The sequence below is a fragment of the Rhamphochromis longiceps genome, linkage group LG12 (genome assembly GCF_057381845.1).
Source record: "Rhamphochromis longiceps isolate RC_006_pf linkage group LG12, R_longiceps_female_GT1.1, whole genome shotgun sequence".
Taxonomy (NCBI): domain Eukaryota; kingdom Metazoa; phylum Chordata; class Actinopteri; order Cichliformes; family Cichlidae; genus Rhamphochromis; species Rhamphochromis longiceps.
In genome coordinates this window covers 1,946,174-2,090,352 of record NC_140568.1, presented here as the reverse complement: position 1 = coordinate 2,090,352, position 144,179 = coordinate 1,946,174, and the positions used below count along the sequence as shown (strand labels likewise).

Genomic DNA, 144,179 nt, shown 5'->3' with positions numbered 1-144,179 from the left:
GTTTACAGCTATAAATAGCTAACGTCTCCTGTCACCACACAGCCTGAGGGATGCCTTTCCTTGTTTTGCAGTCTCACTGGAGTCTTTATTTGCAATGAAAGCTAACTGTGGAGTTTTAGTGTTGGACGTTTTTCACAGCGTCACAGAAGTCACTATATTTAGTTACATAAAGACGAGCAAACAGTGTTAGTGTTGCTTCTTTAATATACAAATGATTCAACTGGAAGTTATTTATATTAGTTATAGTTGTACTTGTGTGACTTCAAATCAGTTTGTCAGCAGCTAGCTTGCAGAGCAGGTTTAGCACTCTTAAATTTATGTTTGTGTTTTCAGCTACATATTTTTATCCAGTAACATTTTACTCTTTAGACACAAATTAATGCAGTAGCAGACTGAGCCCTGACCAGTTTGGACATGCGGAGAGAATCTCCTGTGGTGTCTGGCACTGGGATATTAGCAGCAAAATATTTTGGTTCTGTGGGTTGAAGGGTGGATCGGGCTTGAACCAGAACAAGTCTGGAAACAAGCCTCGTTCCAACTGTGATCACAGGAGTGTACAGATTTAGATCCGGACACTTTTGCCTCATATTCATGTTCAGTCTACTGCTGGTTGCAGCGTGAGGGGAACACCACGTTCACTCAGAGTTAAATGCAATAATAAAATTAATCCAATAACTTCAACTACTTAAATGTTGTATTAATACAAAGTAAATTACTCAGTATGTAATCTATAGAAGTTTATAAAGGAATGTTTCTGTTCGATCGTGTCACTTCGTGTGCTTCTGCCCTCCATTTCAGACCATTCTGCCAAAACATACACAGTCCATCACGTCACAGAAAACCAGTCTGAGGACAGAGAAGCTGAGCTAGTCCTTGAAACTGTCGAGTCCACTGTGGCTGAACCCACTGAAACCACAGCAGCTCCAACCACTACAACCACCACCACTACCACCAGCGGCACACCTTCCACCACCTCGGTACCCACTACCGTGTCCACTCAGAGTGCACCAGCATCTGAAAGACCAGCTCCGACTATCATGCTAATGCTCGACAACTCCAATAACAACAGCCGACCCAGTCTCCACAGAGCAGGTGAGTCATGAATCCTCACTGAGCTCAGCATGCTCTGGGTTTCAGGCTTTTGACTCCAGTAACACAGACGATTATAGCAGCAGAAAATTGGGTCATTCTCTCTGCCAACACATGTCTGTGCGTGAAATTGATTTAAGCCCATGGTAATGCAAGTCACTCTCTGCCAGGCGTACACGGTGAATGTTCTGCTTATGTTACTTTCAGGAAAGATCCTCAACTGTGAGGGGACTTTAGCATCGATTGAACTGCCAGAGAAGCAGCACAGTTATGGGCGCAATGAGGGTGCCTGGATGAAGGATCCCCTGGCCAAGGATTCCAAGATCTACGTCACTAACTATTACTATGGCAACAACCTCGTGGAGTTCCGGAACCTGGACAACTTCAAACAAGGTGACAGTACTCTGTACAACACCGCCATCACTTCTATTATGCCTCTGCATCCTCAGCCCATGACTAAGCTAATAACATTTATTGTCCTGCACCTATCCGAGACCCAAAGCCTGGATAAAAAAACAGACAAATAAATTATTACTTTAATCGTGTTCTCACCTTTATGTATGCCTTAATGAGCTTGAGCAGCCACTACAATCAGGGTGAAAATAATTCTTTAGAAATGTAAAGTTAGCCATGTCTTAGTCTGTGCTGCAGTGTTCACGAACAGATACTTTTACTGCGTCTTTTAAATGATGTGATCCCAACAGGTGATCGTGGCTCAACAGTTGGGTGTTCTTGTAATCGGAAGGTTGCCGGTTCGAGCCCCGGCTTGGACAGTCTCGGTAATTGTGTCCTTGGGCAAGACACTTCACCTACCGCCTACTGGTGTTGGCCAGAGGGGCCGATGGCGCGATATGGCAGCCTCACTTCTGTCAGTCTGCCCCAGGGCAGCTGTGCCTCCACCAGTGTATGAATGTGAGAGTGAATGAATAGTGGTGTTGTAAAGCGCTTTGAGGGCCCCGAAAAGCGCTATATAAATGCAATCCATTATTAACATACTTGTGTAACTGCTTTAACTAATAGCTGTTTTTTGTTCTAACATTTGTGACACTGATTCATGCTGATAATCCAATGAGCTCTGTGAGATTGATGAGATCTGTGGAATGTAGGCTGCTTGGTTGCTTCATGGCTCCAGTGGGTGGGAAAATCCACTCCTTTTACATCCAAATCAACAGAGGAATTGGATTACACTCTCTAAGAGAGTTAAGATGATCTCCCCTTTTAGGATTTGACTTGTTGATCTAGATGTGGTTGGACAATGGGCTTTCTAAACGCACTTACATGTCAGGCGTCCTGCAGCGTGGTGAGCTCAGAGCTGTGTGCGGATGACTAGGTATCTTGGTGAGTGGCGGTGATGCCTGCTGTTCCTTGACATGTGCTCTGGCCTTTCCTTTGAACTGGGCACAGCAAAGGAGGATTACGTGTATGGCCTCAGGGATGGGCCTAGTGTGTGTGCACATGTGTATGAAGGGGAACGGGGTGGGGGACGCACTGTTTTTGTCCTTCACTGGCCCTCAGTTATCATCATTATCAAAATTAGACATGTGGTTGAAAGGTTAGGATAGCAGTTGGGGAAATTATATATACAGCAGAGGATGTGAAAGCTAATTAGTCACTCCATTGCAACATGAAGATGTATCAGTCGGTTACATCTCTATTTTCTATACATTGTAACATATTTAATGTGTCTTCCAAAATCTCCTGTCCTGGACAATTAAAATGATAATAAAGCATACTATTGTATCTATTAAGTTCATAAATACAGAATCAAAGCTGAATTGGTAAAAAAAGGAATTTGGAATTTATATACTGAGCAACAAAAACTCTTAAAATCATGAAATTAGATGTACTCGTTGTTACTTTAAATATAGACATGACATATGCTAATGCAGCCGAGCTCCAGTGTTAAGTACAACCTCAGGCGCCGGTTTAGCTCAGTGCGTTGAGCGGACGACTACACGCCATGTAGCTGTGAGCAGCCGGCCCGGGTTTGGGTCCGGCCCTTTGCTGCATGTCTGCCCCTGCTCTCCTGTCTTTTCTTCACTGAGTCTATCAAAGCTGAAAAAGGCCAAAAAAAGTACAACTTCTCACCACCAGTGCATCGAGGGTTAGGGTTGAAAAAACCCACCCAATGAAGTCGCTTACTTTCAATATTTCATTGTAGCTTTGGTTAAAAAGTTTTCTATTTGGATGTTCTGTGGAAAAGTCGCATAAAAAGGGCTGGACAGTAACTTAATCCAGACCCTGTGTCTGTCTGGTGAGTTACTAGCAATCTAGTAGATTTTGAGAGGTTGACTAGAAGTAAACATAATCTGTTCTTTATATATATGCAGTGCAGCAGTCTTGAGTTTTTGGACTCGATGCAGGAAAAAGTGCTGCTCATTGGCAAAGGAGACTTAGGACTATGGTTACCTGCTAAATAAGCAAAAGCTAACGTTTGAATCTTCCCGTTTACCTCAGGGCGCTGGAGCAACCTGTTCAAACTGCCTTACAACTGGATAGGCACAGGTCACGTGGTTTACAACGGAGCTTTCTACTATAACCGGGCCTTCACCAAGAACATCATCAAGTACGACCTGAGGATGCGCTACGTGGCAGCGTGGACACAGCTGCACGATGTCGTCTATGAGGACACCACCCCCTGGAAGTGGAGGGGCCACTCCGACATTGATTTTGCAGTGGATGAAAGTGGACTGTGGGTAATCTATCCTTCTGTTGACTATGACTACAATGACCAAGAGGTGATCGTCATCAGTAAACTCGATCCAGGAGACCTGTCCTTAAAAAAGGAGACCACCTACACAACGGGCCTCAAGAGGAACTCTTATGGAAACTGCTTCATCATCTGTGGCGTTTTGTATGCTGTCAATGTGTACAACCAGAAAGAAGGTGAAGTGAGCTATGCTTATGACACCCACACCAACACTGAAGCCATCCCACGTCTGCCCTTTACCAACGAGTACTCCTTCACCACCCAGATTGACTACAACCCAAAGGAAAAGCTTTTGTACGCCTGGGACAATGGCCACCAGGTCACATATCGGGTGAACTTTGTTGACGAGTGAGTGTAGTTAGTTTGCGCTACAGATTTGCTAACAGTAGACTCACCTGCGTGCCACCTAAATGGAAAGAAGATTCTTAGTATTCGACAACCTAGAAGCAGCCATATTGGACTCAACGGGACAAAGGACGAACTTACACCAGCCTTCCAGTACGATGCACGCTATTCAAACAGCAGACCTCAAAGTGTACCAAGAAGCACATCTGCCTCCAACATGTATTGGGATATGACTGTACAATATGTTAATAGCAAGGACAGGGAACAGTGGAAATAATCTCACTAGTTCAGTTAAAGTTGACAAGAAGCTCAGAGATGTTCACTTATCAAATGTCAGCAGGCTGGCAGGCTTTACTCCAGAGAAAGTTTCAAATAGACAGCTTTGTTTGTTTCTTCATCACACAGACACTCAAAATGAGTACATTTTGAAGCAGTGTGCATGTGCTGTGCAAGTCATTCCTCCAGTTTATTGACCGAATTCTCCACTCCTAACTCGATTACACTGTCAAAGGTGGAAGAACATTCCTCTTGTTTTGCATGACTCATATTAACTTTGGCTAAACTTTTGTAAGGCAGTGCCAACCTATTAACCGGTGCTTTTCAACAGTTCAGAATGATAGATCATAATAGATTAGCTTAGCTTTAGTCATAAATGTTTCTTTATAAATCTTAGTATAACTTGCTCTTAAAAGCAGGCGTAGTATTTATGGTGTTATATACTCAGTTACATAAGTCCATTGCGTCTCTTAGAAAACTCCAAGTAATGTCCTGATATTATTCCGGAGATCATTTTGGCATGTTTTAGAAGCAGGATAGGAACCTGTGGCGGGACATCACAGAGAGGAGGGCCCAGTAACACTTGTAACATAAAGAATAAAATAGTTTGGCCTTCATCGGTGCCACAAGTCCAACCTGGTTAGGTATTAACTTGCTATCTATGGTAATTCACCAGTTAGCCAACAACAGATGTGCTGATGAACTTTACAATGAAAGATCGGCTTCTGCCACCAACATCTCAGCAAGTGTTTGCTATCCAAGATTCCACCACCTGTATGAAAGGGTTGTCAGGCTCCCCCCTTTAGCATTTAACTCAACCAATGAGATTATTTCTGTCTCTACAGTTCTGCTTTTGTGAAATACTTTCTCTTCACTTTGCCATCTTATCCATCCCGAGACCGAGCGCTTTGATCGTGACTCCACTTTGATTGTCGGTCCGACTTCACGGTGCTTCCTGTCTCTTTGATGTTGTTTTGAGGGATGTGTCAAATATGAAAGATAAAACAAATAATGTACACAAAGTTTTTTGTATATATTTTCAGGAGTGTGTTTGACAATAGCATACCGCTTTCTCTTTCCATGGATCTGGTTACATTTCTGTATAAAAGAAATATGAAGCTTTACTCACTTTAATGACAACTCTATGACCACTATTGAGTATTTTTTTATAACAGCGGAAAGGAATAAGTGTGATCAGTCACCATTAGCTGTGCCGTCTTCATTAAAACATGAATGTTTTGTCTTTTGTTTGTTTTGACAACATATACTGAGGATTATAAGCTTTAAAGCCCATGAGGTAACTCTTTATAGAAGATTGTGTTCGTGTTTGCTTCATCTCGGAGCTCTGCAAGTTCAGTCATAACCGTAATGCCATTTGCAGTGATTAGTTCAAGTCTTTATACAGATATGTTATGCAACATGAACATAGCACTTACAACCTGCTGTGTGTGTCTTTGCCATGAAATAAAATTTCCATTATAACCGTTTGTTGTAAACCTCGTAAATCCCTCCACAGCGACCAGTTAAACCCCACGGCAGGACTCGCCCCTCCCTCTGCACCTCCTCTTGAAGGCTGATGACCACCAGTGACTCAGATCTTCTGATTTCTGGAGAACATCGCTCTCATGAGCTGTGTTTAGTTCTTGGGTAAAGTTCACCATGCTGCACTTGATCTGAAGTCCCAAAATACAGCATAAGGAGCCTCAGGTCATGGTAATAAGGGCCTGCTGTCTGCATCTTGGCTGCAGATTTAAACATTTCCAATTCGAGCTCCACGTCATGCAATTCTAGAGGGAGACACAGAAATAAACTGAGCTGAATGATGGGTGTGGTACTTTCATGCATGTGGTCCTCATTTTGTTGGTGAACTCAGATGTTCATTTTTACGCCCGTATAGCGAGGTTCATTAACGGGTGTAAGAAAAGCCTGTAGCTTTGATGAGTACGGCACTAATAGTGTGTCCAGTCCTGAACTCTGTCACAAATCTGAACATGTTGTGATGGAATAATGATGTCCACACATGCTGTAGTGATGAATGCTGACAATTTGAAATCAGGATAAATCTTGACTTGCTCCTGCTCATGTCAGCCTCCCGATTATTAGCATCATGTAGCATCGTGGCGTCACGGTACCTCTACTAGAAAACCTTTGGTCTCCTATGTTGCACTGTGGAGCCAGAAATTATACTATTGAGCAATAACATTAATGTGGATGGGTGGAATTGATTTCATTTAAGGTGGCACTCCCCCTTACAGGCCTCCACTGTACCGCGGCCTTTCTTCACTAAGAGGAACTTCCTTTGCGTGATTCAAGCACATTTAAAGATACACACCCAGCCCTGCAACAATTTATCTGGACCTCTGTGTAAACATAAAGGCATACACATCCATGCATAACTCAGCTGAACACGCCCGAGAGTGTAGAAGACAAACATATGAACTCTGGCGTTAATCTTTAGTCCTAGAATAACACCATACCCTAAGCACGCCCCTCAAATTCAAAGGTATAAAGCAAAACTCTTCGTGATGACAGACTGAATCAGTCCAAATGCTTTAGCAGCAGGGATGTGTTTGATAATGTAGTCCAACCCAAGCAGACGAATCTTCACCCTGTGCATTCAACAAACATGTTTTATTTTTTTGAATTTTCATGTTTGGGACACAAAAAGCTTTTACCGAAATAAAAACTGTCCAACTCCGGCTTTGTTCTGCTGATGATTAGAAGACGAGAGAATAAACGACGGGATGGTTGGCGAGCTGTGGATTTGTGATTTGCACACAATAGTATGGCTGCGTCTTCTTCCAAAAAGAAATGTAGATCCCTGCCATGTGACAGATCTTTCAAGTTAAGCTTTAAGTTATTAGCAGAAGACAGAAAAGTTAAAGTATGCAACATATTGCAAACACATTCGTGCTCAAAATAAAGTGTAAACGGAAATAGGACTCACGACTGCTCAAGTGTAAAGAACGGCAATGTGTCTTCAATTTGGGTTATTTCCTGTTGCAGAAAGAAAAGGTCAGCGGAACAGGATGTAAGAGCAGAGAGGGGACAGTGAGTATGTGGCACCAGCCTTTCTAGAGATGCACTGAAATGTGTAATGAATCAGTCCTCTTTCTATCCCCCAAGCTTCATGAAATCCTCTTTAATACTGAGTAACCATCCAATTATGAAGCACTTCTCTGAGCTCGTCTAAGAGAACTGGCACACACTCAATAATGCCCCATGTTCTCTGCAAAGGGGGGCTTCCCTGAGGTTTAGGCAGTGAGAAGCACACCAAAGAAGGCCATTGTGTTACACACAATGAAGGCCTTTGGAAACTATGGAGGAGGAGAGGTTGTGTCAGGATCTCGCATCAACATTTTGTAGGCGAAACACAGACAAAGATGTTCTGAAACACCCACTGATTTTGGCATGTGAGGACGATGACTAGATAACAGGTAGTCTGGCACACGCAGAGATAAATAAAAGAAACAAACGGAGCTGTCGAGTCCCTTTCCAAATCTATCAAACGTCTCTGGCAAGGAAAGAAGCCCAATCTGTTGGTTGTGTGAGGGGAGTATGCATCTGTCAGTAATCAGGAACAACAGAGCTGTGCAGCATCCGGACTTTAATAAATCACTGAAGTAATATTACATAAATAAGAAGATAAAGTGAACATTTAGCAATGTCTTGCTTCATATTCATTATTGTGCATTAAAGCAAGCTGTACAGTCAGCATGTTGCCAAAGCCTCTTGGAGATCAGGGCATGTGTGTGCCAGATCTTTCTAGTCCGACTGCGTACATTTACATTCTTGGTTTCTAGAATTTGTTTTCTTTGTATCTGTTCAATGAGCTCAAGCTCGAGTTTAATCTCTTAACACCCAAGATACATTTTAATACCCGCCTAGACTTAGGGTAGGATTTTACCAATGACGAGAACGTGGACCCAAAGAGGCAGAACGAGACACGGACAGGCTGACACGCCAAACACAGAAACTATTTAGAAAAAGTCTCACAGGGAAATGTTTGTGTGGGACAGAACTATAGAGCTGAAACTATTCACGGGAGGGAGGAAACATGTAACACAGGCGTAGGGCTTCTGGAATGGAACGAGAGAACGATTAGCTGAGAAGGGGAAACCGGGGTGAGGATGAACTAAATAACCTAACACCAAGTGACTTATTTTAAAAGTAGGTGGAGAGCGTCCCGGGAGTGGAACGGCTGCAGGTGGCTGGGTGAGCATCCTTGACGACTGTGCAGGAATTGAGAGATGGACCTGGGAATGTCCAACAGCCCAAGACGAGGGAGGCGGGAGGGCAGGCAGGTGAGCAGAGTGAAGCTGAGCATGTGTCCAGGATCCAAATATCCAGAGAGACCACTGTTCAGACCGGAAATGTTTCCGTAGCAACACTAGAGGCACAGGCAGAAACAAGACGAGACATAAAAAACAAAGAATGCAAGAACCAGAGTGAGCTAACTGGTACTAACTGGTCAGCAGACAAACTGTTGGAAGGCAGATAAGCTGCTGGCCTTCAACACTGGCTGGTGATGGCTGGACTGCTGTTAGGTGAGCCCACCAGGTGTGTTGATGAGAGCCCAAAGGCGGGGCTGCGAGTGAAAACAAGGAAAAAACACAGCCACTCACCCAGCCTGACACCTTCCAGCCTTTTTCATCGGGGTGGAGACAAAACGTCTGTGAACTCATATGAAGTGTCACTTGTTTATCAATTCCTAAAACAAACTGACTAAAGAGCCCACGGTAACAGAGTCTGAGCCCGTCACGGTCAGTCGCACTTACTGTTTATATCAGAGTTTATTAGTTCACTGTGCTTCTCCCTGTTTTCCTTTTGTAGCCACATTTCCCTGTTTGTTTATCGTTCTGTAACTTCTGTTGTCCTTTGCCAGTTAGTTTTCTTCCCTCGTGTCTTTCCTTCAGACTTGGTCCGAGCGTCTCTCAGCCTCCCTGCCAGTGATGAATGGCAGGCTTTGTGAAAAACTGAAACATCGGAATCAACTGTGCAGAATTGCATCAAGGATTCAAAGCAATCTCACACCCAGCTCCACTTGTTGGAAACTGATGCTGTCATCACATTTCAATAACGCTACTTTGTGTAATAATAACAAAGACAAATGTTGCACAATTCTAAACAAAGCAATATTTATACCTGACTAAAGATAAGAAGAAATGAGAAAAACAGCTATGAACAAGGTAATAAAAAGGGAAAATGAACAATGTGCTTTTGTAGATGAGGCTCAGAAAAACTATTCATAAAACAAGTTGAACAAAAGCTGCCGTAGTTCTTAAATTAGGCTGAACCGGCTTCATTTCTGTTAATTATTGTCCCAGCCTTGAAAAACAACCCTCAAAGATTTGCAGCATTGCAGAAATCTGAAAGTGACTATTGTTGTGCTCCTGGAGTTATATTTATATTTACCAACAGTCAGTAAACCAATCACTTATACACAAAACATTTCAGCCACACTACTTAAAACAGTTAGTTTTACATTGTTTTAGTTTGTTGATTATGTAGATGTTTCATTTAGGAGAACAAAAGTCCCTAAAATTACTCTGGTTTACAGAAACCACAGAATTACTGTAGTGTGCTTATAAGCCGATAGATTTAATGGAATACAATGGTACAGATATTTACTGTAGAAATAGAATGGTTGAGCTATGAATTGTGTGGTAACATACAATTAGAGGGTGTACTTATCTCTATTGGATTAATCAGCTACAGCAGCTGTTTATGGGAAATTTTGACCAGCCTTAGAGAAGCGTATTCGTGAGACGCTGCTGCTCGATGAGGAGCCCCGGCTCACAGTCTCCTCTCTAAATGAAGTCAGGACTCTGTGCAGGGCAGTCAAGCTCATCCACACCAAACTTGCTTAACTATGTCTTTGTGCACTGTTGCACAGTCATGCTGGACCAGGAAGTAGCCATCCCCAAACTGTTCACTCAAATTGAAATGTGACAAATGTCTTTGTATGCTGAAGCATTAAGAATTCCTTGCACTGGAACTAAGGAGCCAAGCCCAACTTTGGAAAAACAACCATAATCCACCAAACCTTACACTTGGCACAGTGCAGCCAGACAAGTACCTGTCTCCACTGCTCCAGAGTCCAGTGACAGTGTGCTTTACACCACTGCATCCGACACTTTGCATTACGCTTGGTGATGTACGGCTTGGATGCAGCTGCTCGGCCATGGGAACCGATTGCATGAAGCTCTCTACTCACATGAAGCTCGGAGGTCTGCAGCAACTGACTCTGCAGAAAGTTGCTCTGTGCACTATGCACCTGCTGACCCTGCTCTTTGGTTTTATGTGGCCTACCACATTGTGGCTGAGTTGCTGTCATTCCCTGTAATATAACTATTATATAACCACATGTTTATTTGGCTTAAATGTTACTGAGATTAAAAATGATATTTCTGAGACTAGAAGAAGGCAGCAGACATTTACATTTTAGATCCACACCAGAAAACTCCTGATTATGTTAATCTGACCAAGAATCTAAATCAATCAAAGTACTGGGGGTAAAAATGTTTCGATATTTTAGCAGGACAGCTGATCATTCACCTTCCAGTTGTCTCAGCCTATGTGGTGTTGTTTGTCATGTTACTCCTGCACATCTCCCCACTCATTCTTATGAATCTTACTCAGTTGCAATAAAATTATTCTCAAATAGAGAGTACAAACAAACCAATTAATGCCCTTTTTCCAGTGTTTGGACAACGATTATCTGATGTGATTTCAGTCCTTGTGCATAACTTTTATATGAAGCTAAAGTGCAAACCACAAACCATCTACTGCTGCTTATATACAACCCCTGTTAAGACAACATGCTAGCATAAAGCTACCAGGAAAAAAGCCTGGAGCTGAATTTATGTTGATCCAAACAGCCGAAGCTGTCCAGCAGGTAACAGACGCAGTGATGAGCTGCAGGCTTGTAGCACTGTAGCCCCCATTTCTACAGATGAATCCCTGTAGGCACTGTGACGTCTTCAGCCTTGCTGTTGGGTTTGTGTTTATATTTCTACACTCAAACAATGATCTTGTGTATGACTGTGTGCCTCAGAGCACCATGTTGTACAGTAATGCAGTGCATTTTTTTAAGTAACAGGTGATGTGTAATACATTCCTTTTCTGTCATGGCTACAGATTTAATGCACCCAGAAAGCACGCCATCACAAGGAACCTCACAGTAAAGGTTTATTTACACATTCATTCATTAAGGTGAACAGAGACTTGGAAGAAGGACTCACAATAAACGACTGGCACTCAGAGTCTATAAAGAGGAACGGGGAGAGTTAGCACGGGCTGCAGGTGTCACAGAGACTGGAGGGAACCAGTTTGAACTGGGAGACGTAGAAATCAGGGTGAAATAGATGCCAGATGGATTCATCACGTTGCCAACAACAAAAGGACCAAGATATCTGGTTTTGAGTTTACGGTCATGGCTTTAGAAGATAAAAATACTTTCTGACCTGAATGATGTCGTGAGTCTGTGGCTCTCCTATTGGTTAACGCATTGGTTCCAATCAGCAGTCGTGTGTAGGGCCTCCTGGTGCTGGTGGACCTAAACTGATGACACAGTGATCTGAGCAACAGGCTTGGATCAGACAGGCTTCAAAGGGAGATGGATGCAAGTGTGTTATAAAGTGTGATTAGTGCCGGTGATGCAACGATTCCTGTTTTTTTCCCAGTCCATGGTCAGACCTCCCGTACGTTTCAGCTGTCAGATTTCTTCAGTTCTGCACTGATAAGGAGACGACTTGGCACAGAAGGAAATATCAACCTGGACAGTCAAGTTCATCAGCTTCTCCAAATTCTCAAACTCCCGTCTCGTAGCCAACTCAAACTTTAACTATTCACTCCAAGCATATAAAATCGATAGCAAGTACTCACCAGAAAATTCTGCCACTGGCCTATTTTACTTTATGAGTCTGGTTATATTCAGACCAGAAATCACCAGCAGAGCACAAACAAGACACCAGCTCAGTGGGGTTGGAGACTAAATGTACCCAGGCCGCAGTCATAGAGTCTCCTAACACACTGTAACAAGGCAGCCTTTTGTGGCTGGATTTACAGTGAGGACGACGCCTGAGACACAGTATGGTGGAAGCCAGAGGTGTCCACATATATCCAAAGCCGTGACATTCAGTGGCAGTCCAAGTCTTCTAACAACAGCATCCACTCCCTTGTCTAATGACAAATGGCAGCCTTAAATACTCTGAGCTGTTAAGGACAAAATGATTGTTTACTCGGTGACTTTACCAAATTCTAACTTTTCACCAACATTCTGTGAATATATACACACATTTTATCATTCTCTGATAATTAAATCTTTTATACTTTAACCTTTAAGCCTGTTATGAAAACACCAGAACCCCACGTACAGAGATTGCCCACACTCCCTTCCCTCCTGGAAGTTTAAATGGTGTCCGGACCCCCGAGGAAACATTTGTCCGAACACCCTGGAGAGGACATAGAGAGCACAGGTGAGTAACCACATCTCACAGCAGCTTCTCTGCACCACCACTCTGACCTCTAGACTTTGCACACACATGTGCCCATGTTTTCCCTAACAGTAGACCTTATTTGTTCCCAGTAGCAATTCTCTCCTCCTCACAGACAACCACCACAATCAGTGAGGAGCAGCTGAGCAGGACCTGGAACAACAGGCTACCTGATAATTGATAAAATACTCAATAAATATTCAATAAATAATTAAACCTATTGTGTCCAAATGGTTACTGATGTGCCAATCTATGCTTAAAGTGCAGTGATAAAGCAAGTGCTAGTTAAAGTGCTTTTAATAAGGTGAGAAAGTGCTCCTGAAGTGCTGTACGAGTTACTTTGTAGGTAGAGTCAGTCTGGGAGAGAACCACAGTCCTCGTATAAGCAGCTCCACCCAAGTCTGCCCACTAATCGACCTGAATGAGGAGAAAACACCCAGCCAGGCTCCACTCAGACATCTTTTGATTAATAATGTGATAAATGTGATACAACATCTTCAAATTGTAACAATGAATGAGAACTACTCTTTCTGTGATGCCCAAGCTTTTAAAGAATTTCTCATGTTTTACAACTTTAGTTATCTGAGAGTTGAGCCAAGGACACAGGCTGCTCAACACCCCCCACCAGTTGCTCTATTATTGTTTTGTTTTTGTTCCAGCGATGACCCATCCTGCCCAGGGCAAGCATTCAAGTTTCGTCACACACATTCCCTGTTCTGCCCCAGAAACACTGCAAGTCTAAATGTTGTGCAGTTACAGTTACAGACCTTATGCACATCCACCCACATTGTGCTCTGAGTGAATAAATCGATATACGTTAGTGAAAACATGCCATGTAATTCTTCCATAAGAAGTGGAACAGCAGTGATGACTCTTTTACTAGCCTGTCAGAGAGAAAGCCCCTTGGAAAAGAGCTGACAAATTACTTCCAGACCAGTTATACTGGAAACACTTTTTACTTTTGTTTTTGAGAAGCACACACATATATATCTTCAGATGGTAACGAAGAGAGGGAAGCTTGTCCGAACTCAGGGGATCACAGTACCAAAAGGCAACATTCCAGACAGTGCCTGGGAATCCCACCGGCAACTGGGAACCACGCTAGAAAAGCTGCAACCACCAAGTACCTGCAGAGGGTCAGGCAAGTCCCGAAGAGTCAGCTGAACAGTAAGAACAAGATCCGGGCCATCAACACCGTGATCAGGTGCCCTGCTGGGGTAATAAGCTGGCAAAGGTGGAGATAGAAGCCACTGACATCAAGACAAAGAAGCTCCTGACCATGCATGGAGGGTTTCACCCTGAGGCTGAACACTAAGTGGAAGGAAGGAGGTCAGGGACTAGTGAGTGTCAGTACTACAGTCCAGGATGAGAAAACAAACATCCAAGAATACATTGGGAAGATGGCCCCAACTGACCGCGTGCTCAGTGAATACCTCAGGCAGCAGAAAGCCAAGAAAGAGGAGGGAGACGAGGAACCATCATGGAAGGACAGGCCCCTGCACGGTATGTACCACCGGCAGATAGAGGGGGTGGCTGATATCCAGAAATCCTACCAGTGGCTGGACAAAGCTGGACTGAAAGACAGCACAGAGGCACTAATCATGGCAGCACAAGAACAAGCTCTGAGTACAAGATCCATAGAGGCTGGGGTCTATCACACCAGGCAAGACCCCAGGTGCAGGCTGTGTAAAGATGCCCCAGAGACAATCCAGCACATAACAGCAGGGTGCAAGATGCTAGCAGGCAAGGCATACATGGAACGCCACAACCATCAGTGGGACCTGGATTTTGTGTACGTCCAACAGTAATGATTGCAATAAATTTGTTTAGTTTTTGTTTTTAACTTTCAGTTAACAGAGCGAATGCTGCAAACTACACTGGTGATAAGTACATCCTAACAGCTGCTCTTGGCTGGCATTTATGAAAGCCCACAAAAGAGTTCAGCTTCAGTCTTCAGGCAGCTCCACCGTCACACCCAGCAACAGATGCCAGCTCTAAAGCCAAACATTAACAGTGTGTTAAATTGTTGCCTCGTCACATACAAGATTTATTTGTTGGATTTATTCACGGTACACCTAATACACGCCTGTTGTCCCATTTCAAAAAATATTGTGATACTGTGGAGGGAGCCAGTAAAAACAGAACACCATGATTTCCAGATCATTTAAAGCCCATGTTTAACTGAAGCCAGTATACAGTTGATTTATCAAATGCTGACACTGAAAAGCTCTGTCTTTACAGTCATGGGTACTTCACCTGAGATTTGGATCAGTTTAAAAATGATGTTCATTTCTGGCATCTGCAATTTTACCCGAGACTTTCAACTTGTGCAGAAGGGACGGTGCAAGTTTTCAAACTAGAGGTCCCAACAAAGTCTCTATACCACAAGGTACCAACGCAGGAGAAAGACAGGCTGAATGTGTTTATGAGTGAAATGCAAACAACTTTTGAATTGTGTCAGAATGATCTCTGTCCTGATTACTACGACTTGGAAGAACAATAAAAAGAACCTCCATGAATTTCATATTCCGATGGCATAAGGTGAGAGCTGGGCTGACACGGATAATGACTTTGACATCAGCGGTACGCGGCTAAAACAAAACCCAACTTTCTCTAATCTAAACAAACCTGATCATGTAGATGCAAAAGCCCAGAATCATAATGAAGTAAAAGTAGAAGTCTGGTCTGTACTACAGCAGTGCTGATATTCAGTACATCTGCACTCGTGCAAGAGTGGTATTGCTAATGTTCATGTAATGGTTTCGGTGCATGCCATCGCCTTGTTTTATTCTCAAGCATTCACGTCTCTTGGCTCTTTGTTTACTCTCCAGTTGTAAGATTTTAGGGTGTCTCCAAGGTTTTCTTTAGGAATTCGAATGAGGCCCGAGTATTCAGCACCACTTAAGTGTAACTAAATGTCAGTTGCAAAGAGACATTATGGGTGGGCTTTGATCAAAGTGTATTCTGATGGTTCCATGCAATCCCACACATACGTGCAGCTCAGCACAGAGCGAGCCTCCCCCCATATCCCTCATCAGCCGTGCTGAATTCTGGCAGAGTGTCAGAAGCTGGAATCTGGGCTAATAAAGAATAAGACCATTGTAGTGATGGTCAGCTCTGCTGTTTCTGTCCACTATTCCTTGCACCACAGACAGCTGTTGTCTAGAGGCTGACAGCTATGACACATATTTCTCTTGCGTGCACACAATCACACAGGCTTCATTCACTGGACAATAGTGCAGGGAACGTCTGGAAGTGATCTGGGGCATTTCTGAATTATTAATAGACATAATGAAAAATCTTGGAAGGTTTAAGTGTTCTGCGTGAAAGCATTTTTAGGGTGAGAAAATGGAGCCTGATATCATGTCTGCCATCAGGGAGGAACCAACATGATGGGGCGTCTGTGTCTCACCCAGAGGAAGCAAAGATGCTGTAAGTGAACTGTGGAAATATTGTTAGTGCACTGTATTATATTCAAACCCCACCAGTCTCCTTCCTTTTGTCCTTGAGAAGTTTGAGTCTGTTGCACGAGTTGATAGCTGTTCTCATTGCTTTTGTGTTGAAGACTTTTTACACGAGTAAAGATGAATATATTTTCATTATAAGGGCTCAAACAGCTACATTTTCTTAATTTATCAAATCAGGGTCAAGGGGATCTGAAACCTATCCAAATTGTCATGAATGATAAAAAGGCTTTCATCAGGGTAAACAAGCTATACATGCATGAGAATCTCATTTATTAATATGGTTACTTTAAGTGCACATGAGTGTGTATGCATTATGACCCCAGAGATTCACAAAAGAGTTTCAAGTTTAAAAAACAGATGTGTGCATGAGTTCACCTCCTGATAATGACGTTTAGATCATCGACCCTCTCAGATTTCACGTTTTCAGAATGTAGAACATAACGCTGTAGGACACACGGGGATTTCACAGTGGGTGACAGGAAGTATGTGCAAACAGGATGATACTACAATTCTTCTCCACGACATGGTTGCCCAAGGTGCTTAGTACGAGATGACTTGTCTGTTAAGATGAGAAATTACAGAGGGCTTGTTTGCCTCCTAATACTAGCTCCATAAATGAACCCATAGCTCTCCCTTTGTTGTATTTTTAAACCTGCATGGCTTTAATTTTCTAGTTAACCCTTAGATTTCCTGGACGTGATATTGCCCTTGGGCTCATCGTCACAACCTCATTAGGAACCATAACTATTCATTTTCAGTGACTGCACTTCTACACATGCAATACACAGATCATAACTGATCTCAAAGCAGTGACAGCAGAGCCGGTTATCTTTGTGTTGGTGAAGCTCGTGTGTCTCAGTCTCAATGTTAGTTTTCTGTTTTATTTTGATAGTCTCCTGACCTCTTTTGCTTCCTTCTTGCTCGTTAACTCACTCTGTTCACCTGTGCCTTACTTTCCCTAGCTGTGTCTCTTTCCCTGATTATCTTGTGTGTGTTTAAGACCTCAGTTTATTTTCTCTTCTTCATGTTTGGCTCCAAGTCTGCATGCTTGGGTCTGTTTCCTGCCTCACCAGGACAAGGAGACAGGCTTGTCCCTGGTTTGCATCTGCAGAGAGAGGCGTCATGTGATGTACTGCATCTGTTTAACTGAAGTGCACCCAAAAGCTTAAAAGAAATGCTTGAATTAAAGAACACAGAAGTGTTGTTATCTTTTCTCATCACCTGACCTCAACCCCATTGAACATTTAATTAAGATAAGCAGACTGGTGGGCAACCCCAAGTTCCTTAATTATCCAGATTGTTTAGGAAAGACAGAAAACCTCGAGTTGTTCCCAACAGCAGCTGTGAGAAACATGCTTGGCTGCTCAGCTGCTACAGGTGTGTGTGTGTGTGTGTGTGTGTGTGTGTGTGTGTGTGTGTGTGTGTGTGTGTGTGTGTGTGTGTGTGTGTGTGTGTGTGAGAGATGGTTACCCAGTTTAACTGGACTAATCCATGCCGATTTAGTGGGCTTCCACTTTTGGACCACACCATGTAACTGGGCTTTTATTACATTTTTCATGGGAGGGAACCTGCCAACACTTCTAGTTTAGGAGCATTATTATTGTGACTGTTTCAGGGTTTCATGTCAGCTAAACATGCTTTACACATACAATGCAGAGAAACAAGGCGATATAGTAGATTTAAAAAATGGAAAAACCAGTCCTCAAAACTCTGAACAAAGAGAAGGAACAAGCAGGCAGACTGTCAGATCAGCATAAACAAAGAAATTCAGTGGACTGAAGAGTCTCTGCTTTTAATTGCATGTGGAATGCATCACTGACAGACTGAAGTGTTAGATTTATATTTGCAGGCTAACAAAAACAGCGAAGCACATTTACAGCAAGCTTTCAGTTTTCTTAACATTCAGGAGCTTTCTGCTGTGTTTGGTACCAACTGTGCAAAACAGGCTGCAGTCTTTATTTCATATACTCTGAGCCAGGACTATATTCAGTATTTGTTCTTCTTAAATCAATAGAGAGGTGAAGCCTAAAAAGTTTCTCGTATGACTGATGGCGGGTCATATGATTGTTGGGTTTTTCTCTGTATCTATGAAGCGCCTTGAGGCGACTTTTGTTGTGATTTGGCGCTATAGAAATAAAATTGAATTGAATTGAATCTTGCAAACAGCCGTAAATGGTAGAAAACAGAAAAAGACACATTTCCAGTCAGTTAGCACAAATCACCAAGTCCAGTAGTTCCCAAATGACACGTGTTGTGAAGCAAGTCGATGGGTGCTGTTGGATTTTACCAACTGCACCAAAAGTTCTGCATGATTAGTAAAATTCACCCTGAGTTTATGTGCAAACTCATTTCTCCTAAAAAGAGGAATGAAGGGAGCTCAAAGCAAGTGTCTATATATACACATTACACATACATACACAAAGCTGTGTAAACCAACTATAAATAACGAATCTAAACTTATATACATAAAATACAGAAATGAATGAGGTGGAATGAATCAGCTATAGAATTCAAAGTACTGTTTTCATTTATTATCATATGTGCTCAAGATGTGGTGAATCCAGTTAATTTGGAATGTAACTGACACCCTGCAAATGTAGATGGAGCTAGGAAAAACAAAAGTGAGTCATCCCTGCCCTTTTACATGTGGTCTCCTGCACTGATCTAAGAGAACAGAGCGAAAGAAAGCAGCTCGTGGTCATCTTCCTTAAGCCTTACTCCCTCAGCTCACATGCAAAATCCCAGCTTTATGGATAAAAGTGAGCTGTAATTTTTTTCTCTGGAGACAGGGGACAGGAACGGAGATGGCCTGAATTCCGGCGTAGCTGTGATTTCACCCACTAAGGTGGCCTTGCCAAGCATATCAGTGAGAGGAATCCAGTTTCTGCATCCTGCCGTTCTCAAATACAGGAATCATGTGGTGGATCACAGCATGCTGAATCATAAACAGTCAAATATGAAAGTAGATTTACTGCCAGATGTTGGCAGAGCACACTTCATTTCACTTGTAAAACAGTGAGGAAAGCAGGGTGTGCACAAAAGGTTGAATAATTCCAGGACATTCTTTCTGAGGAATTGTCTGCTAAGGAAACTGCAAAGGCTGGATTCCTGAAAACGTAAAAATACTGCTTGTGGAGTTCAGATATCAAACAAATAATCTGTGACTTTATATGGTTTTATATCACCTGATAAATGCCTCTGTCAGTGCGCCCCAGGGTGGCTGTGGCTACAATGTAGCTGCCATCACCAGTGTGTGACTGTGTGGATGACTGAATGCAGTGTAAAGTGCTTTGGCGTCCATAGGGACGAGGAAAGCTCTATACAAATACAGACCATTTACCATTTTATTTACAATAAATAATACAGGACACAGTTCGTTAGCCTGTAGTCAGCTTACTGTGTCTGGTATTTCCTCAACAGGAAGGAAAGTTCACAGGAAGTGATGTGTTTCTGTTGCCTGTGTGTGACCAAGTTTTCCTTCTCACAAAACCATGCTGGAAGTAACTGAAGTGCAGTGGTGCAACTCTGAAGCCTTGTACCCATCTCATGGTTTGTCTCAAACTGGATCCACTTGAGACGGAAACAGTTTAGAGGAAGCATCGGTCATTAGATACAAGCTTGTTGCATTGAACATTCCTTGAGTGCTGACTGTATCACTGTCTTCTTTTGCATAGTTATACTATCTGCTGCGGTTAATAATAAGTAACATTTTTTTATACCACACCTTTAACAGGCAAGGTCACAAAGTGCCACACACCACAAAAAACACTACTACACAGCACAAAGACCTGCGTGTGCTCTGCAGACTGAAGGGAACAGTTAGAGTAGGTCAGTGAAAGCTCTGCTTTACAATTCAAAACTTTAAGGCAACACAAGAATTTTAAAATTGACTCTGACTGTCAAAAGATTTTAAAATGAATCGAGATGTGCTATCTCTTCCTAAAATTAGTTAAGACATACAGCTCCACTTTGGAACGCTTTAACAAGTTGCACCAATTCCTCATTAAAAATGGCACAAACGTGGCAATGATTCTTATATGAGGACTGAGTCAGCTTCCTGACACGAGTGTCTAAAGACAGCAGGCTGATAACTACAGCTAGAGCTGGGCTTTGCACAAGAACTTGGAGAACAAAGGCATTGTTTGATACTTTGGTGTCATTACCTGGAGCAGTGATAAGAGGCTCTGTTAGAGTTTAAGATCAAATTAAATTCAAATTGGCATTTAAAAATATTTGACTGCAGTCAAACAGGTAAGTAAGTTGCAAAGAAAAGGACAACTGACAGGGTCCTGACAGGGACTAGAAAGAGAGAGCAGATTTCTCCTGTTTTGGCTTCCTGTTAAATCCAGAATTCAAAATCCTGCTCCTCACATACAAGGTCTTAAATAATCAGGCCCCATCTTATCTTAATGACCTTGTAGTACCATATCACCCTATTAGAGCACTTCGCTCTCGCTCTGCAGGCCTACTTGTTGTTCCTAGAGTATTTAAAAGTAGAATGGGAGGCAGAGCCTTCAGTTTTCAGGCCCCTCTTCTGTGGAACCAGCTTCCAGTTTGGATTCAGGAGACAGACACTATCTCTACTTTCAAGATTAGGCTTCAAACTTTCCTTTTTGCTAAAGCATATAGTTAGGGCTGGACCAGGTGACCCTGAATCCTCCCTTAGTTATGCTGCAATAGATGCACTGGGTGTTTCTTCTTCAGTCACTGTGTGTTAATAGACCTCTCTGCACCGAATCATACTTGTTATTAATCTTTGGCTCTCTTCCACAGCATGTCTTTTGTCTTGTTTCCTTGTCTCACCCCAGCCGGTCGCAGCAGAGAAAGGGAGCAAAAACAAAACTAAAAAGCAAATGAAAACGAGCAACAACAGCGAATAAGAAGGAAAGTGGTCGTTGTCCAGGATCTGCAGTGCTGAACTGGTAACCAGGTGAGTCATTTCCTGTGGGGTGTTTTCCAGAAGCTGACCATTCAGGTGGCCAGTGGAGACTTGTGGAAGCTTAGTTGAATCTTTAAAGACATTGGCAACTTCTTTAACAGCTCATGAGTTAATGATCTTTTCAAAAACAAGCCAACAAACCTTGGGGAGAGTTTCTTTGAATCAGTCTTTAAAGGAATGTGTCTTAATACCCCTTTAATCCAAACATAGAACAATTCCACCAGAGCTTATTCTTACATTTTTTCCTTTGTTATCTCAAAGGTATAACAGGTTTAAAATCCTGCTCTAGCCCACGGTGGGCTGCAGTGACAAGCCTGCAGGCTCTGCTGGCAGCCAGAGCAGACTGAGGGCAATTTTTCTCGAAATGTCAAACACGGTTTGCAACCCCGTCACCCTGTGGCTGTATTATTGTACGGTTTTTACTTTACAGGGAACTTGAGGTGACTGTTATTGGGATTTTAGGATTATATAAATAAAACACAAAAAAATTAAAAGGAGATCGCAACAAATAGCCGAAAGTATTCACCAGCAAAACAGTCCAGAATGAAATTCTATCATCTTTGGCTGAAATGGTTGCTGAGGAGATAAAGCAAGTTGTTAGAGAGTGTGCAGTTTTAGTCATTATACATGGATGTCAGTAAATTGGACCAAATTTCTTTCATACTTAATGATGCTGCACATTAGAGTTTCCTGGGGTTTCAAGAGGCACACAGACTGGATGCTGCTGGGTTTACATGCAAGATTATTGGTTGTTTAGAGGAACATGGGGTGGACTACAGACCTTGTTGGCCAAGGGTATGATGGGGCATCTGTAAGTGGGTCACATTCGGGTGTGCCATAAGCAAGCATACAGGAGGTGTCCAAGTATGCTTTCTGTGTTTGCTGTAGTGCCCTGTGCTTAATCCTTACCATAGCAACTACTATAATAGTTATACACATTCAGACATGTCTATTAGAAATGGCAGCAGCAAATGTTTCATGTGGACCCAAGAGAAGTGCAGCACCTTGGTGATAATCGTTGCAACATCATCAATAGTTTGTCTGTTATTTTAATATGTGCTCCAAGATCTCTCATCAGGGAACAATTGCTCTCTTTCAGAAAAGTGTTGGATGACTCTAATATGTTTATAAATGCTTTAGTTGACTTGTCCAATCCAATCTAGTTGAATTACTCAAGAAACAATGTTACATTATCATACTGAAGCCTTTTTTGATTAGCTGTGGACCGACATTGTGCAGATCGGTGAAATGCCTAAATAAATAAATAAATATAATAAATATAATAAAATGAATACCTAAACTTGTGATTAGGTGAGTCTTAAAAAGAAATGCAAAGCGTTTGGATGAGATTATCAGGCTGTTTGCTTCCCAACATGGAAATGTGTGCGTTCAGTAATGCAGACAGAATATTCTTCAGCTCTGGCCTATAATGAAGGTAATTACATTTAAGGTAATGTGCTTGATTATTTACATCAACTGATAAAAAATAAAATAATTTTGTTGATGATTGTGTAAATTTCAGCAACTGTTACAGATGTTGAATAAACTGCAGGTGTTTTTAATCGAGCCGCCTCGTGTTGTGTGTTTGGACTTTGCTCTTATTGGGTTGTACAGTACATGAAATCAAAATGCATATTTTTATTTTTTTGCAACTAATATGTTTACATGAGCTAATAGCAATAGTAAATTTATAAACTATGTTTGTAAATATATATGTTTACATATTAGTGAAAGTCACACCTGCAGATGAAGCTTTGAATGTGCCAGCCGAGGAGAATTTCTCTAGATCCACTCCTGACTATGATGCTCCTAGTTCATTAAATTCAGTTTTATTCATATATTGTATATTTTAAGATCCTACAATAGTACAAAAGAAACAGAAAACCCAGTGGGAAGGAAAAGCTCTTTCAACGGGAAGAAACCTCCAGCAGAAGCAGGCTCGGTGAGGGGCGGGGCCATCTGCAACGACTGGTTGGGAGTGAGCGGATAAAGACAGGACAGAGACATGCTGCTGAAGAGAGCCAGAGGTTAATAATAACTAATAATTAAATGCAGGCAGGTGTAAACGCATAATGAGTGAAAAGGTGACTGAAGAAGAAACACTCAATGCATCATGGTGACTAGGGTGGATTCAGGGTCACCTGATCCAGCCCTAACTCTCTCTTTCTAGTCCCTGTCAGGACTCTTGCTGCAGCATTTTGGATCAGCTGAAGGCTTTTCAGGGAGTTTTTAGGACTTCCTGATAAGAATGAATTACAGTCGTCCAGCCTGGAAGTAATAAATGCAGGAACTAGTTTTTCAGCGTCACTCTGAGACAGGATATTTCTAATTTTGCTGATATTCCAAAACTCCAAAGTTTCTCACAGTATTAATGTGTGAGAATGTTATTTGTATTGATCGCTGCACTGAGGTCTAGCAGAACGGTTTTACAGGTATTACAAGGGAGGAAAGAGTTTTTTCCATGGTCGTGGAACGGTTCTCCTGGAGGTCTCTTCTTGTTAAAAGGGAATTTTCCCTCCACACTATTGCTATTCATAGGATATTTTTCTATTGTTTGTGTATTCTCTCTAAATATTGTAGGGTCTTTATCTTTCAATATAAAGTGCCTTAAGGCAACTGCTATGGGGAATTGGAGCTATATAAATAAAAGTGAAATGAATCCAATTAAAAACAGTGTTGAGCCCCAGAGTCTACTGCAGAGAGGGAGAGGGAGCGTCTCCTGGATCAGAAACAGTGTGAGTGGGTCAGCTGGGGATGAGTTTGAATGAGTTCTTGCCCACGCTTTCTCTCCATTTTCACTTGCTGTTGGGGGGGAACAGACACCAAAACTCCGGCACAGGAAAAGATGATAACTTAGGGGGAAATACACCAAATTACACTATAAAATATGAGACACAACTGGAGTTTTACTTGATCAAATGATGAGAGTACCACTGTAAATGTTACATGCACTCACAATGCCAATGGAGTTTGCCTAACTTTAAATCATAACTATAGGCTATAATTTAAAGTTAACAGCTTGCACAAAACAACAAAACATTGGTGTCATTATAGACATTTGGAACGTGTTACGATGTTTTTAAGTGGACTGTTACTCCAGTATTTCCTGTCTCCTCTTCTGTGGATTGGTATACACCAAGTTATAATTATGACTGGGAAATTATTTCTAACATCTCACAGCAGCAGGATTTTCTGCTGGCGCTTTTAGGTTGTTCCTCTCTGTAGAAACAGTGAAGTAACATTTAAGCCCATATTTCTTTATAATGTTCTGAGGAATCTTTGTTTCCCCGTGGTGTTAAAATCCATGTTTGATTGTTTTACCTGTAAGAATCACAACACATCTGTACAATATGCTTTTTCCTGGAAATCTTTAGACTGGTTCAGATTGAAAATGAGTGAGTAAAGACATGCTAGGATAGTGTGTTTGGTATTTTGGATAAGAAAAGGTGAAAAGCCCCTGAATAGTGTGTTAATATCCCAGCACACAACATAACAGTAACACAGGAACAGCTAAGAGGCAGTTTCACTAAAAATGAGCTCAAATCTGATCAAAGTTATTTGACTTCCAAATGTGTTAAATGGAAGTCAGGAGGTCACCACGCGGCCTTGTTACTGCTCATGTGACACATTAAAAAGTCAATTTCAGGTGTAACCAATTCATCCATGTTTAGCTGGTCCTGTAACTATGTTGGCTGTAAATACTGTTTCCAGCTGCTGTAAAGTTGTTCACATTCAGAGTGAGCTAAGGTTAGGCTTTGTGAATAAATACAGCAGACCTAAAATCTGTTGGTGTCATCATGCCCTAGGAGTTTGTGCAACCGGTGTATTAGATATATTCAATATGAGTCCGTTTTGAAATGTTTGCTTAATGCCTTTACCGTCTGAAGATGCCACAAAGCATTTCAAAAACATTGCAACAGACAAATAGGCCCTCCTGACCTCCTGCACATAGCAAAAAGGGGGTTGATATTAACTCTATGCTATAGCCAGGAAACAAGTTAGGTTGGCCAGCTTGCTAGTTAGGCAGTGGCCTACAGTAATGCAGCCAGAGACAACCAGAAACAGCTGCCTGCCTCTCAGCTCAACAAGCTCCAGCCATTGTTATAGTGTACAGCAGTGGTGTTCTCAACTCCACCGCTATGGGTATGCATCTGGCATTAAGCTAAAGATGAAAGTGGCCGATTTAGTCAGTTCGCTAAGAAAATGTTAGCTTCAAATAGTTAACAGAAGACAGCCTGGGGCCAGTTTAGATTCATGAATCAAATCACGAAGTGTACATAACAGATGTAACCATAGTGTCTCTCAGTGGTTTGTTCATCCAATTTTTGGTTTGATGTTAGTGTTTTGGCCATTTTAGCTGTTTGAAGCGAGACATACAGACCATGGACTGGATCTCACAATGAAGCCCAGAAGCACTGCACTTTCATATGGTAGTGACATTTTTTACAGCATGCCTCATTCACCCAGTCACACAACCATTTTTCCTGTGTGCGTTCTAATATTCAGACACGTTCACATTCCAGTGAACACAACTGCGGGTTCAGTATCTTAGTCAAGGACACTTGGGCAGTGGAATGGAGAAGCCAGGGATCAAACTGCCAACCTTCTGATTGGTAGATGACCTGATCCACCCTCTGAGCTACAGCCATGTTTTACCACAGACTTCTACGTAGCTGCTTCAGACGTCTTTCTCCAACTACAGGAACCACCCTCTGGTTCACTTTTCATGTTCGCCTTCTGTGTAGTCTAAAGTCTACTAATCAAAATGCTCTGCTAAGTCAACCGTAGTTTACTCCCAAAGTTCAGCCATGTTGCTGTTTGGCTAGTAGATTAGCTTGTAGTTTGTATCTGCCTTGTAAGAGCTTCTACTGCTCCAGTTTACCAGCTAAAAACTCCTTTTGTGTCTGAGTTGGTTGCACACAGTGGATTCATGGTTTATGGTTAAAAACAGCTGCCTGCTGTTGCAAACTAGGCTTATGCGTGTGATCACACTGAGCCAAAAGCTGAAGGCTGTGAATCCAAAGCAATGAGCTGAACGATGCTGTCTAGAGCTGGATGATCATTTTCTTTCATTAAGTCTGAACTTCTGATTATCTCATTTAATCCATATAAAAATATAGATTATAGTATGTAAAATATGTGATAGTGTAAATGTGCATTTTCATAATATAAACATTACCTGTTTACTTTGGACTCTTGAATAGTTTCAGACATGCAAACACACATTCCTTTGCTGTGGCATCGCTAGAGCTCACTTGGCTTATTATCAGAAAACATAAATCTGACTGTCCCTGCAGAATTGACCTCACAATGGGAAATAAATCAAGATTGTTGTCTTTGGATCGTGTGAAGGGTTATTTTGTTACTTCTTCTTTTAAAAGCATAACAAAGGATAGCATTTTTTTTAAATCCATCTCTGCAGTCAGAGCACTTTAGGCATTTTGTAACACTCATGATATATGGTTCACACTGGCAAGCACGTGTGGAAATCCTTGCCTGCTACACTCCACCCATTAGTAATGTCTTTCTCTACAGATGAAAACTTTAGTCTGTCCTCGGTGAGTGCAAGATTTGCTGCACTAAAAATTGTTTAGCAACATATCCATAATATAACAGAGACATAATGTCAACAACATATACAAAACGTAGATATAGTGTTACTGTTTGGTTTGAGATCAGCTACTACACAAAATAAATAATATCTTTAATTTAAGTGTTATAATAATAAAATAACTGTATAAAGATTGGTAATCCTGGTTCCTCAGGGAGTTCATATAGCAAATTTCATCCAGATCGATTAACATCTCGGGGAGGCTTTAAGGAACAGACACCCACACATACACTTTCATCATTCTAGTAAGATGTGTAATATACAGGCTCAGGCTACATCTGAGAAAAGCCATGATGTTCCTCCAGTATGCAGGATCATCACTGCGCATACATACATCTCTCTGTGTTGAACATGTTGGACTTTATGAGCACATTCTGGGCAAAATTTGAACTTTTATACAGAACATGTTAAACTTGAGCATTGGACCAAAATGTAGTGAACGTCTTCATGCTCAAACAGTAATTAGTACTTTAAAAATACCACAACCTGGGGTTTCCCAGGAGAACACTGAACTGTAACAAGATGAATAACGTTAATGCTTCAGTCTCAGACTGAAGAAGTCACTTGAATGAATGAGGAAACGTTTCTCCCACTGAAAACGCTGCATCCCGATGAACAGAATCAACCTTTGGAGATTTACTTACCTGGATGATTTAGCATGCATCAAGACGTACCTTACTGATGTTTATAGACTGAGCGGCCTCCTGCCTTACCTCTCTGTTTTAATAAGCATTATTAACACTACAGTTTGGTTCAGAACTTGTTGTACAAGTAGAAACACTTTGGACAACAAAGCACCAGAAGAAAGACCTTAAACAATATTAATATTTAATGAATATTAAATTGACTATTACTTACATAGTGCTTTTCTTTTCTAGCTGAGTACTTAAGGCATTTTTTCCATAGCCTCAATTCATTCACAGGGCACTTTATTTTATGCCTTAAGCATTATGTTTTTTTTAATTTCATGGACAGATTCACTTGATTTCATCCACTTCAGACTGGGTAAGATACTGAGATTCAATATCTTACCCAAGAATACTTCTGCACGTGGAATGGAGGAACATCACTGAGTGCTCCAATTACCACTAGGACCACTGTTAGCTTCAGCCTCCACATCTTCTCCAGCTCTTCTCTGAGCCCTTGGTACATCTCCAGCTTCCCATGTTTCTTCGTGCTGATGTTGCTGTTATTCAGAATCACTACGGCCGTCTTCTTCTGCTTGTCTACCACCACTATGTCCGGTTGGTTAGCCACCACCATTTTGTCCGTCTGTATCCGAAAATCCCACAGGATCTTAGCTCGGTCATGCTCCACCACCCTTGGGGGCATCTCCCATTTTGACCTCGGGACTTCCAGGTTATACTCGGCACAGATGTTCCTGTACACTATGCCGGCCACTTGGTTATGGCGTTCCATGTATGCCTTGCCTGCTAGCATCTTGCACCCTGCTGTTATGTGCTGGATTGTCTCTGGGGCATCTTTACACAGCCTGCACCTGGGGTCTTGCCTGGTGTGATAGACCCCAGCCTCTATGGATCTTGTACTCAGAGCTTGTTCTTGTGCTGCCATGATTAGTGCCTCTGTGCTGTCTTTCAGTCCAGCTTTGTCCAGCCACTGGTAGGATTTCTGGATATCAGCCACCTCCTCTATCTGCCGGTGGTACATACCGTGCAGGGGCCTGTCCTTCCATGATGGTTCCTCGTCTCCCTCCTCTTTCTTGGGTTTCTGCTGCCTGAGGTATTCACTGAGCACGCGGGCGGTCATGTGGATATTCGTTGTCTGGACCGTGATGCTGACACTCACCAGTCCCTGGCCTCCTTCCTTCCACTTAGCGTACAGCTTCAGGGTGCTGGACTTGGGTTGAAACCCTCCATCAGTGGTCAGGAGCTTCCTGGTCTTGATGTCAGTGGCTTCCATCTCCTCCTTTGGCCAGTTTATTATCCCAGCAGGGTACCTGATCATGGGCAGACTGTAAGTGTTGATAGCCCAGCTCTTGTTCTTACCTCAGCTGAATGGTGAGAACTGTACCTCTGTAGTTGGTTGGTGGTTGCAGCTTTCCTCGCAGCCTCTTCGTGGTTTCCATTTGCCTGTGGGATTCCCAGATGCTTGTGGATTCAGGCCTATGCAGAACAGCAGTGGGGAAAGAGCATGTCCTTGGTATATCCCGCCCTTGGCCATGACTTGTGCTATTGGCTTGTGGTTGGCCTCTAGTGTTGTATGCCACATCCCAACTAAGTTCCAGATGAAGGCTCTTAGGGTCCTGGAGATCTTGTACAGTTCTAGGCATTCCAGGATCCAGGGGCATCGAGTCATAGGCCGTCTTGTAATCAATCCAGGTAGTGCACAGGTTGGTCAGCCTAGTCTTGCAGTCTCAGGCGACTGGTTTGTCTACCAGTAGCTGGTGTATATGTCTGTTCATATTCATCCATTTGCTATGATGCCTGACAGGAGTTTACATGTGGTACTAAGGCAGGTTATTGGTCAGGTAGTTGGATGGGATTGGTCTCTTCTGGGGATCCTTTGGATCAGGACTGTCTGCCCTTCGGTTAGCCATTCTTGTCAATTAGCAGCTGGTTCATTTGTGCTGTCAGACGCTCATGGAGTGCAGTCAGCTTCTTCAGCCGGTAGGCGTGAACCACGTGGGGCCCTGGTACTGTCCAACTCTTCATACTGGAGACCCTTTCATGGATATCTGCCACTGTGATGGTTACTGGACCCTGTTCAGGGAGGTCGCTGTGGTCTATCTTGGATGTCTTGGATGTAGACATCCAGTATTGCTCAGTCTCCAGCCTCGGTGGTGCTGTTCTCATATTGTTCCCCTGCCACTGAGAGTACACCTTGGCTGGTTCTGTGGAGACTCTGCTTGGTAGTTTCCAAAGCCTCAGGTATGGACAGCTTCCTGTACTCCTTAGGCACCTCCTTCATTGCACTTTTCTGCAGCTCCGATAGTTGGCTAACCTCCGTCCATGCTAACTTGATCTTGGCCTCTAGTTTTCTTCTCCATGTTGTTCCTGCTCCTTCTGGCTCCTTGTAGCTTTTCAACTGATTTCTTCTGCTGTAGTGTAGATCAGCTGGTTAGTCTCTGTATTGGTCACGGTAGGTATCTGCTTTTCATACAGTCGGCCCCCTGAACTCTTTCTTCCTGGACTCCTGTGCTGTCAACCTCCGGGTTGGTCCCCTGAGCCACTCTGTTATAGACTGTTGTGCCGTCAGCTTGCAGTCCTGCCCCATGAACTGTTTGTAAACTGTTTCCTGAGCTCCAGTGTTTTTTGTGAATATTCTGTTTTGGGCTATTTCATGAGCTCCAATGCTCCTTGTGGATTTTTTTTTTTTTTAATTTTAGACTCCAATAATTGTTTAAGTGTCGTTTTTTTCCTCTGAGTTACTGATTTGACTGAAACACCAACCTTCCAGCCATTGCTATAAGCTTACGTTTGGACTCTTCAGTTATTAAATCCTCACTTTTGTTTCACCCTTGGTGTCTTACGTTTGCACCTACACACTCAGTCCTGACACTACATATGAACGTTTGGTGCCTAACTGTGGAATTCTGAGATATGCATGCATTATTGAAATTGTACTTGTTTTTTCTTAAGACATTCCGGGATGCTCACTTGTTTGGAATATGTGTGATTCATTGAATGTAAACCTTTTCAGAATGCACTTGTACTTCTTTACACCTAAAGACATACGAATTATGTTGTTTTTCATTTAGATTGCTAAGTATTTCACTTGTTAAGTTTGACATTATTGGCCAATTCTGTGTCCAAACACTCCTATGGTTCCCAAAATAAAACAATGAGGCACCAATGAGAGTAAAAAAACAGTCCAGATTCTTGAAGTTCCAATAAAAACCCGTATGGACGCTCTTCCAGGTGTTCCAATAAATGTTAACAACCAATATCCATGAAAAAGAGGATTTATATGGTTTTAGAAGTAGCAGGATTTTAGCTAGCTAGTTTCTGCCTAAAGTCTTTCTAATAAACTAAAATGCACAGCTCTGTACTTTGGACGTAAACAGAAGTGGAAAACTAAATAACAGCAATGTTTTGAGAGTTAGTGAAGTTAGTCTACCATATGATCTGCAACCTGGTTGGTAGTTATAGAGCTTTGTTTAGGTTAATATTGTCATGATCCAGTGTTTTTATCCAGTGGTTTGGGTTTTCATTTCTGTTATTCAGTGTTTTGTTTGATGCTTAGTTTGTAACAGTGTGGATTATTTGACTCTGTTTTCATCTGCCTTACGTATTTGCTGCTTCTAAATGAAGGTCAGTTTTCAGTCTGCTTAATCTGAGTCTGCATCTTTTTATGAAAATTAGCACAGAGAAGATGGCAGATGAGGGTGTAAATGTTCAATAAAAAGTCCTCATCATTCTAGGGCAGAAATAATATAACAAAAATGAACCAACCTTCAGCCAGCACATAGTATGAGATAAGCCCATTCAGAACACAAGGCCATTGACATGTTGCTGCATGGTTTGGATTGCTTGCTGTGACAAAGCCTTAATGTCCAAACCAACATCTTAGTTGGCCCAGGAGTGAATGTTCCCTGAAGTGTGCCCAACAGCTATAGTTAAACCACGACACTTTAAAACTGATTTTATTCATGTTGCACATCAATAGTGAAAAAGCTCAGGAGGATGTTTTATTATTATTAAGTAAAACAAGATAGTGTGCAGGCAAACATAGTGTTTGCTTCTGAAACACATTTTCTAGTGTGCCAAAATGAAAAGGCCTCTATGCCTACAGCAGATCATGCGTCTTTCATCTGCCTTTCATGCCTTTGAGTTTGTACCATGTTTAAACACTTTGATCACAGCTTCAGGCTAACAGCAGATTTCATGGTGATTCTTTTGCTTCATTACACTTACCTGCTTTAGCAGCTGTGAGCATGTAACAATGTAGCGTTTCTCCCAGCTGAAGACAAGCTCACAGGAGGTGTAGTGAAGCACCTCCTCGGTGTTGTGGGGATCCAAGATGAATGGGAGGTTTGACCCAGTGAAGCTTCATTGACCCCCCACCCACGAAGAACAATGCAATCAATATGCTGAGTCTGAGAAAATGCACAATGACATCATGTTTTGACCAGGAAACCCCCACCCCCCCAATCCCCCACCCCGGAATTATGACAAGAAGTAAGTGGCATAATGATTCTTTAGACAAGGCCAGCAGTGTTGTGAAATATTTCCACATTTGCACTCATCAGTTCCCGCTGGAATCCTTTCAGAGGGGGGATTCCTCAGGCAGAGGGGGAGAAAATGTCACACAGGCCCATATCAAACAGTAAGCAATTGTGGACTCTCTTAGCTTTTCCAGATCTAATCTGTTCCAGTTATGCAACAAATGCAGACGTTTTGCGGAACCACAGACCATACAAAGTGAATCAAAAGCAAAATGGTTTCAGAAACATTCGTCTAATTTAAATATTTGAAACAGCTGAGAGGAAAAGGTTCCTGGAAACGTCTCCTGTATTACAGCTGCATAGGCCCAGAGTTGCATCACGGACCTGGAATTTTGGTGTCAAAACTTTTTGTGGGAGTGCGTGTTTGGTGACAAGTCTAGACGAGCCCTCGGGGTGTGTGATTGACCAAACAGTGTCTGTGACGGCATTTAAGTGCCAAAAACAGGGGCAGCATAAACCATGTGTGCGTTTTGGCGCCTTTTAGACGATTTTATTGACGTAAATGACAGATCATATGACCCCGTGTGTGCTTACAGCAACATGTACTCACTGCCAACTTTTACTCCACTGTAGAACTGGAAGCGTAGAAGCCTGATGGCTGTGGACAGACGTGCTTCTTTGGTATTAACAACCAGGGTGTAAACACACATTGTTTTGGACATCAGAGAGTGTTGCCAGAGTTAACATGTGGATTAAATCTCAATAGCATCATGTGTCAGTGCATTTACTGTAGATTTATCTGCAGTTCTGACATGCTCAAAGCAGCCCTACAGTATTAGCACTGTGGTCAAGATGCCTCCATTTCTTTCCCACCGCAGGAGACAGCCATTCACACGTCCGCATCCTTACATCTACAGTCAGTTTAGATTTATTCATTAACCTGACAAGCATGTTGGACTGTAAGAGGAAACCCACACACAGGGAAGAACGTGTGCACAGAACGGTTTGATGGTCGGGGTTTTCTCTGGGTTATACTTTTAGGTCACAGTATCAAGCACCTTGTTGCTGTGAATTGACTTGATATAAATTAAACAGAATTTGGTCTTCTCTTAGGTTTGCGTTTGGGCATACAAAGCACCTAACTGTAACCCAATTTGAAATCAAAGTGCCACAGAACCGGGTAGATGTGAAGAAGTTAATAACATTTGTAGGCAACTATTAGAAGGATGCTCATGCTTCCTTTAGGATGAATCATAGTAACTTTGTGTCACGGTGCTGGGTCGTTGGCCCAGCGTTTTGTGTTTTATGATTATGTCCCTCTGTTCTAGTTATTCTGTGTCCTCCCCCCTTGTGTCCGGTTCGGGTTCTAGATTTCCTGTTTTGTTCTGAAGGTCTGTGTCTGTTGTCATTGTGTTCAGCTTGTCTCCTCCGGTCCTCATGTGTATTGGGTTCAGCTGTTCTTCCCTCCTGTGTGTGATTACCCGATTACCTCGTGTGTGTATATTTAGTGGGTGTCGGTCTGTGTTCATCTGTGTATCTCTGCGTTTTTGGTATCCTCCGTCAGTATGCGTCTCTCTGCCTTTCACCCCGTGTCCTGAGGATTTCTAGTTGCTCTTTAGTTTTCCCAGTTTAGGTTTCCGTTAGTATGTCTCATGAGTCGTTGTCTGTTCCTGCCACTGTCACCTGTAAATAAACTCTCACTCATATCATCAGTCGGCTGCCTGCATTTTGGGTCCTCCTTTCATTCCACAACACGACTGCTGCCCCAGCCGTGACACTTTGGGAGCTAAACCTATGGTTAACTTTGGTTTACAACTAAATGCATGAATGTCATGTCAGGTCCCATTTATCTGCATAGCACTATTCAGATCAAGGTGCTTTACAATGTGCTGGAAAGAGACAGTTAACACATTTAAAATATATACATATATACATATATTCATACATACAAATATACAAACAAGGCTAGAGTTATTTAATGTGGTCACAGATACATTTTTATATCTGCTGTTCTAATGTCTACTGATAATGCAATCAGCTGTACTTTGTATTCAAATGTAAAAGTACCCAAATATTAGCAGCAGTCAGGTAATAGCACCGCTGTGCTAGTACACCTTTATACAGTCTATGTTCTCAGTTTGTCACATGCTGGCGTGTTGGCAGCTTCCCTTGTATATTTTGTATAAATGACTTGGAGTACTGTTTACTACCCCGTGATAAAACCCGCATTCATTTTATTGGATATTCCAGTTATGAAGTATATTCTAGTCTTTCTGTGTGACTGCTCTTTTGTGACTCTAAATTGGTGTTGGATGTTTAAATGAACATGTGTCTTCATGTGTTAGACCAAGTGACCAAAAGGGTGCATAAGAAGAAATCACAGTTAAGAATATAATGCACTGTGGTTGTAGCGGTGACATTTGAGTAAGGCGATAGCTTGAGGAGGCAGGACTTCCAAAGGACGGGTCAATTTAATTGCTTCAATGGGGAAACTGATAAAGTGGATAAAGATGTGAAGCATTTAATGAGTTATGGAAACTGAAGGGGCGAGCTGGAAGGAGGGAGACGAAAGAAGGAAAACTATTTCATACAGTTTATTGTTGCTGCAACCCAATTTCCCCACAGGGATCGTTTGTTTCCTCTTGCAGCAACAGATTAAACTGTGGTCCCAGAAAGCAGCAGATGATTGATGTCCTTTCATTGCTCAGTGTTCTTGAGCTGTCTTTACCGCAGATCAGTAGAGCTGCTCAACATCCAACTGCCTTAAATAGCTAAAGGCAGGTGAAAAACACTGCAGCGCCTTTTTCCTGTGGTGGTGAGAGGTCATGTGAAACACTGTCCCCAGGACCTGTGGGAAGCACTCACATGTTTTCTAATATAATCTTGTAGATGAGGCGGATCTTCCAATGTGCTAAACATAAACATCCTCGTTGAATGGATTCCAACACACTCGGTTTTTTGAAGTCTGATGACATATTCAAGGCCATGAAATTACATTGTTTACTATACTGTGTAATAAGTTCTGTGTATGGACAACGTTTTTTGGACAAAGACAAGTGAAAACTTACAAAAACCAAGCCAGACAGTGTGTTTCAATTCAGTTGTATTCATGTAGCACCAACTCACTACAGTTGTCTCAAGGTGCTTTATATTGTATTTATACAGTAATGTAAAGACCTTACACGTATTGCAGTCACGGCTCTGTGTGTCATGTTACTGGGTTTGTAGTTCTTGTTACGTTTCGGTTTTGTACCTGCTTTTATTTCATTATTTTAGCTTCACAAGGTGTTATTGATTTGTATTTTCCTCCTTAAAATCTCTTATCTTATGAGCAGCTGTGTCCCACTGCCTCTGTATCATGTTTAGTATGAATCTTTTCTGATAGCTGGTTTTCCCTCCTGTCTTGTTTTTCACCCCCAAAAGTCTTCCATGTAAAAACATGTTGTCCCTTTGTTGCTGTCAGAGGTTGTGTTCTTGTTTCCTGGTTATTCTCACAGCTAAGGCTCGTTCTTGATTTACAGGTTTGATTTTCCTTGTGAGCTTTATTTATTTATTTATTATTTAATTTAAGAAAATATCTAGGATGTATGAAACAATCTGAGTTCACAGGGCAGAGATACTATTTACAATTGGATTAGATTTGTGTTCATTTATGCTTTATATAATGTAAACAAGTTACCAAGATGGCGCCGGTGTGCATGACTGGCCGTCTTCGACTCTGCTTTCGACCCCTCCTTTTTGATCTCTGTTTAATTTTCCTTATCCTCCTGATCTGCTCTCCAAGTGGCAATGTACTAATTACCTACGATCGGCAAACGCTTTTGAATCTTCGATCTTTTCACCACTATGGACCGGATCCATGTTGGAATATAGGAGATGCCACTTCGCCCCGGATGGATTTTTCCACCAGCACACACGTCTTGCCTCTACCCTTCCCGTACAAGAAACGCTTCAGGAAGTGGGGTAAACAGAGTGGTATTCGTGTACGTTTTAAGGCTTACCTTAAAGCATGGGCCGTGGCTAATCTACATGCTACCATGGAAATCCTGCAACATCCTCCCACTTCCCGGGGCCGATTCTTTGTTAGATTGGTCACCCATCGATGGATCCGCCCCGTCGGACAACAGGTTAACTCTGCCTTCCCTGTGGCCTGTCTGCCTATCCGGACCTGGATAAGGACTTTTCGGGGTGGCGTACACTGCAGCAACCTAAGCTGATTGAGCCGTGCTCCAAGTAAAAACACGGCGCCCTTGATCTGGATGGCCAACTAAACATGAGGTCGCTGGTGAATAAGACTTTTGTTCTGAATGATTTTTTCCTCACCTCTGGGCTGGACACATTGTTTCTGACGGACACCTGGATGCGCCCTCTCCTTCTCTGAGCTACTCCCTCCTGACTGTCTTTTTTTAGTTCACCCAGACCCACTGGTAAAGGTGGAGGTCTAGCCTCGGTTATTAAACATAAACTTAAAGTTTATGTTCTCTGTGAACAATTTTTAAATTACTTCACAGATAAAATTTGATAAAACCTTAGGATGCCCATCGACTTTTCATCAGTTTGAGCTGGTGTCACTTCCCACACTTAAGCGTATAATCGATCAACTGAGAAATACTAACTCTGTCCATGATATCCTCCCATCTCGCTTTGTCAAGGAATGAATTTATCACTGTCCTCCGGCTGCGTCCCGACAGTCTTTAAACATGCGGTAATACAGCCTGTTCTAAAAAAAGTAATCTTGATCATAACGACCTTCCAAATTACAGGCCGATTTCCAAACTTCCATTCTTGTCTAAAGCATTGGAGAAAATAGTCCTCTCACAGATGCAGGCCTACTTGGATCCAAATAATATCAGCAACAAATTCCAGTCTGGCTTTAAACCGCGCCATAGCACTGAAACTGTGCTGCTGACAGTCCTAAATGACCTTCTCTTATTTGCTGACTCAGGGTGGTCTACAGTCTTAGTTTTACTGGACTTGACTTCTGCGTTTGATATGGTGGACCATAATATCCTCCTATCGAGGCTTGGACGTACAGTAGGCATAAGGGGTAGTGCCCTTAACTGGTTTAGATCGTATCTATTGGATAGGTCTTACCCCGTCACCATCGGTGGCTGCTCTTCCTCTGTTGCTCCCCTCTGGTGTGGTGTCCCCCAGGGATCTGTGTTGGGCCCTATGTTGTTTTCATTGTGTATGCTGCCCTTAGGCTCTATCTTTGAGAAGTGTAATATCTCTTATCACTTTTATGCTGATGATATTCAGATTTACTTTCGGATGACTAATGGCATTTCGTCGTCATTACACTGTCTATTAGAGTGCTTGAGAGAGGTCAAAGATTGGCTCTCCGATAACTCTCTTATATTGAACGAGTAGAAATTGTGATGTTCGACAACCATGCTTCACGGGGCCAATTTGCTGACACTCTTGGACCCCTTGCCGCCTTTCTTTCTGGCACTTAGGTGTTCTCTTTGACAGCTCCTTTAAGTTTGACAAGCAAGTATCCTCTGTAGTTAAATCTAGTTTCTACCAACTGCGTTAAATCTCCAAGGCCAAGCACTACATACCACACAAGGACCTTGAGAAACGTATCCATGCTTTTGTGACCTCTAGATTAGACTACTGTAATTCCCTTTACTTTGGTCTCCACTCCGCCCTTCTTATAGATCGCAGCTTGTCCACAACACTGTGGCACACTGTCTGACTGGAACCACAAGGTTTGCCTCTATCAGCCCAGTCCTTGCTGACCTGCACTGCCTCCCTGTCAAATACCGAATTGAGTTTAAATTTTGTTGCTTACCTTTAAAATCATAAACAATACTGCGCCGTGCTACCTCACTGAACTCCTTAGTCCATATACCCCTGGGAGAGCCCTAAGATCATCAGGACAATTACTGTTAGTGCAGCCTGGATCCCGGTAAAGACCAGAGGTGACCGTGCTTTTGCCCCGGCAGCCTCGAGACTCTGGAACAATCTTCCTGCTGCTATTCGCGCCTCTGATTCTGAAAAGTAACATGCGCTCCTGAGGGCCACAAACTCTCCTCTGCTCTATCAGGTCCCAAGCGAAGGTGAAAGTGAAGACAGATGCAGTGCAGACTTTATGAATTCCTTCTCCACCTGCACTCTGTTCAGGTTAAATCAGTATGATGTGGTGATAAAAGCACCTTAAATCCACTGAGTAATGTCGAGCTGACTTCTTACGCATGACTTTAGTTTTAGTAACTTACCTTTTGAATCATTATCTTAGCTGATAACAGCTAGGGGTATACTGCCTCATGCTGCTGCCTGCAGGACATCTCTGATTGCACCATTATAAAATAAAAAAATAAAAATGAAATCCTGCTTGAAATCCTGTCAATGAGGCATTTTAAAGCATGTGCCACCTTACCATAACACAGCTCACTACCCAGCCAGGCATCTTTGCATGCACTTCCTCTTGTCTCTGCAGTGCTCACATAAAAGGGTGCTCTAGATAAAGTCTCTGAATCTTTGGTATAATCTTGTGTAGGTCCACCTCATGCTATCAAAAGAACTGTGAGTCACTACAGGATTAACACAAGACCTCTGCATGCATTTGGATGCCATAGTCTCTTTTGTACAAGCCAACTCTGAGTAGGTTTTGTGGTGCATTATCCTGCAGGGGGGGATTTCAGGGAGTGCTGTTTCCATAGAGGAAGGCTTGTTTGTTCTTTCTAGGTGTGTGATATGTGTCCACATGATTGCTAGGAAACAATGTTTCCAAGCAGAGCATTTCAACAAGTTGATCTGTATCATTCGCTCTCAGTGGTTTTAATATTGTGTCTGAGTGCTTCACTCATATTAGAGTAAAAGGAAGCAACCGCTTGGTGACTAGCAAAACATGTGCTAGTCTCTCAGACAGATTAGCAAAATTTCTCAAATAATGGCTCAAATGCTCAGCAGCTGCTCACATTTTGGTGATGTTTTGCACATAAATCACTATCTTGCAGAGAAAGTACGTCACTATTTGTGGAGGATTTCTGAATTTCAAATCTATGAGGGTCTTGCTGGATGCTTAATGTAAATAGTTACTGTGGATTTCTGTGTATGTGACAGTGGCACATTTGAGGTTTTTGCCAGTTTATCAAAGTTAATTGCTGTATTACTGTAACTGTCAGCTCAGTCCCATGCTAATATGAGTGATAGCCAACCGTCATTTTATTGCCATCTTGATTGACCAAAGTTGCTCTGAAGATGTTACCTGCCTGTGAGTAGCTGCCCACCTGGTCCTCTCCCCATCTTCCAGCAACCAAAGGCAATAAGATTTCATCTTTATTTCGCATGATCACAGTAATTTTGGTCGTCCATTAATCTCCAACTGCTGTTTTACCTTTTTGCTGCAGTAAAAACAGCTCACAGACAAAAAAAATACTTCAAGTAAAACTAAAATATAAGTTCTAAACTACAGAGAAAAGTAGACACTCCCAAAACAACCATAACCACATACTGGAGGATATATGTGTCTCTCTGCCTACGTTTACTTTACAGGGAGTGCAGAATTATTAGGCAAATGAGTATTTTGTCCACATCATCCTCTTCATGCATGTTGTCTTACTCCAAGCTGTATAGGCTCGAAAGCCTACTACCAATTAAGCATATTAGGTGATGTGCATCTCTGTAATGAGAAGGGGTGTGGTCTAATGACATCAACACCCTATATCAGGTGTGCATAATTATTAGGCAACGTCCTTTCCTTTGGCAAAATGGGTCAAAAGAAGGACTTGACAGGCTCAGAAAAGTCAAAAATAGTGAGATATCTTGCAGAGGGATGCAGCAGTCTCAAAATTGCAAAGCTTCTGAAGCGTGATCATCGAACAATCAAGCGTTTCATTCAAAATAGTCAACAGGGTCGCAAGAAGCGTGTGGAAAAACCAAGGCGCAAAATAACTGCCCATGAACTGAGAAAAGTCAAGCGTCCAGCTGCCAAGATGCCACTTGCCACCAGTTTGGCCATATTTCAGAGCTGCAACATCACTGGAGTGCCCAAAAGCACAAGGTGTGCAATACTCAGAGACATGGCCAAGGTAAGAAAGGCTGAAAGACGACCACCACTGAACAAGACACACAAGCTGAAACGTCAAGACTGGGCCAAGAAATATCTCAAGACTGATTTTTCTAAGGTTTTATGGACTGATGAAATGAGAGTGAGTCTTGATGGGCCAGATGGATGGGCCCGTGGCTGGATTGGTAAAGGGCAGAGAGCTCCAGTCCCACTCAGACGCCAGCAAGGTGGAGGTGGAGTACTGGTTTGGGCTGGTATCATCAAAGATGAGCTTGTGGGGCCTTTTCGGGTTGAGGATGGAGTCAAGCTCAACTCCCAGTCCTACTGCCAGTTTCTGGAAGACACCTTCTTCAAGCAGTGGTACAGGAAGAAGTCTGCATCCTTCAAGAAAAACATGATTTTCATGCAGGACAATGCTCCATCACACGCATCCAAGTACTCCACAGCGTGGCTGCAAGAAAGGGTATAAAAGAAGAAAAACTAATGACATGGCCTCCTTGTTCACCTGATCTGAACCCCATTGAGAACCTGTGGTCCATCATCAAATGTGAGATTTACAAGGAGGGAAAACAGTACACCTCTCTGAACAGTGTCTGGGAGGCTGTGGTTGCTGCTGCACGCAATGTTGATGGTGAACAGATCAAAACACTGACAGAATCCATGGATGGCAGGCTTTTGAGTGTCCTTGCAAAGAAAGGTGGCTATATTGGTCGCTGATTTGTTTTTGTTTTGTTTTTGAATGTCAGAAATGTATATTTGTGAATGTGGAGATGTTATATTGGTGTCACTGGTAAAAATAAATCATTGAAATGGGTATATATTTGTTTTTTGTTAAGTTGCCTAATAATTATGCACAGTAATAGTTAATAATTAAAAATAATTAAAAGTAACGTAATCATAAACAATAAACCAAGAACATCTAAACAGCAGCACGTGTCCCAAGGCATGATGGGAGAGAGCTAGCTGCTCCCCCAACACGCCACAATATGAATATTCACAACAGTATGTATGTAAGAGTTTACTCCAGAAAATAAGGAGAAGCACAAAAGGTTCATTTAATTTGTAAATGTGTCGTTACAAGCTCTAACGTGGAATAATGTTGGTATCCTGCAGCGATTTCAGACAGTCCTGATTCAAGGTGTTCACATCAGATAATAATGAGCATCATTTCAGATTTTTGTTATGTCTATGTTACCCATAAACCCTTGTACTTTGGGATAGTTTACAACACTTGGTTTGGATTTTATTTTCACGCTTTAACAGCTTGAGCCACAGCTCTGTTGGCGCAGGACGAACAGGCCTCTCAATGTTCCAGCAGCACTGTTCCCACCAATTAACCCAGTGGAAAGGAGGAAAAACACCACAGGGTCAAATCATGAACATGCTGCGCGTGATCATATAAACTCCATCAGCTGTTTTCAGCCCATTGTTCAGCTTAAGACCTTCAACATGGTAACCAGAAAGCAGTCATATCGACTATAATGCCATTGTAACATACAAACCAAGGCTTGTAACTATGACAGAAGAAAAACACGTCACCCCACCTCTCCAGCACCCCTACCAACCACAAACAGACCCAGAGAGCAGCGCTCGGCTCCTTAGCAACAGTGGAGTAGGACTACAGTAACACGCCTGCTCCTAAAATCAGCGTTTGGGTGTGGATCCATACTCAGAGGAACATTACAAAATGGGATTTCATTCAACACTGCACTATGTGGTTCCTCAGGGAGACGTGCTGAAAGACTTGAACTAGAGCAGGTAAGAGCAGAACTTTTATCATAGTTAGAAAGTTGCTGAAAGACAGTCTAATGAACTGTAACTCTAACCACACACACATGCTTCTTGTTAAAACGCTGTAGATAACCCCGCAAGTCCAAGTGACTGAAACCAAAGGGCCAAATCCGTTCCAGAGGTGCATGCTGTCTGTTTTATTTTAAAATCCATGAGGCTGTTGAAGCAGGCTTGTAAAACCTGCGTGAACAGCTGGCCACAAAACGCAGCGTTATCTAGATAGTGTCAGTTCACAGCAGCAGTCTTTTCAAGATTCTTTATTTTGCGAGATAAAGACCCCACATTATTAAAGAGATCATCTGCTATTAGCAAGCACCTGGGAAAAGTGGGGAGGGAGAACAGGAAGAGGCCGTCTGCATGACCTAGGGTGAGGGAGGGGCACCCAACTGTTACATGTGGTTGTGATTAGTAATATTTTATTTCTCTTAGGACCATACTGAGTTAGATACAGGAACAGAAGGGTTACACACTGAACAACATGACAAAGAGGACAGAAAGTACTGAAGGTTTATGTCTTCGTCTCGGCTTCTTCCATCTAAGCCTGGCATCCTCCTCTGTCACACCAACTCTCTGAATGTCCTCCTTCATTTATGAACCTTTGCTGAGGTCTTCCTCTTTTCCTCCTGCCTAGCTGCTCCATATTCAACATGTATATGGAGTATTGTCTACTTTATCCTCCATCCCTCTTCTGCACATGTCCAAACCATCTCAACCTTACCTCTCTAACTTGACCTTGACATCTTTAAATCTGCAGCCTCCAGCTCTCTCCTGTCACTGCAGCCTTGTAAAGCTTACTTTCATTCCTTTTTCTTTCACTTCTGCTGCTTTTGCTGCCACAAATCATCCCTAACGCTTGTTTTCACCCACTCCACCATCCCTGCACGGTCTTTCACTTGTCTTGTCCATTGCTTTGACATCAGGCATTAAGTGTGGCAAGCTGATCTGAAACAAACAAACATGCACAAAATGAACTAAAGAGCACATTGGATTTTAAATTACAAGAACAGTCCAAATGTGATTTAAAGACTCAGTTTAATTCAGTTCAATTCATTGTGATTTATGCAGTGCCAAATCACAACTGTTGCCTAAAGGTGGTTTATATTGGAAGGTAAAGACCGTGCAATAACACAGAGAACCACAATGGCCAGAGCCAGTAGCTGTTTCTGATATGGGCGACATGGGCAGTTGCCCAGGGCGGCATCGTGGTGGAGGCGGCATCCAACAAACAGCCAAACAAAGACAGATACATCCATCCAGCCCTCCCTGTTTAGAATTATTTTTATCCCAGAGGTTGTGGGTTGACCCTGAGGTGATGCACACTCCTGAGTGTATTTTTGTTTTCGCTCCTCTCAGTCAGGAGGTTTGAATGGATGTAGGTTGACTCTAGGAGAACAGACCTCTGATTAACTACCACGCTAGCTAAAGGTTTTAATTTTAATTCTTTCTTCAGTCTAAGAAAACATACCAGGCGCATATATCCATATGCAAGCAAATGGATATCATGACAAAAAGCAACACTGTGAATTAGTGAAGGAGTAAAAGGCTTTGCATTCTTTAAAAGAAGCATAAGAGTAACTAAACTGATAATCAGCCATTAGAAAATAAATCAGTATCTATTCGTATTTTCCATTTAGATCCTTTAGTGAGCATAAAAACTGCTGAATTTGCTGTTGTGTTGTCAGTCATGTGTTATAATACATTTCATATTTTGGTTCACAGACTGTTGAATTTCATATATCAACATGTCATCTTGGCTGATTTTGGAAATTTGTACAGTTTTGTGGGAATTTTACACAAATGCTTTGTTACCAAAAGATTAAGTTTATTTGAAAATAATGTGCAGATGCAGCAGTAATGTTGCAGTCTCGATTTTATACTAGTACTCACCACCAAATGAAGAAGCAAACACAAAAACGAGTTGTTTAGCGTGCACAGGAAACCAAAATAAAATGGGGGTTTTTATTATTTATGACTTTTTGCATCGCTGAGACTTTAGATGAATAATTAAAAAAATGTAATTAATGTGGTACAGATGTCCCAGGCCCTGTGCACAGCCTACAGACTTCCTGTATGCAGAGTAAGAAATATTCAGGCCATGTGGTTGACACATTATGTTGTAACATGTAAACCATGGTTTTACTCTGAGAATGCAGATTTTTTATATATATATATCTATATATTATATAGATATATATACATATGTTTCAGCTCCTACTAAGTTCAGATTCTTAGAAGTATTTTTTTCATGTAACTCCTTAATTTCATGAGAATTGCAAGGCCCATAAAAGTGCTTAGTGTAATAGCGTTCAAAAACAAACCTAGTGAAAGTACATTTGATGCTCACTGCCTGTGTCCTGTCTGTCTTTGCATGTTTGCTGACAGATGAATGACAGCAGCACTGTGATAGAGGTGAAAGCATGAATGACCACAGTGAGCAAAGAAGGAACGTTCAGTCCAAATCCTTTCAAGCGGGTACAGGACTCCACCTCCTTCCACCAAGACTGAGGACGTCTACTGGCACGTGGCTTTCGTCCAGAGACTCTGAGCGTTTGGGCCTCCAAGGTGTGTAGTATCAGTTTTAAAATATTGTGAGTGCTCACATGGCCTCACTCCCTGGTATCTAGCAGTTCTGCGTCCCATGCTGCTAACTTTATTTCTCAGTACCTTCCAGTAATTATAAATTCCTGCTTGGCTTGTACATTCTCAGTCACAGCCCCAAAACTCTGGAAGCTTCTCCCTCTTCAGATTAGCTCCTCTACCTCACTATCAGTCTTCAGTTCCCAACTGAAAACATACTTCTTTTCATGAGGTTGTTCAGCTTCAGACTAGCTTTAACGTAACGTGTCGTTTTCTGCAGTGCTTATCTTTCACTTCTATTATTTTGTTATTATTGACTATCATTTATATATTATATTAGTTACTATATTTTTACTCAATTTTTATTTTTATTCCCTTTTCTTTGTAAATTATTTATATTGTTTTTTTGTTTTTATTTTATTTTACTCATGGTGCAGGACCTTGGTCCAGTCTTGACAACATGCTGTGATTGCAGTCAGTGTTTCACAGACCAGTTCCAGTGGAAAGATAAATATTCCTGTGAAATGGTTTTCCATACGTCACATGTTGTAATGTTTTATCACAGTGTTTTATTTGACTTCAAGGAACAAATGTGATCCACGACAGTTCCACCTGTTACAAGACTGAACTGGCAACATTGTTGCTGCCTGATACCACAGCACACCTTCAGTTGTGATTAACAGTAAAGTTTTCTTTCTTTTCACGTTAGTTTACTTTATAAAAGTTTGAGCTTCCACTTAAGAAGGCACTCACAAGATATTTATCTCAATGTGGAATATGCTGCCGCCATCTCCAGGGTCTCCCTTTTCCTTAACATACCTATAAAGGTTCTTTGGCAGTGGCACATTGATAACTAACCATAACCCAAAGGAAAAGACAAGTGTAAATGTCAGGAGAATAAAACCTGTCTTGTTTTGTGATGTATGGAGTTATTCCCATTTGTTTTGCTAAATATTGTATATAATATGATGAAGATTAATTTTCCAATTTTCTGTGACAGTGCAGGGGTACTGCTGCCCCCTCCTGCAGAGGCCCAGCAGTGGAAGGGTGATCCCACAGAGCAGAGGGGGAGGAGATGAGAAACTGCTCAGCAGCATCAGGCTGAGGCTGGAAAGCAGAGCAAAACCAGCATCAAGGTCCAAAACTGGGAGCAGACCTGAGACGACCTCACAAAGTGGAGCTCCCACTGTGGGCCAAAGCAAAGATCCAGTCGATGAAAGAACAGGTGAGTGAATCCAAAAGCACGTCCAGTGCTAATGACGTTCACAATGTGTTTTCAGTTTTCACTCCACAGCAGGCACACAGCCTTCATTACATGTTACATTTGTTTAATTCTAGTGATTACTCTACACTAGATCCACAAATATGTTTGTTTAACAGGCCGAAACGATGAAAAATGCTCCACACAACTCTATTTATTCTCACTTACACTTTGGTTTGAATATAAATATTTTTGAAAAGTTATTATTTCTTTCATTTTGCCTTGGCTCCATCATTATAAGATAACATGGGCCTATGTCCTGCAGTATTTGCTGCTGTTTATTTATTTTTCTAATATGAAAAGTGGAATCAGTTCTTATGTTTTTAGTACAAAAGGACAACTGACTAATTAAACATCTGTGATGCAAACCAATACAATGCATAATCCAAATAGAGAAAGCCAAGGTTAAGCCACATGTACAACATAGTCATTGGCACTAAAAGCACAGTGAATATAAAGATGGGAAAATGTTGTTTTTCCACTGAATTGCTTGGAAGTTACACACTGCTTGAAATGACTTGCAGTCTTATTTGTGTGTACTTTCCTTTTAAATGCAGACATGCATGCACAGCTTAACATCACACTATTTAAAATGACTTATATTACAGTTATTTCTTCTTTCTATGATTTCACTGTTGTTTCAAACAAAACACATTAAAATCCCATTAAGTTCTAGGGGAGTTTGTATCATTTGGTCATGTGACATATTACAAAGCGCAGTCCTATAGTTCAGTCACACTAAAGTACAAATAGGATTGCAACCAGGAAAAATGTGTGATACATTCAAGTGTTCATATTCAGTATTTCAGTGCAGTGACCACCACAGTCAGAAGGCGATCGCTGTCCTGCATCAACTGCCTCGCTATTGATGCTAAAAAGTTCTGTTTCAACTTATGCTGAACTGAATTTAAGTAGTTCTGTGTTTGCAGAAATAAAAATAAGATATGTTTACAGATTTTTTCCATATCATTAAAAACATTATTAGAAACATCTCATTCACAGCTTGAGCCCATTCAGTCCCACATTAACAGCAGACTGATTCTGTCTTATTGATACCAATCAAGACAGAATCACAGCCTCTTCAAATTCATCCATCCCACAGGCTTAGGCTTCAGTTAACGTCCCTCTGTTCATAACAATGTTACCATTTGGATCAATCAATTATAAAAGTTCTTAAACGAAAATGTCAAAATGAATCCTTTGAAATGTAACCTCATGGTTTTAAAACTATGATTTTTAAGCAAACTCAACCCTGACCCCAGTAAATGCTCTTTGAAGTAAGACGTAGATGTCATTCAGATTCATGTATAGGTATTTAAGAAACGTCTTTGATGTTCAGCTTTGAGAAATTCTACAGTTTGATTGATGAAAATAAACCAGATGTGATTTGGGGATTTGATCAAACAAACACAATATCGTCTTTATTATTGAGAACTATCTGGTGGTATTCATGTGTACGTTTAGCAATGATGGCTAAAGCTGCTGTTTTTTCACACTGCTAACCACTTAAAAGAGCTTTTGATCAACACACATGCACACAAACACAACAGCTTCCATCTGCCTGTAAATCTCTATAATCATATCCAGACAACATGCGTATATGAATTCTTCCTCTGGCTTTGGAGAGAAACAGATGTTTGTGGTGACTTTAGCAAATAATCTCATTTCATTGTCAACTGACATGAAAGTCTCTGTTTTGCATTCTTTCTCTATTTTTCTATTGGCTTTGCTGTATTTGGATTAATGGATGTTTTTGCTGCAGTTTGGGTAATTGCCTTTTGGATATCCTCTAGTGATAAGCAGACACAGTTGTTCAGATGTAGTCATGCCCAATCTATCACCCAGATCAAGCGGTAAATGACATCTGCAGTGTAGATGTGTCTAAGTTCAAAGCTGCGTGTCTTAGAGTGATAAACTCTTTGAAACACATACTCTGCACAGAGACCTCGAGAACCCCCTGCGACAGCGAGAGGCCGGCTCGACACACACATCCTGCTTCCACAAAGGTTTCAGAGCTCCATCTATATCTGCCGTCATCACTGTGTGAAGATGAGAAGCAGGACACAGACGGACGGGAGATGAGGTATGAGCACAGAGGCTGTTCTAAGTCATAGGAAACGATGAATCTGCATCACTTTCAGCTTTGTTTGGGATAAACATTTGTAGTTTTCACCCTCCTTTCCCAAACAGGTCTCAGAAGTGATGTCAGCACGAGGGTGGGGAGACAAAAACTATTTTCCCAAGCAATTAGAGCAACTGCAGTGCATGGAAAGTCATGTCCGCTGGGCCTAAATGGGATTTGTTATATCCATGGCATTATTCCATGCAACAAAGAAGGAAAAAGGATAAAGTTACAGGATGTTTTATAAAAAGAAACTCTGTAAAATACCAGTGCAGTGACAGGGGGAGACCCTGGGATTCACTGGAACTGGGTGTTCATCAAGCATGTACAACATTGTCTTGTTTCTCAGAGCCAAGAGCAGTAATCCCACACAGCCGGGTGTAAGCAGAATGACTGCATATTATTCCCATCAGTGTGTTCAGGAGATAGGAGCTGATATTGGACCACGACAGAGCTGTGCTTATATAACATGAAACTGTATCACAAGAGGGTGTACGCAGAATTTAACCATTAAGAACATCTTCTTATTTATTTCAGTTTCTTCTTATTTATATTCTTGTTCTTGAGGACAGAATATCTCAACCCAGTCGCTGGTAACATGCTGCCCCCTGCTGCTGTGAGTGTTTTTATTACATTTCTCAAAGGATCATCAGTAAAAAACAAAAACTTCTGAAAGGAACGATGGAATTATTGTACCATTACATCCTAGCTAGAGACGTTTTATTCCCGATGTGGTGAAGATCAGTGACAAACTAGAAAACAAAACATTAGTTAGCTTTTAAAAATAGTCGAAAACATCTCGTAGGAACAGCTAAGGTACTCCTGCATACGCACAAAAACATATACTATACACTATGTACCACGCACACTTATCATACTGGTTCAAACTGGGACATATTCATTGTGTTTCCTTGCAGGAATTTATCAGAGGAGACCAGCGGTGAAGAACGTGAGGTCAAACTAACCATCTCACACGTGTCACACACCAGTGAAGACGAGCCTAATCCAGGACTCAGCAGTCCACAGCACATCACCAGCTGATCACAACCTTCTGAGTCAGTTTAACCCCAAAAGAATCACCACATGACCAGCGCACACAAACACACCTAATGAGGTGGTGTAGTTTCTCCTCAGATATATATCAACGCTCTGCTCAGAGAGCTGGGTGACCTCTGAGGGACGACGGTGTTTATGCACTGCAGGGACACCTGAGAAAATGTCAAACTAATGAGATCTCTGTGGACAACTGACATGCCAACATATACTGTTAGTGGAGCAGGAGTGTTGTTTCAAAATAAAACCTGGACAAATGACAGCTGTAGCGACAAACTAGAAAAACGTAGAATGTGGAAAACGGAGAGCGTGAGGATGAAGAGAACAGGACACGGCTAACAAACAACCAAAGAGTTTATTAGAGCGATAGAAACCACAGAGTTCACTGAAGTCCTGTGACGAGCTGATCAAGCACTTCCAGACTGCAAACAGTCCGTTTGAAGGCCGTGTTACTCAGGTGTGTTCACCTGTAACTACAGCTACATAGGTTTGTCAATGACTTTGTACATTTTATTTTGTTATGCTCCACATTCAGCTTTTCTTCCATCCACACGGATGTTGGACTGATTTAGGATTCATGATTATTCAGTTTACCTGATTATGTGTTTTGTGTTGTAATAACTGAGAAGCCATCAATGAATAGAAAGAAGAATTTGTGTATTATTTTGTCTCGTTAAAGACGTTTGTTTCTTAGTATATAAAACAAATAACTCATTTGTTTTACTTGTATTTATAATAACTATGTGTGATTTTTCTGCGTCAGCGGTCCTTCTGGAAACAAATGATCCAAAGTACACAGTCCATGGTTGTCTGCTGACAGGCAGTCCGCTATCAGCTACAGCTGCTGCTGTTGGTGCACCTGGTGGTTATTGTAGTCACTGTTCTAACTTTAAGGCTTTATAAACCCAAGTGGCCAAGTTACAGGTTATTGCTGTACTTTAGTCTTTTAACATGAGAGTCAATAGGGACTCAGTGATGTGTCAGAAAACAATGAAAAAGCCTGTTTTTCAGTCACTCTCCTCTCTAAAGCAGCAGCCTTCTGTCAGGACAAGCAGGATGAGCAGTGTTCGATCATTCATTACTCACGTACCATCAGTCCTTTCTTTCATTACAGCTAAAACAGCGTCTGCCAAGTTTCTCTCATGACTGTTTGCATCCATCCTGTAAATTACTGCCATCTCGTGGCTCAATAAAAAAGGCAACCCAAACATGCATTTTCACATCAAAGCTCTTGATTGACTGAATATTCTCAGTTTAAAGTCCCAATTATTCCAGCAGCAGTGGAAAATGAATGAGCTGGAGTTACATTTCTTTTTCCTTTGATTTGTTAATTGTACAAAGAAAAACTTCTTGGCTCAAGTTAAAGTTCTCCTTTTAAGGTGACAGTATGTTATTGCTATCGTCACTGCTGGTTGTTAGTGTTAAAGTGTCTTTTATTAAGCATTCAACAAATCAGCTGTAGGGTCTGACTTGTTCTGTAAGAGGTGTGTGATTCTTCTCATTGTGCTTTAAGCACACTGTAGAATAGAGCCAGGCCGAGGCGAGCTGCAGTGTTCGGCGTCCTGCGTGCAATCTGTCGCATCTGTGTCGCGTCTTCTTGCTGGCCTCCTGTCGGCAAACAGGTAGCAGATCATGCACCACACGGGTCTCAGTGCACAGGAGCCTGTCAGCAGGAAGAAGAACAGCTGGGAGCGACGCTCACTGACACACAAGCAGAAACAAGGATTTAGAGCAGACGAGAGCCTGAGCTTTGGGCTCACAGGGATTACTTCTACATCAACTGATGCCATTACTGGAAACTTGTTTATATGAGCATCTACGTTCCCCTCTCGCCGACAGAAGATGGGAAGAAACTATAAACTTTTTTTAAACAAAACTTTGCACATTAAATGAAAATTAAATGAGCACGACCTGATGTTTGGACTCTGTTACTTGTATACAGTCTCACTATTTGCTTTGTATCACTTTCATCTTGAACAGTCGTGGACTTTGTGACATCTGATCTACAATAAACATCATCACTAAATGATGTTGTTTGGAATCCAAGCAACACTTTCATGCTCCTGCTGAGGAGTGAACATGATGATAAAATGGAACAACATTTTATAAGTTGTTAGGTTTGGATTACTTATTGGACTCAAACCATTACCAAGGAGGAAGTATGCAGCTGCACTGAAGGAGAGGATGATGAGGAAGATGGTGCCTACACCCAGGTCTCCCACGGCACAGGACAAGCACAGAGGCTCTCCACCCAGATCTGCAGGGGCTCCCTGCTGCTCAGGCTCTGCTCTTGGTTGACAGACGTGGACTGATTTGGATTACAGTGGTAATGCACGACTGTCATTGGGAGCTTGTTGTGAGTTGAGACAGGAGAAGAAGACGAACAGCAGAGGGATTGAGCCAACTGCCACATTTGTAAAGCAGAAAAACTTCTTTTCTTCTAGTGATAAAATAATCTCAAATTCTCTGTTTTAAAAGCATATTTAATAAAATACAAAATAAACCCTGTAGCGGTGAATGTTTTCAGGATCACAGTTTCAAATTCTAAGCATCCTCACACCTCTTTGCTGGTGTTTTTTTTTAAGTACGAATTCAGTTGGAGGAGTTTAAACGTGTCGTGTATGAATTATGATTTTAAAACTTCATTTTTTTAAACATGTACTTTTCAAAGAGTTTACTACATGTCCACTCAGTTGAACAACTGATGTGTATGGAGTGACACATCAGTGTCCAATGTAGTGGTAGCGCTGCAGAGATGATATTTCTCGACTGGCCGGGAACGCCGTGGTGTTCCCCGACAAGCCGGAGGAGGTGTGTGGGGAGAGGGAGGGAGGTCTGGGCTTCTCTGCGACCCTGCTCTGCATAGGAGGAAGAAGATGGATGGAGATTTCACAGTGGCTTTCATTCTTTATTAGTGTTTGCAAAGATCTGACCAGTTTTAGGTACTAACTTTAACTGCTTGTCATATCACATGTTAGTGAGTAAGGTAAAGAACTACTTTCACCTCTCATTGTTAGTACTTTGAACTACTGCACTTCACAACTTTTCAGTTTACCTGTACTGAAATAATGCTACAGTGTCGATACACACACACACACACACACACACACACACACACACACACACACACACACACACACACACACACAGCAATCGACTGAAAGACTTCAAGTCTAACCTGACAACATTTATGGGGAAAAACCCACTGACCTTCATCACAAATGACCAAACATCACTTTAAGAGGATTTAGAGGAAACAGGTTGTTTAAATTATCAGATGGAGACTTTTGTGAATTCAGTAAAAAAAGAAAATGACCAAAGAACGCCTGACACATCAAACCCAAAGAGGCAACAATTAGTCTACAACTGCATATTTTCAATGGCAAGAAAAACACATCCCATTAAAGGGGGTAAAATATAAAGAAACGAGGGGTGGGTTGAGAATTTTGCACAATATTGTACATTCATCCCCGAGTAAGACTGAAGGAAAGAGATGACTTCTATAAGACTATAACGTCTCTCAGTAAATTCCTTTAACTGGGCTGGTTCTTCAGCCACGGGCCTTTTTTACTCCCAAACACCAAGAACACACACAGCGCTGTGATCTCAGTCAGCAGCTGCACAGCCTCTTGAGTCACGACATGGTGTAGATTTCAGGCGGGAGCGCTGGGGACACACTCCCCCAATATTTAGAACACATACATTTACAACAGATGAACTACGACAACAGTCCTCAGTGAGGAACAGGAGAGTGTGATGAGCAGCGTTTGGAGAGTTTTTCAAGGTTCTTTCAGCTATTAAAACACATTTACTATAGCTGAACATGCACATTCATGAAGACACGAGACAAGCCTGATGTTAGACCAGTCAGCTCAATGCGTAACCATCTCTGGAAGGATGAAAACACAACACAGCACAACAGAGTCAAACATGTTTACAAAATAGGACAATCAGGATAAAATTACCTGAGAAACCTGCAGAGAATTTTTAAAGCAATCCAGAACAGAAACCTCACAGCAGTTTTTTCCAGTTTATGTCAGCCAGTGCTAATTTTGTTTGAGCATGCGTTCCTTTAAAGACATCGATACTGATGTTGGAAAAGGTCAAGTGGTGCATTAACAACTAGAATGTGGGAAACTTGCTGTCTTACAGTTAAAATATCCCGTGCGAGACGTGTAAGGCATCCGTGAGTGCTCCAGAGAAAACCTATGCTCACATTCACAAAGCAGGTCTACAACTACGGAAGAAAGATGTTTAACGTTTAATGTTTTCTGAAAACTCAATAAGCTGTGAGCCACGGCCTTGTGTTTGTGTTTCCTTTACATAAATCAAGACGTTTCCTTCAAAAATGACTGCAGGGTGAAGGAAACAAAGTGTCTACAGTTCAACATTTCCTGGGATTGGATGCCAACACAGAGTACAAAGGAAGCCTTAATCAGTGGTGGAAACCACTGGAGTTTATCGAAATGTTTACCAGAGGTTAAAACAGTCAGGTGGGAACTGTTCACAGCTCAAATTCACAGAGAGAGACGTGCTGAGGCGAATAGTCTCTACAGTTGGTGTGACATAAATCTACATGCTCGTTAGAGTAATGCGTCTGTTCTACCTGACAATGAGGCATGCTGCGACATCGGTGCAGTCACTTCCTGTGAAGTCATCCGGCAGGGAGAAATGCTGGCAGGGGCTGAAGGACAGGAGGACCTCTGTGTCCACCGGGACCACACTGCCTGCTGCCACGGGCTTCAAACGACCCAGGAAGCCGTCTGCATCTTCCATAGCCTTCAGGTTTATAACTCCGCTGCCATTCTCCATGATGCATTTGCAGCTGTTGACTCTGAAGCAGCCTGCCTTCTTAGCAGATCTCCCATGAGAGGAGGCAGTCGGGCAAAACAGGCCCAAACAAACAGATAGTGTGAGGAAGACAGCGTTAGGGATCATACTGGCGGTGTGAGCCGCAGCAATGGACAGGGGCGAGTTATGTGCTGTGAGGTACCTCAAGTGTAGCTGACAGTATGGTGAGGGTAGAAAAGTAATTAGAGTAAAGGTGATTACCATTCCTCACATTCCTAAGACTCTCTAAGCTCAGATTAATGCCCCTGCATACACAGAAATACACACAGACAAGCCCGGCGTCCTCATGGAAGAACTCCATCATCACACATTAAAACCATTTTCCTAACTTGATGTACACAGTAGACCAGCACTGATACAGCGCATACTTTACAGGACCTGTGAAGGTGCTCTGGCTTCAGGAGATTAGCACCAATTAGTACTATTACAGGTGCTAATTATTAATATTGTAGGCTCTTTACAGTATGAAACGCCTTGAGGCAACTGTGGCTGTGATTTGGTTCTATATACATAAGATTTAACTGAGCCTGTGAACAAGGTAGAGCTTCTATAGAGTTTGGATCTGTCAATCAAACACATCCAACAGATGCTGAGATCGATGGAATCTAGATAATATGGAGAGCTCGTCTTCATGTTCCTCAAACCCTTCCCGAATAATGTTTTCAGTACAGCAGGGTGTGTTATCCTCCTGAAAGAGGCTGCTTGCAACAGGGAACATCACTGCCATCAAGGGTTAGATAGTTGTTTAGATAAGCTGTACGTGTAAAGTCGCATCAGCATGAAAGACAGAACCCAAAGTACATGAAGCAGGCGGTGCAGGAGCTGCATGTCATCAATTTTTGCCTTTTGTATTAATTCTAAACCACTTCAGTCTGATATGAATTGATTGTCTTTTCAGATCTATTTAAATGTGCGTGTTTGTTTGTGGCAGAAATCATCATGTTGCCCTAAAAAACACAAAGTTAAATGGTTGTATAACTTTAAATAGTTTAAGTTCATATATCGTGAGGCACTGTTTGTTGACTAATGGTATAAATGTATGTCCCCAAACACCGTGTACCAGCTCCTGTTGTGAAAAACATGTTATTGGCTGCAGTGAGACTTCCAGCGTTGTGCCAGTTAACCCAGCACCATCACTGAGCTGCTGTTGGTAGACATGACAGATCTGATATTAAGCAGATGCTACGACTAAGTTGTTCGTAGTTGCCACAGTGCCTTTGAAATAGACTTCACAAATTCACAGCACGAGTCATTCAGTATTTGGGATGTTACTGCCCTGACTGTGCTGCCCTCTAGTGGTGTTTTTGGCTATACACAGGTCATTAGATTGATAAACACAGAATGTCCCTTTGAATTGCTGCTGAAATTAACTTCAGGCATCTCCTTTTTGAAGGCCCCCACCCAAAAAAACCCCATTGGGTTCAAAAGTGAGATTTTTCCCCCATTTAAACAAGCCCACGATGCAAGTCCTTAGAAATCCTGTATAGTTAGGATAGATCAGAAAAAAGTGATTATAGCTCCACAGCAGAGACTGTGTTCAAATGAGGAGCAGAGCCTACTTTTATTTTTTTTAAGAGGCTCCAGACAAAATACGATCCCTCTGACTGTAACAGAGACACTAAAGAGCAACGTTACTATGACATAGAAACATGGTCTGGTTCATGTATGTATTTAAGTGTTTATGGAGAAACAACACAAACAGTACGTTCCAAAGATTTTATTTTGTTACTAGAAAATGCCTCTAAGCTTTGACGGCATATTTGCGGACCGAGTAGAGGAGGTCTTTCTTCTGCTGTTTCTTGGTGCGCAGGCTCTCTTCGTGCTTGTTGAGCCGGCGGCGCAGAGCTCTGGTCTTCTTGGGTCTCAGATCCAGGGGCTTGTACTTCTTGCCCTGCAAAAACGGTTATGTTTCAGTCAAGCTAAAAAGCATAAATCACAATCAAAAATCCATCTGCAAGCACAGATGTGTCATGTTTTAGAGAGCAAAATGTTTTGCGTGAGGGTTCACTGCAAACACAAGAACTCAGCATGGCTGCGTCCGGATGCATTAATGCATCAGAGCATCACACTGTGATTACACTGACTAAAACCTTACAACATGTAACTGAACAAAGAGTGACACAGGAGAAGTTTCTAAATGTTATTCTGGCTCATGTCAAAGCATCACAGCTTTTATACCCTGTGCTTATGTAATCTTGGTAATCTTGTTGTTAATAACAGTGATTACTTGTTTTAGTCAAACAACCGATTGGCTGTTATGAATTTAATTGATGTTGGTGGAAACAAACTTTATTTTATCAAATTGAAGTAACAAAAACATTTAATTAACTTGTAATTCTTACTGGTACGAAGAGCAGGCTAATCACAGCCGTGCCTTATTTAGAATTCTTACTTCTTAATATCAAATACAGTCACAAGTAATTTTGGTAATCAGCTGCGATGCATCAGCAAGAACCGAAGGAGTTTGAAGCAGGCAGATGTGTGTGTTTTAACATGGGAACAGCTGGAGGGGCTCACCTTATAGAACTTCCTCAGATTCTCCTTCTGTGTCTGGTTGATTACAGTCAGGACTCTGGCGATGGACTTTCGAACAACACGGCTGTGAAGAATAAACAGCAAAGTCAGCCGTGCAACCACTTAGGAAAGTGTCCAAGACAAGAGCACATTAGCTGTTTTAATGTACTTAAAAACACTGCAATGATTCTAACAAATGCCTTGTTGTGTATGTATTTCAGGTCAGGCAACAAAAACAGAGTGAACCACACATCAATATACAAACACGCTTTTAAAATACTGGACCAAAGTCAATGTTAAGGCAAAAATGAAGACTTTAAAGACCCACGGATTTGTCTTTAAACAATCATTTTTGGTTATATTGTTTCTTCATTTGCTCTTCTTAGCTTTTAAGTCATTGTTCATATTCGCTCTCAGGTATTTCAATTACACATTTTAATAGAATATTGCTTCCTAAACACATTAAAAGGGACACGGCCAACAAATCAGCCAGAGCTAGAAGTCTGAGCAGTCACATGTTACTCAAATGACTCAACATCCATGTAAACTTCTGTTAAACTACATGCAAGTTTCTCTTTAGATGGGGTTACCTATAACAAAGAAATGTATCCCCAGGACAACTCTTTCATAGTGTGCCAACTCTGAACTTGCTGACTTTATGGTCAATACTTATTCTGTACTTCTTCAAGTGACAGCAGTGAGCCATGGAATCCAAACCTATTAGCTAGATTAACCCAGCGAAACAACAGCAAAACTAAACATTTCTCATTGCAACTGTGGTTGGGAAAGTATTTACTCAAGTGCTATCAGATGCTAAGTGAATGACATCCCATGCATCCCTGACTACAAGTATCTATCTGACCGGTTAAGGATCATCTGGGTTGGTTTGGTTCAGTAGGATTTATGTTCAGTACTCACATCTTGGAGAGTTTGGAAGCAGCTCCACCAGTAACCTTGGCCACTCGCAGCTGGGACAACTCATTTTTTAGGTCGTCGAGCTGCTTCAGCAGCTCCTCCTTCTTCTTGCCCCGCAGATCTCTTGCCTTGATTTTGGCCTGAATGACAGAAAACAAGCAAACACGTTGTAAGGAGAGCATGGGCATTAACACGCCATCGGTTCGGCTAACACGCACAACGCAACACTATCTAACATTATCATCCGTACGTTACACATTCGCATTACTTAGGGGAAATATTCAAGCTACTTGCTACCAGTATTAACAAGGACACGTTATTTGTACCAAATGCTTCGGTTCAACTACCCAGCAGCAGTAGATACTTGTCGCTATTTTTTCCACTAGCTTCAGGTTAGCAACTCAGCTGAGCGGCGCTGGTCGGTACGAGCGCTCCGTAATAAATCATTTTTATTCTATTCTGGTAGCAGCCTGCCTGTCAACATACGCACTAACAAGTACCCAAGAAGTTTATGAACGCATATAGCACGAAACAGACGGGTTTCTGCGGCTCTTAAAGACCAAAAATTGGCAGTTAGTCGAAGAGTGAGAGTCCCCCACCATGTTCCTTTTCGCTGCTCCGTCGGAAAGGCCGGACGCACCGCGTGCTCACAAAAAGCAGTTTCCGGAGATTTTTTTCTTCGTCATTTCAGTTTCTCACCGTGCAAACAGCGCCACCGTGGCGCGGAGGACTGAACAACACACCCACCCACGCAGTACGATCGCTTCCAGTGGAACACCCCCCGGAAGAAAAACGGGTACAAACAAATGAAAAGAGACACTTTTATATAACTTTGATATAATCACAGACCAAATGAAGCCGCTAAACAAAAAAAGTACAACTGTATTATTGTCATTTCCTGATCTCAGGACATGGGACGTGTGCAAAATCTTTGCATATCAGAGTTATATTGCCACAGTAGTGTCAGAAGTGTGGGGAAAAATCAGGTAACGTTGATTTTCTAACCAAATGTGCAGAATTTGAAACAAATGTAGGCAGGTGCTGTTTTTCAAACCCAACTAAACAGCCAAACTACTTCACACAGACGGCTCTAGACTACGTGATCCTGTAATTTACCTTTACGTTTATCTTTCTTGTTTACTGCTAGGAAAAAAACCCTGACACATCGACCAAAACATATCAGCCTTCCCCGTTATAACTCCAAAACCATTACCTGCATGGTCATCAGGGGCACCTCCAGACCTTTTTCATAAGGCTGGCCATATGGGGGCCACTAAAATAGTGGTGTGTCACGCCAAAAACAGAATTTCCAGTTTTATTACACTGTAGTCAAATATAGGTTATTTGAAAAATACGGCAAAAAAGGGAGAAAGATTGACAAGACTGGGGGGGGTGTCAATCTGAATGGGGTCTGAATAATTTTAGATGACCAAAACTAGGCACTGTGAATCCACCTTAGTTTATAAATTGTGGACACACACTTCTAATCTGTGTGGGTTTGCATTTTTCTTTTCCAATTTCCATTTTCTTTAAAGGGGTAACAAACAAGCAGAAAAAACACTGAAGCTTTATAAGTTCAAACCATCACTGCAGTTCCTCTAGGGTCCACTTCTGCTGCCGCTAAAAGGAAGTCAGACCATGAAGTGTCCCATTTTAAAATGCCAGTTTTACAGCACTGGAAAGCCTTTGGATTAACACCCCCATAACACATAGTTTTCGTTTTCTGGTTATTGGAATACAGATATAACAGTTAGCAGCATGCTAACAACTGTAGCTGGTGGCACTCTACCAACTGAACTACAAGGATCACAGAACTGGAGATATTTTAATGGATTATCTGTTGGATTTTATCTGGTCTGGTACAGATCAGCTTTTTCTTCAGTTTTGGTAAGGAAAGTTTTTGTATTTCATTATCGTTTTACTTGTTTAGTGTTCATGTGTCTATAAAAAAAATGGTGAGGCCTCATAATAATAATAATAAACCAATGGGTGATATCTTGGTGGCCACAGTTTGCAACACATAATTAAGAGTGTTTTATGATCTAAATAAAGTGGACATTCACAGCTGTTGAAAAGCCGATGTGAATAACCAGACCAACGCACAACAAACACGTCTTTCTGAATGACTTTGAGCTACTCTGTACCAGTGGTGCCTCCCAGAGTCACAGAATAAAACAGTCATAGAAACATCACTGAGTCATTAAAAACAAAAGGCAGAAAAGCTCTTTGAGTGTTTAACACAGCAGAATCAACCAGGTTCAAAAGTGCATTCGTCATTTCTTTGATTCTCAGAGTATAAAAGCTGACGGAGTGTCCATAACCACGTCAGTCTGCTACCTGTAATAATAAACATGATGGCAAATCTGCAGTCAAAGATGTGCTCTTGCTTTCTCTATATACAAACAGATAAAACTTCAAATCACATGACTGACACTCAGGACAAGACACCGTTATGGACAGTGTGACGAGCTGGGGCAGAAACATGTGTGGGCTCAGGTCTATGATAACGATAAATATTATAAACGGATCACTGTTGACATTCACTGATTTATAAAGTTTTCAATGCATACAGTATGTACAGATTTCTCTTTATAAACAGCCAAGTGGAATGTACTTTGATTTACATCAGCAAAGGCAGGTGAAGGCAGAGCCTTTCCTTCATCATTTACAGAGCATTCACCTTTTTTATCATATACAGCTGTGGTCAGTTTACAAACTCGCATTTTGGACTTCAGTGATTTCTTTCAGCCGTTCTTTTTCCAGGGTGGACTGGTTATACAGTATGTGTCTTTAACAACTTAAAAAAAGAAAGAAGAACTGGGTATTATTTTTTATTTTGAATTGTCTCCAAAGGGCAGTTGGCTTCATGTCAAGTTTGCAGACGTCTATTTCGGAGCGGGGCCTTGTTTCTCGGTCAGCACTCTCTCAGTCCATGTTGATGTAAAACTCACTTCATTGTGGATGCTGTTAGTAGCAGCTGTTAGCAGTTCATAGCAGACCTGACCCTTGGTGGTTTCTGGGTTGCTCCTGAACATCCTAACCAGTGTCTCATTTCAGAATGACAGCTCGACTCTTCTTCCAGACACTGGTGAGGTGGTGAGACACTGGAATAACTTGTACTTATGTACAATAGTTGAACTGATGATCTTGAAAAGTGTAGTTGTTTAGGAATGGGTCCAATGGACATTCACAACTTGTGTAAATTCACAGTTCTCCTTCTGCGACCTTCACTGAGGTCCTTGGACTTCCCACTGTTCTTAGTAATGGATGATGCAGTGAGTGCTGTCAAACAAAAACTTTATGCTGACAGAGAGAAACTAACAATTTTAGTCAATAACAATCACCAAGAGGGAGGGAGGGTGTGTGTGTGTGTGTGTGTGTGTGTGAGCCTGACTGTATCCTTGTCAACATGTACGATGTTTCAATGTTTACAATGATTCAACCCTGGGAAAAAAACTAGTTCAAAGAAATACAAACCATAAATTACTTCACATTCATGTACACGATGAATGTATGAAAACTTTGACCACAGTTGTATTATTTCAGTTGAATTTATATACAGCCTATATTTTTCACACTGGTGTTAAAGGAGAGAGAAAAAGAAAAACAGCGCGTGGAGATCAGACTCAGAGTATCAAACAGCTTTCACATCAGTCTTCTTTCCCGGGCTGCCTCTGCGAATCAGAATGTGACTGCACCACACTGTGGCACATATTGGTATTACACGGGTGATCTTACATCTTTAATCCACCACAGTACAGAGAGCAACTACAGTTCAACATGCATGGAAGCTGGAGCAAGGTCAGCATTGCCATCTATTAGGAAAATGTTGGATTATGATGATCATATTGGACATTAATCACAGCCTTGATTTCTTTGATTGTTGCGTCCCAGAGTGTGGTTAGTTGCAGCCTAGACAGCAAAGCAGGTACTGCAGGTGGACCACAGGTCATTTAATTCACCTTTAAAGTTTGTCATTAAAATGTACAACAAATTATTAAAATCAAATTAAAAATAAATAAAATAAAAGTATTGATTAATTAGAGAGATTTCTATATTGACCAATTTTTGAACTGGTTGTGTTTTATTCCTCTCGGTCTCTGGGTGACTCAGTTGACCGAAAACCTCATCAGTGGCAGAGAAATGGAAGAAAAACTATTAATGGAGGATCAACAGCAGGAGAAGCAAAATGAATCCATTGAACCCAAACACCTGGTCCCAGGTTTGCTCTGCTCGGGGGCGAAAGACACTGTGTTGATTAAAGATGTAATCAAAGGTTTGTGTGACCCACAGAAGACTTTCAGTTTCCAATGCAGCATTCTTCAATGTGAGAACAGCTGGTCCTCTGACACCAGTGTGAACCATTTATATACCATTAAATAGACTCATTGATACTAAAGCCAACTGTACGGGTCAGTAAAGTGACCCGTTTTCATTAAATAAGCCCTCTGATTTAAAATGAAGTGATAAACAACAAGTTAACCCCAAAAACAACAGAGCGTTACTCCTGTGTGATGTCTCACATAGTAACTCACTTTTTGCTGACAAAAAACCATCAGATTAGTGTCATATGATTGAAGAAAAATCAAAAACGTCATTTTAAAAATCACCACTGATTATGAGTAAGCCTTCGTCCCTAAATGATGATGCGCAGCCCCTCCTCTGTCCTCACATCAGTACCTCCCACAGAGCCAGGGAAAAACTGGGAGGCTGGAGTCCTGCTCAGTGATGGGAGCTAGACAGGAAGGAGGTGCTCTGTCTTTTTCTCAGTCTCTCCATCACTTCAGCTCTTTCTGCTGTAAAATCAGCTCCAATGAGCTGATCCTGAGATAGAAGGGCGGACGATTCCCTTTGGAGAAGGCTTCGATCCAAACCAGGACATCTACAACACAAACGGGACAGTAATCATTAGCACAGACCGAGTATAAGGCAGCAAAGGTGAAGACATGATAATACACGTGATGACATTTGGCTGTGTCGGGAGGTTGGTCTGCTCTATAAAGGCAAAGCACAGTGACTACCACAGACTGTATAGAGGACATGGAGGTAGCTGCCATGTCTCCAGTCCCTCAGTCCAGTGACTGAGTCCGGAAAGGTTTTCCCACAGAGATTTGTACAGATGTCTTTTTGCAAAGAATCCGCCCACCTTGTACTCCAGAGTTTGCTTCAGCATGTCCTCTTCTTCTCGAGTGAAGTTTAGCAGCACAGATACAGCTCTTATCAGCTGGTATGCCTGTCAGAGCAAAACAAGCAGCGCACCTTCAGTCTGAGTGTGGAGCACAGCTGGGCTCTGACATGCAGTCAACACAAACCAGACTCTTGCAGAGTCACACGTTACCTCTGCCTCTCTGGATGACATGAACTTGAGGACGACATGCTTGAGATACTCAAAATTAATTTCTCTTGAGTCATTGAGGTCCGAGGTGTTGGTCACTGTGGTGTTGGAGGTCGGGGGACTCGGGGTGGATGCAGGTGCAGGGTCAGGACAAACCCTCTCCGGTTTTTCTGCTCTGCTTTCAGGTAGCTTCTCCCTCCCTTCAGCTTCTGACTCAGGTTTTAATTTCTACAGAGCACGAAGAGAGAAAAGCACTCAAAGAATCAAATCATTCTGCATTTACACCCGATAAGCAGGCAGAATCCAATCAATAACAAATCTGACGATTAAGAAAGAACTTGATTGTTTTAGGTTACAGCAACAGTACAGGTTTGTGTTTCTTTGGAACCTGAGGCCTGTATGACACAGGATTCTGGCTTATCCAAGCACCTTCAGGGTTCACGCCTTTCTAATTTGCCGTAATAACTTGTTCTGTGAAGCTAACGCGCTCTGGAGAAGTCATTCTTTACTCTGAAACCTAAAACAGGCTGGAGCAGGTTATGTTCAGAGTTCTGTATTAAAAATCATCTGGACGTCGTTTGTTTACAGAATGTTTCACGATCCTCTGCTGGGCTACGACCTGTGTGCACAGCCTGTGTGCTCTATCTGAATGAAGCAATGCCACATGACCGTACGTGTTTTACTCCAGTGATTTGGAAAATGTATAAAATGTTATAATTCATTCTGATCTGCTGCTGTGGGACAGTAAGCTTTAATGCCACACTTCACTTCAGAATCAGAATCAGAATCAGAAAGGGTTTTATTGCCAAATGTTGAGCAGGTTTACAACATTAGGAAATTGCTGCGGTGCTTCAGTGCAAACATACTGTTATAAATACTGTTATAAATTAAGCTTAAATAGACATGAAAATAAAAATGAGAATAAGAATTAAAAGTGCTAAGTAGATAGATATATACATGATATATATATGAGTGCAGGTGGTGATCAGTGCCAAACATGGAATGATGCAGTGAACACAGCGTAGGGTCATGTGTTAGTGGCGGGTACAGTCATATGGTTATTGTTCATGTGTCCAACAGCAGAGGGGAAGAAACTGTTCTTATGGCGAGAGGTTCTGGTGCGAATGGACCGGAGCCTCCTGCCTGAGGGGAGCAGGTCAAACAGACTGTGTCCAGGGTGAGAAGGGTCAGCTGTGATCCGAGCTGCACGCCCCAGTGTCCTGGAGGTGTACAGGTCCTGCAGAGATGGGAGTCTGCAGCCAATCACCTTCTCAGCAGAGCGCACAACACGCTGCAGTCTCTGTTTGTCCCTGATAGTGGCTCCAGCGTACCACACGGTGATGGAGGAGGTGAGGATGGACTCGATGATTGCAGTGTAGAACTGCATCATCGTCCGTGTTGGCAGGTTGAATTTCTTCAGCTGCCTCAGGAAGTACATCCTCTGCTGGGCTTTCTTAATGACGGAGGTGATGGTGGGCTCCCACTTCAGGTCCTGGGTGATGGTGGTACCCAGGAAGCGGAATGAGTCCACAGAGGTGATGGGGGTGTCAGTCAGGATGATGGGGGGGAATGGGGCTGTGTGCTTCCTGAAGTCCACAATAATCTCCACTGTCTTCTGGGCATTCAGCACCAGACATATTTCATACTTTTTATGGCTACAACTGACTTTACATTAATGGCAATCTTATGACAATAGGAAAGATCAGCACTGAACATTCATTGTCTTACCAGTTCTTTCTGCAAAGTCCTCTTCAGTTCTGCCAGTCTCTGCTGCAGCTGCTTTATGGTCTGCAAACATCATCAGAGAGTTTTATGTGTGGGGTGAGTTTACCTGCCTTCATGCATGTAGTTTTTTTCATTCATAGCTAGAGGACCAAATGTGAATTGCCAAAAAGCCTCTGACCCTGTTCTTGTCGCTGAGCTCTTGCTCCAGCTCTCTGTTGACTTTCTGGATGTGATCCAGGTCATCCACGGTCACGCTGCCGTTCTGATCCTCCTCACAGACTACACTATGGCTGTGGAGCTGCTCGGTCAGGGTTTCCACCTCCACTTCCAGGTAGGAGATCTAGACAGTTCACACCAAGCATGCACTGTTAATTCAGTCTGATTAAAGTACTCAGTCCGTCTCAGTTTAACAAGAAACCCCATCAAGATAAAATAGTTCATGAGTGTGAATGCCTGGAAGTCACCTGCACACCGATCACATTATAAAATACAGCACAAGTATGTTCAAAGATGTCTGAGCGTGTGCAGGTGCTGACCCGAGCCTGGCAGCTGTCCAGCTGCTGAGTCTGTGTGAGCAGCTCCTCCTTCAGGCTGGTGACCTGGGAGTCTTTGTCCAGCTCCACCTGCTCCAGCTGGGCTCTCAGCCGCTCAGCCTCCTCCTGCACCTCCACCAGGGATGCCTGTCGCCCCTGCACCTCTGCAACGCAAACACAATATTTTGGAGACATAAAGAGCTTTAAACTCTTATTGTTCTAAAGCTCTTTATTAAGCGCCATCTCTTTAAAGATCTTTAGTGCACACGCGTGTACCATTCTGCAGGGATCTGATGTCCTCCTCTCTGAGTGCTAGCTTCTCAGTGACAGCGGTCACTTCCTGCTGTGAGCTCTGTAGAGCCGCACTCAGCTCTGCAACCTGACATCAAGCACAACACGCACACAAACAGTGAGGTGATGTGCACACAGAGTTACTACATTATTTCAGCAGAGGTTTGTGTTTGAGTTTATCCACTGACCTGTGTTTGCAGGCCCTCCTTCTGTCGTCTGGTTTCTTCCAGAGCTTTGGCGATTTCTGTGCTCAGCGTCTGTCGGCTGTTTAGCTCCACCTGGGAAACACAGACAGACCAAAAATGTGGGCTACAAATAACCTCTGCTCACTTCAAAAATCATTCAATAAAATAAACTTTAAAGTTGTATTTTTCGTCTGACGGAGTGAAAAACCTGCGCCATTAAACAAATGATTACAACTTATGACTCAAGACGCACTAACGAGGCAAATGTGCCGAAGAATGTGAACACTGGTAATATTAGTGAGTAATACACGGAGTAACAGCGACAACAGCAACAGGGTGAGCAGATGAACATTCAGACTAGGCTCAGAGTTTTGGTAGATCGACAGGCTCAGGTGTCCAAACCAGCCAGCAGCCTGTGAGCCTGCACGGCGGCCTCTTACTGCTGAGGGGTAAAAAAACCCTCACATTTATTCAGCGGAGATGACAAATAATGTGAACGGCTCCATCATGAAGAATGTGGAGGTTTCGAACCAACAGAAATAAGCTGTTTGTTGTAAAACAACTTTTTACTGTGTTGGAATTTTCTGATTGTTTCTCTTGTGCTCCATTTTCTGGACTGGACCGTTTCTGTGGTTGTTCAGCTTCTCTTTGTCCCAGTAGTTTTCATTTCCCCCACCACCCCAATTATCCCTGTTTAAATCAAATACATGTTCATATTCTTGAATAAAACAACCCAGCAGTGTGTTGTGGTTCTTACCCTGCACTGCTCCAGTTCTTCTGTCCGCTGCTTCAGAACAGAGTCCACCTCATTCATCTGCTTGTCCAGATCAGCCTGCCACATGTGCACATCAGAACAAGCACTGATTAAGGTTGGCGGTTGGACGAATATATCGTTTTTACGAGAGTGATTTATTTATTTGCCCATGAATAAGTTTGCTAATAATGTTGGTTGAATCTAAGAGAGGCAGTCAACAGAAAAACAGCTGTTTCAACTGCACCCTCCTCAGAGTGCGCCCAAACGCAGCGATGCATTTCAAAATGTCACACAATGGTGGGAAGGGAAACAAAGAGAAACGGGCTTCTTTTCTCCACTCTAAAAACGTCAAAAAGTAAGTTCAAAATCAAGTCTTTCATCTCAATAAATGATTCATCCAGAAAGTAGCTATAGCAACACTAAAACAAAGAATAAAATAAAATATTCCCTCCAGACAAAACGTATAAATTCTAAACGCTCAAATCAAATGATTATCGTTGCTCCGCCCATCCAAAGTCTGCGCCTGAGTGAGTATATCCCACGTCGTCAGTTATTGGACTGCCGGCTGGAAACCTCATTACAGATTAATCCCTCTTTTGGAAATTCCATATGAAAAACATCATGTTCAGTCTGGGGTCTGCAGGTACAGATCAGACACTGGTTCATCAAACAGAATAAAAACAAATGCCAGGAGGAAACATACCAGCCGGGTCTGTAGTGTCTGTTTGTCCTTCTGTAAAGAGGCGACACAGTCCTCCAGTCGGCTCATCTTCTCCCGACTCTGCTGCTCTAACAAAGACAGCTGCTGGTCCAGAAAGGCCTTCTCTGCACTCCGCTCTCCCTCCTGAGCACACGGACAAAAGTATGTTTGGACATGCACTCTTTACCTTCACTGCAATCATGCTGAAAGTCCATGTTTTCCCTCCAAGAAACAAAAAACTGAGCACAAACATGATCAGACTTTGAAAGAGCACTCTGTAGCCTTCAGTAAATAATATCAGGCTCCTTTCTAAAGGCTCAAACTGTGCTTGGAGTGGCACTCACCAGTTTCTCCACGTTCTGCTGCTTCTCTGCGATCTGCTGCTGTGCACTGCTCAGCCTCTCACTGCTCTCTACAACCTGCTGCTCCAGCTGAGCAATCTGAAAACCACAATTCAATCAATATGATATGAATGAATACTCATCGAGGCTTCAGCATACCAAATGTCACCATGTAAAGTCTTTTCGATTTCACTTTGCAATCTCAGGTTAGAATCCTTTTATCACGTATTATTCCTCGGAGCCGGGTGTTTGTTGTCTCATCGCTTACTTGTGTGTCTGTCCTCTCTCTGTAGGCCCTGGACGAGTCGTCTTTGTGTCGCAGAAGAGTCTGCAGCTCAGTAATGGTGACACTCATCCTCGACACCTAAGGCCACAAGAAACACAACGCTTAAGTTTTTTTTTTTATATCTTCTTTTGTTCAAAGTAACGCGAGGAATGAAAACCAGAAAACAGGAGTAAATAAACATGCAGCTGTTTTAAAAAGAGGAAAATGCCACAGAAAGCAACAGAAATGAAAACAACAACTTCATAACTAAAGTAAGAAGTTGAACATTTTAAAAAACACAGCTTACACTGTTAGGCCCACTTCGATCTTATGTCCCCTCTAAAGTGACACACTGCTGACTACATCAGACTATTACATTACATTGATTTACACAGGGTATGTGTATTTGGCCCCATACAATGTTCTCCATCGCGTATGAATGTGCTGTTTTACCTGAGCCTCCAGAGAGCTGACGGCATCAGCGTGGTCTGTTCGGACAGCCAGCAGCTCTGCTCTCGTCCCGTCCAGACTTTGCTCCAGACTAGACTTCTGGAAAGACAACAAAAAAATGAATAAACTTATATTTGTGCTTCTAATTTCTTTTTCTCATTAGGAAGCCTGACTATAAAGACATCTGTGGGCCCATGAAACACAACAACACCTCAGTGAGCATGTCAACTGCCAGCCATGCGCTACTGTCATAAAGTAGACCCAAGACTTGTTCTTAACCTCCTGCAGCAGCTCCTGTAGGTGCTCATCCTGGCTCAGGTTCCCCTGCAGTCGTCTCTCCAACGATGTTACCTTCTTCTGAAGCTCCACCAACAAGCGCTCCTTGTCCTCCACCGTCACAGCCGCCTGATGATGGAGCAACAAGCCAATGACAGGTAAAGAACATTTGGTTTAAAAGACTGAAACAAGTGGAACAAACTAATGTGACCCATTATAAAAGAAGATTCAATTTGTTTACACGTCAACAACAACGTAAACGTGGAACAATAACAGGTTTTTGGGTGTTTTGTGAATTTAGTTCAAAATAAAAAAAGTTTGTCGAAGCATTTTTTGCAGGAACGAATAGCCTGAAGTCTTCTTGGACTCCAACTGAGCCGCTCCAGAATTTTCCCTGAGTCACGCAGTTGATTGTGCTTCAGGTCATTGCCTTAAACACTGAGCAGAGCTTTTCCTGCAGGATGTTGTTGCATCCATGTTTCCCTCCGCTCCAACTGGTGTCCCAGTTTGTGTCACATGTACACAACCCCGCAGCATCATGTTGCCACTACTAGGTTGTGCTGAGCGTTTACTTTATGCCACACATACTGGTTGAAACTCTTTCATCGCACCAGAAGACTGTGCATCTCATAGATACTACAGAAGCTTCTCAGACGAGCGGTGAAACGTCTTCAGGGAACTTGAAGAAGTCCGGTCGCTCTCATAGATGGACGTTGGCACCTTTTGACAAACTGTGCTGAAACTCTTAGTGAAGAAAAGGTTTTTCTGGTTTCTTCACTGTAAATGTCCGATTGGCGGAGTGACGCACTAACAGCTGTGCTGCTGTTTATTTAGATGGATAGTCCAGGTTTATATTATTTTTAGCAAATAAAAACTAGTCCTGTTTTTGCTTTTCCACTGTAAAATGATGACGTAAAAAACGAGTATGAGCTATGAGCCAAAATGCAGAGGGTTCGAAAAATGATAACACATTATTTAAGCCCAGTTAGACACAGACTGTCGATGTTTAGCTGCAGGGCGTTACAGCTTTACTGCCCTCACGTTCTGACCTTTTGCTGCTGCAGCTTCAGAGCATCATGTTCTGTCTGTAATTCATGGAGGGACTTCTCCAACGTGGAAACCATACTCTGTGACTGAAAAACAAAGGCAACCAACAACAAGTGAATAAGCAGTTTTGGAGAGGATGGTAGTGGTAGTGTGCTCAGTGCTGACCTTCTGGAAGTCTTCAGAGACCTGCTGGATGACTGACTGCAGCTCCTGGCATCGTCCCTCTAGCTCGCCGACCTTCTTGTCAGCCTCCTCTCTGAGCAGCAGCAGCTCTTCTCTACATGGAGCCAATAAATGCTCTTTGAATTACAGCGTCATGTCACAAAATAAATCACAGTCCCACAACAAATCCAAGCTCACTTCTAGAACAAGCAACTAAATGTTGAAAATGCTGACTCCCTCCACAAAAACCGAATGTTGCATTTTCCATACCGCTCTATCTCCAGCTCAGAGTTGAGTCTGCAGCTCTCCTCGTGCTGCCGTTCCAGAGTCTGGAGCTTCCCCCGAGCCTCGGCCAGCCCTCGCTTTGCCGACTGAATATCAGCCTCCTTATGCTGAAGTTCCCGCTCTTGCTGGCTCAGCAGTTCTTCCTTCCTCAGCAACTGATAAACAGAATCCAACCATCATACCACATCGTAAAGTGTTTTCAAACCAATGTACAGACTCGCCAGTCCTGCACTAAGGTACAATCAGTGTACGACTACATAACTGACTGCCATTTTTCCTTAATCGCAAAATGTCAGGAAGAAGCTGGCACACCACATGTACGCACCATGTGTTTAACTTTAGCGAGCTCCTGCTGCTGAAAGCCCTCCAGTTCATCCAGGTCGTCCCTTTTTTGAAAGAGTGCTAAGCTTTGTTCCATCATCTCCTCTAGCCGAGCTGACAGGGCAGCCTTCTCCTAAACAAACACACCTTTGAGGTAAACATCGTTTCTCACATGCACCATTTATTGGATTCATGCAGGTGTACAGAATCTTAAGATTATGGATATGACCCCGGTTCACTGATGGCCTCACCAAGAGCTCAAATACCAATACACTACCGCCCCCCCTGGCTGGCTACACTCCTGTCAGGACAGGGCCCACCTCGATAACTGGCAGACAGAGTCACAACAAGCTCCTGCAGGAAGCCTGCACTGCGTAGTAACCTTCCAAGCCATCCAGTCGTGGTTTCATTTCTTAGGTTACATGTGAGGATATGGTGTAGGGTTACGAGTGACTTCTGGTTACATCATAAGTCACAATGCAGATTTCCTGCTGCAGTAATTCAAACATTAGAGGGACTTTCACCTGCTCTGTAGATGCTGTAGACACACCCAACTGGTAAAACCTAGCAAATGTGTGGGGTAAGACAGTTATGCAGAAACCTCTCAGAAACTCCCTTTAAGAGAAACCATGAGGCTGCCAGACACCTGCTAGTAAAAGCAGCTGCTCCTGCTATCCAAGGGAAAGACGATGTTTAGACACAGGCCTCGTGTGGTTTAGTCCAGGACACAGGTAACTGGTCCTCGTCTAAAACCCCGAGTCCTGTCCAGGTAAACCTACAATGCATGGACTGGACACAAGGTATGCAACATAAAACCAACATGGCAGGCTGTAATAGTGGCCGAATACACCTGGAAGGTGTAGAATGCCTTACTCTCTTCTACCTGAAGAAATGATGGGATCACGGCCATGAAGCACTGAAATGGGATGGCCTATGATTCAAATACGTTATGCTCATACAGAGTCCTGTAAGACCACGCTCTAGCACACAGAAGCTATAGCCATGATTAGCGTTTAGGCTGAGTGTTACAAACAGTTAAACCACCAGGTTAAAGCACTGAGAAGAATATTAGTGTTTTTCAGTTAACTTGGAGTAAAAAGTAATTGTACTTTTTTTTTTAAAGATGTATTTCTTCCTGATAGAAATGCCAGTGGCACCTTAGCATCAGCTACAGGACAGCACTGCTACCTCTGGTGAGCCAATTTACAACTGAAATACTGGGAACAAAGAAGCAGTGGCAGAGTCTTTAGCCCAATAGTATACTAGTCACCAAGAGGTGTTTGAATAACATCTGAGGCTATGACACTATTATATAACACTGCTCTGGCCACTCCTGACACGAGTGTCACTGAGCAAGTGTAAAGGAGCCGGTATGACGGTATTTGAGATTTTGTTGAGGTCACGCAGCCGGCGTCCCCCACAGTGAAACACAAGACAAATACCATGAAAGAACCAGTTGTAAGAGTCTCTAGTATTACTATGCAGCTTCTTTTCCCCCCACAAGGAAAATTTCTCCTTTATCTTCTTTGTGATGGGATATACACCAAACGCTGCACATTGTTAGCAATAACTCAGCATATTACAAAGTAATGGTATTCTAGTAGGAATGTAATGACTGAAACTGAGTGTTAAAGAATGATAATTTGCCCAACTGCTGGTGTAATGTATTTTTCACTCTTCTTATTTTGTGACCAGTTTAACGTTCATTCCAATCAGTGAACAGCACAGAAATATCAGCTCCTCCCCCCCAAACAAACTGCTGGGCTTTATCATTCTTGACCTGAAACAACTGCTCCCATAAACCCACCAGAGAAGTGTTTACTGAGGTCAAACGGACAAGAAGCCAAGGTCCAGTTTGCCATAGATCTTTACAACTGGACTTTTTCCCTCTACTAGAGCGAAGACGTTACCGCCGTCAAGCCACGAGAAAGAATGCAGGCTAAGGTAATCCTGCACTGGGTCCAACCTTTAAACCTACAGACCACGTCCATCTTTTATATTTTTGTGGGGTGATTTTGCAATCTTCAAATTAAAGAATTATATTTGTTCTACATGTTTTAAAAGAAATGTAACTTACTTTGTCTGAATTGGCCATTTTCTCCATCCACTCCTGCAGGAGGAGGATAGAAAGTGTTCAGAACAAATCAGACCTCTATAATAAGTGAGACAGAACGCATCTTTACCTGATCTTTTTTCTCCAGCGCTAAAGCCATCCCCTCTGCCATTTTGGCTCTGCTGACCTGATGAGAGTCATTCTGTTCCTGAAGTTTCTTTATGGATGCTGAGCAGTGAGAGAGGGAGAAAGAGACAGACAGGACACAGAAAGGTTTGTATGTACCAAGCAGAACAGAAATGTTAAACAGCACAGAGAGCGGCGCCGTTAGTAGCTGTGAAAAGTTGGAGTCAGTTTAACAAGTGTTTTCATCCCAGAAGCAAAAACAGGCAGAGACGAGCAACGTGCGACACGTGGAAGAAACAGAAAGGTAGTAAAGATCCTAACACAACAAAGCCACCCTGAAGAAATGACGTCGTCTAGACTAAAAGCTTAGAACCCCCAGAAACTGCAGAGTTCAACTCACATTACTACAACACAAGACAAATAATCTTAGAGCAGCAAGTCCATCTTACTATGAAGGAAAACTATGCAGCAAGCAAGGAGGGACGGCAGAGAGGCCGCAGTGGGGCTTTAAATCGAGAGGTTTCAGGGAGAACTTTGAGAGAATAGCTGATAGTTTCAGTGCTAAAGATGAAATGTTTAACTCTTCCAAGATTCACTCATTAAGGATGTTGTTGACTAGATGTTCCAATAAGCTCTCATCTAACCAGTTCCTCATTTGCCACACGACCCCTGGTGCTACTGTCAGAAGGTTTACATCACTTATCTCCCTGAACTAGTCCATTATTTTTGTGAGGGACAGATATCCTTGTTTTCAAAAAAGATGTTTACCTAACGTTTAGGCAAATTAGTCAATATTATAGTAGTATATATTAAATGTATTTTATTTTATCCATTCACTTTGCTTTTAATTTGAATGGTTAGTTGCTGCAAGCCAGCTCCATTGCTTTGCATCTCGTGTTTTCCTACCAACTGGTTGGTGGCCATGTTGCTGTTGTGGTTGTCCTCAATATCATGTCAGAGGATTCTCCAACTCTACCACCCTTGATAGCAGCTGGGGTCAGTGGATTCTGTTCTAGTCTTGAGCTCTGCTGTGAGCACGAGGGTCGCTTTACCTGAATCTGCACGACCCTCATGAAGGCTGCAGAGCAGAACAAGGAATAAAATCAGCAGCTGCAATCCAAGATGCTGAGGTTGGAGTGTATTCAAAGGTAGAGACGGGACAAACTGAAGTGTTTCAGATTAACTGAGTCAGTTTGCTAAAACAGATGGCCAAAAAGTCAAGTTTAACATTTAAAGATTTTGCAAATCACCTGTTACTAAACTTAAAAAAGGAGGTTCAGCCAGTGTGTTTAATGCTCGAGGCTTTTAGTGTGAACATATAACATTTGCATACTCCAATATATTTAGCTTTGCTTGTATTACAGCAGGTATAAAAACTTTGTTTGCATCAGCATCTGCCACACGCAGCAGCTACACACAGACCAGGTTCCCAAATCTTCCTCTCTAAACAAAGTGGAAAAATTCTATTGCTACACTTAATGAGTCACAAGCAAGTTGGTCTTGTTGTTCAAACCGTGCATTGTGGTAGGGTTTTGATATTTAGTTCATCACAGCAAATACAGTAACTTAAAACAATGTGAGAGACACAGCCCAACAAATGAGTATATAAATATATAGGTGGCTGTACCAGGTTTAATAGACCAGAATGAGAATGGTTTGAGAAACCACTTAGCAAAAGCGAACAAACTGAGAGCAAAGTGACAGACAAAGCATGGCTCTGGAATCAGTGCTCTGAACACTGCATACCAGTGGTTTGAAAAAAAGCCCAATCCTACTTTGGATTAAAAGAAAAGAAAAAGCACTTCCACAGCAACCCTCTGAAGATATTAGCATCTGGAACCCTGAACCATCTCTGTGAGCGATAATGTGTCAGGTAATGTTTAGTACAGCTGACAGACAGGAAACAGAAAGGAAGCTAATTGGGAGGAGAGTAGAGGTACGTACAATCCTGATGCCTTTCTAATGCAATTTCAAGCTTCTCCTTGGTCTTCTGCATAATTCGCAGCTGCTCAGCGTAGTCTAGTGTTGGGAAGTAGGGTGATGGGGTGGGGTACCAACAATACACACACAAACAAGGAGAAAGAGACAGATGACAGTTAAGAGAGAAGCAGGAGAGAAGGTGAACAGAAGGAGTGGGGGAAAACAAAAGGGAGAACATGGTTGAGAAATAATGGAAGGTAAAAATACTGATGATTTGCTTATCTGAGAAAACCATAATGGTTTAAAGGCTGCGTGAGAATCTGCCACCTTTAACCTTTTTCTAGGGATTGAAAGTCATTAAAGCTACTAAAGGAAAAATGTGCCATTATTCTGAGAAGAAAAAAAGAAGTAGTCAAAGGAGCTTGCAAAGAAAAGCGTCTGGACTTCTTTAGGTTGCTTGAAGACGTTTCACCTCTCATCCGAGAAGCTTCTTCAGTTCTAAGGTCAAATGGTGGAGAGTCCCAGATATAAACCTAGTGGGAGTTTCCCCCCACAGAGGGACAAAGGGACCCCCTGATGATCCTCTAATCACATGAGCCAAGGTGTGAAACTGGGTGTGGGTCCCAATCAGCCAGAGCTTCAGGTGAGCTCATTGTGAAACCTGGCCCCACCTTATCATGCGATTTCCTGAGGTCAGATGGCCCAGGATGTGAGTGGGCGTTAAGGCCGTACATTTTGGGAGGGACACCCTTCAACTGGTGCGGGAGTATGAAAGGGAATCAAGGAAACTAGCGGATTATAGGAACCATCTCCGTTTCAACCTAAGATGCAGACAAAGCAGAGTTGTTCCTAAGAGCCTGCGCCTTGGATCCACTGTCAGGGGATACAGAGCAGACTTGATTCTACACAGAGCACAAAATCAGCTTCTAAGTGAAAGGATAAGACAGGTCCATTTCACTATAGATGCCCTCCAGAGCAAGAACAGCCAGACCCTGCAGGAACTGGAAACCCTTCTACCCTCTCCAATCTTAGAAGAGGTTTACAAGTTTGTGGACAAGGCTCAGCGGGCCCAACACTCTAAAGGAAAAGAAAGACAACGCAGGAAATTCCACACCTTGCTTTCAAAAACACACACTCCTCATCCTGAACCTACACAACTCAGAGAAGAAAACACACCTGAAGACAGTCAGGAGAAATGGGTTAAGAACTTTTCAGACAGGATTCTCACTGAACCTGAAAAGAGAGTATTAGCCAAAGGACTCAATTTTGCCATTTCTCCACAACAGTTGCCCATAGTGGACCTCATCACAGCCACAGAAACCGCCATACGGATTAATAAATTATCACAGAAGCAGAGCAAATCATGATGCCACCCTCTCCAGTGCCAAAGTCCCTCCGTCCAACCTCACAATACAAGAAGGCCGTCGCTTCCCTGAGCAAAGACCACAACATCACTGTTTTACCAGCTGATAAGGGAGGATGCACCGTGGTCCTAAACACTACAGATTACCACACAAAGATCACTACTCTCCTCAGTGATAACAATACCTACGAAGATTTGAAGCGAAACCCCACAAGCAGCTACAAAAAGAAAGTTATAGCTTGCCTTCAAGACTTTGAAAAGGACAAAATCATTGACCGCCTTACATATCACCGCCTTTACCCAGGGGATGCCATACCCTGCATCTATGGACTTCCTAAGATCCACAAGGAAGCTGTCCCACTCAGACCCATAGTCAGTAGCATAAACTCAGCCACTTATAACATTGCTAAACACCTTGCTACCATCCTTGCTCCTCTCGTGGGGAACACCCCACACCACATCAAGAACTCCACCGACAAGGTCCAGAAACTTCCCCTGGATCCAGATGAAACCATGGTGTCCTTTGATGTAGTCTCTCTCTTCACCTGCATACCCACCACGGAGGCCGTGGAGACTGTCAGAAAATGACTACAAGAAGACAGCTCCTTGGAGGACAGGACCAACTTCACACCCAATCAGACCTGCACACTGTTAGACCTCTGCCTCACCACTACATACTTCAAATACAACGAAGGCTTTTACAGACAAAAACATGGCTGTGCCATGGGCTCCCCCGTGTCAACTATTGTAGCCAACCTTTACATGGAGGAAGTGGAAAGGAAGGCTATTGGCTCTTTCAAAGGAAGAGTACCCAGCCACTGGTACAGATACAGTGGGGCAAAAAAGTATTTAGTCAGCCACCAATTGTGCAAGTTCCCCCACCTAAAATGATGACAGAGGTCAGTAATTTGCACCAGAGGTACACTTCAACTGTGAGAGACAGAATGTGAAAAAAAAATCCATGAATTCACATGGTAGGATTTGTAAAGAATTTATTCGTAAATCAGGGTGGAAAATAAGTATTTGGTCACCTCAAACAAGGAAAATCTCTGGCTCTCACAGACCTGTAACGTCTTCTGTAAGAAGCTTTTCTGTCCCCCACTCGTTACCTGTATGAATGGCACCTGTTTGAACTCATCATCTGTATAAAAGACACCTGTCCACAGCCTCAAACAGTCAGACTCCAAACTCCGCCATGGCCAAGACCAAAGAGCTTTCGAAGGACACCAGGAAAAGTATTGTAGACCTGCATCAGACTGGGAAGAGTGAATATACAATAGGCAAGCAGCTTGGTGTGAAAAAACCAACTGTGGGAGCAATCATCAGAAAATGGAAGACATACAAGACCACTGATGATCTCCCTCGATCTGGGGCTCCACGCAAGATCTCATCCCGTGGGGTCAAAATGATCATGAGAACGGTGAGCAAAGATCCCAGAACCACACGGGGGGACCTGGTGAATGACCTGCAGAGAGCTGGGACCAAAGTAACAAAGGTCACCATCAGTAACACACTACAACGGCAGGGAATCAAATCCCGCAGTGCCAGACGTGTTCCGCTGCTGAAGCCAGTGCATGTCCAGGCCCGTCTGAAGTTTGCCAGAGAGCACATGGATGATACAGCAGAGGATTGGGAGAATGTCATGTGGTCAGATGAAACCAAAGTAGAACTTTTTGGTATAAACTCAACTCGTCGTGTTTGGAGGAAGAAGAATACTGAGTTGCATCCCAAGAACACCATACCTACTGTGAAGCATGGGGGTGGAAACATCATGCTATGGGGCTGTTTTTCTGCCAAGGGGACAGGACGACTGATCCGTGTTAAGGACAGAATGAATGGGGCCATGTATCGTGAGATTTTGAGCCAAAACCTCCTTCCATCAGTGAGAACTTTGAAGATGAAACGAGGCTGGGTCTTCCAACATGACAATGATCCAAAACACACCGCCCGGGCAACAAAGGAGTGGCTCCGTAAGAAGCATTTGAAAGTCCTGGAGTGGCCTAGCCAGTCTCCAGACCTCAACCCCATAGAAAATCTGTGGCGGGAGTTGAAAGTCCGTGTTGCTCGGCGACAGCCCCAAAACATCACTGCTCTCGAGAAGATCTGCATGGAGGAATGGGCCAAAATACCAGCTACTGTGTGTGCAAACCTGGTAAAGACCTATAGTAAACGTTTGACCTCTGTTATTGCCAACAAAGGTTATGTTACAAAGTATTGAGTTGTATTTTTGTTATTGACCAAATACTTATTTTCCACCCTGATTTACCAATAAATTCTTTACAAATCCTACCATGTGGATTCATGGATTTTTTTTTTCCACATTCTGTCTCTCACAGTTGAAGTGTACCTCTGGTGCAAATTACTGACCTCTGTCATCATTTTAGGTGGGGGAACTTGCACAATCGGTGGCTGACTAAATACTTTTTTGCCCCACTGTATGTAGATGACATCTGGGTCAAAATCAAGACACAAGAAGTGGAATCCTTCACTGCGCACATTAACGCTGGGGATAAAAACATCAAGTTCACCAGGGAAGACACAAAGGACAACTGTTTGCCTTTCCTGGACTGCGCTGTGCACATTGAAGAGAACGGCAACCTCAACATCGAAGTTTACCGGAAGCCCACACACACGGACCAGTACCTCCTCTTTGACTCCCATCACCCTCTGGAACACAAACTTGGAGTAATCAGGACCCTACACCACCGGGCAGAACATGTTCCCTCTAAGCCTGAAGGAAAAAAGAAGGAACACACACATGTAAAGGAAGCACTCAAAACCTGCGGCTATCCTAAATGGGCGTTCATAAAGTCAGCAAAGAGGCACAGAAAAGAAGACCAGACACCAGCGAGGGAGGATAAGAAGGACAGACGCAACAACATTGTCATCCCCTATGTAACCGGTGTATCAGAAAAACTCAGGAGAGTTTTCTCCAAGCATGACATCCCAGTGTATTTCAGACCCAGCAACACGCTCAGACAGAAACTGGTTCACCCGAAAGACAAAACGCCAAAACACAAACTTAACAATGTGGTGTATGCTGTACAGTGCAGCGAGGAATGCTCAGACCTCTACATTGGAGAGACCAAACAGCCACTTCACAAGCGCATGGCACAACACAGAAGAGCCACCTCCACAGGACAAGACTCAGCACTCCATCTGCATCTAAAGGTCAAAGGTCACTCGTTCGAGGATGCCAATGTTCACATTTTGGACAGAGAGGACAGATGGTTTGAAAGAGGAGTGAAAGAAGCATCTATGTCCACTGTGAGCGACCATCTTTGAACAGAGGCGGGGTTTACGACACCAACTCTCTGCCATCTATAATCCAGTTTTGAGATCCTCCCCAGACGCCTTAACGCCCACTCACATCCTGGGCCATCTGACCTCAGGAATTCGCATGATAAGGTGGGGCCAGGTTTCACAATGAGCTCACCCGAAACTCTGGCTGATTGGGACCCACGCCCAGTTTCACACCTTGGCTCATGTGATTAGAGGATCATCAGGGGGTCCTTTTGTCCCTCTGTGGGGGGAAACTCCCACTAGGTTTATATCTGGGACTCTCCACCATTTGACCTTAGAACTGAAGAAGCTTCTCGGATGAGAGGTGAAACGTCTTCAAGCAACTTAAAGAAGTCCAGACGCTTTTCTTTGCAAGCTCCTTTGACTACGATGACCTGGATGACTGAGAACCTTCACAGAAAAAAAAGTAGTTCAATATTTATTTACAACAGAAAAACAAGCCACACACAGTTAAATACTAAAAATAATATTCACACTGAGACATTAACACAATCACTTCATGGCCATCAGTCTGTGCACTGCAGCATGGAGAGCAGAGAAATCAGCTGCCCTGCTTTAAACTGGCCTATTAGGCTCTTCCTCATCTTCTGTCATATGTGTCACATATTAAGGTCAATGCATGTGCACGTAATCCCTGAGAGCCAAACAGCTTTGAAAAATCTGTTTCAGCCCCGCCCACCTGCTACTCAAACCTGTTTGCCATTTGATTGAAATGGGATTAAGCACAGACTTTTGCCTTAGCCATATACTTTACACGCTCACAATAACTCCAGTATTCATGCTGCCCAGCTTTGACACTGTGCAGTAACAGTCGTGCTGTGGGGCTCATAAACATGAAGCATTCACACTCTATTACCAAGACCATAAAAAGTCTAAATGCATGTTTGTATATATGATTTTCTTGTTGGTTTCCATGGTTTCTCCTGGCTGAAAGGCCTCAGTCTCATGCAGCTAATCCTCAAATTACCTCTACTCATTATAATTCTATATTTAACATATGCATCTTTAACTTGTGTGAGATAAAACTAAAATCCTTTAGATGTTCTCAGATTATTATAATTATTATCAGTTAAGACAGGGTGCACTTGCATTTAAATTGAACTCAGATTGCTCCTAAAAACTGCATCACTTCAGCTGCTTACACTACTGTTGTACATCATACCTGACAGCTTGGCCTCCAGCCTCCGGATCTGATCATTTCTTCTGAGGAGCTGGGCAGGAAGGTCATCCCTGGAGCTGCTGCCATCAGATGCCTGAAAATAAATAAAAAATAAAAAATCAGACATACAGACGTTTATAGAAGTGGAACTGGTCAATCCATTGGTCCATTCATCAGGTGCTTCACAACAAAATAATGTTAGAACATAAAAACAAAAAGTTACACAAATACAAGTTTAAAAAGATGAGTTTTAGCTGTTCCTTTAATGTGATCAGCGAGTCTACAGATGCCAGGCTCAGAGGGAGAGTGTGCAGAGGCCTGGACCCTGTTGCAAAAGCTCCGTCTCCTTTAGGTCCCAGCCTAGTGTGATGGACGGTCAAATGGTTCTGATCACATGACCTCAGTGACCTGCCGGAGACGTATGGATGTGAGGGTTTTCTTATGCACACTGGTGTGTCCATGCAGAGCTCTAGAAGTCAAAACCAGAATCTTAAAGTTAACAGGGAACCAGTATAAGTAAACCAGCAGTGGAATTGGACAACTTTGTCAGAAGTCTCACAGTAACGCTCTGAACATCCAGTAAAAGAGGTTCCCAGGAGGTTTTGCTGAGACAGCTAACTAATAATTATCTGGACAAAATAAAGTAAAAGCATGAATGACAAGGTCAGAGTGTGACACCAATATTGCCAAGCATAACTTGGTAATATTTCTTAAATGATAGAGGCGAGAACAAACCAGATTGTTAGCATCAGTATCCAAAGTTAAAAGTAACACCAACAATCCTGATAGAAGTTTTAACAAAGAGCAGCGAGTTTCCATGACCTTCAACACAAATCTCACAGTGGGACAGATATGGACTGCTTAGTCTTCATTAAGTTTAAAACATGGTCAGTTGTCTAACTTAATAGAATGTAAGCACTATGCAGGATTTGAAACTCGAGGCTTAAAACAGATATAACTACATAGTAGTTATATCTAGAAACATTACATGATACACCACAGGCAAGTGGAAGAGGACATGTACTTTGAAGCAGCAGCAAAGCCGGTGCCATCACACTGGAAGTCTGTGTGTAGTATCTGACTACAACAGGTACTGAACAAATGCTAACTGGCTGAAACGTGGGCTCACCATGAGGGAGAGAAACAGGATAAAGCACCAAAGGTGACAAACACCCTGAGAAGCATGGCACGACTTTAATGGTTTCATACTCTGTTTTTACATCACTACAAAGAAGACAAACAAACAAGATTAGCGTGCAGGACAGTACACATATTTTTGACACGGCCCGCTGGTGTCAGTTAACAGCTACAACATGTAGATGACGGTCTGCAAAGCTCTGCATATGCTCTGGAGTGTGTCCTGACATAAACTCTCCAAGCCTCTGGAGCTCTACTGCAGGGATGATGCAGTCATTTGAGATTTTGTCCAAAATATACCAAAGCACACCTGCATCCATGTCCGCACGAAAAGGCCTCTATGCTATCTGACATGTCATCAATTCTTCTTGTAACTGTATTTTCAAACAAAGACAACACTGACAGCCTTTCTAGCATCTCAGTGTACCAGGACATCTACACTGTTATTGGAGAGTGTTGCCGTTATTGTTTTAGGGCTGCCACAAACGATCATTTTGATAGTCGACTAGTCACCGATTATTTTTGCGATTAGTCGACTAATCAGATCATCATCCATTGGACGTAAAACTACAGCTTATTGCACCAGCAGCATCTGCTCATATAACTATCATTAGCTTACAGCTTTAAGTGTTTAAGGTCTGTGCTAACTAAAAATAAAGACAAGATGATAGTTTATTAAATTTTAATGAAATTTGCAGATTGTTTCGGTGAAGTTTAATGAACTCCTTGCTATCTAAAATATAACAGGACACTGGAGTATATTCTGAGCATCTCACACTTCTGATAATCAGCTGTCTGCTTGACGTTTATTCAGCTGTGTAAAAACTATAACTTTAATCTCAGCCAAACCGTTTTACTCAGGAACAAATAAAATACTTAAAAAAAGCCAAACAATAACATTTTAAGTTATCTAAGTGACTCATATATCATGTTTAACCTGAGTAGTGACAGAAGGCGGTGGGTTTGAAAACGATTTGCGGGGAGTCCGGTGTTCTCACGGCGCTAGTGAGCCTAGCCCCCGGCTCGCTAACGAGCTAGTGGGTAACAGACGTCTCCGAAAACGTCGGAGCGCTTTTGAAAATTTGTGGTGTCCTGATAAACTGAGCAGATATTTGAGGTTTACACAGCTACATTCTCGCCTGAAAATATGTTAAACGTTTATTTTGTGACCCAGAAAGAATAATAAGAGTAACATTAAAACTAACTAGCTGCTGCCATTGTTGGAAACTGCGCTGGGCCGCGCTATGAATTCTGGGACACAGCTGCTTCTTCTTCTTCTTCTTCTTCTTCGGGGTTTAATGGTAGCTGACATCCTTGTACATGCAATGCTGCCATCTTCTGTTTCAGTCCGTTATTACACTCTTAAATCCTGCTACTTATTCCTGCGTCTTTTGTGATCTTACAAAGCTTCAAACGACGCGTCGACTATTAAATCAGTCGTCGACGATTTTGATAGTCGACGTAATCGTGACTAGTCGACAAATCGTGGCAGCCCTATTGTGTTTCTAGTTTTATTTTACTGTTTTGCCATCAATTCAGTGTTTTATTAACATAGACTTTGCCACAATGGTCAGACCATCGCAGACTCCTCGAGTCTTGACGTCTATAGGTCGGGCCCAGTGCCTTTCAAAGTAGGCTAGATTTCTAACAGAAGGTCTGATTGGTTTCCAAGTCCCTCTTTAGCCTGTGGCACCAAGATAGCATTAGCCAACTCCCGACAGCACAGTTTATCCTACCTTTTGTGTAGTTGTGGATTGTAGTAATGATGTATTGTCATAAAATATGGCGGTGGCTGGACTTGACTCAGCATGCCATCTGAGAACCAGTGTTTTAAATCATGGAAAGATGTTCTGCTGGGTCACATGACAAATGCTGGTCAGCTGCAAGAAAGCTCCAACAAAATAAATTGGATGACAGAAAAATACATGTGCCAGCAGTAAGAGTTGTGCAGACAAGCTGGCCAGGGTGTGCAGCTATGCTACTATGTTTGTTATACTACAAATCAAAAACACAAAGTAACATATCAGCCGGCTGTAACACGACTAAGCAACTTCACTAAATTATTTAGTCAGCTGTAACGGAGCCTCAGGAGTCTGGCTTCCTCTCTCTCGAGAGCTACTTATTAGAGCTACTAACACTGAGATGGATCTGATTAACAAACTATAATGGAAGCAATTGGAAAATTGTTCTTAAATAAGGAAAACAGTCAAGTACAATAACATAATATACACAGCATTGCAATAAATGTGTTGATCTTAAGACTGGACTCAAATATGATCATGAAGACACACAATCAGTACAAAAGAGCCAATCTCCACTCTACCATCACCTTTACTATAGGCATGCTGGAAGACTGTTTACTTAGCCTGGCAGGGCGAAGGACACGGTCTCAGCTGAACTCTGGACACACACACACACACACACACACACACACACACACACGGCGGGTTTGGGCCCAGCGCTGGAAAAATAGCTGCAGGGCAGGATGGCTGCTGTGTTTGCTTACTCCTCACCCCCTACCCAATCCAGTTGCTTGTCACGTGCTCCATAATGTTGTGCTGTTGACATCTATGTGCTTTCTGTGCAGAGGAGTTTTTTTTGTTTTCTGTTCTCATGCTGTCCTCCCAGGAGCCCAGCATGAGTAGAGGTCTATATTTTTCACTCTTGGACTTTCCCATTGTAGTGTAATACTACCAATCCCCGACCTGTCTCCCCATGTGATGTCCCATTTCACTGCAGGGCAACTTGCATGTGACAAATAAAGGTCTGATTGATTGATTGATCGATGTCCATCAAAACTAAGGGCTGCTACCCAGGAATGGCTCTGCTGACAGCCAGAGGATAACTAATTTACCAGGGCCACAGTGTTTAGCATCAACAGGAGCTGCCAGAGAAGCACAGTAAGGCCTTCATATATGAGCTTTGACACTGACAATTTACACGCATACGCAATCCCACTAGTAGATCCACAACTGCAGAATGCAAAAACAGGAACAATAAATACGTGAAATACAATATGAAACTAAAAAATAAGCAAAGCAGCACTCCAAGGACCTGTGAACATGTTAAAGTAATATAGGAAAACATATTGCAAACTGTTACTGAGTGACCACCCAGAGATGAATGTTTTCTGTCATGTTAAAGCAAAAAGAACAAGGACAAGTCTGAAGTCTACTCCTCCTTTTTTCTATTAATAAACTTGGTCTATGTTAGTAACCAAACTGTCAAAATTCTAAAGAACTTACAAAGTCATCCCCGGAGTCTGCTCCCACTGAGGTGATGGATTCCTTGCTGATGGTACGGGGTATGCGAACACCACTCCGAGGTGCTGTGGCGGCCTCCTCTGCAATCTTCTTTTTCAGTTTAGCAAACATATTCTTCTTTCAGTTTCTCTTCTTGGGTGCAGTTCAGTTTCTTCACCCAGTGCTCAGAGTTTAAGGCTCCCTGCTGTGTCGCCTCAGACAGCACCACTTCCTTATGCAGTAACACCTGAAAGAGGTTCCTGATAGTACTTCCATACTGCTACATCTACAAAATGAGAAAATAAAGTTATTAAATATCCAGGAAGAAGCTTAGTGCACAACATGTGACTGTGGTATGAGATGTTAGGAAATCACAACAGGGAAGGATATGTAATGTGTTATCTGTGTGTTTAACATGGAGACTATACATTCTTCAGAAGCCCAAGCTTGACAACTGTCACATTGCTGTAATGCGTCCAGAACAAGATCCACAGTTTTTGGCATCATGTGGTAGACGTGCTGGACTCGCATATCTCCTGGCGGTTTCATTTGGCTACACTACAGCCCACTAACAGCGCTATTTGACAAACTTTTACTGGCAGTAAAACAGACCGTTTGTCCATCAGACATGGCACGGGGAAGCCAGCATGGTTCCAACAGTAGTCCAATCATTTTGGTTACTCCGAGGAGACCACAGGTTTCTGTGTGGTTCCTGTTGCAAGTGCACCAGCCCTTTGAACGTTTGTCATTGATGTGGCTTTTCTTGCAGCTCTGAAAACCTTACAGTTACTCATCACAACAACTGTCCCTGACTCTGGGCAGTTCCTAACTAAATCAGTTCCCCTGGCCTGGCTCCAGAGTATCCTACCCTACTCAACCCAACAGCTAAAGAACGAGCTTAGTCGCAAACTGCAGCAAAGACAAACCTGGGGTTGAATTAATTAAGGGGAAAAACAAAGTACGACATGAGAGTCTATTCTGACAGACAGCTAGCCATCTAGCTCTTCTAACCATAACAATAAGAGTTAACATCACCACCGGTGGTGCTAGCTGACGTTACACTGCCCGTACACTGAAGTCGCCTTCCTCTTACCATTTTCACTTCGATTGAAAGTCACTTCGTGTGGTTCTCGAGGGTGAAATGCTTTTTGCTCTCTACAAACACTGAAAGCAAAGCTGGAGCCGTGGCAGTCCGTAATATGACCTATAGACTTTGTGTTTCCAACGGGATGCTAGCCAGTGCTAGTCAGCGAGCTACAGCTCATACAGGAGACTTTACACGTAATCACCCAGATGACTGAAGACGTCACGATTAGCCCTCTGCTCATTGGATAGAGGGAGTTAGAGGTGGGGAAATGTAGCGCTCCCTGTAGGCACTAAGAGCACAGACAATCAGAAGCGGGGGATTCCCGGTGGCTTTGAGACAGACGCTCAATAAAAAAATACATACATACACACATATATATACATATACATACACACATATATATATACATATACACACATATATACACACATATACACACATATATACACACATATACACACACATATATATACATATACACACACATATATATACATATACACACACATATATATACATATACATACACACATACATATACATATACATATATACACACATATACACACACATATATATACATATACATATACATATACACACATATACACACACATATATATACATATACATATACATATACACACACATATATATACACATATATATATATATATATATATATATATATATATATATATATATATATATATATATATATAAAGGCTGCAGCCCTTTAGTTAGCACTGCATAAAAGTAGCAAGCATAAATTAAGTAACATTTCTGGCAGATTTTAAATGCAACTTTTCATACAGCTAAATATATTGGAAGCTCAGGCAAAGTTATTTAACATGATGGGCCACATACAGTCCACTTTACCTTAAGTGTGCCGGACCTGTGAAACTCTCCTGTCTGTGTAAAGAAGTTTAACCTCACAGCGCAGTTTCAACAGTATGTCTCAGTTTTTCCAGATGATAAAGAAACTGCTTTACTAAAGGAAGAAATCCGTCAGCTCAACTTTTTGGGTTTAATTGTAAGACATGAATGTGCATAAAAACAGTCTTCTGTGTATTTTTTATGGAGTTGGTGTCATTTAAAAGCATGAAACTCAAAATGCTGTAACTTTTACAACACCTGTGTGTTCAGGCACTCAGTATAAAATGAATTGTAACACAGTGCCTGAGTTTTGGTTTTTCTTTTACTTAAATAAATGACACTTGCATTTCACAATATCCAGGATATACCATAAATAGCACTAATACCAAAGATGTTAAGCTCATGAGTACAGATGAACCGAGGGGTCATTCTTGGCTCTTCTTTCAAGCAGCAACGTGAAATCAGAATTTTTTGGACTTCTTTATTTAAAGCAACACACAGAAAAAATATAATTACAAGAGCAGATTGTTGAAAGTTTGGGTACCATGGATTTAACAATACTGATATTTCCACCAAGATAGGAAAGAATACATTTTATTTAATACATCAACTCTCTGGTTTACATATTTATTCATTTATGATATCACATGAGGAGGACACCTCTTTTGAAACTTGGTTGGACAGATACAACGTTTCCGTTTGTGCAGTGCGTTCTCCTCTGACACGCAGCTGTATTTACATAAGAAGCTACAATAGAAGAGTCTTTAGGACACTGCGCACAGTTTGCTTAGCAGTGACAACGTATGTTGATTTATAAATATGAATATTTTACAGGGGTTAGCCAACTTTCTTCTTTTCTGTTACACACCAGCAGTGTGACACTGCTCAGCAAGCCTCCTTTGCTGTACTGATTTAAGCTGCAGAATAATGGTATTGAATGCACAGAGTGGGAGTAGCAATTGACAGTTGGCACCAAAAATGCACTGTAGATACTCTAAATGTATTAAATGTATATGGGCTCTCAAGTGCTGATGCAGCTGTCCCCGTCAGCACTGTGCACTGCACAAATGCCTGTGTTTGAGCTTTGACCTGCTTACAGGAAATAAGGTGTTGTTGTTCGGGGCGGGATGACTCTTTCAGAGTCGGGCACTGCTCTGAACAGTTTGGGCTCTCTCGTGTTAGCGTCTTTGAAGACCATGATGGAGGCTATGTTGCCACAGCGGTAGCAGTAGTTGGGAGCTGACCACACAGTTACCAGCTTCTCATCGAACATGAACTTGTAGCCCTCATGGACGAGTTGATGAGCCCTGCAGATCAGCTTCAGGTTGTTGATGTGGACGAACTGCAGTTTTTTTAAAGAAAGAAATGAGAGAAGAAAAGGAGGAAAAAAATGATTACAATCCCAAAACAAGGCTGCAGTAATCCTGTGCTGCTGACATGAACTAATTCGAGTGAGAAGTTGATTTTGAAGGGAAATTTCTCCAAACATAAGAAAAATCTACTTCTCTGCCACAAACTGTTTTTACACCTATACAAACAGGTAAACAGTGTTTCACTTCAGCTGTTCACATGATATCGCTCTCCTCATGTTCACTACATCATTTACATAAAGTTGAATTTAACGCGTCTCTGGCACGCTGTTAGTTTTACAAGTACTTCAAATACAGGAGTACATGTTCATCCAGCTACGGTGGCCTGCTGAATACACCAAGTCTGGATCCCAGTTAACCTCAGACTGGCCACAGTTTGTGTCAGCAGAGTCCCGTGGCTTTGAAGAGGCCAAGGGTGACAGCTCATTATGAATAAAGTTTAGCAGCTGACCATACTGCTGTGGATCAGCTTGATCGCTGCCATTTGTAAGGGGAAGGGAGTATAGGTAACGCGTAGCTTGGGGCCTGCTACAGTTTGAATGTAGCAAGAGGATAAAATTGTAATGAGTTCATACAGATGGGAATCTGACTCCAGCTGTGGCAATAGTAATCGACTGCATATTTTCACAGCTATCATTTTACACCTAAAAACACATTTTCATGTAGCAGGACATTTATTACATCAATATCATCAAAAGTAATCAAGTATAACAAACCAACCTCATTTGTGACCTTGGCACCAAAAAGCCAACCAGCTCCTCTGGGGCTGATGGCCCAGGTATCCACATCTTCAGGGTCTGACCACACCAAATCACAAAAAGCTCCTTTGTGAGGGATTTCCTGGTTCCGCTCAATGGTTCGAATTTGGTCCAGGGTCTTTATGTCTGGAGAGAGGCCTCCATGGACACACAGGATTTGCTCGTCCATCAGCTGAAAGAAAACAAGCCAAGAAGAACAGTTTGGAATCACAGATGCATTATAGGGTCATACTTCTGAGACTTTACACGAGCACAGAATAACGTGCGAGCCAGTGTTCACCGTCATGTGGCGCAAGCAGGCACCCAAACACAAGAATTTAACATTTCAACCACTCAAGTTGAAGAGTTGCATTTCTGACATAGAGAGCAACCGTGTGTGACAGGCCGACTTCCATCCAGTGCTTCGAGAGCGACCAGAGTGCTGTGAGCTGTGCATGGCTGCACTTAACACAGACATCAAAGATAAGGACATTTTTTAAAAAGTTGTGAAATACTAAACCTGGTTACTTAGGTCTCACAGTGACTGAGGGATGGGTGCTTTTCAGAGTTTAAAAGACTCCTTGGTGGTTAACGACAGCAAAGTATGAACTACCACGTCATCAGGAAGGTGACACTGTTGGCTAAGAAAAACGTTCTCAGCAGAACATTCGCAAACATTTGCTGTTTGATCTTTTTCTAAAGTTGGGTTGTTAGCCCCTTCCCTTCCTGTCGATGCTGTAAAAGATGAGATGGCCTCTATCCGCTATCATGCTTCTTTGTCTTTGACCAAGTGCTCTCAGTTTTCACCCCTGGTTTCATTTTTTGTTTCGCATCTTGTCTGCACCTCTAACCTCTCCCTTTGGTATCTTGTGATAACTGCTGGTGCACATCATTTTAGTGTGCACAGCTGCTGATGCAGACTTTTTGGCTTCACTTCTGGAGAGCTGTCATTCCCTACATACAATCACTTTGAAAGCATAAGCAGCTGTCATGTACCTGGAAAGATGTAATAACAGTACAAATTACATTAACAGTGTAATACTCACAGCTGCAACTGTTAACATGTCAAAGACTTTGGTGCAATAACGCCAGGCATTAGCATTCCCATACTTGGTCTGGCACTCATCTGTAAGAATAAAAAAAGAGAGCTGAGTGGTACAGAAGCAAAGTCATCTGTTGATTTCATTCTTCTTCTGCTTCTTTTTCTACTGTTTTTACTTCGTTTTGTTTAAACATGTTTTTATATTAGACAAAGAGTTTTTAAATAACAATTTCATTTATTAAGAGAAAAAGCTGTGTGTGTGTGTGTGTGTGTGTGTGTGTGTGTGTGTGTGTGTGTGTGTGTGTGTGTGTGTGTGTGTGTGTGTGTGTGTGTGTGTGTGAGACAGAGAGAGATATAACTAGCAATGAGACCTTAAAGTCGGGAATTCTGGCCCACCATTCTCTGCATAGTTGTTTTTTCATCAAGCCATAATGAACATCCTGCCCAAGGTTACGCAGAAGCACCTCAGTCTGACTCCAGTAAAGTCTCAGTAAGCCTCTCCAAAACCTTATTTGTTATTTCTGAGCCATGAGACAGCTTAAGGCCACGAAGTGATAGCAGACTTTCTCCTTCAGGTTTTTTTTCTTGTTTTTGTTTTGTTTGTTTGTTTTTCAGATTTTGGTGAAGAGCAGAATTCAAGGTTCATTCAAGTACGGCAAGTCGTCCGGCCCCTGAAGCAGCAAAGCAGCCCAAGACCATCACACTACCACTACCACCACATTGGACTGTTGGTGTGATGTTGTCTTTTATAAAATGCTGTTAGTTTTACATCAGATTAAACAACAAGATGAAAACCTTCCAGAAAGTTCAGCTTTTGTCTCGTCAGTCCACAGACCATTTTCAATTCAGTTTTACAGTGGCTTGCAAAAGTATTGGGCCCCCTTGAACTTTCCCACATTTTGTCACATTACAGCCACAAACATGAATCAATCTTATTGTAATTCCAGGTGAAAGACCAACACAAAGTGGTGCACACGTGAGAAGTGGAACAAAAATCATACATGATTCCAAACATTTGTTACAAATAAACAACTGCAAAGTGGGATGTGCATAATTATTCAGCCACCTTTGGTCTGAGTGCAGTCAGTTGCACATAGACGTTGCCTGATGAGTGCTAATGACTAAATAGAGAGCACCTGTGTGTAATCTAATGTCAGTACAAATACAGCTGCTCTGTGACGGCCTCAGAGGTTGTCTAAGAGAATATTGGGAGCAACAACACCATGAAGTCCAAAGAACACAGCAGACAGGTCAGGGATAAAGTTATTGAGACATTTAATGCAGGTTTAGGCTACAAAAAGATTTCCCAAGCCTTGAACATCCCACGGAGCACTGTTCAAGCCATCATTCAGAAATGGAAGGAGTATGGCACAACTGTAAACCTACCAAGACAAGGCCGTCCACCTAAACTCACAGGCCGAACAAGGAGAGCGCTGATCAGAAATGCAGCCAAGAGGCCCATGGTGACTCTGGACGAGCTGCAGAGATCTACAGCTCAGGTGGGGGAATCTGTCCATAGGACAACTATTAGTCGTGCACTGCACAAAGTTGGCCTTTATGGAAGAGTGGCAAGAAGAAAGCCATTGTTAACAGAAAACCAGAAGAAGTCCCGTTTGCAGTTTGCCACAAGCCATGTGGGGGACACAGCAAACATGTGGAAGAAGCTGCTCTGGTCAGATGAGACCAAAATGCAAAACGCTATGTGTGGAAAACTAACACTGCACATCACTCTGAACACACCATCCCCACTGTCAGATATGGTGGTGGCAGCATCATGCTCTGGGGGGCTTCTCTTCAGCAGGGACAGGGAAGCTGGTCAGAGTTGATGGAAGATGGATGGAGCCAAACACAGGGCAAGCTTGGAAGAAAACCTCTTGGAGTCTGCGAAAGACTTGAGACTGGGGCGGAGCTTCACCTTCCAGCAGGACAACGACCCTAAACATAAAGCCAGGAAACAATGGGATGGTTTAAAACAAAACATATCCATGTGTTAGAACGGCCCAGTCAAAGTCCAGATCTAAATCCAATCGAGAATCTGTGGCAAGATCTGAAAACTGCTGTTCACAAACGCTGTCCATCTAATCTGACTGAGCTGGAGCTGTTTCAAAGAAGAATGGGCAAAGATTTCAGTCTGTAGATGTGCAAAGCTGGTAGAGACAGACCCTAAAAGACTGGCAGCTGGAACTGCAGCAAAAGGTGGTTCTACAAAGTATTGACTCAGGGGCTGAATAATTATGCACACCCCACTTTGCAGTCATTTATTTGTAACAAATGTTTGGAATCATGAATGATTTTTGTTCCACTTCTCACGTGTGCACCACTTTGTGTTGGTCTTTCACCTGGAATTCCAATAAAATTGATTCATGTTTGTGGCTGTAATGTGACAAAATGTGGGAAAGTTAAAGGGGGCCGAATACTTTTGAAAGCCACTGTATTTATACAGCACCAAATCACAACAATGGTTGCCTCAATGTGCTACATAAATAAAATTGAACTGAATTTTTCCCAAAAGTCCTGAGAAGCACCAAGATCAGGGCAAATGTGAGACAAGCTGTTGTGTTCTTTCTGGTCAGCAATGGTTTGTGCCTTGGATGCCATTTCTGCAAAATCTCTTTTCACTGCAGAATTTTATTACTGTTGTATCATGCACACTGAGCTAAACTGAGGCGAGTGAGGCCTGCAGTTCTGTAGATGATGCTGTGGGTTCTTTTGTGACCTTCTGGTCATTGATGTGCTCTCGGAGTAATTTTGGGAGGCCTGCCACTGTTCACCACTGACGTTTTCTCAATTCGTGGATAATAGTGCTCGTGGTTTGCCTTAGTTTGCTTTGTAACCATTTCCAGTCTGATGTCAGCCTGGAATCAGGCCTGGGTGTGACTGTACTCACCTTTCCATAAAGGTGGATAATAAGAGAGAGCAATGACTTTTTCACACAGGGACAGGTACGTTTGGATTGTCAATAAATAAAACCAGTTTAACTATTGGGTTGTCTTTGTCTAATATAAACATTAGCTTGATCTTAAACACCTTAGTGTGACAAATATGCAAAAATATTATATCAGGAAAAGAGAAAAATGCTGAATGAAAAGTACTGTGCATGTCATATAAACGAAATATTGTGAAAAACAGCTTTAAAAAATATTTTGTTTTTGGTTTGATTTTTTTGGTCCTATTTCAACACAATGTATTTGTTAGTTCTATATTATTATTATTTCATTTGTTGTTTTCCAAAGTAAAAAAAGGGGCTGCTCCTCATCAGCTCTGTGAATCAAAACTCACCATAAAAGCCGTAAACTTGGGTGATCTGCCTGCTCTCATGGTTTCCACGTAGAAGAGTGATGCGGTCAGGCCATTTGGCCTTCAGCACTAGCAGATAGGTGAACGTCTCCAAGCTGTAATACCCTCGGTCGACGAAGTCACCCTACAGATGACGGAGGTATATTACAGACACTGTGCCAACATACCTGTTAAACAGAACCAGTTAAGAAAGCTGCTTCTAAAAATGTGTTCCAAACTTAATAAAAGAAACAAACCATGAAGATGTAATTTGTGTCTGGAACCTGGCCACCAGTTCGGAAGAGTTCACAAAGATCATAAAACTAGAACACAGACAGACACTCGGGTATTTATTTAAAACCCAGACCAACATTAAAAAAGGTGAAAACTATGTTAAGAGTCAGTGTAAACATGTTGCTTAGAAACATCAGTGATCAGGGTGTTTTGAGACTCCATTTTTACCTGTCCATGTATGTCCCCACACACTGTTACAGGAGTGGAGACGGGCTGCACGTTGGACTCCTCCAGCAGAAGATCACACACGTAGTCACATAACCTCTGTACAGATCACAGCATAACAGACAGAAAACATAAGCCACTCACTGTTTGTAAATAAGACCAATTTCATAATAGAAGTATGAATCTAAAGCATTTCCTAAGCGAATAATAATAATAATAATAATTATTATTTTTATTTTTATTTTTTTAACTATTTAATTTGTAAAAATGTGTATACACACACACACACACACACACACACACACACACACACACACACACACACGTAGGAAAATATTTAGTATACACATCCAGAAATGCATACACTATTATATATTGTACATATATTTATTAGTTTCAGGTTGGCCATTCTTGTATTTTGCTCGTTTGTGTTGTTGTGTTTGCACATCTCTGTTGCTTGTGGGGCTCGCACACAAGAATTTCACTCGCATGTGCTGTGCCAGTGTGCCTGCACATGTGATGTGGCAATAAAAGTGATTTGATTTGATTTGGGAAGTTCAACTACTTTCACTCTGCCTGAGCTCTGTTAACCAAGTGGTGTTCAAGAATAGTTCACCAAGCTTTTTGGCGCATGCTAATGCTCTTCCGTGGATATTTGCTGCCTTTTGTTACTGTTTCAGTTACTGCTTTAATAATGTTGACATCTGGCCTCTGAGGAGGTAAATTGTAAATGGTCTGATTCTTTTATAGTGCTTTTCTTCTCTCCTGGAGGACTCAAAGTGCTCTATACAACATGCCACATTCACACAAGCACTTTCTAGCTACTATTTACACACGATCATACGCCGGTGGATGAAACTGGGGGTTAATATCTTGTCCAAGGATATTTGCAGATTAGGAGCAGCCAGGGATCGAACCACCAACCTTCCGATCAGTAGATGACCTGCCCTACCACCTGACCTACAGCCACCCAGGCCAGTCATAACTGATAGATGGAAAATCCACAGTGAAACACTAAGTGTAGCAACGCGCTGGGAACTGTTCACACTGAAAAATAAAGTTGTTGCCATTTACATGTTTACATCTAATGAGACGTGCTAATCAAATGTGTAATTTGTTCAAAAAAAAGTAACCAATGTCAAAATACAAACTCTGAAAGACCTTCAGAAAGCTTGGACAACTATTGCTCAAGACCACTTAAAATAAAATTACAAAGACTAAAAAATAAAATAAAATAAAAAACAGCACAGGAGATCATTCTTGTACTCGCTGAATCTCCCTGTAGAGGAGCAAATTTAACCAAAGAATTTCCTTAAGGATTAAGAAAGTATCCGGGTTCTGATTGTACTTGTACGACTGAGCCTTTAGCTTGCTCTAAATTAGAAGGTAGCTTGTCAAGCTAAATTCTTCCAGTGTTGTCTCATTTACAAGAGACACCTGTTCCTGTTTTTCAGTTCAGCCAATCTGAGTTTAAAGAAAACATTACTGCAAAGTACGGCTGTGAAAAAACAGAAGAAATGTGAACGATATATCAAAATCTGTACAGTATTACAAATCGTGCAGCTACATCTTCGGTTGGTGGGACATGAGATAAGCCGTATTGTTCACAGTATTGCCAGAGTATAATTGTGTATTTAATAAAATATTTATAATTTGTGTCCCCGTAACCTTTTAAGTATCATCATGTAAAGTATCGTGACACTACGCTGGATCGATTTTTCCTCTGCCCGTAGGTGACGTGTCACCAAAAACGTATTTGTAGCCAATCACTTACAGTAACTGAAAGACTGTCTCCTTTAAATTCAGACCTTGACAATAACTTTGAGTGCACATTAATTATTGTTTCCTTTCACAAACCGCTGATCAGCTTGACTAGTCTCCCGGTTTCACAATGACTACAACAACCATGAAACTGTCACTGGCTACTACGGGGGAGTGTAACTGAGTTTGAAAGGATGGGAAGGAACGGTACTCTTGGTCACTGCAACTACTCTTAAAATCGTTTGAAACCAACCAAGACTGAGTACAGCTTTACACCGGTGAGGAAAAACCCAGCGGTCAGCCCATATGATAACAGCTAGCAGCATCGGCTCACTGCTGACATTGTGGTACCTTCAGAAAAATAACAATCCCTCAGGCCACTGTCGCTCCTGCTCCCATACCATCTCAGAGGATGTTACTAAACTTTAACTGTGCCATGACAGCTAAGATACATTATTATTTTACTGTCTGAGAGATTGAAATCAACAGACTAGCATCACTAGCTAGCTATAGCTAATTCTGCTATTCCAACAGACAGCAGGAGTGAGAGCGCCGTTATTATCAGCCCACAACACGGATTCAGCAGAAACACGTCAAGAAAGTGACATTTACCTTCAGATCGTTTTCTGGGAGGTATTTACACTGCTTTGCAATCTCTGCATATTTATCCAAATCTAGAGGCGCCATTGTACCCAGACAGTTATATACGTCACTTCCTGCAACACTCGGGAGGAGTGTTTTCCTCTAACGTCATTTCAAAGTCGTCACAAACCGAAATATGATATGACTGCAGCTCTGTTACTTTAAACCAGGGGTGTCAAACTCATTTGCACAGGGGGCCAAAACTCAAGGCACACTTTAGGTCGTTGGCCAAACAAGATAAACATTCACTGAACAAACTAAAACAATGTTTTTCTTAAAAAAAATATATAAATATGAATAAAAACGGACATGAATATTATTCCAGAATAAATAAACTTAGAAAAAATAAACTTTAACTTTAAATATTTTTCTCTCCATAAAATATATCCTGTCAAAATTATACAAGTTAGAAATGTGAAAATGCTGCCAAAACCCCCAGAAAAAATACATGAAAATTGTGCGTGTAAGTAAACGCTAAAATAACAACAAATCAAAACAATGAGATTTTGTTGCTATTATGATAGTTTATAAAAAATAAAATAAACTTAAAATATTTTGCTCTTCATAAAAATATCTCCTGATACAAATTGAAAATATAAACATGATGCAAAAAAAGAAACTAGAAATATAAATAAAATTTCTGCTTTTCCGCAAAAGTGAAAAAACAAACAAACAACAACAACAACAACAACAAATCATAACAATCAGTTTTCTTGGCTCTCATGCCACTTTGTCAGAGCTGGATGCTTGGCATCTTTTTTTGGCAACAAGTTCGTTTAAGTTTGGTGTGAGGTCTTTGTTGTAGAGATTCTCAGGATGGACTGCAGGTGTTCATCGGTCAGACGACTCCTGTGTGCTGTTTTGTTAATCTTCAACACTAAAAACAGCTTCTCACACAGGTATGTGCTACCAAACATACACAAGGTTTGAGCCGCATGTAGATGGAGCTGGGGCATTACTTCAGGAATGGAACGAATAAACTGTGCCCTTCAGTGTCGTACTTTGCCTTGAGTGTCCCATTACACTGCAGCTCAGTCAGCTCCATCTGAATCTGCACGGGTGCAGTTTCCATGTCAACTGTAATAATGGACTGGATTTATATAGCGCTTTTCAAGGCACCCAAAGCGCTTTACAATACCACTATTCATTCACTGGTGGAGGCAAAATACAGTTGTAGCCACAGCTGCCCTGGGGCAGACTGACAGAAGCGAGGCTGCCATATCGCACCATCGGCCCCTCTGGCCATCACCAGTAGGCAAGTAGGGTAAAGTGTCTTGCCCACGGACACAACGACCAGGACAGAGAGCCCAGGGATCGAACCGGCGACCTTCCGGTTACAGATACGATTCCCAACCCCCTGAGCCACGGTCGCCCGTAAATGGGTTGCGAAGCAGCTCGAAATTCTCTTTTTGCGCTTCAAAGTCACCAAAGCGCCGTGCGAACTCAGTGCGCAGTGCACTCAGCTTATCAGCAAGGTGCGCATTTGGGAAAATTGTTGCGCTGACTTGGTTCAACATTACTTGGCAAAAGGGAAAGTGAGGCAAGTTGCACTGGTTCATTTGTGAGCATAAGAGCAGCTTCACTTGAAATGTCTTCACCGCATCATACATGCCATGTCCATGAACTGACAGGTTTCCTTGCTGAGCTCAAAAAGTTAATTGAGAACTTTTCCCCAACACAGCCAATGGACCTCTGTATGATAAGGAATGTCGGCAAACGCTGAATCTATTTCCCACATAAAAGACTGAAATTGCTCGGATAAAATTTACAGTTTGCGTTACGGTGCTCATTACATGCTCCATTTTTAGGACTTTACCACGCAGTGTTTCCTGGTGTATGATGCTTTGATATGCTGTTAACTCACCGGTGCAGTTCTCCTTAAGCTAGTCCACTTTTTTTTAAGTTCAACAAGTTTGTCCCAGGGCAGTTTCATGTCGGTTACACTTTGACATAGGTTTTAAAAAATGTCTTTTCCTGTCGTTGTCCCGTGCATCGATTTAATGCCCATATTTCTTCTCCACGGATGAAGATGGCCAGCTGTGCAATGTCTATCATGGCTTCACCTTGGCAAGTGCCACTCTCATGTCATTTTCACAGCAAAGTCTGTTCCTTTTCTTCGTTTTTATGTCCAGCATCCTCGAAAAGGATTGCTCACAAAGATATGTTGTAACAAATGGTATAAAAAAAAAAAAATCCAGGGCTTTCTTAGCAATAACTGGATACTCGTCCATTTGTCGACACCAAAACGCTGAGAGCATTGTTGTTCTGAAGAGTTGCTGTTGAACCTAGCTTTGCTGAATTTCAATGATTTTGCCATGGTATTTGAAGGAAACGGTTTCCAGGGCCTAATCCGTGGATCGACTTCCTTCGAGGCGTGGACGTCTATCAGCAGAGAATGTACCTTCACCTATCAGCAGAGAATGTCCCTTAGTCTGTAACACAGTCAAATATATTCTCAAGTAATATTCAAGCATGCCATTCAGCGTGTTAGTACGAGCTCGGGAGCAGCTTGGGAGAACAAGAAAACAGAGACTGCTTCAGGTTGTCTTCCCAAATTGACTCAACTTTATTCACAAGTACAACAGTTTATATAGAGGGTAAAATTCATGAGACAGCAGATTTATCAGTTTAAACCAGTACAGACCAAGATAAGGCAGCGTCTTCCTGCCCTTGGGTGAAGAAGCATCCTTTGTGTAGTGTATCAGTTCAGCTACAATTGTGATTATCTCAGCGACATATTTTCAAGGCACAAAACAAAGAGTTCTTACATTAGTGAAATCTGAAACAAACCATTTGGCCTTCAACAGGCGTCTAAAAGATTAAGAAACTAATGTAGCTGAGGGAGTGATCTCTGTGGTATTTCAACCTTGTACCAGCCTGTGATTCTCACACATCAATTCTTGGGTCAAAGAGAAAAATAACTAAAACAAAGGGGCCTTATTGAATGACAGAGTTTTCCTGCATAATGTCACTATAAAACAATATCCAGTAAATGCTCCCATGGTACTAAAATACCTAACAGTTCCACTCTTTTATTATATTTTAAAATAATAACTCAAATAGAAAGGAAAAATCACAAATGTAATAACATAATATAAAAAGCAAATCATAAAATGTAATAGTTCACAACCTAATGTTCAATATACACATCAGGAACATCATTGGTAACATCTGGCACATCCTCAGGATCAATTTGTGCTAATTGCAAATACATTGAAGTAGCTGTACTGGTAGCTATATGGGTTATCATTGAGCGTACACAGGGTATCATGGTTTATTGGTGGTGTCTGTGTTGCTTTCTACTGATTTTAGAGAACGTGATGAGTGTACTAGGTGGGTGTCTTGCCAAGTGGAGCATGAGGTATTGTCAGCAAAATGTGGCTTGCAGAAATGTGAACAGGGTTGCAGTTTACAATACGAAATAGTAAATAAAAATCCTAAGGTTAATGCAGTAGATATGATTAATAACCTAAATATATAAAAAAGACAGTTCTTTAGTCGTCTTCTGGCCTGGTCCCAGGTTCGAGAGACCCCGTATAAGCGTCGTGTGATGACAATGGGCATTTCATTTTCTCCATTATCAGGATGAAACGAGTCTATCTTTATCAGGTTAGACATTGTGTGGTACTTTCGGCTTTCTGTTCCTGTTGGATGTTCGAGTACCTTGCTGTGGCTCTTTCAGGCGTTGTGTGTTAATCAGTGATTGTGTGTGTGTAGGTGGATTGGATCCGGGCGTTGGCTCGCCTGAGTCGTCATCTACTTGATCCAACGCCTTAGGTGGTTTGGTGGGGCTGGTCTTAACCCTGCTGGCATGAATCCACTGAGGTTGTCCGTCTGTTAGGATGCTGGTTCTCGTCACTGCAAGTACAGTCTGGGGGCTGGAACACGCGGCCTCCCCGAGTGCCCTTGGTTTTAGCGACTTTACCAACACCGCATCTCCTGGTTTCCACGGATGGGTTGGATCTATGGAAGGGAGAGGCTGGGAGAGACAAACTTTCTGATAGTTATTATTCAGTGTTTCTACCAGGTTATGAACATAGTCAGACAATGCAGTGTCTATGTCCCCTTCCAATAGCGGTGCCCCTCTGGAGGCTGACCATGGTGTTGGAAACGGTCTTCCCATGATTATTTCAAATGGAGATAATTTGGTTGCTGCGGATGGAGTCATTCTAATCTCGCAGAGGATTTGAGGAAGTAGTTTGATCCAGGTCATTCCTGTTTCTATCATTGCTTTAGTCAGGCGATTTTTTATGGTCCTATTCATTCTTTCTACAACTCCTGAACTCTGAGGGTGGTATGGCACATGATATTTCCAGTCTATTGCTAGAGTTTTAGCACACTTTTGAATTACTTCTGATGTGAATGAAGGTCCTCTATCACTGTTAATTTGGTGAGGTATTCCAAATCTGGGTATTATTTCATTGCATTCTATCATATATTTTTTACAGGACTTTTTAATTAGCCTACTTTCCTTATCACAAATAGTATTTAACATTTCTACTGACCTGTTTTCTGGCGATAATCGTTCGGGATAGGGCTCCGGAAATACATTAGGATGCATTAAAGTTATAGTTCTTAAGTTCGAGACGAAATCAGTCACGTAAGCACTTCCGCATGTTCTGGATACGTAATCATGGAAGTCTTCATTGATTCGCGAGCGTGGGTTAAACGTAACCGGAAGTGGGAGTCGTACTGAGCCGCTATTTGTGATTTTATATTTTATTTTTTTCGGTTTTACAGTTAATTTTGATTTTTTATCGGACCCGTCTAAGGTCTTTGAATTATTCTGACCCATGGTCAGTGATTTCCAGAGGGGTTTAGACGCTTGAAGGATTTAAGTTAGTTTTTATTTTTGCTGTGGCACACCTGAGGTTACTTGATTTTTTGCTAGCAATTTTATCTTTTTAGTGAGCAACTTCTCACTTTTTAACGAGCAACTTCTCGTTTTATGACCCCAGGCAACTTCCTGTGTCCTTTCTGCTGGTGAGCAACTTCTTAGTTTATGACAGCAGGCAACTTCCTGTGTCCTTTCTGCTTTTATTTACAAAACAACAGGCAACTTCCTGTGTTTCTATGTGGGCCACTAACGAAGGCTCCTCAGCGTATCCCACTTGTTACTATGTGGGCCACTGAAGAAGGCCTCGTCAGCGTATCCCGTTTCTATGTGGATCACTGAGAAAGGCATAACACAGTCTTATAAAATAAAAGACGAGTGCCTACCTTTGTCAGGATCCCACTTCTGACACCAAAATTGAAGGAAACGGTTTCCAGGGCCTAATCCGTGGATCGACTTCCTTCGAGGCGTGGACGTCTATCAGCAGAGAATGTACCTTCACCTATCAGCAGAGAATGTCCCTTAGTCTGTAACACAGTCAAATATATTCTCAAGTAATATTCAAGCATGCCATTCAGCGTGTTAGTACGAGCTCGGGAGCAGCTTGGGAGAACAAGAAAACAGAGACTGCTTCAGGTTGTCTTCCCAAATTGACTCAACTTTATTCACAAGTACAACAGTTTATATAGAGGGTAAAATTCATGAGACAGCAGATTTATCAGTTTAAACCAGTACAGACCAAGATAAGGCAGCGTCTTCCTGCCCTTGGGTGAAGAAGCATCCTTTGTGTAGTGTATCAGTTCAGCTACAATTGTGATTATCTCAGCGACATATTTTCAAGGCACAAAACAAAGAGTTCTTACATTAGTGAAATCTGAAACAAACCATTTGGCCTTCAACAGGCGTCTAAAAGATTAAGAAACTAATGTAGCTGAGGGAGTGATCTCTGTGGTATTTCAACCTTGTACCAGCCTGTGATTCTCACACATCAATTCTTGGGTCAAAGAGAAAAATAACTAAAACAAAGGGGCCTTATTGAATGACAGAGTTTTCCTGCATAATGTCACTATAAAACAATATCCAGTAAATGCTCCCATGGTACTAAAATACCTAACAGTATTCATCATTGACATCTGCTGTTTCAACAGCAAACGTGAACAGTTGTCTCACCCATGCTGGATATGACTCTTGTAGGAAAATATTTGTCGAGAGACTTTGCTTACAAGCTCATCTAAGTGCGTTGCAATTGTTTGCTTCAGTTATGTGGATACAGAAATATTTCCGATTCCAGACACATCTTCGATCTTACTTACACAGTTGTCCAGAAGGGGGAAGTTTGCGAAGTAGTTGTTCTCTGTTTGTCATTTCCATAACGCTAGCTTTTTTTGAAAAGCCTTCAGGTGTTCTTCTGCTTCTATGACATTGACTCTACCACCCTGCATCTGCTGATTGAGAGCTGCGAATATATCAGCCATGTACCGTAAAATGAACTCAAGATCTTTGAAGCAATCTGCATGACAGTGTTGGTGCTCTTGCAAAAACAGGGCTAATTCCACACGCATGGCAAAAACACGATTCAGCACCTGTCCCCGGGATAACCACAGAACATTAGAATGGTACAGAAGTACCTCGAATTCAGAGCCCATTTCTTTACACAGCTCACTGAAGATGCGGAGCCTCAGAGCACTATTTCGCACATAGTTCACACATTCCACCACAGTTTTTAACACTTCTGCCATTTTTGGAGGCAAGGTTTTTGTTGCCAACGCATGCCTGTGCAAAATACAATGCGTCACCATGATGTGTGGTGCATCGGCTTTTACTAGCACACCAAAACCAGAGTTTCTTCCCAGCATGACTGGAGCTCCATCTGTACAAACTGCAACCATATCCAATGAAAGATTGTTGTCTCTGAAGAAGTCATCCACAAGCTTCTTCACATCGGCTGCCTTAGTTGTTGTTGTAAGAGGCTTGCAAAATAAAATCTTCTTTTATCACGTCATCTTTCACATAGTGCACAAAAACAGCAAGCTGGCTTAGATTAGCAGCGTCTGTGCTCTCATCAGGTTGAAGGCTGAATTTTGCCGGGCTTGAAATCAGATCGACGACTACTTGAGCCAAGATGTCTTTACTCATGTCTTCTATTCTTTCGCTGATGGTGTCATTTGAAAGAGGAATTTGGGATAATTTACCTTCGGCCGCTGTTCCGAGTATCAGATTCGCCATCTTTAACGCAGCTGGTTTCACGAGTGTTTCACCAATGGTGTATGGCTTGCCCTACTTTGCGTTCAGGTAAGCAACTTCGTACGATGCTGTGAGGATCGGTTGTTAACGGGTACAAATCCAAGAGCAGGCAGAGTGGGCCTTTCATCGAATCTGTCTCTCTTCACCTTGAATTCAGCAAGTGTTGTGCTCTTGTATCCCCCGTCTCCATGCAGCTTCAAGAAGTGTTCCTTTAGTTTTGCCAGTGCGAGACTAGAGTTGCTCAACTTATGGCAAGATGGCGCTGGAGTGACGGCAGCCTTTCCAAGTAGCTCTGCAACACCAAACTTGTTTCTTAACTTTCAACTGTTTTAGACTAGTCTTTCAACCTTTTTTTTTTTAACTTCCTTTAGTCACTTTACTTTCTACCTCTTAGATATACTATGGATAACACACTTTTTAAAACTTCTGGAACCAGCTCCTTCATCTACTCAAGAGCGGAGCTGCTGGCACTTAACACAAAGGCACAGACCGGCATGAGATACAATATCCCGGTCAAGCTAAAGAGGAGCTACAGAGGCTGCAAGGCTGGAGCGAGGAAAGCGGATCACCGGAGGTGATTCAAACCATCAATCCGACAGTGATCATGGGCAACGTGAACTCGTTACAGAATAAGATTGATGAACTGTGCGCTCTGAACAACCACCGACTCTACCGTGAGTGCAGTTTGTTTATCTTCACAGAGACGTGGCTAACCGAGCTAACGCCGCAGGCTAACGTAGACCTATGTGGATTCACATCCATGAGAGCCGATAGGGACACGCAGGCCAGCGGAAAAAGCAGAGGTGGGGGACTCATTGTCTACGTTAACAACAGATATTGTAACCCTGGACACATCTCCGTTAAAGTATCTGTATGTCGTTCGGACCTGGAGCTGCTAGCTGTTAGCTTGCGGCCATATTATCTACCTAGGAGTTTAGTCATGTGATCTGTGTGTGTGTTTACATCCCTCCGAGGGCCGACGCAACAGCTGCCTGTGAGAAAATACACACAGTTACAGCAAGACTACAGACACAACACCCTGAGGCTTTCATTATTATATCTGGAGACTTTAATCATGCCACACTGGACTCTACTCTGGCTGCTTTTCACCAGTTTGTGAATTGTCCCACACGGAGCAACAGGACAATTGACCTACTGTATGCTAATGTGAGAGATGCATCCAGAGCCACCTCCCTCCCCCCACTAGGGAAGTCAGACCACAACCTGGTTTACCTACAGCCACAATACACACCCCTCGTCCAAAGGCAGCCGGTCACAACACGCTCCATCAGGAGATGGACCCCAGAAAAGGAGGATGCTCTGAGAGACTGCTATGACACCACAGACTGGGATGTGCTCCTGAGCCCACATGGTGAGGACATAGAGGGGGCGACACACTGTCTGACGGACTACCTCAACTTTTGTGTGGACACGGTCGCCCCTGCTAAGACAGTACGGTGTTATCCTAATAAGAAACCGTGGGTAACACAGGAAGTCAAAGCTGTCCTCAACATGAAGAAGAAGGCTTTCAGGAGCAAAGTGAAGGAGGAGATGAAAGCAGCACAGTGGGAGGTGAAACGCTGCCTGAGGGAAGCAAAGGACACCTACAGGAGGAAGGTGGAGCAGAAGTTGGAGAGGAACAATATGAGGGAGGTCTGGAATGGTGTGAAAACCATCACAGGCCACAACACCAAGAAAAGCACAGTGGGGGGGACTGTGGAGAAGGCAAACGAACTCAACAACTTCAACAGGTTTGACCAGCCCACAACCCCCCCACCCTCACCCCCACCTTTACTACAGAGCCCTCTCCCTACTCTCCTACCTCCCTCGCTTCCCCCCTCCCTGACACCATGACACCCCCCCCTCCTCCTTCTCCAACCCCTCTCTAAACAGCACGACAGCCTCTCTCCCCCCCTTCCAATCATCTCCCAGTGTCATAGTGGATCAGGTCAGGAGACAACTGAGGAAGCTTCGCCCCAGAAAGGCAGCAGGCCCAGACAAGGTGTGTCCTAGGATGCTAAAGGCATGTGCTGCTGAACTTGGGGAGCCGCTACAACGAGTCTTCAACCTCAGTCTGCGACTGGGGAGAGTGCCCGCCCTATGGAAGACATCCTGCATCGTCCCGGTCCCCAAAAAGAACCGGCCCAATGAGCTGAATGACTTCCGACCGGTGGCACTGACGTCACATCTTATGAAGACTCTAGAGCGGCTCTTCCTCAACCTCCTCCGACCACAGGTACAACATGCCCAGGACCCACTACAGTTTGCATACAAGGCGGATGTCGGAGTGGAGGATGCCATCCTGTACCTCCTGCATAGAGCCCACTCACACCTGGACAAGGGAAAAGGCACGGTCAGGATCCTGTATCTTGACTTTTCCAGTGCCTTTAATACCATCCGGCCCTGTCTGCTTCAGGAGAAACTAAACAGGATGCAGGTGGACCCCTGCCTGGTCGCTTGGATCTCCGACTACCTCACCGACAGGCCACAGTACGTCAGGCTGAAGGACATCACGTCGGACACTGTGGTCAGCACCACAGGGAACTGTGCTGTCCCCACTTCTCTTCACCCTGTACACCTCTGACTTCTGCTATAACTCTGAATTATGCCACATTCAGAAGTTTGCAGATGACACGGCCATCATGGGGTGTATCTGGGATGACCAGGAAGAGGAGTCCAGGAGTCCGGTGAGGAACTTTGTCACATGGAGTCACACAAACCACCTGCAACTCAACACTTCAAAGACCAAGGAACTGGTTGTGGATTTCTGTTAGGTAAAGTGACACGGATGGATTACGTGGCAGAAACACACACGGACACCAAATAGTTTGTGATGCAAGTTTATATACACGAGTAGGGAATATTTACAAGGGAAGGGGCTATATACAGTGATAGATAAAAATGTGCCAGAAGATTAACACCGAGGAGATCAGACGGAGCCGAGGTATGCAGGTAGGCAGGTGACGCACCGGAGCTACCTGACAACAAGGAACAAAACAGAGTTTACGGCGTACCGTTGATAGCCGAACGTTAAACACAAGTGGACGGAGAGAGTTGGAGAGCTTACTTGACACACAAACCACAGCTGCTGCAGTGACCGCAGCCTGATGGAACGTAGCACTCCGTCGCGGATCCACAATAGCCAACACAAAATCCTAGGTAGGCAGGCAGGCAATGGAACAGGCTAAGACAAAAGAGAAGCAGTCAAAATGTGGGTCCTTAAAACATACAGCTCCACAGCGTAGAATCAACAGATTCAGCCTGTGCTAACTCGTTACCACTTGTGACAGCGACAATACTCCGACACCAGACGTCCGTGACTCTGCTCCCTAAAAGCGCTCACTGATGACGTCCGATGCGTCGCAGGTGTGTCGGAATGCCATCAAGCCCCGCCTCGCCTACCTATAACGAAAAGGAAAACAAAACCCAAACAACAACAATACACCTACCCACCACCTCCTAACAGTATCCCCCCCTCAAGGAACGCCACCCGGCGGTCCTCCAGGCTTGTCAGGATGCCTCCTGTAAAAATCCACAATAAGCGCCGGGTCCACAATAAAGGTCCTAGAGACCCAGGAGCGCTCCTCCGGGCCATACCCCTCCCAGTCCACCAGAAACTGGAAACCACGGCCACGACGGCGCACATCCAGCAGCTGCCGGACCGAATAGACAGGACCGCCGTCCACCACCCGGGCCACGCGGAGGAGGTTCCACGGGTGGGCACAGCGGGCTGCGAGAGACTGGCTGCAGTTGAGAAACGTGGAACGTAGGATGAACCCTCATGGAGGCCGGTAGTTGCAGCCTCACGGAAACAGGATTGATGATGCGTTGGATGGTGAAAGGACCCAGGAAGCGAGGGGCAAGCTTCCTGGACACGCACTTCAAAGGAACATTTGCAGAGGACAGCCAAACCTGTTGGCCCACGGTGTATTGAGGCGCAGGCGTTCTCCTCCGATCAGCAGCCCGGCAAGTCTGAGACACAGTCCGGAGCAGCGCTGCCTTAGCCAAATCCTCTGACTGCGACGTAAATGATCCTGCACGGCCGGAACCGCACAATCTCCGCCTCCTGAGAAGGAAACAACGGCGGCTGATATCCCAGACAGACCTCAAACGGAGAAAAACCAGTAGCTGCCGAGGTGAGCGAGTTATAAGCATACTCAATCCAAGCAAGATGACCACTCCAGGAAGCGGGGTCAGAGGAGGCCACACAGCGCAAGGCGGACTCCAGCTGCTGATTGGCCCTTTCAGTCTGTCCATTAGACTGTGGGTGATAGCCCGAGGAAAGGCTCACCCCCACCCCCAACGCAGTACAAAAAGCCTTCCACACCCGAGAAACAAACTGAGGCCCCCTGTCAGACACAATGTCCAAAGGAATCCCATGTAACCGAAAAACGTGATCCACGAGCAAGTGAGCAGTTTCCAGGGCAAAAGGGAGCTTAGACAAAGGGACAAAATGCGCCGCCTTGGAGAACCTGTCCACAATGGTGAGGATCACCGAGTGACCAGCGGAACGCGGCAACCCGGTAACAAAGTCAACTGCAATATGCGACCAAGGTCGACCAGGGACAGGCAGGGGATGCAGCAGCCCGGGAGGGGCCAGATGACGGCTCTTATTGCGCGCACAGGTGTCACAGGCCAGCACATACTCGCGGGCATCACTCGCCAAAGCGGGCCACCAAAAGAAGCGCCGTAACAGGGAAACCGTACAACGCACGCCAGGATGACAAGCAAAACGAGACGCGTGCACCCAGTGCAAGACACACGCACGCACGGCCGCCGGAACAAACAGTTTACCCGGCGGGCCCGAACCCGGGTCCGGATCCTGCCGCTGCGCCTGGCGCACCAGGCTCTCGATCTCCCATGTCACGGCCCCCACCACGCAAGACGAGGGGATGATCGGAACCACCCCCGTAGACTCAGACGCGGGGGAAAATTGACGGGACAAGGTGTCCGGCTTAACATTGCAAGAACCCGGGCGAAACGATATAGTAAAATGAAACCGGCTAAAAAACGGCTGCCACCTGGCCTGCCTGGAGTTAAGCCGCTTCGCACTCCGAATGTAAGAGAGATTCTTATGGTCCGTCCAAACCACAAACGGCTGTTCCGCCCCCTCCAACCAGTGACGCCACTCTTCCAAAGCCAGCTTAACCGCCAGCAGCTCACGATTACCCACGTCATAGTTCCGCTCAGCCGGAGAAAACCGCCGCGAAAAAAACCGCGCACGGATGGAGACGGCCATCATCGGGCGAGCACTGCGACAACACCGCCCCCGCACCCACATCAGAAGCATCCACCTCCACAACAAACTGTCTGGCACCATCTGGGTGGGCGAGAATGGGCGCGGAACAAAACAACTCCTTCAACCGAGCAAACGCCTGCTCGGCCTCAGGAGACCAACTGAAAACTCGAGCCAGGGACGTAAGCCGGGTGAGCGGAAGGGTGATCTGACTGAAGTTTTTAATAAATCGGCGATAAAAATTAGCAAACCCCAAAAACCTCTGCAGGTGTTTGCGCGAGGAAGGAGTCGCCCAATCCGCGATCGCTCTGATTTTACCAGGATCAGGCCCCACCTGCCCCTTAGCAAGGACATAGCCCAGGAACGACACAGAACGAGCATGAAACTCACACTTCTCCGCTTTCACAAAAAGTTTGTTTTCCAGAAGCCGCTGCAAAACGCTGCGCACCTGCTGAACATGGTCCTCAAAAGACCGCGAAAAAACAAGGATGTCATCCAAATAAACGAACACACACCGATTCAAAAAGTCCCGAAGCACATCATTAATCAATGCTTGAAACACCGCCGGCGCATTCGTCAGCCCAAAAGGCATTACCAGATATTCGTAATGTCCACGATGAGTGTTAAAGGCCGTTTTCCACTCATCTCCCTGGCGCATGCGCACCAGATGAGGTGCGCATTGTGAAGGTCCAGCTTCGTAAAAATGACCGCGTCCTGTAAAGGTTCAAAAGCAGAAGAGATCAGGGGAAGAGGGTATTTGTTCTTCACAGTAATGTCATTAAGACCCCGAAAATCAATGCAGGGTCGGAGAGATCCATCTTTCTTATCCACAAAGAAAAAACCCGCCGCCAACGGCGAAGACGACGGACGAATCAAGCCCGCCTCCAGTGACTCCATGATATACCTCTCCATGGCCGCCTTCTCCGGACCAGAGAGGTTATACAGCCGGCTGGTGGGCAAAGGAGCTCCCGGTAACAGTTCAATGCCACAATCATAAGGACGATGGGGGGGAAGCGAGAGCGCACAGCGTTTACTGAAAACCACTCCCAGATCATGATATTGTTCAGGTACAGACGAAAGATCCACCTCCTCGGGCGCCAGCTTAGACGAGCAGACAGGCGAAGGTGGAAGAGCACACTGTAAACAGTGGGACAAGCAGTGGCTACTCCAACTCTCAATTTCAGGAGGTCCAGACCAGGTCCACTGCCAGTTCAGATAGAGGGAGAGGAGGTGGAGGTGGTCAACACATACAAGTACCTCGGGCTGTAGGTGGACAACAAACTGGACTGGTCATGCAAAACGCAGCACCTGTATAAAAAAGGCCAAAGCCGACTACTTCCTCAGGAGGCTGAGGTCTTTCAACATCTGCAGGAAGCTCCTGAGGATGTTTTACCAGTCAGTGGTCGCAGGAGTCCTTTTCTATGGCGTGGTGTGCTGGGGGAGCAGCACAGCAAAGAGGGACTCATCCAGACTGGAGAAACTAATCATGAAGGTGGGCTCTGTGGTCGGCATGAAGCTGGACACTCTGGTGACAGTGGCAGAGAAAAGGACATTAAAGAAACTGATGGACATTATGAACAATGCCAGGCATCCTCTGCACACGGTCGTAAACAATCAGAGGACCCTATTCAGCGACAGGCTGCTTCTCCCAAAGTCAAAAACCACCAGACTTAAACTCCTTTGTCCCACACGCCATCAGACTGTTTAACTCCTCACTGGAGGGGAGAGGGAGGAGAAACAGGAGGACAAAGGAGGGGGGAACAACTGAGTTGTAGGAGCTTTTCTACACTGTGCAATATTTGTTTTTTGTTTTGTCTTTTTTCTTATATTTGACTGTGCAATAATCACTGTGCAATATACTCACTCAAATGAGCAATCCTATTTATCCATATTGTATGTAATATATATATATATATATATATATATATATATATATATATATTTGTATATATGGTGTATTTATGCTTATATCCTTACTCTCATTCCCCTTAATATATCTGTAACATGCAACTTCTTACGGTGCTTTGCAACTGGAAACTGAATTTCCCGGAGGAACCCACCCGAGGGATTAATAAAGTTTCATCTAATCTAATCTAACTTGGCGTTGCAAAACGTGCAGATAGGACGCTCACTCCCATCACGTTCCGTGATACATGTGAATCTATATTGTACATATTTGTTCAACCACTCTTCTTTTGCCCGACATGGTTAGTATGGATTAAAACATTAACAAAAAACAAAAAATAAAAAAAAAAAAATAAAAAAAAAAAAAATCACACGAAGTACTACCATGACAGTCACATGTTGACTACTGAGCGCGCTAAATTCCCCACAGCACTGATTGGCCAAGCAGTGTAGCATGATCATCTGCAGCCAGTGATGGCCAAATGGGGCGGCCCCTAGGGTTCGGTCGAACCCAGGTTAAGAACCTCGGTTTTAAAAGCTTCTGAAATGTCCCGAGTCTCAAGTTCTGTTAACAGTAAATCCGATGGAATGAACTCATATTTAGAACAAGAACAGGGGAGTTTAGGTGTTTTAAATCCTAATGCTCAGACATTCAAACCTGTGTTACCAGAGCGACCCTGTCAGGGTGTTGATGAAAGTGATCATCAAGCGCAGGTTAAAAATATTTCTCAGCCCAAGGTCGTTTTGTTGGAACAGTCAGAGACGAAGTTACATCAAGTATTTCCAGGTGCAGTTTCGACTACTCAGATAATGTCGCAGTTGAAGGCACCATCAAAACATCTTACACCTACAGCACAAGGTAGTGAGGGTCATGATCATCTAGTTACTGGTTTGAAGAAACAAAATGAAATTACAACTTTATTGGCTGAGCAGCAGTCTCTGTTTTTGCTACCAAGGCGTGACATTCAGTTCTTTGATGGTGATCTTTTGCAATATCAACCCTTTATGAGAATTTTTGAGCACATGGTAGAGAGTCAAGCTTGGAGTGCTAAGGATTGTTTATATTTTCTCGAGCAATACACCAGAGGCCATCCAGAGAAGTGGTCAGAAGCTGTCAGTATATGCCTGCTGAGTATGGATATGCTAAAGCTAAATCTTTGCTCCATGAAAACTTTGGCAATTCGTTGAAAATTGCTGCTGCCTACATTGAAAGGGTCAATAAATGGCCACCTATAAAATCTGATGATGTGAAGGCTTTGCAGGAATATGGGTTTTTATTAAGGCAATGTTGTAATGCAATGGGAGACGTTGAGTCCTTGCATGAGTTGGATGTCTCTGCTAACATGCAAGCAGTTATAAAAAAAGTTGCCTTATAAGCTCAGGGATAAATGAAGGAATGCGGTGTGCGATCTGCAGGAGAGGTTTCAACACAAAGTGGTTTTTAGCGATATTGTTGAGTTTGTCGAAAGGCAAGTGAAGATCGTAAGTGACCCATTGTTTGGAGACATACAGGATCCTCCAACAGCCATCAGAAAAGAGGCGAGGAATGTTAAGTCTTAGTTTTACCCTAAGGCTAAGAGGAGTAATTTTGCTACTACGGTGGCCAAGGTGGAAGGGAAGATTGAGCCAGTGTTGAGGTGAGAGAGTGGTTCAGTTGTGACCAAAGTTTGCTTGTTTTGTGGAGCAGGGCATATGTTGGATTTGTGTCCTTCATTTGAAAGAAAGTTACACTGTGAAAGATTATATTTTTTGAAAGAGAATGGTGTGTGTTTTAGTTGTCTGCGCATTGGGCACAGAAGCAGGGACTGCAGGAAACGTCTCTTGTGTGAAGTCTGTAATCAGAAACACCCCACACTCTTACATATCCACTCCAAGCAGAGGGAAAGTGTTTCAGTGCAAACTAAAGGAGAGGGAGAACCACCAGATGAAGGACCTTCGTGTGCTGTGCAAAGCAGTGGTGTTACTGGGGCCAGTGAACAAAACGGTGCTCTCTCCATAATACCAGTTAGAGTGAAGTCCAAGAAAGGCAATCAGTCACTGATGTCCTGTGCTTTTCTAGATCCTGGGAGTTGAGTTTCATTTTGTACTGAAGGGCTCATGAATAGGCTGAAACTTTCAGGAAGGAAAACTGGCATTCTGTTGCAGACAATGAGTCAGGAGAAAATGGTCAGTTACGTTGTTTCAGATTTGGAAGTAACTGGTTTGGATTTGGATCACTACTGTGACTTGCCTGACTTATTTACACAGAAAAACATGCCTGTTCATCAATGCAGTATTCCCCGACAGAAAGATCTTGACAGATGGCCACATTTGCGCCATATTAAGATACTGGAGATAAATTCAAGGGTAGAGCTGTTGATTGGGACCAATGTGCCAAAGGCTTTAGAGCCATGGGATGTTGTTAGAAGTCAGGATGGGGGTCCCTATGCAGTAAAAACTATGCTGGGTTGGACGGTGAATGGTCCTGTCAGAGAAGATTGTAAGACTGACATTTTTGATGAGAGTGTCAATAGGACTTCTGTGGCAAGACTGGATGAACTGTGGGAACGTCAAATGAAGGCTGATTTTCCAGAATGTATTCAGGATGAGCAGTTTGCTTTGTCTAGAGAAGATCAGCAGTTTATGAAGTCAGTGGTAGACTCTGTTAAGTTGGTTGATGGTCATTATACCATTGATTTACCTTTTAGGTGCAATCAGGTAAAAATGCCAAATAATAGGAAGGCTATCGAACAGCGAACTATGGTTCATTTCATGTCATATCCTTTGGATAATATTTCCAAAGGGTATGCAGAGAATGTGCCTGCTGAAGAATTGGATCGCTGTGATGGAGGGTTGTGGTACATTCCACATCATGGGGTGCATCACCCACAGAAGAAGAAGTTGCAAGTTGTCTTTGATTGTGGTGCTTCATTGCAGGGAGTGTCTCTGAATGGACAGCTTTTGCAAGGCCCAGTTCTTACTAGCTTGCTAGTTGGGGTCATACCTAGGTTCCGTAAAGAGCCTGTTGTGCTCATGGCAGATAATGAATCCATGTTTTATCAGGTAAGAGTACAAAGAGAAGACTCAGATCTGTTAAGGTTTCTGTGGTGGCCAGTCGGAGATCATAGTCAGGATCTGGTGGAATACAGAACGAAAATACACCTGTTCGGAGCCACCTGATCCCCTAGTTGTACAAGTTGTGCCTCGAGGAAATGTGCAGAGGATAACAGAGATCAGTTCAGACTAGAAGTTGTCAACAATGTTCTACATAATGTTTATGTGGATGATTGCCTTACCTCTATTGGGTCTGAAGAGGAGGCAGCGTTGCTCCATTAAGAACTTATTGCTCTTTGTGCTAAGGGAGGCTTTAAGCTCACCAAATTGATTAGAAACAGACGAGCAGTACTTGCTGCCATACCTCAACAGGAACAATTCAAGGACGTTAAGGCCTTGGGTTTGGATAGTGACGTTTTGCCAGTAGAGAGAGCACTAGGTGTACAGTGGAGTATCCAATCGGATACATTCAAGTTTGAGATCACACTTAAAAAAAAACCTCTCTCAAGGAGAGGGATATTGTCTCTTGTGAGCTCGATCAATGACCCATTGGGGTTTTTGGCACCTGTTGTGTTGTCTGCTAAGTTAATCATTCAGAAACTGTGCAGAAATCATTGGGGTTGTGTTACAACCCGGCTCAAAAGCCGCAACATAACAAAGGAGACGAATACCAGCGTGTGGGTGAAAAGAAGTTTTATCTTAAAATGGAAAACCAGGTTGGCTAAAATGGCTGGTGCCACCAAGGCAAAGACTAGTGCACTGCCCGAAAGCTTGCCTCAGGTATGCTTCTATCCACACCTGACTAGGTGTGGCCAATTAGCACTAGCTGAAAACACTGAGACGATTAGAAGCTGCAGAGGGACGTAACACCTCCTCCCTTAAAAGGGTTCCTCTAGGACCCTTAAATTTATTAAAAGCCCCTCTGAAGCCTTCAGTTCCTTGACCCACAAACCTGGAATAAAAGTTAAAGCTAACAGAAGCACAGTGTTCACGTTATAGTTGGCATCTCTAAGCATGGATGGGCATGAGGATTTGAAGTTGCCACACTGAACAGACAAAAAGTAACATGTGACCAACACAAAGGAGCACAACAGTCACAAACCCAAAATGATTACCTGATCTGCTACAACACAAAACCAAAAGTAGCAACAAATAATCACAACTAAGTGATCTGTTGTCTCCACCACACAAACAGTCACATACAAGTGGCCCTATACCACAACAAGTTACTTTAATACAAAAAGTTCAGTAAATCAAGCATACTAGTGACCAACCACAAAATGGAGAGCTATGGCCACACAATGATCACATCAAGGGTGGCTCAGCACCCCACAGTGTTATTGCCATCACCTGGCCAACAACACTCACAAGTGATCCAACAAAATAGCCATATTCCCCACAACACTAAAAGGTCACATCACAAAACACTCACCTCACAAGGATCTCATTAGCATCCATCAACACTGACATATGCACACACATGGCGTACACACAATGCCAACTTAAAAACAGCCTACCTCCCTCAGCTACAGACCATAATCATGAATGGTCTCAAACCTCCTACCAAGTTTGGTGCCACTGATTTACTATGTGCAACTCCCAGCCTAAAACACTAAAAACAACAAAACCCTTACTTTTCCTACCCTTGTCTTCAGTGGTGTACCAGGCTCGAGACAACTTTAAACGCGAACTCGAGAGCAGGCAGCAGACCAGAGATATAGTCTCCTACCAAACTCTGAAGCGTACCCCCACCCAGGATAGCCACCAAACACAATAAACTAAAACAAAGCAAAACAACAAACAAGTGCTTCGATGGAAGGGCAGCACAGCCACCCAGCTGAAACACACTTACTAAAGGGAGTTTGCTCAATTACAGTGACCACCATCACTCACCCACTTAAAAGCAAAACAAACTGACATTCAGTCTCCACTAAAATGTCCAAATATCCCGGACGAGCCCCCACTTGTGTTACGTCTCCCCGAGGGCAAGAGGGGATAACACAACTCCGGAAACTCAGTACAGGTGTTATGAAAAGAAGGTTTAATGGCAGCGCTCTCACAAAATAAACAACCCAGACTCAAACAACAAATGTGGGGGAAAAAGGGACAGTTAGGTTGTGCCAAAAAAAAACACCAAAAAGACAAAACCAAAACTTAGCTGAGCTGAGCTATTATCCTAGAAAAGCAACAAACAGGAGAGAAAAACCCTAAACCTCAACTTAAAACAAGCTCAAAATTACATGGGTGGCACCAACCTACTTACCTAGTGTTTCTAACACAAAGACTCTACGTGAGTAAGTGTATGGGGTCCCCAAACTTACCTAGTCCACTTTACTCCCACCACAATCATCAAACAAAAGAAAGACAGCAGGAAACCATCACACATGTGTCAAACAATTCAAGGAGGGAAGAGAGCCACGCCCAGCCACAGGTGAGTCTCCTTATCAAGGGTTTCACTCCTGGGTTGTCCAATCAGGGCCTCCCTCCTCTAATTAGTTGGACGTCACACAGATTGACATCAGCCTGCAGTCTGCGACCTAAGGGAATGGCAAACAAAAGGGGAGGGAAAGAAAACATGCAGCCTGCAGACACGTAACAGGTTGGGATGATGTGTTGCCAGTTACTGTCGGAAAAGAATGGACAGTTTGGCGGAATGATCTTTGCCTTCTTGCAGATTTTAAGGTTAACCGGTGCTTTAAACCTAACTTTGGAGATGTTGCTTCTGCTCGGTTACATCACTTCGCAGATGCAAGAGAGGAGGGTTATGGCACAGTCTAGGGCTGTTCGATATAACGATATATATCGGATGACGATATAAAAACATCTATCGTTTCATTTTACGCTATTGTTTGTTTCGTGGTGTCGCAAAATAAACTGTTTACAGCAATATTTTTTCATCGTTTTGATGGTTACTGTAGCAGCTATATTAATTTCTTAAAGTTCTCTCTTTCTCTTATATTTTATATAGCCACACTACGGACAGACAAGCGCCTGTTTTTATGAGTTGTGGTTAGCAATAATGACGGTAAAACCATTGCGTGTCCGCTTGTTTATGTTCCACATAAACCTTTCACAATAAAGCTCAAGATCCTGTTGAGACTTTTCAAAATAAACTGAATCACGTGAAAGAGCAGATTATTTACGGGTGAGAAGTAGAAAAGAGCCGCCAGGTGCTAATAAATAAACCTTAGACTCAAACGTTAGAACAGGCTTTTCCCCGCAGCACGCCGTGTAATAAATACTCACAAAGAAAACGGCGCCGTTACAACTTATGTCTAAAAATGTATCGTTTCATGCATCGGTTAAAACACTCGACTCCAGCTACATGACGCACAGCTGGAAACACTTCACACAAGTCGAGATTCACAGAATTTACAGAAAATGTTACATTGTTGTGATTTATATCGTTATCGGGACGATAGAATTCTTATATCGGGATATGAGATTTTGGTAATATCGCACAGCCCTAGCACAGTCACTTACCTGTTGTTGCCCAGCACCCAGAATCAAGTCCATTGTGCGTTTATAATGCGTAAAGCAAGAGTGGCTCCACTGAAACAAACTTCCATTCCTCGCATGGAGTTGACAGCTGCATTGGTTGCGAGTAGAATGGATAAGATGTGGAGAAAAGAGCTGCAAATGCATTTGCAGGAGTCAGTATTTTGGACTGATAGTACCTCGATGTAGCAGTATATTAGAAATGAAACCTCAAGGTTTAAAGTATTTGTCCCAAACCGGGTGACCGAGATACTTAAAGTGTCCAAACCTTCTCAGTGGAGATATGTTAATACATCATGAAATCCAGCTGATCTGGCTTCTAGGGGAGTCAAGGTGCAATCCTTTTTGAAGGATGATTCCTGGTTAACAGGGCCAAAGTTTCTTGCTGAACCAGAAATTAATTGTCCAGTGAACCTTGATTTTGGAAAGATCTCTTCAAATGATCCAGAGATTAAAATGGCCACTTTAGTTAATGCTGTTGATGCAAATGAATACAAAGATGGTGCAATGAAGTTCATCACTTATTTTTCTTCTTGGCATCGTCTGAAAAGGATGGTTGCATGGATTCTTAGATTCAAGAGTTTGCTGCTAGAACTTAGTAATAAGGAGAAACAGCTGAAAGAGAGCTTTAAGTCTAGTGTGACCAAAGAAAATATTGAGGAAAAGCTTAAAAGAGAGTTGCAGACTGTCAAGCCAATGAAGCTGCTGCAGGACAGGAGTGATGTGGTGGATAGAAGGGGTCCTGGTGATGATACAGGCAGCAGAGTTCTGGATGCGTTGGAGCTTGTGGATCGATTTTTGAGTAAGAAGTGAAATCCGGGAAAGTAACAAGGCTATGGACAATAATGGCTGTGGCATGTGGGGTGAGAAAAGGACGGAGACGATTAATGTTGCACAATTGAAAATTTGCAGACCAAGTGACATTATTAAAGTGTGAATCGAAAGATAGAGTACTGTCGAGGATGACAGCCAAGCTTTTCACAGAGGAAGAAACGAAGACCGGCGAGTTATTGATAGTAACAGAGAAACTGTTGGTTCTGGATAATGTTGATTTAGTGCCTACCAAGAGGAGCTCGGATTTATTACTATTCAGTTTGAGAAAATTAGAAGAGAACCATGAATTTAGTTCGGCTAAGCAGAGGGTGAGGGAGGATGGGGGAAGAGCAGAATCAGTTTTAGTGGACAGATAAAGCTGGGTGTCATTGGCATAACACTGAAACAGGATATTGTATTTACGGAAAATGTGTCCAAGCAGAAGGTAGATAATGAAAAGAAGGGGCCCCAAGACAGATCTCTGGGGTAATTTTGACCCACCGTTCTTAGTTATCTTGTGTTTTCGTATTTTGTTCTTTATTTATTCTATGATTCATAGGTTGTTCAGTAATGTTTATGAGATTTCCCCTCGTGACCTTACCCCATGTGTTTCCACACATCTGTGAGTCCCCATGCCTCGTTTCTCCTCCTTGTGTTTTATCTCATGTTTCCCCCAGTCTGTTATGTCTGTGCTCTCCCCCTGTTCTCTCCTCCCCTCCTGTCTGGGCCCCTGTGTACCTCCTGTTTTACTTTGACAGTCTCCTCTCAGTATGAGTCAGTGTTGTGTTATTTAGAACTACAAATTAAATTTCTTTTAGCAATTACTGTTTTTTAATGTCACAATTCCAACCCTGCTCCTTGATCCGAGTGACCCGAAATTGACACTCTGGTGGAGTTACTTTGTGTGTGAGAGTGTGTGTTTATAAGTAGTTTTAAACCTTGTGATCCACAAAACAGCATAACAGTAAAAGAAGAACTGACTGTGTTACAGTCAGTGCGGGAGCAGCGGCTTCGCTCATGCGCGATTCATTTGCCGTTTGGACGCACAGGTGTGAACGTCTCCTGCCCTGATAGCAGCTGGGGGAGGACTATCCTCTGCCAGTGAGCGCTTTGGCACGGGTGAGGTGCCCAAGGCAGCACCGCTGCTTGTTGAGAGTAAGAGCGATATGCGTTTTCACGTCAAACAGTCGTCATAAATAAGTCTCCAGTAATACCAGAAAAAGTCGCCAGATTTGTCGCTAGTCGCTTTTTAGAAAAAAAGTCGCTAAATTGGCAACACTGCTGGGAGGTAGGCTTAGTAGAGCAGCTATGCCTGTAAAGGCAAGGCATCCCACTATTATAGCTAAGGGTCTTCATATTTCTGACCTTGTGCTTCCTTGTGCCATGAAGAGGCCGCTAGAAAAGCTGCAACCACCAAGTACCTGCAGAGGGTCAGGCAAGTCCTGAGGAGTCAGCTGAATGGTAAGAACAAGATCCGGGCCATCAACACGTACGCCCTGCCCGTGATCAGGTACCCTGCTGGGGTAATAGGCTGGCCAAAGGAGGAGATAGAAGTCACTGACATCAAGACAAGAAAGCTCCTTACCATGCATGGAGGGTTTCACCCCAAGTCCAGCACCCTGAGGCTGTACGCTAAGCGGAAGGAAGGGGGCCGGGGACTGGTGAGTGTCAGCACCACAGTCCAGGATGAGACAACGAACATCCAAGAATACATTGGGAAGATGGCCCCAACTGACCGAGTGCTCAGTGAATACCTCAGGCAGCAGAAACCCAAGAAAGAGGAGGGAGACGAGGAACCATCATGGAAGGACAGGCCCCTGCACGGTATGTACCACCGGCAGATAGAGGAGGTGGCTGATATCCAGAAATCCTACCAGAGTTTGGACAAAGCTGGACTGAAAGACAGCACAGAGGCACTAATCATGGCAGCACAGGAACAAGCTCTGAGCACAAGATCCATAGAGGCTGGGGTCTATCACACCAGGCAAGACCCCAGGTGCAGGCTGTGTAAAGATGCCCCAGAGACAATCCAGCACATAACAGCAGGGTGCAAGATGCTAGCAGGCAAGGCATACATGGAACGCCATAACCAAGTGGCCGGCATAGTGTACAGGAACATCTGTGCCGAGTATAACCTAGAAGTCCCGAGGTCAAAATGGGAGATGCCCCCAAGGGTGGTGGAGAATGACCGAGCTAAGATCCTGTGGGACTTCCAGATACAGACGGACAAAATGGTGGTGGCTAACCAACCGGACATAGTGGTGGTAGACAAACAGAAGAAGACGGCCGTAGTGATCGATGTAGCGGTTCCGAATGACAGCAATATCAGGAAGAAGGAACACGAGAAGCTGGAGAAATACCAAGGGCTCAGAGAAGAGCTCGAGAGGATGTGGAGGGTGAAGGTAACGGTGGTCCCCGTGGTAATCGGAGCACTAGGTGCGGTGACTCCCAAGCTAGGCGAGTGGCTCCAGCAGATCCCGGGAATAACATCGGAGATCTCTGTCCAGAAGAGCGCAGTCGTGTGTGTGTGTGTGTGTATATATATATATATATATTAGGGGTGCAACGATACACAAAATTTACGGTTCGGTTCGATACTTTGGTGTCACGGTTCGATATTTTTCGATACAAAAAAAATGTTCATGCCTTTTTAATTTGTCATTTATTAAAATTATAAATATATATTTTAACTCATAAGTACAGTTTTTAAATTTAATGTTGCTGAAACAACAAAGTAATAAAAAAATAAATCTATTTGATGGAGAAATCACTTATCCTTGGAAAAGAGAGTTTATTACAGAGAAATGGCTCTTTCCAAAATAAAAGCTATACTCTACGCTTCTTCTGGGCTATATTCTCAGCAGCATATTAAACATATCAGGTCCCCATAAGGAGAATCATGTGCTAACGGCTGTCTAAATGACTCGGGTAAAGTTTGTAGCATGCGTGCTTGTTGTTTTTGTCTGCTTCCACTTGTCTTTGCACTAGGATGCTGTCGGAGTAAATGTGCAGTCATATTCATTGTTGTCCCACTAGTACTGTCAGCGTTAATCTGAAATTACGTTAACGCCACAACACTGCAAATCCCCGTTAACGAGCTACCGCGGATCGCCTCATGCGTGGGGCTGGACAGCCAACACGTTAATAAGAAAAAATAAAAGAAAAAAAACACCCCGGACCGGGCCGCCTGGCCACCCTTTATTTGGGTGGACCTCCCCCAGGCTCCGAAAGCCTGGCCAGCCCTCGTGATGGGTTGGCACCGCCCCCCAGGCGGATAAATTATAAAAGAAAAAAAACACCCGGCACCGGGCCGCCTGGCCACCCTTTATTTGGGTGGACCTCCCCCAGGCTCTGAAAGCCTGGCCAGCCCTCCTGATTGATTGAAGCTTTTATTTGTCACTTGCAGTTTGTCACTTGCAGTTGCCTGCAGTGAAATGGGACCTTTCTGACCGTACATACAATACACAGACAGGTCAGAAGAGGAAGCATAGATGAAACAATGAAATGTATAACACAAAAAGGCAGTCGAGGAGGAAAATGAAATGCTGCTCATCCTGATCAATAATGGGGGATGACAATGAGAACAGAAACGACATGATGAGGTGGCACCGCATCCCAGACGCGCAAATAAACGTAGAAAATACCCGGACCGGGCCGCCTGGCCACCCTTTATTTGGGTGGACCTCCCCCAGGCTCCGAAAGCCTGGCCAGCCCTCGTGATGGGTTGGCACCGCCCCCCAGGCGGATAAATTATAAAAGAAAAAAAAAACCCGGACCGGGCCGCCTGGCCACCCTTTATTTGGGTGGACCTCCCCCAGGCTCCGAAAGCCTGGCCAGCCCATGTGATGGGTTGGCACCGCCCCCCAGGCGGATAAATTATAAAAGAAAAAAAACACCCGGCACCGGGCCGCCTGGCCACCCTTTATTTGGGTGGACCTCCCCCAGGCTCCGAAAGCCTGGCCAGCCCATGTGATGGGTTGGCACCGCCCCCCAGGCGGATAAATTATAAAAGAAAAAAAACACCCGGCACCGGGCCGCCTGGCCACCCTTTATTTGGGTGGACCTCCCCTAGGCTCCGAAAGCCTGGCCAGCCCTCGTGATGGGTTGGCACCGCCCCCCAGGCGTATGAACGAAAACAGAAAAAACACACACAGGGCCACCTGTCCACCCTTTATTTGGGTGGACCTCCCCCAGGCTCCGAAAGCCTGGCCAGCCCTCGTGATGGGTTGAAGCTTTTATTTGTCACTTGCAGTTTGTCACTTGCAGTTGCCTGCAGTGAAATGGGACCTTTCTGACCGTACATACAATACACAGACAGGTCAGAAGAGGAAGCATAGATGAAACAATGAAATGTATAACACAAAAAGGCAGTCGAGGAGGAAAATGAAATGCTGCTCATCCTGATCAATAATGGGGGATGACAATGAGAACAGAAACGACATGATGAGGTGGCACCGCATCCCAGACGCGCAAATGAACGTAGAAAATACCCGGACCGGGCCGCCTGGCCACCCTTTATTTGGGTGGACCTCCCCCAGGCTCCGAAAGCCTGGCCAGCCCACGTGATGGGTTGGCACCGCCCCCCAGGCGGATAAATGATAAAAGAAAAAAAACACCCGGACCGGGCCGCCTGGCCACCCTTTATTTGGGTGGACCTCCCCCAGGCTCCGAAAGCCTGGCCAGCCCTCGTGATGGGGTGGCACCGCCCCCCAGGCGGATAAATTAGAAAAGAAAAAAAAAAACCCGGACCGGGCCGCCTGGCCACCCTTTATTTGGGTGGACCTCCCCCAGGCTCCGAAAGCCTGGCCAGCCCTCGTGATGGGTTGGCACCGCCCCCCAGGCGGATAAATGATAAAAGAAAAAAAACACCCGGACCGGGCCGCCTGGCCACCCTTTATTTGGGTGGACCTCCCCCAGGCTCCGAAAGCCTGGCCAGCCCTCGTGATGGGGTGGCACCGCCCCCCAGGCGGATAAATTAGAAAAGAAAAAAAAAAACCCGGACCGGGCCGCCTGGCCACCCTTTATTTGGGTGGACCTCCCCTAGGCTCCGAAAGCCTGGCCAGCCCACGTGATGGGTTGGCACCGCCCCCCAGGCGTATGAACGAAAACAGAAAAAACACACACAGGGCCACCTGGCCACCCTTTATTTGGGTGGACCTCCCCTAGGCTCCGAAAACCTGGCCAGCCCTCCTGATTGATTGAAGCTTTTATTTGTCACTTGCAGTTTGTCACTTGCAGTTGCCTGCAGTGAAATGGGACCTTTCTGACCGTACATACAATACACAGACAGGTCAGAAGAGGAAGCATAGATGAAACAATGAAATGTATAACACAAAAAGGCAGTCGAGGAGGAAAATGAAATGCTGCTCATCCTGATCAATAATGGGGGATGACAATGAGAACAGAAACGACATGATGAGGTGGCACCGCATCCCAGACGCGCAAATGAACGTAGAAAATACCCGGACCGGGCCGCCTGGCCACCCTTTATTTGGGTGGACCTCCCCCAGGCTCCGAAAGCCTGGCAAGCGCACGTGATGGGTTGGCACCGCCCCCCAGGCGGATAAATGATAAACGAAAAAAAACACCCGGCACCGGGCCGCCTGGCCACCCTTTATTTGGGTGGACCTCCCCCAGGCTCCGAAAGCCTGGCCAGCCCCAGTGATGGGTTGGCACCGCCCCCCAGGCGGATAAATTATAAAAGAAAAAAAAAATACCCGGACCGGGCCGCCTGGCCACCCTTTATTTGGGTGGACCTCCCCCAGTCTCCGAAAGCCTGGCCAGCCCTCGTGATGGGTTGGCACCGCCCCCCAGGCGGATAAATTATAAAAGAAAAAAAACACCCGGCACCGGGCCGCCTGGCCACCCTTTATTTGGGTGGACCTCCCCTAGGCTCCGAAAACCTGGCCAGCCCTCGTGATGGGTTGGCACCGCCCCCCAGGCGTATGAACGAAAACAGAAAAAACACACAAAGGGCCACCTGGCCACCCTTTATTTGGGTGGACCTCTCCCAGGCTCCGAAAGCCTGGCCAGCCCTCCTGATTGATTGAAGCTTTTATTTGTCACTTGCAGTTTGTCACTTGCAGTTGCCTGCAGTGAAATGGGACCTTTCTGACCGTACATACAATACACAGACAGGTCAGAAGAGGAAGCATAGATGAAACAATGAAATGTATAACACAAAAAGGCAGTCGAGGAGGAAAATGAAATGCTGCTCATCCTGATCAATAATGGGGGATGACAATGAGAACAGAAACGACATGATGAGGTGGCACCGCATCCCAGACGCGCAAATGAACGTAGAAAATACCCGGACCGGGCCGCCTGGCCACCCTTTATTTGGGTGGACCTCCCCCAGGCTCCGAAAGCCTGGCCAGCCCACGTGATGGGTTGGCACCGCCCCCCAGGCGGATAAATTATAAAAGAAAAAAAACACCCGGACCGGGCCGCCTGGCCACCCTTTATTTGGGTGGACCTCCCCCAGGCTCCGAAAGCCTGGGGGAGGTCCACGTGATGGGTTGGCACCGCCCCCCAGGCGGATAAATTATAAAAGAAAAAAAACACCCGGCATCGGGCCGCCTGGCCACCCTTTATTTGGGTGGACCTCCCCTAGGCTCCGAAAACCTGGCCAGCCCTCGTGATGGGTTGGCACCGCCCCCCAGGCGGATAAATGATAAAAGAAAAAAAACACCCGGACCGGGCCGCCTGGCCACCCTTTATTTGGGTGGACCTCCCCCAGGCTCCGAAAGCCTGGCCAGCCCACGTGATGGGTTGGCACCGCCCCCCAGGCGGATAAATTATAAAAGAAAAAAAAAAAACCCGGACCGGGCCGCCTGGCCACCCTTTATTTGGGTGGACCTCCCCCAGGCTCCGAAAGCCTGGCCAGCCCTCGTGATGGTTGGCACCGCCCCCCAGGCGTATGAACGAAAACAGAAAAAACACACAGGGCCGCCTGGCCACCCTTTATTTGGGTGGACCTCTCCCAGGCTCTGAAAGCCTGGCCAGCCCTCCTGATTGATTGAAGCTTTTATTTGTCACTTGCAGTTTGTCACTTGCAGTTGCCTGCAGTGAAATGGGACCTTTCTGACCGTACATACAATACACAGACAGGTCAGAAGAGGAAGCATAGATGAAACAATGAAATGTATAACACAAAAAGGCAGTCGAGGAGGAAAATGAAATGCTGCTCATCCTGATCAATAATGGGGGATGACAATGAGAACAGAAACGACATGATGAGGTGGCACCGCATCCCAGACGCGCAAATGAACGTAGAAAATACCCCGGACCGGGCCGCCTGGCCACCCTTTATTTGGGTGGACCTCCCCCAGGCTCCGAAAGCCTGGCCAGCCCACGTGATGGGTTGGCACCGCCCCCCAGGCGGATAAATTATAAAAGAAAAAAAAAAAACCCGGACCGGGCCGCCTGGCCACCCTTTATTTGGGTGGACCTCCCCTAGGCTCCGAAAACCTGGCCAGCCCTCGTGATGGGTTGGCACCGCCCCCCAGGCGTATGAACGAAAACAGAAAAAACACACAGGGCCACCTGTCCACCCTTTATTTGGGTGGACCTCCCCCAGGCTCCGAAAGCCTGGCCAGCCCACGTGATGGGTTGGCACCGCCCCCCAGGCGTATGAACGAAAACAGAAAAAACACACAGGGCCGCCTGTCCACCCTTTATTTGGGTGGACCTCTCCCAGGCTCTGAAAGCCTGGCCAGCCCTCCTGATTGATTGAAGCTTTTATTTGTCACTTGCAGTTTGTCACTTGCAGTTGCCTCCAGTGAAATGGGACCTTTCTGACCGTACATACAATACACAGACAGGTCAGAAGAGGAAGCATAGATGAAACAATGAAATGTATAACACAAAAAGGCAGTCGAGGAGGAAAATGAAATGCTGCTCATCCTGATCAATAATGGGGGATGACAATGAGAACAGAAACGACATGATGAGGTGGCACCGCATCCCAGACGCGCAAATGAACGTAGAAAATACCCGGACCGGGCCGCCTGGCCACCCTTTATTTGGGTGGACCTCCCCTAGGCTCCGAAAGCCTGGCCAGCCCTCGTGATGGGTTGGCACCGCCCCCCAGGCGTATGAACGAAAACAGAAAAAACACACACAGGGCCACCTGTCCACCCTTTATTTGGGTGGACCTCCCCCAGGCTCCGAAAGCCTGGCCAGCCCTCGTGATGGGTTGGCACCGCCCCCCAGGCGGATAAATTATAAAAGAAAAAAAACACCCGGCATCGGGCCGCCTGGCCACCCTTTATTTGGGTGGACCTCCCCTAGGCTCCGAAAACCTGGCCAGCCCTCGTGATGGGTTGGCACCGCCCCCCAGGCGGATAAATTATAAAAGAAAAGAAAAACCCGGACCGGGCCGCCTGGCCACCCTTTATTTGGGTGGACCTCCCCTAGGCTCCGAAAACCTGGCCAGCCCTCGTGATGGTTGGCACCGCCCCCCAGGCGTATGAACGAAAACAGAAAAAACACACACAGGGCCACCTGGCCACCCTTTATTTGGGTGGACCTCCCCCAGGCTCTGAAAGCCTGGCCAGCCCTCCTGATTGATTGAAGCTTTTATTTGTCACTTGCAGTTTGTCACTTGCAGTTGCCTGCAGTGAAATGGGACCTTTCTGACCGTACATACAATACACAGACAGGTCAGAAGAGGAAGCATAGATGAAACAATGAAATGTATAACACAAAAAGGCAGTCGAGGAGGAAAATGAAATGCTGCTCATCCTGATCAATAATGGGGGATGACAATGAGAACAGAAACGACATGATGAGGTGGCACCGCATCCCAGACGCGCAAATGAACGTAGAAAATACTGGACCGGGCCGCCTGGCCACCCTTTATTTGGGTGGACCTCCCCCAGGCTCCGAAAGCCTGGCCAGCCCACGTGATGGGTTGGCACCGCCCCCCAGGCGGATAAATTATAAAAGAAAAAAAACACCCGGCACCGGGCCGCCTGGCCACCCTTTATTTGGGTGGACCTCCCCCAGGCTCCGAAAGCCTGGCCAGCCCACGTGATGGGTTGGCACCGCCCCCCAGGCGGATAAATTATAAAAGAAAAAAAACACCCGGCACCGGGCCGCCTGGCCACCCTTTATTTGGGTGGACCTCCCCTAGGCTCCGAAAACCTGGCCAGCCCTCGTGATGGGTTGGCACCGCCCCCCAGGCGGATAAATGATAAAAGAAAAAAAACACCCGGACCGGGCCGCCTGGCCACCCTTTATTTGGGTGGACCTCCCCCAGGCTCCGAAAGCGTGGCCAGCCCACGTGATGGGTTGGCACCGCCCCCCAGGCGTATGAACGAAAACAGAAAAAACACACAGGGCCACCTGGCCACCCTTTATTTGGGTGGACCTCTCCCAGGCTCTGAAAGCCTGGCCAGCCCTCGTGATGGGTTGGCACCGCCCCCCAGGCGTATGAACGAAAACAGAAAAAACACACAGGGCCACCTGGCCACCCTTTATTTGGGTGGACCTCCCCCAGGCTCCGAAAGCCTGGCCAGCCCACGTGATGGGTTGGCACCGCCCCCCAGGCGTATGAACGAAAACAGAAAAAACACACAGGGCCGCCTGGCCACCCTTTATTTGGGTGGACCTCCCCCAGGCTCTGAAAGCCTGGCCAGCCCTCCTGATTGATTGAAGCTTTTATTTGTCACTTGCAGTTTGTCACTTGCAGTTGCCTGCAGTGAAATGGGACCTTTCTGACCGTACATACAATACACAGACAGGTCAGAAGAGGAAGCATAGATGAAACAATGAAATGTATAACACAAAAAGGCAGTCGAGGAGGAAAATGAAATGCTGCTCATCCTGATCAATAATGGGGGATGACAATGAGAACAGAAACGACATGAAGAGGTGGCACCGCATCCCAGACGCGCAAATGAACGTAGAAAATACCCGGACCGGGCCGCCTGGCCACCCTTTATTTGGGTGGACCTCCCCCAGGCTCCGAAAGCCTGGCCAGCCCTCGTGATGGGTTGGCACCGCCCCCCAGGCGGATAAATTATAAAAGAAAAAAAAAACCCGGACCGGGCCGCCTGGCCACCCTTTATTTGGGTGGACCTCCCCCAGGCTCCGAAAGCCTGGCCAGCCCATGTGATGGGTTGGCACCGCCCCCCAGGCGGATAAATTATAAAAGAAAAAAAACACCCGGCACCGGGCCGCCTGGCCACCCTTTATTTGGGTGGACCTCCCCCAGGCTCCGAAAGCCTGGCCAGCCCATGTGATGGGTTGGCACCGCCCCCCAGGCGGATAAATTATAAAAGAAAAAAAACACCCGGCACCGGGCCGCCTGGCCACCCTTTATTTGGGTGGACCTCCCCCAGGCTCCGAAAGCCTGGCCAGCCCTCGTGATGGGTTGGCACCGCCCCCCAGGCGGATAAATTATAAAAGAAAAGAAAAACCCGGACCGGGCCGCCTGGCCACCCTTTATTTGGGTGGACCTCCCCTAGGCTCCGAAAACCTGGCCAGCCCTCGTGATGGTTGGCACCGCCCCCCAGGCGTATGAACGAAAACAGAAAAAACACACAGGGCCGCCTGGCCACCCTTTATTTGGGTGGACCTCTCCCAGGCTCTGAAAGCCTGGCCAGCCCTCCTGATTGATTGAAGCTTTTATTTGTCACTTGCAGTTTGTCACTTGCAGTTGCCTCCAGTGAAATGGGACCTTTCTGACCGTACATACAATACACAGACAGGTCAGAAGAGGAAGCATAGATGAAACAATGAAATGTATAACACAAAAAGGCAGTCGAGGAGGAAAATGAAATGCTGCTCATCCTGATCAATAATGGGGGATGACAATGAGAACAGAAACGACATGATGAGGTGGCACCGCATCCCAGACGCGCAAATGAACGTAGAAAATACCCGGACCGGGCCGCCTGGCCACCCTTTATTTGGGTGGACCTCCCCTAGGCTCCGAAAGCCTGGCCAGCCCTCGTGATGGGTTGGCACCGCCCCCCAGGCGTATGAACGAAAACAGAAAAAACACACAGGGCCACCTGTCCACCCTTTATTTGGGTGGACCTCTCCCAGGCTCTGAAAGCCTGGCCAGCCCTCCTGATTGATTGAAGCTTTTATTTGTCACTTGCAGTTTGTCACTTGCAGTTGCCTGCAGTGAAATGGGACCTTTCTGACCGTACATACAATACACAGACAGGTCAGAAGAGGAAGCATAGATGAAACAATGAAATGTATAACACAAAAAGGCAGTCGAGGAGGAAAATGAAATGCTGCTCATCCTGATCAATAATGGGGGATGACAATGAGAACAGAAACGACATGATGAGGTGGCACCGCATCCCAGACGCGCAAATGAACGTAGAAAATACCGGACCGGGCCGCCTGGCCACCCTTTATTTGGGTGGACCTCCCCCAGGCTCCGAAAGCCTGGCCAGCCCACGTGATGGGTTGGCACCGCCCCCCAGGCGGATAAATTATAAAAGAAAAAAAAACACCCGGCACCGGGCCGCCTGGCCACCCTTTATTTGGGTGGACCTCCCCTAGGCTCCGAAAACCTGGCCAGCCCTCGTGATGGTTGGCACCGCCCCCCAGGCGTATGAACGAAAACAGAAAAAACACACACAGGGCCACCTGGCCACCCTTTATTTGGGTGGACCTCTCCCAGGCTCTGAAAGCCTGGCCAGCCCTCCTGATTGATTGAAGCTTTTATTTGTCACTTGCAGTTGCCTGCAGTGAAATGGGACCTTTCTGACCGTACATACAATACACAGACAGGTCAGAAGAGGAAGCATAGATGAAACAATGAAATGTATAACACAAAAAGGCAGTCGAGGAGGAAAATGAAATGCTGCTCATCCTGATCAATAATGGGGGATGACAATGAGAACAGAAACGACATGATGAGGTGGCACCGCATCCCAGACGCGCAAATGAACGTAGAAAATACCCGGACCGGGCCGCCTGGCCACCCTTTATTTGGGTGGACCTCCCCCAGGCTCCGAAAGCCTGGCCAGCCCTCGTGATGGGTTGGCACCGCCCCCCAGGCGGATAAATTATAAAAGAAAAGAAACACCCGGACCGGGCCGCCTGGCCACCCTTTATTTGGGTGGACCTCCCCCAGGCTCCGAAAGCCTGGCCAGCCCTCGTGATGGGTTGGCACCGCCCCCCAGGCGGATAAATTATAAAAGAAAAAAAAAAAACCCGGCACCGGGCCGCCTGGCCACCCTTTATTTGGGTGGACCTCCCCTAGGCTCCGAAAACCTGGCCAGCCCTCGTGATGGTTGGCACCGCCCCCCAGGCGTATGAACGAAAACAGAAAAAACACACACAGGGCCACCTGGCCACCCTTTATTTGGGTGGACCTCCCCCAGGCTCTGAAAGCCTGGCCAGCCCTCCTGATTGATTGAAGCTTTTATTTGTCACTTGCAGTTTGTCACTTGCAGTTGCCTGCAGTGAAATGGGACCTTTCTGACCGTACATACAATACACAGACAGGTCAGAAGAGGAAGCATAGATGAAACAATGAAATGTATAACACAAAAAGGCAGTCGAGGAGGAAAATGAAATGCTGCTCATCCTGATCAATAATGGGGGATGACAATGAGAACAGAAACGACATGATGAGGTGGCACCGCATCCCAGACGCGCAAATGAACGTAGAAAATACCGGACCGGGCCGCCTGGCCACCCTTTATTTGGGTGGACCTCCCCCAGGCTCCGAAAGCCTGGCCAGCCCACGTGATGGGTTGGCACCGCCCCCCAGGCGGATAAATTATAAAAGAAAAAAAACACCCGGCACCGGGCCGCCTGGCCACCCTTTATTTGGGTGGACCTCCCCTAGGCTCCGAAAACCTGGCCAGCCCTCGTGATGGTTGGCACCGCCCCCCAGGCGTATGAACGAAAACAGAAAAAACACACAGGGCCACCTGGCCACCCTTTATTTGGGTGGACCTCTCCCAGGCTCTGAAAGCCTGGCCAGCCCTCCTGATTGATTGAAGCTTTTATTTGTCACTTGCAGTTGCCTGCAGTGAAATGGGACCTTTCTGACCGTACATACAATACACAGACAGGTCAGAAGAGGAAGCATAGATGAAACAATGAAATGTATAACACAAAAAGGCAGTCGAGGAGGAAAATGAAATGCTGCTCATCCTGATCAATAATGGGGGATGACAATGAGAACAGAAACAACATGAAGAGGTGGCACCGCATCCCAGACGCGCAAATGAACGTAGAAAATACCCGGACCGGGCCGCCTGGCCACCCTTTATTTGGGTGGACCTCCCCCAGGCTCCGAAAGCCTGGCCAGCCCTCGTGATGGGTTGGCACCGCCCCCCAGGCGGATAAATTATAAAAGAAAAGAAACACCCGGACCGGGCCGCCTGGCCACCCTTTATTTGGGTGGACCTCCCCCAGGCTCCGAAAGCCTGGCCAGCCCTCGTGATGGGTTGGCACCGCCCCCCAGGCGGATAAATGATAAAAGAAAAAAAATACCCGGACCGGGCCGCCTGGCCACCCTTTATTTGGGTGGACCTCCCCCAGGCTCCGAAAGCCTGGCCAGCCCTCGTGATGGGTTGGCATCGCCCCCCAGGCGGATAAATTATAAAAGAAAAAAAAAACCCGGACCGGGCCGCCTGGCCACCCTTTATTTGGGTGGACCTCCCCCAGGCTCCGAAAGCCTGGCCAGCCCATGTGATGGGTTGGCACCGCCCCCCAGGCGGATAAATTATAAAAGAAAAAAAACACCCGGCACCGGGCCGCCTGGCCACCCTTTATTTGGGTGGACCTCCCCCAGGCTCCGAAAGCCTGGCCAGCCCTCGTGATGGTTGGCACCGCCCCCCAGGCGTATGAACGAAAACAGAAAAAACACACACAGGGCCACCTGTCCACCCTTTATTTGGGTGGACCTCCCCCAGGCTCCGAAAGCCTGGCCAGCCCTCGTGATGGGTTGAAGCTTTTATTTGTCACTTGCAGTTTGTCACTTGCAGTTGCCTGCAGTGAAATGGGACCTTTCTGACCGTACATACAATACACAGACAGGTCAGAAGAGGAAGCATAGATGAAACAATGAAATGTATAACACAAAAAGGCAGTCGAGGAGGAAAATGAAATGCTGCTCATCCTGATCAATAATGGGGGATGACAATGAGAACAGAAACGACATGATGAGGTGGCACCGCATCCCAGACGCGCAAATGAACGTAGAAAATACCCGGACCGGGCCGCCTGGCCACCCTTTATTTGGGTGGACCTCCCCCAGGCTCCGAAAGCCTGGCCAGCCCACGTGATGGGTTGGCACCGCCCCCCAGGCGGATAAATGATAAAAGAAAAAAAACACCCGGCACCGGGCCGCCTGGCCACCCTTTATTTGGGTGGACCTCCCCCAGGCTCCGAAAGCCTGGCCAGCCCACGTGATGGGTTGGCACCGCCCCCCAGGCGGATAAATTATAAAAGAAAAAAAAAAAACCCGGACCGGGCCGCCTGGCCACCCTTTATTTGGGTGGACCTCCCCCAGGCTCCGAAAGCCTGGCCAGCCCTCGTGATGGTTGGCACCGCCCCCCAGGCGTATGAACGAAAACAGAAAAAACACACACAGGGCCACCTGTCCACCCTTTATTTGGGTGGACCTCCCCCAGGCTCTGAAAGCCTGGCCAGCCCTCCTGATTGATTGAAGCTTTTATTTGTCACTTGCAGTTTGTCACTTGCAGTTGCCTGCAGTGAAATGGGACCTTTCTGACCGTACATACAATACACAGACAGGTCAGAAGAGGAAGCATAGATGAAACAATGAAATGTATAACACAAAAAGGCAGTCGAGGAGGAAAATGAAATGCTGCTCATCCTGATCAATAATGGGGGATGACAATGAGAACAGAAACGACATGATGAGGTGGCACCGCATCCCAGACGCGCAAATGAACGTAGAAAATACCCGGACCGGGCCGCCTGGCCACCCTTTATTTGGGTGGACCTCCCCTAGGCTCCGAAAGCCTGGCCAGCCCTCGTGATGGGTTGGCACCGCCCCCCAGGCGTATGAACGAAAACAGAAAAAACACACACAGGGCCACCTGTCCACCCTTTATTTGGGTGGACCTCCCCCAGGCTCCGAAAGCCTGGCCAGCCCTCGTGATGGGTTGGCACCGCCCCCCAGGCGGATAAATTATAAAAGAAAAAAAACACCCGGCATCGGGCCGCCTGGCCACCCTTTATTTGGGTGGACCTCCCCTAGGCTCCGAAAGCCTGGCCAGCCCTCGTGATGGGTTGGCACCGCCCCCCAGGCGGATAAATTATAAAAGAAAAAAAACACCCGGCACCGGGCCGCCTGGCCACCCTTTATTTGGGTGGACCTCCCCTAGGCTCCGAAAGCCTGGCCAGCCCTCGTGATGGGTTGGCACCGCCCCCCAGGCGTATGAACGAAAACAGAAAAAACACACACAGGGCCGCCTGGCCACCCTTTATTTGGGTGGACCTCCCCCAGGCTCCGAAAGCCTGGCCAGCCCTCGTGATGGGTTGGCACCGCCCCCCAGGCGGATAAATTATAAAAGAAAAAAAACACCCGGCACCGGGCCGCCTGGCCACCCTTTATTTGGGTGGACCTCCCCTAGGCTCCGAAAGCCTGGCCAGCCCTCGTGATGGGTTGGCACCGCCCCCCAGGCGTATGAACGAAAACAGAAAAAACACACAGGGCCACCTGTCCACCCTTTATTTGGGTGGACCTCTCCCAGGCTCTGAAAGCCTGGCCAGCCCTCCTGATTGATTGAAGCTTTTATTTGTCACTTGCAGTTTGTCACTTGCAGTTGCCTGCAGTGAAATGGGACCTTTCTGACCGTACATACAATACACAGACAGGTCAGAAGAGGAAGCATAGATGAAACAATGAAATGTATAACACAAAAAGGCAGTCGAGGAGGAAAATGAAATGCTGCTCATCCTGATCAATAATGGGGGATGACAATGAGAACAGAAACGACATGATGAGGTGGCACCGCATCCCAGACGCGCAAATGAACGTAGAAAATACCGGACCGGGCCGCCTGGCCACCCTTTATTTGGGTGGACCTCCCCCAGGCTCCGAAAGCCTGGCCAGCCCACGTGATGGGTTGGCACCGCCCCCCAGGCGGATAAATTATAAAAGAAAAAAAACACCCGGCACCGGGCCGCCTGGCCACCCTTTATTTGGGTGGACCTCCCCTAGGCTCCGAAAACCTGGCCAGCCCTCGTGATGGTTGGCACCGCCCCCCAGGCGTATGAACGAAAACAGAAAAAACACACACAGGGCCACCTGGCCACCCTTTATTTGGGTGGACCTCTCCCAGGCTCTGAAAGCCTGGCCAGCCCTCCTGATTGATTGAAGCTTTTATTTGTCACTTGCAGTTGCCTGCAGTGAAATGGGACCTTTCTGACCGTACATACAATACACAGACAGGTCAGAAGAGGAAGCATAGATGAAACAATGAAATGTATAACACAAAAAGGCAGTCGAGGAGGAAAATGAAATGCTGCTCATCCTGATCAATAATGGGGGATGACAATGAGAACAGAAACGACATGATGAGGTGGCACCGCATCCCAGACGCGCAAATGAACGTAGAAAATACCCGGACCGGGCCGCCTGGCCACCCTTTATTTGGGTGGACCTCCCCCAGGCTCCGAAAGCCTGGCCAGCCCTCGTGATGGGTTGGCACCGCCCCCCAGGCGGATAAATTATAAAAGAAAAGAAACACCCGGACCGGGCCGCCTGGCCACCCTTTATTTGGGTGGACCTCCCCCAGGCTCCGAAAGCCTGGCCAGCCCTCGTGATGGGTTGGCACCGCCCCCCAGGCGGATAAATTATAAAAGAAAAAAAAAAAACCCGGCACCGGGCCGCCTGGCCACCCTTTATTTGGGTGGACCTCCCCTAGGCTCCGAAAACCTGGCCAGCCCTCGTGATGGTTGGCACCGCCCCCCAGGCGTATGAACGAAAACAGAAAAAACACACAGGGCCACCTGGCCACCCTTTATTTGGGTGGACCTCTCCCAGGCTCTGAAAGCCTGGCCAGCCCTCCTGATTGATTGAAGCTTTTATTTGTCACTTGCAGTTGCCTGCAGTGAAATGGGACCTTTCTGACCGTACATACAATACACAGACAGGTCAGAAGAGGAAGCATAGATGAAACAATGAAATGTATAACACAAAAAGGCAGTCGAGGAGGAAAATGAAATGCTGCTCATCCTGATCAATAATGGGGGATGACAATGAGAACAGAAACGACATGATGAGGTGGCACCGCATCCCAGACGCGCAAATGAACGTAGAAAATACCCGGACCGGGCCGCCTGGCCACCCTTTATTTGGGTGGACCTCCCCCAGGCTCCGAAAGCCTGGCCAGCCCACGTGATGGGTTGGCACCGCCCCCCAGGCGGATAAATGATAAAAGAAAAAAAACACCCGGCACCGGGCCGCCTGGCCACCCTTTATTTGGGTGGACCTCCCCCAGGCTCCGAAAGCCTGGCCAGCCCACGTGATGGGTTGGCACCGCCCCCCAGGCGGATAAATTATAAAAGAAAAAAAAAAAACCCGGACCGGGCCGCCTGGCCACCCTTTATTTGGGTGGACCTCCCCCAGGCTCCGAAAGCCTGGCCAGCCCTCGTGATGGTTGGCACCGCCCCCCAGGCGTATGAACGAAAACAGAAAAAACACACACAGGGCCACCTGTCCACCCTTTATTTGGGTGGACCTCCCCCAGGCTCTGAAAGCCTGGCCAGCCCTCCTGATTGATTGAAGCTTTTATTTGTCACTTGCAGTTTGTCACTTGCAGTTGCCTGCAGTGAAATGGGACCTTTCTGACCGTACATACAATACACAGACAGGTCAGAAGAGGAAGCATAGATGAAACAATGAAATGTATAACACAAAAAGGCAGTCGAGGAGGAAAATGAAATGCTGCTCATCCTGATCAATAATGGGGGATGACAATGAGAACAGAAACGACATGATGAGGTGGCACCGCATCCCAGACGCGCAAATGAACGTAGAAAATACCCGGACCGGGCCGCCTGGCCACCCTTTATTTGGGTGGACCTCCCCTAGGCTCCGAAAGCCTGGCCAGCCCTCGTGATGGGTTGGCACCGCCCCCCAGGCGTATGAACGAAAACAGAAAAAACACACACAGGGCCACCTGTCCACCCTTTATTTGGGTGGACCTCCCCCAGGCTCCGAAAGCCTGGCCAGCCCTCGTGATGGGTTGGCACCGCCCCCCAGGCGGATAAATTATAAAAGAAAAAAAACACCCGGCATCGGGCCGCCTGGCCACCCTTTATTTGGGTGGACCTCCCCTAGGCTCCGAAAGCCTGGCCAGCCCTCGTGATGGGTTGGCACCGCCCCCCAGGCGGATAAATTATAAAAGAAAAAAAACACCCGGCACCGGGCCGCCTGGCCACCCTTTATTTGGGTGGACCTCCCCTAGGCTCCGAAAGCCTGGCCAGCCCTCGTGATGGGTTGGCACCGCCCCCCAGGCGTATGAACGAAAACAGAAAAAACACACACAGGGCCGCCTGGCCACCCTTTATTTGGGTGGACCTCCCCCAGGCTCCGAAAGCCTGGCCAGCCCTCGTGATGGGTTGGCACCGCCCCCCAGGCGGATAAATTATAAAAGAAAAAAAACACCCGGCACCGGGCCGCCTGGCCACCCTTTATTTGGGTGGACCTCCCCTAGGCTCCGAAAGCCTGGCCAGCCCTCGTGATGGGTTGGCACCGCCCCCCAGGCGTATGAACGAAAACAGAAAAAACACACAGGGCCACCTGTCCACCCTTTATTTGGGTGGACCTCTCCCAGGCTCTGAAAGCCTGGCCAGCCCTCCTGATTGATTGAAGCTTTTATTTGTCACTTGCAGTTTGTCACTTGCAGTTGCCTGCAGTGAAATGGGACCTTTCTGACCGTACATACAATACACAGACAGGTCAGAAGAGGAAGCATAGATGAAACAATGAAATGTATAACACAAAAAGGCAGTCGAGGAGGAAAATGAAATGCTGCTCATCCTGATCAATAATGGGGGATGACAATGAGAACAGAAACGACATGATGAGGTGGCACCGCATCCCAGACGCGCAAATGAACGTAGAAAATACCGGACCGGGCCGCCTGGCCACCCTTTATTTGGGTGGACCTCCCCCAGGCTCCGAAAGCCTGGCCAGCCCACGTGATGGGTTGGCACCGCCCCCCAGGCGGATAAATTATAAAAGAAAAAAAACACCCGGCACCGGGCCGCCTGGCCACCCTTTATTTGGGTGGACCTCCCCTAGGCTCCGAAAACCTGGCCAGCCCTCGTGATGGTTGGCACCGCCCCCCAGGCGTATGAACGAAAACAGAAAAAACACACACAGGGCCACCTGGCCACCCTTTATTTGGGTGGACCTCTCCCAGGCTCTGAAAGCCTGGCCAGCCCTCCTGATTGATTGAAGCTTTTATTTGTCACTTGCAGTTGCCTGCAGTGAAATGGGACCTTTCTGACCGTACATACAATACACAGACAGGTCAGAAGAGGAAGCATAGATGAAACAATGAAATGTATAACACAAAAAGGCAGTCGAGGAGGAAAATGAAATGCTGCTCATCCTGATCAATAATGGGGGATGACAATGAGAACAGAAACGACATGATGAGGTGGCACCGCATCCCAGACGCGCAAATGAACGTAGAAAATACCGGACCGGGCCGCCTGGCCACCCTTTATTTGGGTGGACCTCCCCCAGGCTCCGAAAGCCTGGCCAGCCCTCGTGATGGGTTGGCACCGCCCCCCAGGCGGATAAATTATAAAAGAAAAGAAACACCCGGACCGGGCCGCCTGGCCACCCTTTATTTGGGTGGACCTCCCCCAGGCTCCGAAAGCCTGGCCAGCCCTCGTGATGGGTTGGCACCGCCCCCCAGGCGGATAAATTATAAAAGAAAAAAAAAAAACCCGGCACCGGGCCGCCTGGCCACCCTTTATTTGGGTGGACCTCCCCTAGGCTCCGAAAACCTGGCCAGCCCTCGTGATGGTTGGCACCGCCCCCCAGGCGTATGAACGAAAACAGAAAAAACACACACAGGGCCACCTGGCCACCCTTTATTTGGGTGGACCTCCCCCAGGCTCTGAAAGCCTGGCCAGCCCTCCTGATTGATTGAAGCTTTTATTTGTCACTTGCAGTTTGTCACTTGCAGTTGCCTGCAGTGAAATGGGACCTTTCTGACCGTACATACAATACACAGACAGGTCAGAAGAGGAAGCATAGATGAAACAATGAAATGTATAACACAAAAAGGCAGTCGAGGAGGAAAATGAAATGCTGCTCATCCTGATCAATAATGGGGGATGACAATGAGAACAGAAACGACATGATGAGGTGGCACCGCATCCCAGACGCGCAAATGAACGTAGAAAATACCGGACCGGGCCGCCTGGCCACCCTTTATTTGGGTGGACCTCCCCCAGGCTCCGAAAGCCTGGCCAGCCCACGTGATGGGTTGGCACCGCCCCCCAGGCGGATAAATTATAAAAGAAAAAAAACACCCGGCACCGGGCCGCCTGGCCACCCTTTATTTGGGTGGACCTCCCCTAGGCTCCGAAAACCTGGCCAGCCCTCGTGATGGTTGGCACCGCCCCCCAGGCGTATGAACGAAAACAGAAAAAACACACAGGGCCACCTGGCCACCCTTTATTTGGGTGGACCTCTCCCAGGCTCTGAAAGCCTGGCCAGCCCTCCTGATTGATTGAAGCTTTTATTTGTCACTTGCAGTTGCCTGCAGTGAAATGGGACCTTTCTGACCGTACATACAATACACAGACAGGTCAGAAGAGGAAGCATAGATGAAACAATGAAATGTATAACACAAAAAGGCAGTCGAGGAGGAAAATGAAATGCTGCTCATCCTGATCAATAATGGGGGATGACAATGAGAACAGAAACGACATGAAGAGGTGGCACCGCATCCCAGACGCGCAAATGAACGTAGAAAATACCCGGACCGGGCCGCCTGGCCACCCTTTATTTGGGTGGACCTCCCCCAGGCTCCGAAAGCCTGGCCAGCCCTCGTGATGGGTTGGCACCGCCCCCCAGGCGGATAAATTATAAAAGAAAAGAAACACCCGGACCGGGCCGCCTGGCCACCCTTTATTTGGGTGGACCTCCCCCAGGCTCCGAAAGCCTGGCCAGCCCTCGTGATGGGTTGGCACCGCCCCCCAGGCGGATAAATGATAAAAGAAAAAAAATACCCGGACCGGGCCGCCTGGCCACCCTTTATTTGGGTGGACCTCCCCCAGGCTCCGAAAGCCTGGCCAGCCCTCGTGATGGGTTGGCATCGCCCCCCAGGCGGATAAATTATAAAAGAAAAAAAAAACCCGGACCGGGCCGCCTGGCCACCCTTTATTTGGGTGGACCTCCCCCAGGCTCCGAAAGCCTGGCCAGCCCATGTGATGGGTTGGCACCGCCCCCCAGGCGGATAAATTATAAAAGAAAAAAAACACCCGGCACCGGGCCGCCTGGCCACCCTTTATTTGGGTGGACCTCCCCCAGGCTCCGAAAGCCTGGCCAGCCCTCGTGATGGGTTGGCACCGCCCCCCAGGCGGATAAATTATAAAAGAAAAGAAAAACCCGGACCGGGCCGCCTGGCCACCCTTTATTTGGGTGGACCTCCCCTAGGCTCCGAAAACCTGGCCAGCCCTCGTGATGGTTGGCACCGCCCCCCAGGCGTATGAACGAAAACAGAAAAAACACACACAGGGCCACCTGTCCACCCTTTATTTGGGTGGACCTCCCCCAGGCTCCGAAAGCCTGGCCAGCCCTCGTGATGGGTTGAAGCTTTTATTTGTCACTTGCAGTTTGTCACTTGCAGTTGCCTGCAGTGAAATGGGACCTTTCTGACCGTACATACAATACACAGACAGGTCAGAAGAGGAAGCATAGATGAAACAATGAAATGTATAACACAAAAAGGCAGTCGAGGAGGAAAATGAAATGCTGCTCATCCTGATCAATAATGGGGGATGACAATGAGAACAGAAACGACATGATGAGGTGGCACCGCATCCCAGACGCGCAAATGAACGTAGAAAATACCCGGACCGGGCCGCCTGGCCACCCTTTATTTGGGTGGACCTCCCCCAGGCTCCGAAAGCCTGGCCAGCCCACGTGATGGGTTGGCACCGCCCCCCAGGCGGATAAATGATAAAAGAAAAAAAACACCCGGCACCGGGCCGCCTGGCCACCCTTTATTTGGGTGGACCTCCCCCAGGCTCCGAAAGCCTGGCCAGCCCACGTGATGGGTTGGCACCGCCCCCCAGGCGGATAAATTATAAAAGAAAAAAAAAAAACCCGGACCGGGCCGCCTGGCCACCCTTTATTTGGGTGGACCTCCCCCAGGCTCCGAAAGCCTGGCCAGCCCTCGTGATGGTTGGCACCGCCCCCCAGGCGTATGAACGAAAACAGAAAAAACACACACAGGGCCACCTGTCCACCCTTTATTTGGGTGGACCTCCCCCAGGCTCTGAAAGCCTGGCCAGCCCTCCTGATTGATTGAAGCTTTTATTTGTCACTTGCAGTTTGTCACTTGCAGTTGCCTGCAGTGAAATGGGACCTTTCTGACCGTACATACAATACACAGACAGGTCAGAAGAGGAAGCATAGATGAAACAATGAAATGTATAACACAAAAAGGCAGTCGAGGAGGAAAATGAAATGCTGCTCATCCTGATCAATAATGGGGGATGACAATGAGAACAGAAACGACATGATGAGGTGGCACCGCATCCCAGACGCGCAAATGAACGTAGAAAATACCCGGACCGGGCCGCCTGGCCACCCTTTATTTGGGTGGACCTCCCCTAGGCTCCGAAAGCCTGGCCAGCCCTCGTGATGGGTTGGCACCGCCCCCCAGGCGTATGAACGAAAACAGAAAAAACACACACAGGGCCACCTGTCCACCCTTTATTTGGGTGGACCTCCCCCAGGCTCCGAAAGCCTGGCCAGCCCTCGTGATGGGTTGGCACCGCCCCCCAGGCGGATAAATTATAAAAGAAAAAAAACACCCGGCATCGGGCCGCCTGGCCACCCTTTATTTGGGTGGACCTCCCCTAGGCTCCGAAAGCCTGGCCAGCCCTCGTGATGGGTTGGCACCGCCCCCCAGGCGGATAAATTATAAAAGAAAAAAAACACCCGGCACCGGGCCACCTGGCCACCCTTTATTTGGGTGGACCTCCCCTAGGCTCCGAAAGCCTGGCCAGCCCTCGTGATGGGTTGGCACCGCCCCCCAGGCGTATGAACGAAAACAGAAAAAACACACACAGGGCCGCCTGGCCACCCTTTATTTGGGTGGACCTCCCCCAGGCTCCGAAAGCCTGGCCAGCCCTCGTGATGGGTTGGCACCGCCCCCCAGGCGGATAAATTATAAAAGAAAAAAAACACCCGGCACCGGGCCGCCTGGCCACCCTTTATTTGGGTGGACCTCCCCTAGGCTCCGAAAGCCTGGCCAGCCCTCGTGATGGGTTGGCACCGCCCCCCAGGCGTATGAACGAAAACAGAAAAAACACACAGGGCCACCTGTCCACCCTTTATTTGGGTGGACCTCTCCCAGGCTCTGAAAGCCTGGCCAGCCCTCCTGATTGATTGAAGCTTTTATTTGTCACTTGCAGTTTGTCACTTGCAGTTGCCTGCAGTGAAATGGGACCTTTCTGACCGTACATACAATACACAGACAGGTCAGAAGAGGAAGCATAGATGAAACAATGAAATGTATAACACAAAAAGGCAGTCGAGGAGGAAAATGAAATGCTGCTCATCCTGATCAATAATGGGGGATGACAATGAGAACAGAAACGACATGATGAGGTGGCACCGCATCCCAGACGCGCAAATGAACGTAGAAAATACCGGACCGGGCCGCCTGGCCACCCTTTATTTGGGTGGACCTCCCCCAGGCTCCGAAAGCCTGGCCAGCCCACGTGATGGGTTGGCACCGCCCCCCAGGCGGATAAATTATAAAAGAAAAAAAACACCCGGCACCGGGCCGCCTGGCCACCCTTTATTTGGGTGGACCTCCCCTAGGCTCCGAAAACCTGGCCAGCCCTCGTGATGGTTGGCACCGCCCCCCAGGCGTATGAACGAAAACAGAAAAAACACACACAGGGCCACCTGGCCACCCTTTATTTGGGTGGACCTCTCCCAGGCTCTGAAAGCCTGGCCAGCCCTCCTGATTGATTGAAGCTTTTATTTGTCACTTGCAGTTGCCTGCAGTGAAATGGGACCTTTCTGACCGTACATACAATACACAGACAGGTCAGAAGAGGAAGCATAGATGAAACAATGAAATGTATAACACAAAAAGGCAGTCGAGGAGGAAAATGAAATGCTGCTCATCCTGATCAATAATGGGGGATGACAATGAGAACAGAAACGACATGATGAGGTGGCACCGCATCCCAGACGCGCAAATGAACGTAGAAAATACCGGACCGGGCCGCCTGGCCACCCTTTATTTGGGTGGACCTCTCCCAGGCTCTGAAAGCCTGGCCAGCCCACGTGATGGGTTGGCACCGCCCCCCAGGCGGATAAATTATAAAAGAAAAAAAACACCCGGCACCGGGCCGCCTGGCCACCCTTTATTTGGGTGGACCTCCCCTAGGCTCCGAAAACCTGGCCAGCCCTCGTGATGGTTGGCACCGCCCCCCAGGCGTATGAACGAAAACAGAAAAAACACACACAGGGCCACCTGGCCACCCTTTATTTGGGTGGACCTCTCCCAGGCTCTGAAAGCCTGGCCAGCCCTCCTGATTGATTGAAGCTTTTATTTGTCACTTGCAGTTGCCTGCAGTGAAATGGGACCTTTCTGACCGTACATACAATACACAGACAGGTCAGAAGAGGAAGCATAGATGAAACAATGAAATGTATAACACAAAAAGGCAGTCGAGGAGGAAAATGAAATGCTGCTCATCCTGATCAATAATGGGGGATGACAATGAGAACAGAAACGACATGATGAGGTGGCACCGCATCCCAGACGCGCAAATGAACGTAGAAAATACCGGACCGGGCCGCCTGGCCACCCTTTATTTGGGTGGACCTCCCCCAGGCTCTGAAAGCCTGGCCAGCCCTCCTGATTGATTGAAGCTTTTATTTGTCACTTGCAGTTTGTCACTTGCAGTTGCCTGCAGTGAAATGGGACCTTTCTGACCGTACATACAATACACAGACAGGTCAGAAGAGGAAGCATAGATGAAACAATGAAATGTATAACACAAAAAGGCAGTCGAGGAGGAAAATGAAATGCTGCTCATCCTGATCAATAATGGGGGATGACAATGAGAACAGAAACGACATGATGAGGTGGCACCGCATCCCAGACGCGCAAATGAACGTAGAAAATACCCGGACCGGGCCGCCTGGCCACCCTTTATTTGGGTGGACCTCCCCCAGGCTCCGAAAGCCTGGCCAGCCCTCGTGATGGGTTGGCACCGCCCCCCAGGCGGATAAATTATAAAAGAAAAGAAACACCCGGACCGGGCCGCCTGGCCACCCTTTATTTGGGTGGACCTCCCCCAGGCTCCGAAAGCCTGGCCAGCCCTCGTGATGGGTTGGCACCGCCCCCCAGGCGGATAAATTATAAAAGAAAAAAAAAAAACCCGGCACCGGGCCGCCTGGCCACCCTTTATTTGGGTGGACCTCCCCTAGGCTCCGAAAACCTGGCCAGCCCTCGTGATGGTTGGCACCGCCCCCCAGGCGTATGAACGAAAACAGAAAAAACACACACAGGGCCACCTGGCCACCCTTTATTTGGGTGGACCTCCCCCAGGCTCTGAAAGCCTGGCCAGCCCTCCTGATTGATTGAAGCTTTTATTTGTCACTTGCAGTTTGTCACTTGCAGTTGCCTGCAGTGAAATGGGACCTTTCTGACCGTACATACAATACACAGACAGGTCAGAAGAGGAAGCATAGATGAAACAATGAAATGTATAACACAAAAAGGCAGTCGAGGAGGAAAATGAAATGCTGCTCATCCTGATCAATAATGGGGGATGACAATGAGAACAGAAACGACATGATGAGGTGGCACCGCATCCCAGACGCGCAAATGAACGTAGAAAATACCGGACCGGGCCGCCTGGCCACCCTTTATTTGGGTGGACCTCCCCCAGGCTCCGAAAGCCTGGCCAGCCCACGTGATGGGTTGGCACCGCCCCCCAGGCGGATAAATTATAAAAGAATAAAAAAAAAAAACACCGGACCGGGCCGCCTGGCCACCCTTTATTTGGGTGGACCTCCCCTAGGCTCCGAAAGCCTGGCCAGCCCTCGTGATGGGTTGGCACCGCCCCCCAGGCGTATGAACGAAAACAGAAAAAACACACAGGGCCACCTGTCCACCCTTTATTTGGGTGGACCTCCCCCAGGCTCTGAAAGCCTGGACAGCCCTCCTGATTGATTGAAGCTTTTATTTGTGAAATGCTGCTCATCCTGATCAATAATGGGGGATGACAATGAGAACAGAAACGACATGATGAGGTGGCACCGCATCCCAGACGCTCAAATGAACGTAGAAAATACCCGGACCGGGCCGCCTGGCCACCCTTTATTTGGGTGGACCTCCCCCAGGCTAATCTAGCATAGAAAATGTCAATAAAAAAACGTATTTTGTTAGTGGTTGTAAGGTGACAAAATGTGTAAAAGTTCAAGAGCTATGAATACTTTATCAAGGCATTGTAACTTCACATCAGTGCACATGCATGTACACATATGCAGAGTTATATTATTAAAGAAGTTAAAAACAAACAAACTCTGCTTTAACTTTTGAAGTAGAAAAAGACTGCACGCTTTGGGAACAATATGGAATGAGCGATAATGTCACCACCATTCCATGATTTGAAAACATTTGTTTCACCTTAAATCTGTTTGTTTTTTGTTTTTGTTTTTCATAATTGCAAAACTGTAAAATCTCCCAAATCATTTCAATGGCTTTAGAGGAAGTTGCCCCTAAGCTCCAAACCCAAATTCCTGTTTAACAGGCAATTTGTTCTTTACACTAGTTTGTTCCTTGATTGTAAAATCTGGTATTTTTGCAAATTTGGCTCAGTGGGAAAACCTACAGCCAGGAGACCATTTATTGACTTTGCCCACAAACAAGCTTATGGAATATTAATAAATATCAATAAAGATTTCTGTAAGAGCAAAATCTCTCTCTCTCTGTCTTAAGTATTTGCTCCTAACCACGTCCTAACCTAGCAGACATATATAGCCTTTAAT

The 144,179-nt window shown here is 44.8% G+C and overlaps 6 protein-coding genes and 1 long non-coding RNA gene across 9 annotated transcripts in view; 2 read left to right on the top strand and 5 right to left on the bottom strand.

Annotated features, from left to right (window-relative positions):
* Window positions 1–5,902, top strand: part of olfml2a (olfactomedin-like 2A) — a 23,307-nt gene extending 17,405 nt beyond the window's left edge. The window contains exons 6-8 of the mRNA XM_085424318.1: window positions 799–1,092; window positions 1,297–1,482; window positions 3,547–5,902. Of these exons, the coding sequence (XP_085280444.1) occupies window positions 799–1,092; window positions 1,297–1,482; window positions 3,547–4,151 (1,085 nt within the window). The 3' untranslated portion in view covers window positions 4,152–5,902. The remainder of the gene's footprint in view (window positions 1–798; window positions 1,093–1,296; window positions 1,483–3,546) is intronic.
* Window positions 5,903–44,282: 38,380 nt separating this feature from the next.
* Window positions 44,283–48,966, top strand: LOC146656555 (uncharacterized). Its single transcript, XM_085426224.1, has 4 exons — window positions 44,283–44,427; window positions 45,443–45,667; window positions 47,645–47,786; window positions 48,743–48,966. Exons 1-4 carry the CDS (start codon window positions 44,283–44,285, stop codon window positions 48,864–48,866), a joined length of 636 nt encoding a protein of 211 aa, XP_085282350.1. The 3' UTR covers window positions 48,867–48,966.
* Window positions 48,967–50,386: 1,420 nt separating this feature from the next.
* On the bottom strand, window positions 50,387–53,816 carry LOC146656554 (uncharacterized). The gene is given in 4 exon segments (XM_085425341.1): window positions 50,387–50,541; window positions 51,028–51,108; window positions 51,111–51,228; window positions 53,490–53,816. Coding segments are annotated over 4 exon segments (681 nt in total).
* A 1,615-nt stretch (window positions 53,817–55,431) lies between these two features.
* On the bottom strand, window positions 55,432–57,878 carry rpl35 (ribosomal protein L35). The gene is made up of 4 exons (XM_085424317.1): window positions 57,758–57,878; window positions 57,162–57,298; window positions 56,247–56,328; window positions 55,432–55,620 (listed from the first exon to the last, which is right to left on the bottom strand). The coding sequence occupies exons 1-4, from the start codon at window positions 57,758–57,760 to the stop codon at window positions 55,471–55,473; spliced, it is 372 nt and encodes a 123-aa protein (XP_085280443.1). The 5' UTR covers window positions 57,761–57,878; the 3' UTR covers window positions 55,432–55,470.
* A 2,532-nt stretch (window positions 57,879–60,410) lies between these two features.
* On the bottom strand, window positions 60,411–85,417 carry golga1 (golgin A1). Of its 3 annotated transcripts, XM_085424314.1 has the most exons (24): window positions 85,225–85,417; window positions 84,135–84,417; window positions 79,756–79,846; window positions 73,952–74,026; window positions 72,012–72,109; window positions 71,906–71,938; window positions 69,833–69,961; window positions 69,493–69,662; window positions 69,226–69,337; window positions 69,063–69,146; window positions 68,017–68,142; window positions 67,741–67,836; window positions 67,291–67,386; window positions 67,026–67,121; window positions 66,685–66,825; window positions 65,985–66,059; window positions 65,231–65,320; window positions 65,028–65,130; window positions 64,755–64,915; window positions 64,397–64,558; window positions 64,222–64,281; window positions 62,497–62,721; window positions 62,305–62,391; window positions 60,411–62,040 (listed from the first exon to the last, which is right to left on the bottom strand). In XM_085424314.1, exons 2-24 carry the CDS (start codon window positions 84,261–84,263, stop codon window positions 61,963–61,965), a joined length of 2,517 nt encoding a protein of 838 aa, XP_085280440.1. In that variant the 5' UTR covers window positions 84,264–84,417; window positions 85,225–85,417; the 3' UTR covers window positions 60,411–61,962. The 3 variants fall into 3 exon arrangements, with proteins under 3 accessions (XP_085280440.1, XP_085280442.1, XP_085280441.1); XM_085424316.1 differs by lacking the exon at window positions 69,833–69,961; XM_085424315.1 differs by lacking the exon at window positions 73,952–74,026.
* A 1,131-nt stretch (window positions 85,418–86,548) lies between these two features.
* Window positions 86,549–95,492, bottom strand: LOC146656551 (serine/threonine-protein phosphatase 6 catalytic subunit-like). Its single transcript, XM_085424313.1, has 7 exons — window positions 95,352–95,492; window positions 92,982–93,077; window positions 92,777–92,842; window positions 92,523–92,664; window positions 89,248–89,327; window positions 88,185–88,394; window positions 86,549–87,436 (listed from the first exon to the last, which is right to left on the bottom strand). The coding sequence occupies exons 1-7, from the start codon at window positions 95,424–95,426 to the stop codon at window positions 87,188–87,190; spliced, it is 918 nt and encodes a 305-aa protein (XP_085280439.1). The 5' UTR covers window positions 95,427–95,492; the 3' UTR covers window positions 86,549–87,187.
* A 9,871-nt stretch (window positions 95,493–105,363) lies between these two features.
* On the bottom strand, window positions 105,364–106,144 carry LOC146656550 (uncharacterized). Its single transcript, XR_014914159.1, has 3 exons — window positions 105,738–106,144; window positions 105,527–105,643; window positions 105,364–105,437 (listed from the first exon to the last, which is right to left on the bottom strand). It is a non-coding gene; the product is annotated as an uncharacterized LOC146656550 (long non-coding RNA).
* Between the last annotated feature and the right edge of the window lie 38,035 nt (window positions 106,145–144,179).

Excerpts from the sequence above, each read along its gene's own strand:
- LOC146656555 (XM_085426224.1), top strand. The coding sequence starts at position 44,283 with ATGAATGACCACAGTGAGCAAAGAAGGAACGTTCAGTCCAAATCCTTT. Across the intron at positions 45,668-47,644 it reads TCCAGTCGATGAAAGAACAG|AGACCTCGAGAACCCCCTGC; the intron begins GTGAGTGAATCC and ends TACTCTGCACAG. Across the intron at positions 47,787-48,742 it reads ACAGACGGACGGGAGATGAG|GAATTTATCAGAGGAGACCA; the intron begins GTATGAGCACAG and ends GTTTCCTTGCAG.
- LOC146656551 (XM_085424313.1), bottom strand. The coding sequence starts at position 95,426 with ATGGCGCCTCTAGATTTGGATAAATATGCAGAGATTGCAAAGCAGTGT. Across the intron at positions 92,843-92,981 it reads GTGGGGACATACATGGACAG|TTTTATGATCTTTGTGAACT; the intron begins GTAAAAATGGAG and ends TCTGTGTTCTAG. Across the intron at positions 88,395-89,247 it reads ACATGTTAACAGTTGCAGCT|CTGATGGACGAGCAAATCCT; the intron begins GTGAGTATTACA and ends GTTTTCTTTCAG.
- rpl35 (XM_085424317.1), bottom strand. Across the intron at positions 56,329-57,161 it reads GCTTCCAAACTCTCCAAGAT|CCGTGTTGTTCGAAAGTCCA; the intron begins GTGAGTACTGAA and ends TATTCTTCACAG. Across the intron at positions 55,621-56,246 it reads ATCTGAGGAAGTTCTATAAG|GGCAAGAAGTACAAGCCCCT; the intron begins GTGAGCCCCTCC and ends CCGTTTTTGCAG.
- golga1 (XM_085424314.1), bottom strand. The coding sequence starts at position 84,263 with ATGTTTGCTAAACTGAAAAAGAAGATTGCAGAGGAGGCCGCCACAGCA. Across the intron at positions 71,939-72,011 it reads CGCTGGAGAAAAAAGATCAG|GAGTGGATGGAGAAAATGGC; the intron begins GTAAAGATGCGT and ends CTCCTCCTGCAG. Across the intron at positions 64,559-64,754 it reads TGGACAGCTGCCAGGCTCGG|ATCTCCTACCTGGAAGTGGA; the intron begins GTCAGCACCTGC and ends TGAACTGTCTAG.